The sequence below is a fragment of the Sorex araneus genome, chromosome 8 (assembly GCF_027595985.1).
Source record: "Sorex araneus isolate mSorAra2 chromosome 8, mSorAra2.pri, whole genome shotgun sequence".
Lineage (NCBI taxonomy): Eukaryota > Metazoa > Chordata > Mammalia > Eulipotyphla > Soricidae > Sorex > Sorex araneus.
Genome location: NC_073309.1, coordinates 33,940,099 through 34,061,994, shown reverse-complemented (window position 1 = coordinate 34,061,994; position 121,896 = coordinate 33,940,099). Strand labels below are relative to the sequence as shown.

The following is a 121,896-nucleotide window of genomic DNA, read 5'->3' as shown; positions in this document are numbered from 1 at the left end:
GGATTAAATTGACTCATAAGATGTTAATTGGTGAAGGAAAATGGCGCCATCCTGAAAGGCAAGTCACCTTGCCTCGTGCTGTTCTTGCTCATGTCCGTGGCGTAGCCCTGCGTGCGTGGGAGAAGGTTGATGCAGATGCGGAATTTAAAGAAAGCTTTACAAAGATTGTCCAGAGAGCCTCAGAACCTTATGCAGACTTCGTAGGAAGATTAATGGAAGCCATAGAAACGCAGGTTGAGGGTAAGGAGACTCATGAGCTGTTAACTAAACAATTGGCCTTTGAAAATGCTAATGAGGATTGCCAGGCCATTCTGCGCCCTCTTAAGGAGAAGGAAGACATAATGGGGTACTTGGACGCATGCAGGAATGTTGGTTCTGCTAGACATAAAATGCAGGCTAGGACTGTTGAGACCGGTACAGTACAGAGACAAGCTCAGAAAGGATATTTCAATCGTGGGAGACCAGACCACTTTCGTAAAGATTACAGGGCACCTCCAGACCGTGCTACTGTGAGAGCACGTCCTGGGCCCTGTCCCAGATGTAAAAAGGGAAACCACTGGGCCAAAGATTGTCCCTTTAATTTTCAAGCAGCTGTTGACTCCAATTCGGGAAACTTGTCAGGGGGCCAGCCCCAGGCCCAGCGAAATCCGGGGATGTTTCCGTTTGCAGTCTCTCTCCCCAAGGTGGAGTCTCAGAACTCCAGTCAGCTGAGCTCCGATCAATAGACTCACTGCAACCAGTGACGGCAGGAAGCGCAGCCTTGAATATTTCCTGCCCTGATATGATTACTATAGCCCCTGCCCAGTGTCCCTACAAATTAAATTCGGGTATAAAGGGACCAATTCCACAAGGCACTATAGGCCTACTCTTGGGAAACAACAGTTTTATTATTAAGGGAATTATTGTTCATACCGTGGTCATTGATCCTGACCATACTGGTGAAATAACAATTGTTATCACGGTGCCTACTGTTTGGACATTTGATAAGGGACAACCCATAGCTCAGCTCCTTTTGCTACCTTTGGTTGTGCCAGGTCTATCCACTCGCCCTAGTGGGGGAGATTTTGACAGCACAAATCCTATAATTGCTTGTGTTGCCCATCTGAAGAAAGACAACCGCCCACTTTTAACTATTGAGATTCATGGGAAGAAATTTATAGGAATGATTGACTCAGGAGCTGACGCCTCTGTCATTTCTTCCCAACATTGGCCCAGGAACTGGGCCGTGCAGGCAGTACCTTATGGTTTGTATGGAGTAGGCATGATGCCTTCCTCCTCTGTCCGGCAAAGTGCCAGGTGGCTAAGATGTATTGGCCCAGAGGGCATTACAGCCATTTTCCAGCCCTACATAGCACCCGTACCTATGAATTTATGGGGACGGGATTTACTTGAGCAGTGGAACGCGGAGATTAGGATTCCCGTTCCACTTCCTGCTGTGGGCTTTGACTCTGAGGCCTCTCCTTGTTTAATCGGAGCTGCTGCGGTTTCACGCCCAGCACCCCTCTGTATTCAGTGGAAATCCCACCATCCTGTGTGGTCTTCCCAGTGGCCCCTTAATAATGAAAAACTAAGGGTGTTAGAATCTTTAGTAGAAGAACAACTGGAGTTGGGACATATAGAAACCTCATTTTCAGAATGGAATTCCCCTGTTTTTGTTATCCAAAAGAAGTCAGGCAAGTGGCATCTGTTGACTGACCTACGAAATGTTAACGCCACCATGGTTCCCATGGGGGCTCTCCAGCCTGGCCTTCCTTCCCCTGCTGCCGTTCCTAAAGATTGGTCACTGGTTGTCATTGATTTAAAAGATTGTTTTTACAACATTCCTATCCATCCGGATGATCGTAAGCGTTTTGCATTTTCTGTTCCCTCTCTTAATAACCGCGCTCCTATGCGCAGGTATCAATGGACTGTTCTACCTCAGGGAATGACCAATTCCCCTATCATGTGTCAGTATTTTGTTGACTTGGTCTTGCGCCCTTCCCGTGTTAAGTTTCCTCAGGCTTATGTTATTCACTATATGGATGATATCTTGCTTGCATGTTCTAATGATGGAGAACTCCAGAGATTGTATGAGGATGTTATGACTCGTCTACCCGCAGCTGGGTTACAAGTAGCCACAGAAAAAATTCAGGTGTTGTCTCCATATGAGTATTTGGGCTATGTTCTTGAGCGTACTACCGTACGACCTCAAAAAATTTCTATTCGCCATGATAAACTGAAAACCCTTAATGACTTCCAAAAACTGCTAGGAAATATTAACCAGATGCGCACACTCAAGAAACTATTAACTCTCCCATTTGGATTAAAATTGACAAAGAATGGGTAGCAGGGAAACTCCTCATTCGAGGAAAAGGCTATGCTTTTGTTTCAACAGATGATAACCCCGCTAAGAAACTTTGGATCCCTTTACGTCTTATCAGAAGCAGAATTCAAGCACCTGATTTGGATCTCAGACCGCCAGAGTCTCCTGATTCATCGCCAAACTGATTCCACCTATACCCTTTCTGGTGGATGGCACAGCTCGGACCCCGTGTTAACCCGGGCCAGGGGTTCTGTTTTGTGTTTTTTCCACAGGTCAGGGCAGAATCAGCGTGGATTCCTGAATGCCTGACACGGAAGACTGCGCCTCCAGTAGACCAAGATGTGCAAACTGGTGCTCGTGCTCAGCCTGATTCCTGTGATATGAGCTGAAGAAGCAGCTTCCTGGGCCATTGCTACAACATGGCCTGCTTTAACGCCTGTGCATAGATTTCCCCCTTCCTTACCCATCTTGATAGGCCCAGAGTAGGAGTCCCCTCCATTTATCAAAGAGTGGGCGGGGGTGGGAGCAGACTGTCCTTATTGCTTCTCGCTGCTTTGGTTTTTTGCCTGGTGTCTATACAAAATGCAGCAAGAACAGCTATTTACAAAAGCGTGATATTTACAGGCATTCGTGGCCCTGGAGGCACAGCAATCCCCGCAGCTTTGGCTTGCAACTGTGAAATAATAATCTCGCTTAGAACAATCAGGTTAGCTGGATGTAGCAAAGGTATTATGCAGCTGAGAGCCCTTAACTGCAGGGGACCTCCTGTAGTTGAGGAGTTTGAAAGGGTGCACTATACCCCACCTGACCCTTGGACCAACCTAAGACAGGGACCTACAAGCGAGAGGGCTCCCAATGACGGGTAAGGCCAAGGGGGCCGAGGTTGCTACGCAGACTGGCTGTTCTAAAACAAAAAGAGGGAACTGTGGAGAGCCTCCACGGGACCGTGCTTTGCAACAATAGTTGCACTGTGCTTGTAAATTGCACCTTTCTTGGTAAACAACACCTGTGTGCTTCGAAAACCATTCCTAATAAGGAAACAGGATGTCTTGCCACGCCCATAAGCTGTAACTAACCTATCAGATGCAGACACGTGGGCGAAAACAGGCAGCGAGAGGTATATAAGGAGGGAAGCTGCCTAGCTAGGGGTCCCCCCCTGGTTCCTTTTCCTTAGTTCGTCCTTAGTCCATGCTTCGTCCTTTTTTCTGTTTGCATGAGAAGGTTTCTTAATAAATAGCTGGAAGAAGAATCTCCGGGTTGCGTGTTTTCTTACAATGACGTTTGCATATAAGTGGATCAACATGGAAAGTATCATGCTAAGTGAAATGAGTCAGAAAGAGAGAGACAGACATAGAAAGATTGCACTCATCTCTGGAATATAGAATAATAGACTATAAGACTAACGCCCAAGAATAGTAGAAATAAGAACCAGGAGATTGTTTCCATGGCTTGGAGGCTGGTCTCTCATTCTGGGTAACTCAGGGAAGGGACCACCAAGTAAAATGTGGTTGGAGGTCATGTGTGGGAAGCATGAGGCGGGCGGAATACAGACTAGAGACTGAACACAATGGCCACTCAACACCTCTATTGCAAACCACAACACCTAATCAGAGAGAGAGAACAAAAGGGAATTCCCTGCCATAGTGGCAGGGTGGGGTAGGGGGAGACGGGTCTGGGGAGGGGGGGAGGGATGTTGGGTTTACGGGTGGTGGAGAATGGGCACTGGTGAAGGGATGGGTTATTGAACTTTACATGGGGGAAGCATGAGCATAAAGATGTATGGATCTGTAACTGTACCCTCACGATGACTCTCTAATTAAAAATAAACTAATTATAAAAAAAATAAATAAAAAAATAAAAATAAAAAAAAATAAAAGTCAAGTTTGAATATAAAAATAAACTTAAAAACCTAGTTCTTAGTGGCTCTGCAGATCGAGAGCAAAGAATAATTTAAAACCTTTCTGTAACTGAAAATTAGGTTTAAGTTCCAATGGATATCTGTACTTTAAGAAGACAGAAAAAGAATAGATGAAACAAGTAAAGATGTAGTCACTTTAAAACAAATAACAATACAAAAAAAATATCTAATAGAAGCAAAGCACTATTCTCAGCTTAGTTATGTCAGGTTTATAATATAAACAGATAAATTGCATATTCCTCTTATAGGATACCTGAATGTTCTGAAATTGAGTCCACCCCACATACAGCACCCAAATATGTATATGTGAGTACATTCTCAATCCTCATCCTACTGAGAATTCCAGTGATATTTAAGCACAAGAGCAAAGATCCTTCCCTCCCACTGCCATCTGTGAGCAGCTGATCACACCTCTCCTCCACACAGTATTAGGGACTTGTAAATGCAATACAGAATCAAAGTTCAGTCAGAAGGAGAGGAACAGACATAGAATGATTGCACTCATTTGTGGGATATGAAAAGAATTATATGAGACCATTACCCAAGGCCAGTAGAAATGAAGGCCAGGAGGATTAGTCCACAGTTGGAAGCTTGCCACAAGTGGGGGTTGAGGGAGGGCAGTTACAATAGAGAAGGGACCATTATGACAATAATAGTTGGAAAGGATCAGTCTGGACAATAACTGATTGCTAGAAGGAAGTAAAGGGTTATTATACCTGATAACCTTTCAATACCTATATTGCAAACTATAATTCCCAAAAAGAAAAAGAGAGAAAGAAGGAAAGTACCTGCCATAGAGGCAGGTTGAGGTGGGGGTGGCAGGAGAAAACTGGGGACATGGGTGGCGGGAAATGTGCACTGGTGAGGGGATGGTTATTGGAACATTACATGACTGAAACCCAATCATGAACAACTTTGTAATTAGGTGTCTCAAGGTGACTCAATTAATAAAAACATCAGTCCGGGGAAATGGAAGCCATTTCTGGCATCACTGAAAAGATGTTCTACATACGCTTTTCTAAGACTCTCCCCACGCCCATGATTTTGAGTTTTCCAAAATATCAGCATCAAATATCCTTGTCTTTCCTCTTCCATGTAATAAAAAGACATTGATTACACCCAATTCCACCAAGAAAGTGTGAACCACAACTCCTGACCATACTTCACCTGTATATATTCATGTTGTCTGAGATATTGTACACATGTGTGTATGAAATGTGGGGAGGGGCTTGAGAAGGGTGGGGATTTGTGCCTAAGACCAAAGTTACAGAAGAGAGTTTTCCTGTATTTTGGGTATCCAATTTTTCCAAAGCTGGAGGTATTGAGAGATAGTTCGTGAAACATTCTTATTTGACAAAATTTCATATTGTATACCAAACATACATACTGAACATATGTTTGTGTGCCCAGCATAAATAGTGTTTTGTATGTATTAATTTATTTACTCCTCATAGAAAACCTAGGAGATGGAAACTAATGTTATCTTCATTATATGTTTGGGAAATCAAGGTCAAAGTGACAGACCTCAGATTTAAATTCAGCCTGCATTCTTAATTCCATGTGATTCTTACTATCTAACCTAAGACCAAAACTTTTGGTTGTAGAACTTAAGATACCATCCATGGCTTGAAGGTGCTGCCTACTCTCTTGTTTCCTCCAAAGCCTTGCTGATTTAGGATTTTTTACCATTTTTTAAAAATATGTAAGATTCAGTAGTATTATTTCACACCTCAATAAATATATGCACACTTACAAGGTTGTTCATGATTAGGTTTCAATCATATAATGTCCCAATACCTGTCCCTTTACCAATGCACATTTCCCACCACCAGTGTCCCTACCTACTAACTGTTATCTCACAGTAATTCAATTAACTGTATATATATATATATATATATATATATATATATATATATATATATACACATACGTACCTTTAAAGGTATTGAGATAACATACTGCACCATTACATTCAAATGTTATTCCAGGACAGTTTACGCTTAAGGTGATCCTAACAAGCAAGTCTTTGGTGACATTAATTAGTACATAGACCAATGAACATTGCCTGGCTTTGGGTCAATGTTATCCATGGGCCTCTCTGAGTCTCTGTCTCCTTGTTTATACATTTATTTACATCCTTTTGTTTTGGTTTTTGAGTCTTACTGGCCATTCTCAAGTCTTGTGCATAGCTTAGCACTCACAGATCACTCGTGGTAGGCTCAGGGAAACAGATGGGGTTCTGAGGAACAGACCAGGTCAGTTGGATGCAAGACAAATGCCATACCCTTGGTGCTATCACTATTCCCCCTTCTTGTTTATACATTTAACTACACATAGTTTGGGGGAGTAACCATAGTATTACACAGAGTTGTCTTTGTCAATATGGTTTCATCAAGAGAGCACATAAGAAGGACTTAAGGCAAGGCCTGAGATCCAGTAAATATTCAACTGATGTTAGCATCTGTTGCTATTTGCCAGAACCTTCTAAACATGGAGCCTTAAATTGAGTAGTCCACACACTTAACCATGTTGTTGTTTGGGGGCCATATCTAGCTGTGCTTGAAGCTTACTTCTGGCTGTGTGTTCAGAGATCACTCCTGGCAGGGGTTAAGAGCCAGTTTGGGGTGCTGGGGAGTCAACCGGAGTCAGCTATGTGTAAGGCAAGCACTTTGCCAGCTGTACCATCTCTTTAGCTCTAATGCAGCAATTTAGGCTCAGCACTAGAGAATTAGTTCTAAGTAATTACTTCTAATTCTAAGCCTAATACTCTCAGTATGTCACCGTGTATTAAAATCTATGCATGACGACCCAGCACTTCTAGCCTTATACATATCTGTGCCCTATGGCTGTCCTTGAAATAAATTGAATACAGGATAATAATGGAAGTGTCATTTATTATCTTAAAGATCCTAACATAATAACATAACAGTTTTTATAGAATTTAAATAAGAACACATATATACATATATTCTATTATATCTATTATGTTATGTGTGTATACAACAGAAAGTATATATAAGTATATATTTCTTCCCCCTAGGAGAAAAAGTTAATTCAAACTTTTTCTACAACAAATTGTGTAGTCAAGTTTCCCACATTTAGGGAAGTCACAGGTATCCGAATTCATAGTCCAGTGAGTAAATATCATCCTTGGAAAAGCACATTCATGATACATCCCTTGCTAGTAAGTTCAAAGTTTATTAATGTGTTCAATTTTTGATAAATATGGTAATAGTATAAAAACAGCGTCCTTCAGAATGTCACTTTAAGAGTCTGTATACTTTTGTAGACAATGAGTATATTTTGGGACCACTTTTCCTGACCAGATTTTTATCTTCAAGAAGAAACCAGTTCATTATATTATACTCAATTCTTATATTTAAACAAACACATTATTAACCAGATTAGATGACCTTTGACAGATTTTGACTACTTTAAAATATTAAATCCTCTCTCAAAAATGTACACTTATCTTCAGGGTAATAATCCTCCAAATGGCCAGAAGAAAATTCAAGTTTTGATAAAAACCTTATTTTGAGCAGCACGGTATGGTATTTGAAATGCTTTGGACTAACATACAGAAAAATGAATGCATATGGCTTAAACTATAGACTGTCTTTCTTGTAACAAGTAGAATGAGGTAGGACCATACCTTAACTGGGAAATTAAAATGCACAACAGAATTACCAAGGACCTTAGTTATTTACTTAATATTAAAATCACCCAAATTATGTTATGATTACAGCACATAAAAAGTCCCAGTAGCACTGTCTGGAGAACTGTCATCCTGTTGTTCGTTGATTTGCTCGAGAGGGCACCAGTTAACGTCTCCATTGTGAGATCTCCTGTTACTGTTTCTAGCATATCAAATATGCCACACTCTAGCTCTGCCAGGCTCTGCCGTGCAGGCAGGATACTCTCAGTAACTTGCCAGGCTCTCTGAGAGGGATGTAGGAATCTAACCCAGTTCGCTGTATGCAAGGCACATGTTCTACCCCCTGTACTATCACTCCAGTCCATTGAATTGTATAACAAATAAATTTATTTCTATAGACATCACTGTATCACTGTCATCCCATTGTTCATCCCTTGCCCAATTTAGTATCCAAAAAGTCCCAGTAATCACTAAAATTAAAGACCATGAGTCATTCAGTCAGGATTATAGTTATGAACAATAAAAAATAACTATGACTAACATAAACAGAATAAAAAGATAATAATAAACAATAATAAATAATGACACGGTTAGGAAAAGATCCATAGGTCCTGCAGAGAGAGTCTGAGTGTATACTCTGACAGTACTGCATGATTGATTTCACCATAACTGCCGTCAGGGATTGACAAGTGATTCCCTTAATGAAGAGTGTAATGTTGTTACAAAAGAAGAAAATTTGGAAGACAGAGCAAATATTAAGTACAAATTTTAAGTAGCCTTGTCTGAGATTAAATTGTGGATGGGGCTGGAGGAGGGTGGCATAATCTGAAGTTACTGTTAGCAGGAATTTAGGAGTTTAAAAAGATAGAGTTGGGGCTGGAACAATAGCACAGCAGGTAGGGTGTTTGCCTTGCACGTGGCCAGGGTTCGATTCCCAGCATCCCATATGGTCACCCGAGCACCACCAGGAGTAATTCCTGAGCACAGAGCCAGGAGCAACCCCTGTGCATAGCCGAGTGTGACCCCAAAAGCAAAATAATAATAATAATAATAATAATAATAATAATAAAATAATAAAAATAAACAGATAGAGTTTCAGGACTCACCAGGCCTTTCTTTAGACCCAAAGACTGACCATAAATTTCTGAAAGTTCTATTTAGACCTCTTACCAAGTCAATGAATGTACACTACTGATTCTAGCTAGGTACTTCTTTAGAAAACTGTTTTTATTTACCAGGATTCACCTCACCAGAAATGCTAAAGTATTTACACCAGGTTCCTAGAAAGTGAAAAGTGAAAACACCTTTTAAATATTTGTTCCCAATGAAGAGGAAAACAACATCTATTGCTTCCAGTGAGGTAAACAGAATATTTACAATCTTGTAGAAATGTTTACACATTTCAATAACATGAACAAAGCTAAAAGCTCATATTTTGACCCTTTTGCCCAACACTGAATAGAGTAATAAAGTAACCAGGGCTTCAGGAAGCAGCCCAGGAGACCGTCACTAATCTGGTAGCCATAGAAACCTGTGTCTCAACCCAACTTTGGATAAAGTTATTTAAATTAGAATTTTTTAAATTATGTAATTTACTTTAACACTAAGAAACTAACAGATCTATCCTAATGTAGAAAATAAGTTTTCAGAAGCTTAAGAAGGATCCCAAGTAATTGTTTTTTATGAGAATAGCCTCAAGGAAAGAAGTAAAAGGGAAACGAAGGCATTACCTGTTGTCTGATCAATAACACTGAAAAAGTATGAAGCACCTCAATACATGCTGTATTAAGAGAGTGTATTTGTTAAACTATCCCAGAAAACCAATAGTGTCAAACAAACTTTCCATTTCCTTGGAGTAAAAAACTCAATCATTTATTATGAAAAAAACCCTGAATTAACTGTAATGACAAATAAGAAATTACAAATGAGAAACTATGTAATGAAAATTATGAAACTGTAATTGAGGACTGAGACACTGAAACCAACCCCAAGAACAGCCAGAGAAGGGAGGAAGAGGTTTTCTTTTGCTTTGTATGATCCTAATTACTGTATCACTGTCACTGTCATTCCTTGTTCATCAATTTACTCGAGGGGCACCAGTAAGGTCTCTTCCTCCCAGCCCTAAGATTTTAGCAACCTCTCCTTACTCATCTTTCCCAATGATTGGAGGTTCTTTCTGGGTCAGGAGAATGAGACCTATTGTTACTGTTGTTGGCATACAAATATGCCACGGGAAGCTTGAAAGGCTCTGCCCGTGTTCTATAAGGATAGCCATGACATTTTTCAAAGAAATTGATCAAACACTCCTGAAATTCATATGGAACAATAAACCCTCACGAATAGCTAAAGCACTCCTAGGGAAAAAGAAGATGGAAGGAGCACCTTCCTCAACTTCAAACTGTACTACAAAGCAGAACTAATTTAGGCAGCGTGGTACTAGAATAAAAACTGATCTGCTAACTCATAGGATAAGGTTGACTATCCCGACATACACACCCTCAAATATATGATCATTTATGCAAGTGGAAGCAAACATAAACAAATGGGACTACATCAAACTAAGAAGCTTCTACACTTCAAAAGAAGCAGTGACCAAAATACATAAAGAGTCCACAGAATGGGAAAGAATATTTACCCAATACTCATCTGATAAAGGATTAATATCCAGGATATACAAGACACTTGCAGAATTGTATAAGAAAAAAAACTCCATCAAAAAATGGGGAGAAGAAATGAACAGAAGTTTCCTCAAAAAATAAATACAAATGGCCAAAAGGCACATAAAAAAATGCTCCACATCGCTAGTCATCAGGGAGATGCAAATAAAAAAAACAAGGTATCATCTCACACCACAGAGACTGGCACACATTCAAAAGAACAAAAGCAACCAGTGCTGGCATGGTGTGGGGAAAAAGTGACGCTCCTTCACTGTTGGGAATGCTGACTGGTCCAGCCTTTCTGGAAAACAATATGAAAAGTCCTTAAAAACTAGAACTTGAACTTCCATATGACCCTGCAATACCACTTCTGTGAATATATCCTGAGGATGCAAAAAAGCACAGTAGAAATGACATCTGTACCTGTATATTTGTTGCAGCTTTGTTCACAATAGCCAAAATATGGAAACAACCCGAGTGCCCTAAAACAGATGACTGGTTAAAGAAGCCTTGGTACATCTACACAATGGAATACTATGCAGCTGTTAGGAGAGATGAAGTCATGAAACTTGCTTATAAATGGATAAACATGGAGAGTATCATGCTAAGTGAAATGAGTAAGAAAGAGAGGGACAGAGATAGACGGACTGCACTCATTTGTGGAGTGTAGGGTAGCAACACATAAGGCTGACACCCAAGGACGGTAGATACAATGGCCAGGGGAATTGCCCCATAGCTGGAAGACTGCTTCATGAGCAGAGGGCAGAAGGCAGATGGAATTAGAGAAGGGATCACTAAGAAAATGGTGGGATGGGAGATGCATGCTGAATGTAGATAATGGACCAAACATGATGACCTCTCAGTGTCTGTGTTGCAAGTTATAATGCCCAAAAGTAGAGAGAGAGTATGGGGAATATTATCTGCCATAGAGGCAGGGGGAGGTGGGGAAGAGGGGTGGGTATACCCGGGATATTGGTGGTGATGAATGTGCACTGGTGGAGGGATGGGTGTTTGATCATTGTGAGATTGTAACCCAAACATGAAAGCTTGTAACTATCTCACGGTGATTCAATAATTTTTAAAAAATATTTAAAAAAAAGAAAAAAACAAATATATGATCATTTAATCTTTGATGAGGGAGTAAGAAATATGAAGTGGAACAAGGAAAACCTCTTTAACTAGTGGTGCTGACAAAACTGGACAGCTACATGAAAAAAAAATGAACTCAGACCTCTATCAAATGCCATGCACAAAAGTCAGATCAAAATGGATTAAAGACCTCAACATCAGACCTGAATCCATAAGATATGTGAAAAAAATGGAGGCAAAACCCTCTATGTTATTAAAGCTCAAGATATGTCAATTTCATCTCAAGATGAAATTTCACTGACCAAGGAAGTGGAAGCAAAGATAAACAAATGACCCTAATCAGGTAGAATAAAGGCCAGATGAATGGCAGTACATGGAGGGAGACACATGAAGATCAAACCAAATGGGCAAGAGAGAACTGACACAGATGTTTCTTGTTTGTTTTGGGGGGCTCCTAAAGGCTGGGAAAGATGTTTTATTTTTTTCTTTTTGTAGGTTATAGCTCACTCTTAGATCATAAAAAAGAGACCCTCTCAGCAGACGGGGCTCCAAATCTCTTTCTCTTCTGACTTGGGGTCCTCAGCGCTGAGCCTCTAATAAGCTAACTATCCTATTCTGAGCTGTCTCTGTTCATTCAGGGCTCACGCCAGCACAACAAACAACTTGCTCTATTCAGGTACTAATTTTTTTTTTAAAAAAAAGTATTTTCAATGATCTTGTTACAATGATAAGGAGTTAGTTTTTTTCACATGGAATGGATTCCAGAAAGGTTTGATGTTTCTTCCTTGGCTAATGGATTGAGAGAGCAGTTCTATCTGCCTGCAAAGTGACTAAGGCAGCACTGGCTACCATCATTTAGTTACAGGCAGAGCTGAGCCATGGAGATCCCTAAGGCTTCTTGCCAGGGTCAGGAATAAATGATTTCCCCTCTTTATTTGCTATGCCAAAGAAAGATAATGCAGCATATTCTGCTAACATTTGTCACCAAAGCATAGTCCCCTCCAGGGATAATATGTGGGAGTAGCAAGGACCTGGTGTTTCCAATTAATCAAGGTCAGAATTACTCATGCAAGAAATGAAAGGGAAATTTTAATATTTGGAAATGTAGTGAAAGCAATAGCCAACTCTAATTAAAATACACTTTCTGCTTTGAATTCATATGGTAGACTCCATTTATTAGTTGCCTAATTTTTATTGCGTTTCTCTGCCTCTAGGAACTACACGAGGCTAAAACACCCAGCATTTCCTTCCAATACTCTCAGAGGAGGTCTGAAACCAAGCCTGATCAAAAGAGATGAATTTCATGTTGAATCTGCTCTGTTGGTGGCCAAGTTTTCTTTCCTATTGGATTTAAACATAAAATTAAATTCTTTCTCTATACATTCAGTTTTATCTGACATCCTATCTATAAAACATTGATATTTATTCCCAAGTGCAGCATGAAATTTAAGGTACAAATCTAACACCCTTACACTAGGGCATAGCTATTTGCAATTAATTGGTGAGCTGGAGCTGGTTGTTATCTTAAATGTATCGTTTCCTCTCACTTTTCTTCTTGACAGAGCTGGAACAACCCTGCCTGGGCCCTGGGGATGGCAGCAATACGTACTGCAGCCAAGAGGATCCTGCCAAGAGGCAAACTAATATGCAATATGTCATCCCAACACACTAAATATAGAAAGAATTTGTTGTGGCTAATTAATTTATAAATTTTTAAGTTGATTGAAGTTCTGTGCCTTGCAATATTGTTAATGATAGTTTCTGATGTGTATAATTCCAATACTACACCCATCACTAGTGTACCTACTCCTCTCCCAAAATACCCCAAAGCTGTGTGGACCAGTTCTCCTATTGTTTGTCTTTGGCACTTGGTTGCTACCTTGTTGTAAACCTTTAAGTCTCACCTATGAAAGAGATCATTCTGTATCTATTCCTTCCCTTCTGACTTCACTCAGCACCATATCCTTAAGCTCCAACCATGTTGGGACCAAATGCATGACTTTTATTACTTCATACAATCAAAGCCTAGTCCCCTGGTTTTCAATTGTGAATTACACCGGGTCACTGATGGAGGTCTTCTAAGCAAAAATAACTATAGTTCCCTTGACATCACAATTCAAGTCTACAGATTCTCAGTTCTTAGCACAAGCAGTTCTTGCTGTCTCACCAAGATGCTAAATACACATAGCGGATGGCACACCATGTACACACATACATTAGCTTTTGTCTCCACATGAGTTCAGAAAAAAAATTCATAAAGGGGAAAATCTTTTCAACAAAACTACACCAGACAAACTGGGGGAGGCTAATTTATATTCACGTCTCAGACCACAATGAGCATGCATAAATGGATGCAAATGGAACATTCAAGTATTCAGAAGGGAACCAAAATTCCAGTCAGTTACATATCAAGGACAGGAACAGAACCACCTTCAGCAAAATAAATGAAATCTCTGAACTTCCTTTATAAGGTAAAAGAAGACAAATAAGAAGGGGGAAAAAAGACTACACCTTTTTGGCCAAGTAATTGTAGACATTTAAAAAGTATTCTGCAGCGGCTGGAGCTATAGCTATAGCAGGTAGGGCGTTTGCCTTGCATGCAGACACGAGTTCGATTCCCAGCATCCCATGTGATCCCTTGAGCACTGCTAGGAGTAATTCCTGAGTGCAGAGCCAGGAGTAACCTCTGTGCATTGCTGGGTGTGACCCAAAAGGCAAAAAAATTAAAAGGTATTCTGCGAATACCTATAGTATGTGGAGTAAAATCAAACAACTGGCTTACAATGCATTATTTTTCAACTAATGTGCTTAGCAATTTTTAGACTCAACCATATCCATGAAAAGAAAGGAGGAAAAGAATAGCTACCGATGTCTATTTATATCCAGATATAAAAAATATATTTAATAGCCATATTAAATGGCTATTAAATTTATAAATAAATACCTATGTGATTAAGTGTCATATAGGCATAGACAATTTCCATCGCAATATATCCATATGGAACCTACCTCCTCTTAATTAGAGTTAGAATTGCTCTTTCAGGTACATATTCCTTAATGATGCTTGCATTTTAAAATATATAGGCAATCGAACATGCTTCCCAAGTAAGTACATTACTTTGGGTTATAATTTAATTTGAGTCATTATCATCTGTTTCTTTCAGAATCTTTTTTCTTTATAGTCTGCTCCAGTACAACTAAATGTTTTCACCTCCAAGTTTAAGCAGTAACACCAAATTGTTTACTTTTACAAAGTCCCACTAACTACTGTAATTTTTATTGTAATTTCATTTAGTTATTGTTGGATATTAACTTGAAGTGTTTTAGGATTCATCGGTGAATTGCCCCTTTTCCTCCTCCCAGTGATTCTTACCATGCTCTTGCTAGCATCCCTAATTTAGTTCAAGTTTGTTTTTAACCTTTCCCTTGTGTTTTACCTCTCATTGTCTCAGTTTGTCAAGTCAGTCTTGATTACTTATAAGCCAAACGTTCTGGTAATTCTGGACTTTGTATTTGTAGTGTTTTTTACTTGAAGTGCTGGTTGTTTGCTCCTGCTTTTCTATTTCCCCTATACCCTTTTTATATTTTATTATAGAGCATTAGAGCATATAGAGGATTATAGAGCATATAGAGTTTTATATTTTGTTATAGAGCAATGGTAAACACAGAAAGACCATTAATGCTATGCTCCTAATATTTGGGAGTTTATTGATTCTGAAATATATATACTCCTGGGCATCCATCACAATTATTTGACTCGGGCTTCAGTTCCTATAGTTCCTAACACCCCAAAAGGGAGGTCCTGCCATGGGACTGGGATGTACTCGGGCCGAGTGGCAAAGCTACCCCAGCATCGAAATGGGACAGTCTAGAAAGCATAAATGCAGTGTTTTGGTCAAGGTGTAATGTATGACTCAAGAGACAGGACCCCCATGGCGAAGGACAAGCTGAACTGGCCTGAGGAGACTTAGTCTGGGATTTACTGTAAAAGTCTTGCTTGCTCTCAGAGCCCAGAGAACTAAGTTTTGGGATTTTTATTTCTTACTGTGTTTATTTAAACAACTGCATGTATTGATAAGAAGTAAACTTAACATGTACAACTAGAAAGAAAGACAAAAGCAATATAGATGTCCCTGGGAGACAGTGTCTCCCTGAGTTAATCTCCCCAAGAGAATTGCCTCTGCCAAATGTTTTCTCTGTAAATGATCAATCACGCCTCTATCCTGTACCCCAAGTCCCCTCAGGTGTGCTATAAGTATGCAAGCAGCTCTGGATTAAACATCAGGCTGTAGTCCCCCCATCTCTTTGTCCCCCCATCTCTCTGCCTCTTTGCTGGGGTGGCCTGGGGAGGATGGGAGGTGGCTCTTGACCACCAAACGCACACATCACACAGCATTCACACATTTTGTGAACTCACAAGTTACATCGAAACCACAAAGTTATTCACAATTGGGTTTCAGAAATATAATATTTCAACACAAACTCCTTCACCAGTACTTGTTTTTCTCCACCAATATGCTCCCATTTGCCTCCCACCCACTGGTTTGCCTCTATGAGAGGTACTTTTTAAATAAGTTTTTGCACTGTGGTTTACTGTACTGATAATGATTGGGTTTCATGCATAACGTTTTCCCACCTTTCAGCACCACAGACCTGCAGACATGGTGACCCATTCTAACCAGACTGGGCAGAACTAGTGTAGTAGAAAATACCAGTGAGTCTGACTACAAAAAGAGCTGTACTGCCCATACCCTGCCCCCATTAGAGAGAAGTCCCAATTATTCACTTGAATGGAGAAAAACAGAAAATTGTGACCTTCTTAATACTGCCACATATAGGGGACAGGCCCTTGGTTTGTCCGTCTTCTCCAGGTGAAAGCAACTGTCTTAGTTCCCATTTTGTAGTCACAGCATCTTTCCCAGCACAAGACTCTTAAGCTACCTGTGCCCATCACCTCACACCGACTCTCTCTCAAAGCAGGATTCATGTCCATTCCCATGTTCCTTTAGGCTGAACTCCTGTTCCCAAATTCCAAGCTGCTACAGTTTTCTGACATAATAGGGACATTTGTTGCCTTGACCTATTTGCTACAGTGTGACCACAGGGTGTGCCTTCAGGATACAGAGCCCTTAGGGCTGAACTCTTGCAAAATCACACCATAGTGATCATGCCTACATTAAACTTTTTTATTTTATAGAGTATTTCATAATATTTGATTACATTTAATATTCAAACACCAATCCCATCACCACTACACCTTCCCACCACGATATTTTGGATGTTTCCATCACGAACCCCAATACCTGTCTCAAAGTAGAACCTAAATAATATATTTTGTATTGTTTGTTATGAAAAACTGCTAAAAATGCTACTACAAAAAGTATCCTTTTTTAGGAGACTGTTATATTTCACCCAGGGGCCATTAAGACCTTCTATAAGAGATCATTAACATGTTGTTAAAGGTTGAGTCTTGTGTGATTATATATATACATATCTATGTATATATATATATGTACACATATATGTGTATGTATATATATATCTACAAAAAATATATTTCCCTCTAAGATTGGTTGCCTCCTACTTTGAACCCCATCAAATGTGGTGTGGTACTCTTGGAGTATGGGTAGGGAATGTCCCATGACGGGTCACACAGCTGCAAATGCAGGCCGCACAGTCCAGGAATAGGTTGACTTGTTTGTGAGTCTTGGCTGAGTGTGTGGAGAGTGGCCATGAGCATAGCTGCGGTTGAGTTCTGAAAGTTTTTGGCTACTGGGGCTGGGTCCCTTGAGCGAGGAGAGGTCTCATCTAACCCCCTACAAGGTGGCCTGAGTGAAATTGCCTGGTGTGGGATCTGGTGGCATGGTTATGGCCAGTGTCATGTTATGCTTCCTTCCAGGAGAGAAGGACATGCGATCTGGATGGTGGTTGATGATGAGATTAACTGGCGCCAGCCAGAGGTGGCTTGTGGGTGTGAACTGCTGAGTTGCTGGAGACGGGGATACTGGCAGAAGAGCTCCATTTCCGGTCCCAGAGTTCTCAGTCACAAAGTACCGCATACCTAGTTTTTCTTTCACTTGTGGGTGAGGCTCGGCTGGAGCGTGTGGAGAGCGACCATGTGCATGGTGGCAGTTGGGTTCTGGAAGTCTTCGGCTGCCAGGGCTGGGTCCCATATAGCAGGGTGGTGTCTCCACCTGCCCCTTTCTAGGGCATGCAGAGTGAAACAGCCTAGTGAAGGGTCCAGTTGCAAGTCATGCCTACTTAAAGAAGGAAGCATTTACACTTGACACTAACCTCAGATACTTCCCATTAAGGAACACTTTTTAGATGGGATAATGAGACCTATAGACCTAGAGATTTAATTTAAAACTGGAGTGGAGAGTCAGAGAAGATAGTACAGCTAATAAGATTATTGCTTTGAATACAACTGACCCAGCAACAATCTTTGACACCACATATGTTCCCCTGACCCCTACCAGGAGTGATTCCTGATCTCAGAGCCAAGGGTAAGGCCTGAGCACTGCTGGAGGGGCACATCCCCTTGCCCTGAAAAAAAAATGGCTAGTGAAGAACATTAGGAAAACATAATGTCTGCATATTCACATCATCTCATCCAATTATACCCAGAGAAATACAGTTTCTCTCCTTAGTTCAGTTGTCAAAATTACCAGGCCCTGCTTGTTGAGGCAGCAACATGAAAACCCATAAACCCATAAATATCCATAAATCTCAGTTCTTTTTCTCTTGACCCTGCTGTGTTGCTCAGAGCAGTTTCCTTTTACTGTGGAATGACTTGCCCAGCAAGACCCCATACACTGCTCTCAAGTGGAAAGACAAACTGGTCCTCTGGTGGTTGATGCTGTTTCAAAACCATTTCTTTCTTCACACTCTGGACAAGACCATTTGAATTCATTTCAAAAGCTTCTGCTTTGGGTGCTCTACCAAGTTTCTATAAATCAGAATGCTATGAGGAGAGGAGTACAAACTTTTTGAAATCAAGATAAATTTCATCTATGCCATCACCTTTGTTTACACATCCTGTACTGTGCTCTCCACACCTGATTGCACAAGACACAGACACATCCATCAGCCACAACCCCGACACCAGGCACTCTGTTCTTTTTTTTAAAAAATCTAATCCCACATCTGTGTTTACAAAGTGGCCCCTCTTCTTTATGTACATCATCACCTGCTGAACTTTAAAGGCATGTCCTCCCACAGGCTAGAGATTTTCCAGAAAAGACCCATTACTCTTGCCTTGCCATTTTGCTGAAAGCATATTTCATCACTCATAGACAATCTCCTGAGTCCCTTTCTAAGTTACTTCTCATACTCAAACTACATCTTCAAGGACCTTTGGTGCTTCTATTGGTTCACTACATCCACCTCTATGGACCTGATCCATGTTCCAAAATATGTAGACAAATTTTGAGGAACGACAATGGAGATGTGGAAATATAGAAGAATATGGAATCAAGACATATAAGATATAGTGCAGTTAATTATAGACAAATATACATATACTGAACTGCCTAAAGTTACATACATTATTACATATGGAAACATATACACATCTATTTATTCCTTAAGAAAATTTGCTGTTATAATTGAGTCATTCACATTTAGTGTTTCTATTAAAAGATTTATTTCTATTACACTCAGGAATCTACCCAGCAATTATTTTTAGCCAATTGGATAGAATGACATTATGCCTTTTGAAAGCACATTATGTTTATATATATGTATATATGTGTATATATATGTATATATGAAGACTCAGTTCATGTATCAGCAATTAAAAATCTTTATTCTAAGTTATTTCTTCTGCAACTCTTTATTTGGCATTGTGTCTATGTTTTATTTAAACTGTAAAAAAATAAGAAACAGAAAGCAAAAAAAAACAGGTAAGTGACTGTTTTCCTTGGGCTGTTTGCTTCAAGTGTTTGCCCACACCCAAATGCTCTTGGGAAGAGTAACAGAACACTTTGCTCAGAACTCTCAGAAAAGTTTCTTCACTGATGTTGATGACCATGTAGGTTATAGAAGGAAGTGACTCTGAGGGTAGTCCAGCCACAGAAAGTAAAATGTTCTTAGGATCACTCAGGAGTGTTCTACTCTACAAGACAGCTCCTAAGATTGGTAATTGCCTTATTCCCCCAGTCTATCATGCCAGACCCACAGTAAGGTAGAAAGTAAATAATCTAAAGAATTGATATAACTGAGGCAGAGAAATCCAAGTTTAATAAGGAAATAAGGACTCAACTCCTAACATATTTTTGCTCCAGTTTATTTATTTACTCAATAGACGTTTACTGAGCCCCAGCCACATGCAAGAATGGTCTGAACTCTAAGGGAAAAAGAGTAGACAGACAGACTACCGAGAGTTAAGACATGTGGATAAGTGCAGGACAGGAACCAAGTAATATTCAAGAAATAAATGGGAAAATTCATATGACCATGAGCCCTAGGAATATAATTAAAAAGCACTGGGGAAGTGCAGAAAATAGAAGAAGCTATTTAAATTGAGAACTCAAGAAAGGATTTTGGCACAGAGATATGAATGAAGAGAAAGGACTCCGATATGGGAAGCAAAACATTTTCTATAAGAAGGAAAAACAAAGATCAAATTTCTGAGACAGGAATAAGAAATTGATAAATAAGAAATGTATTACCAAAATAAATTGTTTTTTCCAAGCCTATTCAGTCCCAATGCCCCTTGTTCGGGGATATTCTCAGTGAGCTATGCATTCCTTCTTTTGAGGCCTTGTGTCTCTGACCACTCAGTTCACCTATGAGCTTTCTCAATTTTCTAGGGCACAGTAATTCTCATAACCAATTGCACATTGGAATCACCTGAACATACTTTAAAACATTGGAATCTGGGGGCTGGGAGATAGTACTGTGGTTTGGGTGTATGTGTATCATGTACCAGAACCTGGGTTTGATTCCTAGTAGCACCCGGTCCCCTAAGCAGTGGGAGTTCTAAGTTAAATGTTCTATGTTACTACTCCCTGGAATCCTGAACACTGCTGGGTACAGCCCTGGCAATGTCATGCACCACCAAAGCAGCCTAAGTATCCTCCACAGCATAAGGAGTTTTACACTAAATCATGAACTGCTTGGCCAAGATTTGTTCTCAGGTATAGCCTCTTGACTTCCTTGGGGTCCCTCCCAAAAATAGACTGAAGTTTGGGTTATTCTGATAGAATTGTCATGGTTGCCTTACTAGGAATATTAAAAGACATTAGGAATTTTAAAGCTTCCCAAGGGCCAAAGAGAGAGCTCAAGAGGCTAAATATCTGTTTTGCTACAGGGGGTCCGGGTTTGTTCCACAGGACCACTGGTTCTCCAAGCACTGTTGGAAGTGGACCCTGGTCACAGAGCTGAGTGGGGCATAGCCTCCCCACAAATCCCAAACAAATAGCATTTTCAGCAGCTGCCACTGAGATGCTTTGTCCTTCTGAGGAAGCTAAGGCTGAGTTGAGATGAGGCCCTCATTTCATCTGGTGACTAACATCGCTCCAGGCAACTCAATCCTTGCTATGACCTCTGTCTTGTAGCTCACCTGTATTCACTCACACAGTGATAAGCTGGCACTCACAGAGGACAAGATCAATACCCTCTCAGCCCAGAGCCCTTCTGGCCTTTTTACCAAGGCCCTGGCCAATGCCAACATTGGAAGCCTAATGGGCAATTGGGGGCTGGAGGGCTTGCCTCAGAAACAGGTGCTGCCCCTGCAGGTGGCCCCACCTCCTCCATAGCTGCTGCACCAGCTAAGAAAGTGGAAGCAAAGGAAGAAAAATCTGAGAAACCTGAGAATGACATGGGTTTGGATAATTTTAACTAAACCTTTTGTAACATGTTCAATAAAAAGCTGCAGTCTTAAACACACACACACACACACACACACACACACATAACAAATAAGACCTCCCTGGTGATTAAATAAGAATGTAAGCTTGAAAAAACTCTGTCAGTGTCTCTCAAAGTTGATTGCACATTGGAATTACCTGAACAGATTTAGTCCATATGTCTTTTGCTATGAAGAATATCTTTAATTTTATGTAGTCCCATTTGTTTATTTTTTATTTTGTTGTCTTTGACAATGGTATCAAATCATCACCACCCCCTGAGTCCTTTCTTAGATAATTTCTCATTTACCATGGTCTTTGAACAACCAATAATCCACCTTGCTTCCAGTAAACTGATCAAAAACATATCTCTATTCCCTTGTTTCTGGCTTTAAAGATCCTGCTCAGGAAGCTACTAGATTTGGACTCAAGATCATGCTGTCTCCCTTGTCTCTGTCTTCTGTAGCAAAAAAACCTTTTTGAGGAAGTCATGATTATGACTTTGCTTATAAGTGGATGGTCATGGAGAGTATCATGCTAAGTGAAATGAGTCAGAAAAAGAGGGACAGACATAGAGTGATGGCACTCATTTGTGGAATATAAAATAACATAATATAAGACTGACACCCAAGAACAGTAGAGACAGGGCCGGGAATATTGCTCCATAGTTGAAAGCTTGCCTCATGATCTGGGGGAGAAGGCAGCTGGAATTAGAGAAAAGATCACTAAGTCAACGATGGTTGAAGGTATCATTTGGGATGGGAGATGTGTGCTGAAAGTAGATAAAGGACCAAACGTGATAGCCTCTCAGTACCTATAATACAAGCCATAATGCCCAAAAGTAGAGAGAGAGTATAGAGGAAATTGTCTGTCATAGAGTCAGGGAGAGGGTTAGAATTCAGGGTGGAGGTGGGGGAATACTGGGGACATTGGTGATGAAAAATGTGCACTGGTGGAAGGAATGCATGTTCTATAATTGTATGACTGAAACTCAAACATAAAAACTTTGTAACTGTATCTCATGGTGATTCAATTAAAAACAATTTTTAAAGAAATAAATAAATAAACCTTTTTCCTTTTTCCAAATCTATGTATTACTTGATTGACTTAAGAACACAAGATGCTGAAGATTTGGTATCATTATGACAATTTTAACCTTGTAATGCTTTCCACTTGGGATTTAACTTAGGGTTATACCACATTTCACTAATCATCACAAATTTTATGCCAAATAGTTTTGCAAACAAGTGAGGTGTGCAGACCGAGGAGACTAGCACTCATCACAAATAACAGCAATAACCAGTGTTGAAGTGAATGCAGAGAAAAAGGAAAGAGCTCTCATTCACTGCTAGTGGGGGTGTCACGTGGTCCAGCCTTTTTGGAAAATAATATGGACATTCTTCAAATAACTAGGAATTGAACTTCCATATGACCTAGCCATTCTACTTCTGCGAATATACCCTAAGGGCCCAAAAGTGCAATTCAGAAAAGATATCTACACTTGTATGTTCATTGCAGCATTATCCATAATAGCCCAAATCTGCAAACAACCCAGGTGCCCCCAAACAGGGAGCTGGATTAAAAAATTATGGTACATATACACAATATAATACTATGTAGCCTTTAAATAAAATGAAGTCATGAAATTTGCAAATACATAGGTGGATCTGGAGGTACCATTCTGAGTAAAATGAGTCAGAAGTAGAGAGACAAACACAAAACAATCTCACCCATTGGTGAGGTTTAAAGAAACATTATAGAAGAAGAATGCCCAAAGACAATAGAAACAAGAGCAAGAGAAGTGATTCTTTGTAGAAAGATTACCACAGAGGGGAAAGGAGAGTTTGACAGGAAAGTGACCTCTAAAATAATGGTAAGAGGAAGTGTTCAATTTGGATGAGAACTGAATGTTGAAAGAAGGTCAAGTATTATGCATGATACCTTCTCAGTAACAGTACTGCAAACTACAGTGCCTTAAAGGAGAAGAGAAAACGGGAATAGTGCCTGCCATAGAGGCAGGCAGAGGTGGGAGGAAAGTGGGTACATTGGTGGATGAGTGGGGACACTAGTTAAGAGATTGGTGCTGGAACATTGCACACCTAAAGCGTATCACTTGTATCACTTTACATCCTGTTGTTCATCGATTTGTTTGAGCGGGCGCCAGTAATGTCTCTGTTCGTCCCTGCCACATGCTAGTGTGGCCCAATGGTGTCTGCTCACTCCAGGAACACAAAGAGCCTCAAACTGTTTGTTCAGGATCTTGCCGAATAAGTCTGACCATCTCTTAGGTGGGTGGCCACGAGGTCCTTTGACGTCCTGTGGAAACCAGTCTGTAACAGCTCTATTCCAGAGGTCGTTTCTAAATCGTCCTCTTCACCACTTCTTTGATGCTCTTGAAGACGATCCACGCTGCTCTCTTCCTTCTGTGCAGTTCAGGTGCCAAGTCATTTGTCATGTGGAGTTCTCGACCTAGGCACACATAACTGCTGCACTCGGAGATGTTTGTTCCATTGAGGGCAAATGGAACATCAGGAATTAGTCCGTCTCTCATGAACATTGTCTTCGTGAGATTCAGCTGCAGTCCGACCTTTCCATACCTAAAGCATAATCATGAATAAATTTGTAACTTGATAATTTTAACTTTTAATAAATTTTTAAATGAGGTTTAACTATTTGAAATATTTTTAGAAATACTTTTGCTGCATTTCTTAAACATAGGGTGTAATGATTATGCAGTGATAGTGATTGTATAGTAAAATATAAAATGTCTCCCTAAATAGGTCATGGAAAAAAATTAATTTTTGTTTGATATTTTCCCTACATGTGTGTGAGGAAATAAAAGACACAGGCAGTTTGCTGTATCTTATAGACGATGGTGTCAAATGAGTATTATTAGTTCTAAAAATGAAAAAAAGAGTAGATAAACATTAAAGAAAATGAAAATTTTGGAACTTTGAAACATTTTTGGAGTTTTTAAACTCTGAAAATTAATTTCTTTATAAAAGCAATAAAAACACAAAGAAATGGTCAGAAATTACTTTCTTAGAACTCTAAAAATTACTAAAGATTTGTATCAACCCAGAAAGTACTTATAAAGAAAACAGCAGAAAATCAGTTAAAAAAAAAAAAAGAATACTAGAGCATTTTAACTTACCCTAATTATTCCCCTCTTCAACTGAGAGGCAAACATGAAAAATCTTATTGTGCTTCTTATTCTTAGGAAGAATAGATTTGTTTACAAAGAATAATCTTGCTTTGTTACATGGTTTCCTGGAAAGCACAGTTATCACATCTTTTTTCATTAGGCCAATACCTTGGGGAAGGAGAAAGCCCTTGACTAAATCTTTTACTGCCTAGCATTTTGTTTTCTCTTTAAGGGGACCACACTGTCACAGCCAAGGAGTTGTCCTGGTCCATATGTGTAGCACTGTCATCCTGCTGATCATCAATTTGCTCGAACAGGCACCAGTAACATCTCCATTGTGAGATTTGTTGTTACTGTTTTGCACATATCAAATACAACACGGATAGCTTGCCATGCTCTGTGTGAGGGCAGGATACTCTTGGTAGCTTGCCAGGCTGTCCAAGAGGGATGGAGGAATTGAACCTGGGTCGGTTCTGTGCAAGGCAAGCGCCCTACCCACTGTGCTATCAATCCAGTCCATCCATATGTGTATCCCTGAAAAATAATTTGTGAGAGACCTTGGAGAAATAGTTACAGTGGGTGGGGTACTCAACTTGCAAATGGAAGAATCAGATTGGCCCCTCTGCACCCCACTAGGTATCCCAAGCCTGCCAAAATCCCCGAGTGAAGAGCCCCAAGCATGCCCTAAGCACAGTCTGGTCTGTCAACACAACAAACAATAACAACAACAGTCAAAGGAATCTGTAAGGACCACAAAGGCAAACAAGCTCAGTGTTTAATTAAGAATATGAAAGCACTGTCTTGACAGGAGAGTGGGGTTTATACAGAAAGTTCATGAAGGTCTCTCTTTCTCCTTTTCTATCACTGTATCACTGTCATCCTGTTGCTCATCGATTTGCTCGAGCGGGCACCCATAACATCTCCATTGTGAGACTTGTTGTTACTCTTTTGGGCATATTGAATAAGCCACGGGTAGCTTGCCAGGCTCTGCCTTGTGGGTGAGATACCCACGGTAGCTTGCTGGACTCTCCAAGAGGGGTGGAGGAATCAAACCTGGGTCGGCTGCATGCAAGGCGAACACCCTACCCACTGTGCTATCACTCCTTTTCTATATGTTACTTAATTCTTGATGTGGGTAGTTCTTCCCCGTCACTGCTCACATAGAGACTTTCTTGGGTAAAGATTTTCTTAGATTCAAGCAAGTTATGAACCTGTTTCTAAAAGGCTGAAATGAGGGGCATTTTGAAACCAGAAAGAAACAGCGCTTGCTTTTGGTTAGCATGTGGTTCTGCATCCATTCTCTCCTTGAGCATCTTTAAAAAATCTTTTCTTGTCAGACCTAAATATGAAAACTGACAGCTCTCTCCCCTGTCACTTTGGTTGTTTATGAGAAGTCCGTCTTCCCACTCTTGCGAACCCAGGGGTATCTAAAGAAGTAGTCATATTTTTCTTTATTCTAAAATCCCAGTGCATGTCTACCTATTCTGACTAATTACATCCGTAGGTGGCACGGAGTCCAGGAGGCTAATCCTGGGAGGTGAGCCTGACCGATCATTTCTGACGCAGGGTGCCTTGCAGTGCCTGGAATCAAACTCAAAGCCTCACATGTATGATCTACCACTTTGAGCCATAGCCCCATTTTTCCTTATAGTCTTAAGACTATAGCTTAAGGGCACAGAGTGAAACATTGATAACAGTTGAGGCAGCAGTTAATTTCCCTAATCAAAAAGCTTAAAGGGAGAAATGGAGACTTCTCACCCCAGAGTTTATAAGGGTTTTGAAAAGCTCCATTTTATTTCTGGGAATCTAATAAATGCCATAAAATATGCCTAGAGGGCTACGGATTCATCCACAAAGCTTTAGGAAGTGGTTCTATAATTATAAATTTGGGAAATGGAGACCAGGATATAGTATAGCAGTTAGGGCACATACCTGACTGGAATTCAATTCCTGGCACCACATGGTACCTGAGTATATCCAGGTGCAATTTTGGAGGTTCCTGGGCACTTCCAAATATGGCTCCATCACCAAGTGTCAGCCTGGAGGCTCTCAGCATCCCAGGGCCACCCCATTGATACCTTGAACCCTGATACCATAGGGTTCAAGCAGTACCGAATTCCAGGGCACTTGCATTGAACCAAAAGACTAGTTGATAGAGAGTCTCAGATGTCCTCCCCACTCCCGTGTCTCCTGAGCAATTGAACAACACTTGCGAGGTGCCCTGACTTCCCCCAAATTGGGGGAAAGTGAGCAGTAGCAGCTCCAGGCATATTTATGGACTGGGCATTGTCCTGCTGAGCTAATTCACAGGGCAGATTCTGATTTCCCACACAAAAGGCAAAAGGGGGGTGGCTCAGTGATCTTCATTTTTTCCATAATCTCCATAAGAAAAGTTTTTAATTTTATAAGAAAATACAGTAGTTTAATTTTATATCACCTTAAATGCTAAGGCACAACATGTTAAATGTACCCTCCTTTTCCTGCGAATTATCTGGCTTGGAAGTCATTTGTACCATCATTTCCTGGTTAGTGGTGGTTTATTTCTATTCTACCTTTCAGAGTATAAAGGTAAGAATAATCAAAAGGAAATAAATGAGGAATAATAGCAATTACACTCTGTATTTATATAACACTTAGCAATTACATGATATCATCAACTTTACTGATTACTTTAATCCTCCCTCTAAGGAAGACAAATCATCCTTTGTCAAAAAACAAAGGCAGAAGTTCATAGAAGGTGGCTGGCTGGCCGTACTGCTGATCACACAGCTATTAAACAATATAGCAGGGACCTGATGGAAGCCTACTGACAACACTGCCTCAACACCCCTTCGTCACATTAGTGTGGGGACAAGACTTTACTCTCGCCATCTCATTTCTAACTCCCATTTGATAAAGCAGGGTAAATAAGTTCCCCCTCTCCCCCTGCCAGACCCCCCTGTCCAAAGATATTGGTTCTATAGCTGTAAAGCGGGTTAGTCTCCAGAAGATAGGAGTCAAATTTGAAAGTAACACTCACTTTGGCTTACAGGTATGCTCTAGCAATAATGTGCAGCCCCTCAATCACCGATGCTTCTGCAAATCCAAATCCTGATACTCAGTTAATGTAGGAGTGGAAAGAATTTCACCTTTATTTCATAGCAGACTATTCCAAAGGTTTATTGAGAAAGTAGTTCTTGTCTCCATAATTATGTGACTAGCATCAATCATTCCTGCTTTGCCGGGAGAAAGCTTGCCAGCCTTTCCTACTCCCCAGAAACAAAATTGAATGTTCTATTTTGCCTAAAGGGAAAGGAGACGCTTATCAGTTTCATTGAGAGAAACCCTGAGTGTTCTAGGGTTCAAGAATCTGCACAGTCTGACCATCTCCTGGACACATGGCAACACCTTTTTTTTTGGTTTGAGGTAAATATAACCTTTCTTAATGAAGAAAATAATAACTCCACAGTAGTAAAGCTCTATTTAACATGGGTAAAGATGGAGACAGTTTCTCCATCTCAGAAAGCACAATTTCATTCCTCCACTGAGTCATAAACCTTGGGACTAGAAAAATTACACTGTGCAATATTGCCATCAAGTGGTTAGTGAGGAAAATAGTCAATATCTGATGATATCCTTTCCAAACTTGGTGAGGAAAATAGTCAATATCTGATGGTATCCTTTCCAAATTTGGGGGATGTAAGTGCTTATCATTCATACCATTCTTACTTTCCTCTTTGTCCAGATACACATATATAAACTCCACACTTCTTTTCTAGTTTTTTTCTCAGACCACTCAGACAGTTTCTCTCAAGAAAAGCAGGAGAGGAAGAGAGTAAGGCAATTGCCTTGCCTGTGTCCAACCCTGGTTTGATCCCTGGCACTACATATGGCCCCCAAAGTCACACCAAGAGTGGTTTCTGAGCATAGTGCCAGGAGTAACACCTGAGCATCGCTGGGTGTGATCCTCCCCAAATATAAATAAAAGAAAAAAATGAATATGTAGTATTATCAGGGTTATTGCCAGGCTCTGCCATGTGAGTGGGATACCCTTGGTAGCTTGCCGGGCTCTCTGAAAGGGATGGAAGCTTTTAGCTTCCAGCCTCTAATCATCCCTACAAGTGCTCCCAGTCTTCCAAATGCAAGCTTTGGTCGACTGGCATGCTGTAATGATCTGCACTCTAACAAACACACATCTACCTGCATCTCGGCAGCACCTGTTGGATTACTCTTTGCCGGTTGGCACCATTGCCATCCCCCTGCCACGATGAGATGGTGAACCAGCTACCCGTGGCATATTTGATATGCCAAAAACAGTAACAACAATGGGCCTCATTCCTCTATTCATTCGAATGCCTACACGTAATGCGATTTGGAGATGACCGCTGGACTAGAGCCATTACTGACTAGATTCCACGGGATGTCAAAAGAATGCCTGGCCGCCCATCTACAAGATGGTCAGGCTTCTTTGTCAAGACCCTGAATGGTTTGTTGCTCTTCATGTTCCTGGACTACACTAGCATGCAACAGTGACAATGGAGACTGGTGCCCGCTCGAGCAAATCAATGAGCAATGGGATGACAGTGATACAAGTGATCGGGGTCATTGCACTTTCTGTTACTCTACTGGAATATTGTCACATAAAGTCATAACATCTAAACAAAAAACTTTCATTATTTGTGCTAGATATTGACTAATGAGTTAACTTCTCTGAAAAGTCTTTACTCATTTCATCATCCCCACAGAGGACTTGCCTAACAGTTTAATTTTTAGTCATAGCCCTTTTTACACCTGAAATTGTCTTTTTTGTTATTAAACCTTTTCTTTACATACCCACATACCTCATAATAAAATTTCTGAGAATATTCTCTTGTCTATATTCATAACTGCACCACCATCTAGAAGCCTGTTCAAACAGGAACCTTCAGTTCAGCACATCCTGAATAAATGGAAGGATGGATGGATGGATGGATGGATGGATGGATGGATGGATGGATGGATGGATAGATGGATGGTTGGATGGATGGATGATGGATGGATGAGTGGATGGATGGATGGATGGATGGATGGGACAATGAAGAGGTGTGTGAATGGTTGTGTGAATGAGCTGTTGTATGGAATACAGGGAAAATCACTGAAAAAATGCCAATGACTTGGACCAGAGAGACAGCACAGAAGTTAAGATTCTTGCCTGGCATGTAGCAGACCTTGATTTAATTCCTGGCATGCCATATGGTTGCACTGCCAGTAGTTGCTCCTGAGAGTCAGGAATAGTCCCTGTGCTCAAGCGGTATAGCTCCTACCCCTCACCACAAAAATAAAAAGGGAGAATAGAAGAGAAAGGAAAGGAAAGGAAAGGAAAGGAAAGGAAAGGAAAGGAAAGGAAAGGAAAGGAAAGGAAAGGAAAGGAAAGGAAAGGAAAGGAAAGGAAAGGAAAGGAAAGGAAAGGAAAGGAAAGGAAAGGAAAGGAAGGGAAGGGAAGGGAAGGGAAAGGAAAGGAAAGGAAAGGAAAGGAAAGGAAAGGAAAGGAAAGGAAAAGGGAAAGGGAAAGGGAAAGGAAGGAAAAGGAAGGGGAGGAGAGGAAAGGAGAGGGAAGGGGGAGGGGATGGAGAGGGGGAGGGGGAGGGGGGAGGGGAGGGAAGAGAAGAGGAGGGGAGGGGGAGGGGAGGGAAGAGAAGAGGAGGGAAGGGGAGGGGAGGTAAGGGTAGAGAAGGGAAGGGGAGGGAAGGGAAGGAAAAGGAAGGGAAGAGGAAGGGAGGGAAGAAAGGGGAGGGAAGAGGAGGGGAGGGGAAGGAGAGGGAAGGGAAGGGGAAGGAAGGGTACAAAAGGGAAGGGAATGGAAGGGAAGGGAAGGGAAGGGAAGGGAAGGGAAGGGAAGGGAAGGGAAGGGAAGGGAAGGGAAGGGAGGAAGGGAAGGGAAGGGAAGGGAAGGGAAGGGAAGGGGAGGGGGAGGGGAAGGGGAGGGGAGGGGAGGGGAGGGGAGGGGGGGGGAGGAGAGGGGAGGGAAGGGAAGGGAAGGGAAGGGAAGGGAAGGGAAGGGAAGGGAAGGGAAGGGAAGGGAAAGAGGAAAGCAAAGGAAAGGGAAAGGAAAGTAAAAGGGAAAGGAAAGGAAAGGAAAGGAAAGGAAAGGAAAGGAAAGGAAAGGAAAGGAAAGGAAAGGAAAGGAAAGGAAAGGAAAGGAAAGGGAAAAGGAAAGGAAAGGAAAGGAAAGGAAAGGAAAGGAAAGGAAAGGAAAGGAAAGGAAAACAAGGCAAGACAAGGTATGACACATTATGGCAAGGCAAGGCAAATAAAGAAAAAGACCAATGTTTTACTCAAAGGACCAAATAATATCATCTTCATTGAGAATTTCAAGCAAACATTTGTGTTCTGTCCTTCAAGGACAGTCGTATTATTTACAGAACACCTGCAATAAGTTTATTTAGCTTGTAAGAAACATTTGAGTATTCTATCAAGGTGCAGAATTACACCAAGTATTGTATGCTGGCTCTGCTTTCCTTTAAACTCTCTCTATGCTCATAAAGCTGCTATTGACATAAGAAATCTTTAAATGATTCTCTGCTGTGTAAATTAGGACACTTATGCTAAAATATAGAGAATATCTGGCAAAGAAAAAATAATGTGCATTTGCCTACTGAATACGGCAATTTTTTATAATCAGAGGACTCCTTTGGAATAGTTTACTCATGATTTTTTGCCTATAGTTGAACTTGCAGATGTGGGCTTATCAATGCCCTGAAAACAATGGGCACTTGCTTAACTAAAATAAAAATATGCAGTCAAAATTTCCAGGACTATAATTTTGGAGGCTTTTCTCCATAAGATAACTAAAATTAAACTACTGTTGAAGTTAAATTATGTTCTCATTCACATGTAAATAGCATTGACAGGTCACAGTGGAGGTGACATCCCTAAGGTACTTTGAAATGTCTCTTCAAATTGTCACACCACTATCTTAAAGGAAGACAGGTAGTCGAAGCTTTCCAGAAATCCCCAAACATCTACTGAGACCCTCAGTCATGGCTTGAGATAATTAGATGGCAAATTTTCTCCTCTGACAAAGACAAAGATGAAGGAGTATTCTAGCAGTTGATTGCATAACAAATGCAATAGGGGTATAAGCTAGTCGAGTAAATTAAAACTAATTTACACTTCCTAAGATACAGGATTTGAAGTTAAGGTTTTAGAAAAGCTGTGAAAAACTTCTCAAAGATGGCACTAACAGCCCAGAGTTAGAGAAATATCCTCTTATCAAGCAATAGCCATTTGTCCTCATGGTACACTCATGAAATATAACACCATGCACTCATGAAATGTAACTGGTATATAAGCTTACATAAAGAAATATACTACTACCAACATCCCCCATTTAGTAATTATGAATTTTAACTAACTTCACATTCATATTCTTAACATTCTTGCATTCGTATTTTCACTCAACACACATTTGTATGGCACCCACTAACAACATACATTTCAAATGCCTAGTGTGCCCAGAGGAGGAAGGTGATACTAAGATGATGCCTTAACATCAAGGTATAGAGTTATAGCACAAGGAGGAGTATTATTGAAAATAGAAAATTCGAAGTGTTCCTGTTAAGAGTACTACCTACTGTAAGTTTACCTCCCCTTAACAAGTCAGTTAAACCTGAACGCTTTGTAACTTTCCACATGGTGAATTAATAAAAGAATTAAAAAAAAACAAAAAACACAAGTCAGTTAAACTCTCAAAACCTTAATTTTCTCATATGAGGGTGGTAGTAGAACTTACTACTTAGAAATGCTATAATCCAGACAAATTCTTCAGGGTTTATCCACACTGTAGCTATCAATTAATAATCTGACAATGTACAGAGTTCAGAGTGTGGAGATAAAAATTGGTTCCAGGTATCCATGGTTACACAACTGGTGATCAAGGTCAGAAGTACATCATTGGTGATGGGTGTAGTACCATAATTAATATATTTAACTAATTATGAGAAGCCATTATTAATTACAAACTTAAAATAATTAAAATTTTATTTTATTTTATTGTGCTTTTTTGGCGTTATTTTGTTTTTGGTCCACACCCAGCAGTGCTTAGGAATTACTCCTGGAGATGTTTGGGGGCCCCTATGGGATACCAAGAATTAAACTTGAGTTGGCCATGTACAAAGCAAGCACCCTAGCCACTGTACTATCTCTCTAGCCCTGGGCCATTTCTTTTAACAATTTTTTTAAAAAGAAATACTCCATAAACATGAGACATTTTGAGTGAGTCATTTGTGACTCTGGGATCCTATGCTTCAAAGTTTTTTGGATGAGGATGTTGGATTAGACTTGATACAACCAGCTGCTACTTTCTGTTTGAACAAGTTCATTAAATAAGTAAGATTTCAACTTGAAGAGATAGAACAGGGAGAAAATTCTCAGGAAAGACTAAGGGAGAATATTTTTAATCATAAAAACAATTGTTCCTGCTAGTATTCATAGAAAATTATTCCACAATTATTATCTGGGTACCAATGTGCCCAGAAGAAACTTTCAAAACATTAGCAGCCACAACAGGCTTCCACTGTAAAAGTGCATGTTGTTCAAAGTGCTGGGGAAGAGTACAGAGTGCCCTACTGGGTCAGCATTATACACAAGTGGATTTGAGAGAAGTTGGGGTTGGGTAGATATGGTTGGAACAAAAATGAGGAAGTACATGTTAAGCTCTGAGCAACAATCTATTACAAATCAGTAGGGAAGATGTTAGTGCCTGCCTATGTGCCAGTTTTGAATAAGCTAAAATCCCTGTCCTAAAGTGTCTCTGTACCAACTATAGTCATTTGTCATTTAACTACAGAATGTGTCCTGAGAAATGTGTTGCTAGTCAATTGATATCTATGAACATCATAGAATGCATATTCACAATCCTGGGTAGCACACAGCCTACTATATACCTGTTCCTATTCAGTACAGTAACTTGTGCAGCATGTTACTGTACTGAATATTGTAGGCACACACAACCGTGCCCTGGTATATGTAAAAATATCAGTACATAAAAGGAGACAAACTAGTTTTAGGGTCTGGAGAAATAGTACAGTGGTTAGGCTTCTTTCTTTGCCCTTGACCAACTTGGGTTGGCCCCATATGGTCATCTGAGCCTTGCCAGGAGTGAACACTGAGCACAGAGCTAGGAGTAAGTCCTGAGCACTGTTAGGTGTGGCCCAAAATAAAACCATGCATTGTTTTAAATGGCATCCTTAGGATATTTAACCATAAATGAAACTTTCAAGACCGGACATTGTCCTGGGTGACACAGTGAGTGTGAAAGCCTAGGAAATAAAGGTACATTACTGTTTCCTAGAGGCAAGGAACAGATTATGCAGATGCTAAGGTCTCTCACCTAAGCCATTTTGCCATTTTTGCTTTTTAAACAGAATTCGGGTCTGTTTAGGTATTGAAAAACAATTCTATTTAGTCTCCTTTATAGGGAATGCTCAGAACCGTTAAGTCTCTCCGAAATAAATAAATGATGGAGGAGCATATGAATTAGCTTTTATCAATAAGATGTGACAGTTCTGCTAGATTATTTCTTTAAATTGTTTTTCTGATACAAAGGTACATTTAAAATCATTTTCTCAGCTATAAAGCATTGTGACATTTTTGCAGCTATAAAGTTCTGATATGTCTAGAAGAGCTGTAGCCATCTTGTGTCCATGTTGGGAGAAAATCTATAGAATAAGCCAGTATTTTCTGGATGATATAACAGAAAGATGATAGAATCCATGTCCTTGAAGTTGTTATTGAGCCATCAGATCAACTCTGTAACTTTCCTAGTATTTCAAAACCTAAGTATTAAACACAATATAATTACAAATTATGAAGAAAAAATTGTACCATAATATTGTGACAGTATAGCACATCTAGCTTCTATTTGTCAGGCTAATGAAAGTTAATTTATTTGTTCCTCAAGACAAGACAATTTAATTCCAAAGTAATAAATTTTAAAATCTCAACATACTGCTCCCCCTCAATGGTTCACCACCTCGTCATGATGAGGGGTTGGCAACAGTGCCAACTGGCGAAGAGTGAACCAACATGCCACCCACACAACAGAGCCTGGCAAGTAACCCTTGGCATATTCAATATGCCAAAAACAGTAACAAAAATGGGCCTCATTCCCCTGACCCTGAAAGAGCCCCCAATACGGCAGCATTGAGAAGGTCAAGCAATGAGAAGGCTCATTGAGAGGGCTGTTAAAACCTCAGGGACAAACTAGGCTGCCAAAACAAAGAAGGACTAAATTGACTGTCTGCACCTTTAATGCATGTACGCTGGCATCGGAAGCATCCATCCAGGACCTGATGGTGTAAGCCCAGAAGATCAAGTATGATGTCATTGGATTGACCAAGATGAGAAGGCATCGATCACATCACGCTGTTTTCAGCACTGGAGAAGAACTGTTCCTCAGAACATGTGACAGTAGAGGCATGGGTGGTGTCAGTGTCCTCATCAACATGAACTTGACCATGAGCATTGATTCATTCAAATGCCTAAAAGCTCGAATCAGATGCTTACATTTAAATAGATGTGGCTCATTGCTGACAGTCTCTATCTTCGGCGTCTATGCACCGACATCCAACTACGATGAAGAAGAAATTGAGAAGATCTACATGGAGCTGGAGAAGTTCTATAAAGAAGACCACACCTTCTATAAGGTCATTGTCAGTGATTTTTAAATTGCTTTAGTGATTTTAAAAACAAGGTTAGGATCGAGAAGGTTGCCCAAAGAACTCCACATCAGGATCCACGGTCTAAAATGGAACAAACAGGGTGAAAGACTGCTTGAGTTCATCATATTGACCAAGACCATTTATGGTAACTCGCAATTCCAGAAAGCTGAATCTAAACGTTGGACATGGGAGTCTCCCAGTGGACAGGTCCACAACAAAATTGACCATATCATATTCAACTGACAGGATTGCCTGGCCAATGTTGTTGTTGTCCCAAAATTCCAAACGGGATCAGACCACCATCTCTTCCATGCGAAATTTTACTTCACGGAATGGGGAGGAAGGGCTGAAAAGCTTATGAAGAGTGACCATCAACTGGGAGCTCTTTGGCACTATTGCAGCAATATGGGAAGGTGCCGTCATTGACAACATCAATGAGGAATATGATGGTCTGGTTCGCACCTCCATGATTGTGCAAGAAATGCTGAGAGAGAGAAAACCACAAAAAGACACCTGTCTTCAGAAATTCTAGAGCTCATTCACCAACATGATTTGGTGCGAGCCTCAGGCAATCACAAGCTAACATACGAGCTTGAAGAGATAAAGGAAGACCTCAACAAGAGAAGAGCAGCAGTGTTGGCTGATGTGGCAGAAGCCAGAAAAAGTATTCGCAAAATTCCACCTATCTATTGCCAAATGTAAGGCCAAGATGACTGTCCTCTGACATCCTAATGGGTCTATTACATCTTCCAGAAGGGCAATGGAAACGCTTATCCACTCAGATCTCTTTGATAGCCACGTCCACCTGCCCACAAACCAAATCCCACAAGATGGATATGTTGTTCTCAGCATTATCCCTTCTGAAATCCAACAAGCCATTTTGTTGGTAAAGAAGTATATAGCACCTGGTCCAGACAAGGTCAGACCCAAACACCTGAATAATCTGCCACCAGTACTCAATATACTGGCTCAGCTCTTCACATGCTACCTGTCTGAATGCAAGTTTCCATCCCAATGGAAAACCAGCAGGGTTGCCCTGTTATACAAGAAGGGAAACATCCACTACATCAGCAACTATCACCTAATTTGCCTGTTGTCCATTGTCTACATGTCGTTAACTCGAGTCATCCTGAATAGGAGTGGTGGAACACTAGACAAAGGACAACCATGTGAGCAAGCTGGGTTTCAAAAAGGATTCAGCACAATCGACCATATCCACATGGTGACCAACCTCATTGAGGTTTCACAAGAATTCAAGACTCTGCTCTGTCTAACATTCATAAATTTAAAGAAGGCCTTTGATTCTGTTGAGACTGAGGCAATCCTCAAAGCACTAGCCAAACAGGGCATTCAAACTCAGTACATCAAGATCCTCTGCCATGGAAAACTAATTATCAAATGCTTCCTTAGTAGGGCTATCTTGTTTGGGGGTATAACTCCCACAAGAATAGTGAGTTTTGTGTTGAAATATGGAACGTAATCAAGGTGAAGAGAAAATGAAGTGAAATTCATCAGTTATACAGTTGGGGTGGGGGCGGGGGGTATACCGGCGATTTTGGTGGTGGAATATGGGCGCTGGTGAAGGGATGGTGTTTGAATACGGTATAACTGAGACATAAACCTGAGAACTTTGTAACTTTCCACATGGTGATAAAATTAAAAAAAAAAAGATCCTCTGCCAGCTGTATTACCAATTCACCACCAGGATCTCACCATTCTCCAAAGAAGTGATCATCAACATTAAGAGAGGGGTTCGGCAGGGCGATGCCATTTCACCGAAACTCTTCAGTGCCACCCTCAAGAACGTCAAGACTGAAATGGGAAGGAATGGGAGTGAAGACAGATGGTCGGCAACTCCACCACCTCCGATTCACTGATGACATCATTCTAATAACACCAAACATTAGTCAAGTGGCACAAATGCTGGCTGACTTCGACCTCGAGTGTGGAAAGGTTGGACTGCAGCTGAATCTCATGAAGACAATGTTCATGAGAAATGGATTAGTTCCTGACATTCCATTTGCTTTCAACAGAATGAACATCTCCGAATGCAGCAATTATGTGTACCTAGGTCAAGAATTCAACATGGAAAATGACCTGGCACCTGAGCTCTGCAGGAGGAGGAGAGCAACATGGAATTCCTTCAAGAATGTCGAAGAAGTTAAGAGGATGAAGAAATTCCAGCTTCAGGCACATCTTTTTGACTCCACTGTTCTTCCTTCACTAACATATATGTCAGAGTTCTGAGCCCTAGGAAAACAAAATAAGAATGCTATTTGGGTCACCCAAAGAGGAATTGAAAGAGCTATGCTTGGAGTATCACTTGGAGCTTCACTCAAGTGAGAATGAATCTGGAGTTCTGACCTCCATCGACGATTGAGAATCAGGGACACTGTCTCATTTGCCAAGGCGTCAAAAATCAGATGGGCCAGACATGTAATGTGATTTGGAGACAACGCTGGGCTAGAGCTTTTATCAACTGGATTCCATAGGATGTCAAAAAACACCTTGACTGCCCACCTATGAGATGGTCAGACTTCTTTGTCAAGACCCTGAATGAACGGTTTGAGGTTCTTTGTGTTCCTGGAGCAAGCAGACGCCATTGGTTACACTAGCATGCAATGGGGACGAATGGAGATGTTACTGGCACCCACTTGAGCAAATCAATGAGCAGCGGGTTGACAAGTGATGACAGGTGAAGTGATGATAACTAAAAAATTCCATTTTCCTACAAAGTTTTCATATTGCATTATAATATTTTTTTTAAACTTTAAAAGTTTAATTTACCTTATAATGTAGAAGCATGTCTAAAATATTTTGATTTGAAACATATGTGAAACCCATGACTAAACCCATTAGATATGCTCTTCTTGGAACATCCTGAGCCAACATCCAGGAATGTTGTAGTTCATCATCAAAAAATCTTGAATCAAAGTTGAGGCAAGAGTAGCTGAGAATAAAGCAGTAGTCCTCTAGCCTTGGCTTTGGCTCTATTCTTACAATCAAATTAGTTTTAAAGTCATTGATCCTAAACCCCCCCATTTGTGACACGGAAGTATGATGAGCATGCAACCTGAAAACTATGTTTGAAAAAACCCTCCTTGGCATACCCTCCATTGTACCTAGAAAATACTGCTTTTCCCTTCCCTGAACTGGCAGTTACACTTAGCAGACCATATACCAAATTACATTCCTGATGATATCTGCTCAGTCCCTCAACCAAGGGTATATCTACAGAGCCTGCTTGAGTCAGTTGGCCCTGACTCTGCCAGGTGCCTGGGGAAATGTCATAGGTTGACATTCATTTCTTACAAATACCAGTATGAGATCAACATGGACTTTGCTAAGATTATTTCTAATGCATACCTCACCGGATTAAAAAAATAGATTTTAAACCCTTTTTATTTTTTATTTATTTATTTATTTTTGCTTTTTGGGTAACACCCAATGATGCACAGGGATTACTCCTGGCTCTGCACTCAGAAATTACCCCTGGTGGTGCTCAGGGGGCCATATTGAGATGCTGGGAATCAAACCAGGTTTGGCTGAGTGCAAGGCAAACGTCCTACCCGCAGTGCTATTGCTCCAGCTCCAAAACCCTTTTTATTATTAAGAGAATCCATTCTTGTAATTCAACAATAGAGTACACCCTTTCTTGCTTACCTGACGCTGTTCCTAGCTCAAACATTATGGTCTTAGTTGCTCATAGATGATCCCAAAGGCTTTCCTCAAGACTCTGTGACCCTGGTACACATATGAGTTAAGAACTAAACTATAGAAAACTGTTATCTGTAGGTCTCCTAAGGATACTGAGTTACATTCTGTATTTCAACTATTATTTGAAATAACATACTTGAATGCAGAAGAAAGAATGAAGAGAGAAGAAGGAGAAAGGCACTCCCTCTGTTGTGGTGAGCACGTGCTGGTTTGGACCATGCAACCAGAAGGGACACTTCAGTTCAGTAGCACTGTATCCCTTTTAATACATATTCATAATCCTCTCCTCCTTTCACAGACCTAAGGATAGACAGGTCACCCCAGCCACACCAGTACAGAGGTTTCATTACCAAGAAACACTGCATTTCCATAGCCAGAGCTTGTGGGTTTGTTGCTTGAGAGGCAAACTGTGAATGAAACCTTGGAGACTGAGAAAACCAAAAACAAGCACAACAAGAGCTCCTGGAAATTTTAGTTCCATTTGAAATCAAATTTTTGTTTACACCTTCTTTTAAATGTCTTACATGGTTTTTACAGGTTTTAAAAAATCTTTGCTACTGATAACTTTAACAATCTGAATCTCAAAGCTTCCCAAAGTTCAAATCAATAGAATTGAATCTTCAGCTTGTAACAATTCATAACTAAATAATACTTACTATTTTTTTAAATTTGGGGGCTACATCCAGCAATGCTTAGGGGTTACTTCTGGTTATGTGCTTAGTAATCAGAAGGGCTCAGGGGATCCAATGGGATATGAGGGTAGAACCCAGGTGAAACAAGGCAAGCATCCTTCCCACTGCACTATCACTCTGTACCCTCGCCCTTTTTTATTTAAACCAATTTCATATGTAGAGTTTCACTCATCCCAAAGAAGTTGGTGAGAATTTTTACATCAGAGATGAGGACTCTGAAGCCCTAACGGTGCTATAAATTGCACAGGATTCTTATAGAGGAAAGAGCTCGTCACACTGAGGGGCTGCCTATTCCAGGTCATGTGTACCTCTATAACTTCCATAAAGCATCACCTTCAAGCTTGAAAGGGTCAGATTGAATTTATTTCTTATCAAATACACTACTCAAAGCACTATGTTTGTATTATGACAACTGTGTTAAGATAAAGCACAGGTGAAATCTTTTCACAAGCCAGCTTCTTTCCCACTATATTGCTCTCTTAACTGTGCTAGTTTCGAAATGCATAACCCACTGGTTTCCTGGTCTCATTGGGAGAATAAGAGGATTAGTAAGAGATTAATTTATACATCTTGAATATCAGTAGAAAAAATAAGTTGTTCTTTAATCTCCTGAAGGAAAGAGAAAAAGTTGAATAGTGCCTTGTTTCATTGGACTTCTTGACTTTAAATTTTGAGAGAAAATTTTTACAAATCTTAGAGTGATTACTAAATATTTTGAACTACAGTCTTTATTTTTTTCTTTTTCAATTTTGTCTTTCGATAGTTGAATCACTGTAATCGCTGTTATTCTGTTGCTCATTAATTTGCTCGAGCGGGCACCAGTAACGTCTCCATTATGAGACTTGTTGTTACTGTTTTTGGCATATCGAATACGCCATGGGTAGCTTGCCAGGCTCTGCCATGCAGGTGAGATACTCTCTGTAGCTTGTCGAGTTCTCTAAGGGGGCAGAGGAATCAAACCCGGGTCAGCCAGTGTGCAAGGCAAACGCCATACCACTGTGCTATTGCTCCAGCCCCTGGAGCACTAGTTGAATACAAAAATAAATATTTAATTGAAATAAAACAAAATTTTATTATGAGCATAACATTAAAAAATTATATTGATTGAGATTCTATAGTCTACAATACTGTTTATAATTAATTTGAACACAACACCCACCCATTTACAACTGTGTTTCCTAGATTGTTGTCACTAGATTTCAGCAACTCTAGAAATGAGGAAGTTTCCTCAGTAATATGATGTCATGCCAATTGTCATTTCACATACTGTGTCACATAAGATGAAATAAGCTTTACTGTAAAACATAGGACGTTAATATCTCAGAGCTTAAAAAAGAAGTCTTTATTTTTTATCGCTGTTTGTTTGTGGGCCACTTGCAGCAGTGCTAAGGGTCACACCTGGCAGTGTTCGAGGACAGGCCCACATGGGGTACCCAGGATCAAACCCAAGTCATCCAGGTGCAAGGTAAGTGCCCAACTTGCTGTACTATTGCTCTTCCTTCAAACCTCTATTTCTTGAAAATGCTCTCGAATATGTGGCATTTCTAGGGTCTCAGTTATGTCCTTAAGCTCATTACTGTTCAGAAACTAATTTTAACATGTGATTCCACAATCCCTGCCACAAATGAGAGGGAAAAGTGATAACTTGTTCACTGACTCCTATAGTTTTCAGTCAGAAAAAAAATGTCCAAAATTAGATCATTTGGCTAGAAAATTCACAACATTAAGTGAGTCAAAGAACTTAAGCAATCATATGTCTGAAAAGAAACAAAGAGGAGTACTTACAGCTTAACATTATGTGATACTCACAACTTGACAAAGTAAGAGGACCAGAGATGTTTCTTTTCATTGTATACAGAAAAACTAACAAGAAAAGCTATATATAAAGGGGAGGAAAAAACTTAGCATCCTGGTTATAAACATCATTTTCTCTTCACTGTTTGATGAATCTTTTATCATCAAAGACTGAGATTTTCAGATAGTAATTATTGTGGACAAATAACAAATAGACGTCACAAATAGACGTCAGAGTAAGTTCTGAATGAATCCAAGATAGTCTGAATCATTATGGTTGAGAGAATATTACAGCTGAATGATGTTATGGAGGTACTGTTTCAAAACTCATGGACTAGATGACCTTTGAAAATCTCAAGGAAGCACTAAGATGTCCAAAGAAGATGAAGAGAGAAAGATGACCTTGAGTTTCCAAACCTTTTACCAGATAACTCAGAATAGCTTTGCTATAGCAGTTTTATATATTGGGTTATTTAAAAACACAGATCATTTTAGGAAAGTCATCTGTAACTTAATTACATTTTAAAAATGAAACCATTGATTCTAATTCAAGTACTTCAGCTTGCATTTGGAGAGAACGAAACTCAGGGAAATAATAACTACCCAAGGGAGATAATGACAAAGCTGGGACTAAATTTCAGATAGGATAAATCCCGAATATAGGAGGAGCTCTGTGCTATATTATTTACACAATTCACAAACTGTGTTACCACAGGAGAGACACATAACTTCTCTGAACCTATTTTTTCCATTTGTAAAGTAAGCATAAAAATGTCTATCCTGTCAAATGTAACTAAAAAGTAAACATGGAGAGAAATAAATTTTGCATTGATAAGACTTCAGATGATCATTCTAATAAAAATATTCCTTCACAGTAAACTTACAATTTAAGATATATATTTGGGTTGGTGTTATAGAGTATATAATATATATATCTAATATATATATAATAGAGCACTGACTTTGTACATGTAAGGTCCTGGGTTTGATCTAACACTTCAAAAATATATAAATAATTTTAAAATACCATTCAAAACACTTTTAAATTTATTTAAATTCAAATAAATAACTAATTTTAAAATGTTATTTTCCTATTTATAACAAGTGTGCAGAGAACTTGTAAAAATAAACCAATATATATGGGATTTTCAAAACCTTTTGAAAAAAATTTGACAATAATAATGAGAAATTTTTATTCTTCTTAACCCTAATAATTTCAATTCCAGAAGTTCAGTCTTAGTGGGCAAATAAAACATTCTCCTCAATATTACTTAAGATGGCAGAAAAATCAAAAAGATAAATAGGATAAAATATGCTAAATTTATTAAAAGTTGTAACTACGATGATACAGAAAAACTTAAGCAATTGCTTAAGCTCTAATCTTACTTAAAGAAAGACAAAATCCATTTACTATCAAATACTAAAAAAGGAAGAATGTTGGTATGCTCAAAAGGCCGTAAAAAAGCTTTGCATGTAGAATTCCCATGCTTGATTCCTGGTTCTGCATACTTCCTTAAACACTGTCAGGTTTGACTCATTCAAAAAATAGGAAATTATATAATTTTAAAAATTAGTTGAAAATGGTTAAGAAATTCTTCATTTTCTACTTATTTCTTTATTTAATCTGTAGCACTGTAGCACTGTCACCCACCCCGTTGTTCATCGATTTGCTCGAGCAGGCACCAGTAACATCTCCATTGTGAGACTTGTTACTGTTTTTGGCATATTGGGTAGGCCACAGGTAGCTTGCCAGGCTCTGCCGTGTGGGTGGGATACTCTTGGTAGCTGGCCAGGCTCTCTGAGAGGGACAGAAGAATCAAACCCGTGTCGGCCGCGTGCAAGGCAAATGCCCTACTCGCTGTGCTATCACTCCAGTCCCTATTTATCATTGTACTTAAATATTTTGTATGTTTTCAGTGATGGTAGTGGGCAGAGTGCTTGCCTTACATGTGGTCAACCCAGATTTTTACCTTAGTATCACATATCCTGAGCCCTATCAGGAGTGATCCCTGAACATAGAGCCAGTAAGAACCTGTGTACATTGCCAGGTGTGCCCAAAATGAAACAAAAAATGCCTGTAAATATTACATTTATGATAAAATAAATAAAATTATAATATGCCCAGTGTTTGCTTAAAGATTACTGGCAGGGAAGAATAATGCAATTGGTGTGAAAGTACTTGGTTCTTTTTAGAATCTGGTCCATGGTTAAGATAAAGTTATTGTCAATAGTAAATTATATTTGATTCCAATATACTCACTTTTGGTCAAACATTTTCATCTTATCAGTTTTCATTTTCTGCAATTAGACTAAATGTAGATGGTGTATTCTCTTCCTTTTCCATTTAATTATGTTTTTGGATATATTTCTCATAGATTTTATTAATTGCAATCCACTGGAGGCTAATCTTTATAGTGAACAAAATACAAAAGATTATTATTTATAGTTATAGGATGTTTGATTAGAAGAATTTAGTAAGTAACCTGTGCATTCACAGCACCATAAGCTCCTCTAAATATTTTTCCAGTTAGGGACAGAATATAAATCAGTACTTGGCAGCCACTTTCAGAAGGTCAGAACAAGTCAAAATACTTGGAGTGGCTTCCATAGCAAATGGAAGGAGGTTGGCAAAGCATGACTGTTAGACACACTAGATGCCAGGCAGCATGGAGTTTATGTTGTCCTTGTTCATCGGTCATCCTGAGATTTTCAATCCAGATACATGCTTTGCTTTCCCTCCCATTTCCTGCCACTCATTCCTCTTTTTATCAACCAGCATATGAGCAGCTTTATTTATGTTTCTTGTAATTGTTTAATTTTCACATAAATAATATCTGTCCAAAATTAATTGAAACATTTAGGTTTTATCAAAAAGGCACATATATCAGAAGAGAACAAAAGTATAAATTATTACCCTATGACATTTCCACTGAGATACAGTTCATGCTCTTTCAAATATATTATACCGAACACGGCATATAAAATTAAAGTGCTGTTTCTTTCAAACATTTATTTTTACTCCATATTTTCTTTATTGTTCTGTCTTTGCTACTATAATAATGACATCACCATATCACATATAAGGCAATGATTTTTCTTTCTTGTTTTTTAGTCTGCACAGTATATGGCACAATGATAGGCATGTTGCTCATTACATCTTAGTTGGTTAGATTTTTATCTTATTCTTAGTATGATTTCTACTCCATTTTCCAAAAATATCATAATGTGAAAAATGGTTTCCAAAGCAAAAATGGTATAACAATATAGCACAATATTTCTAAAACTAAAGTATATACTACTTTAGCAGTTAAAGTTATATGACGCCAGTGAGCACCATACATGTTTGTAACATGGTGACATTATAATTACAATGTCAACAAAAAAGAAAGTTTATAATCATGGTAACAGGAGTGAGTATAGTAAAGAGGTTCGCAGCACCACATAGCACAGTCATAGTGGCCTGCATAAATACTAGCAGTGCAGGATATGAGCAGATCTTCATCCTAGGGCCCTTGCATTAAACTGCCATCTTAGTTATTCTGGAAGAGTAAGTGATAACTTCATGTTTGAGAGATGCCACCTCTCCCCAAAATCATATGATACTATTAATAAGTGCAGAGTAAGGGTCAATATCCATCCATGACACAAAGTCTTAACAAAATAGGTATAGAAATAACTTTCCTTCAGATAGCATAGATTATATACAACACAGCCACAGCTAACATCGTGTTCAATAACAAAAGTCTAAAATCCATCCCTCTGATAATAGATAGGGAAGTCAATGTGAATTTCACCACTTTATTTTTTAATTTATTATTTTTTTAATAATGAATCACCGTGGGGGTGCAGATACAGGTTTACATATTCTCGTGTTTGTGTTTCAGTCATATACAGCTTGAGTATCTATCCCTCCACAGCTTGAGTGCCCGTCCTCCGCTGATGACCCCATCATCCCTCCCACCCACTCCCACCCCATCCCCCTCCCCACACCGCCTCTTTGGCAGGACATTCCCCTCTGTTGCCTCTCTTCCTTTGGGCGTTGTGGTTATTAGCAATGGAGGTCTTGGGTGGCCAATGTGTTCAGTCTATAGTTTGCTCTGAGCATGCCTCTCCCATGCCGAGTGGGTCCTCCCACCACATTTTTGCTTGGTATTCCCTTCTCTATATGAGCTGCCCTTTCCCCCAGCATGTGAGGCTGGTCTCCAAGCCATGGAGCAATTTGGTAATTATTTATGTTATTCTTGGGTGTTAGTCCTTCATTATGTTGTTTTATATTCCACAGATGAGTGCAATTCTTCTATGTCTGTCTCTCTCATTTCACTTAGCATGATACTTTCCATGTTGATCCACTTGTATACAAAGTTCATGACTTCATCTTTTCTGACAGCTGCATAGTATTCCATTGTATAGATGTACCAAAGTTTCTATAGCCAGTCATCTGTTCTTGTGCATTCGTGTTTTTTCCAGATTTTAGCTATTGTAAACAGTGCTGTGATGAACATACTTGTGCAGATGTCATTTCGACTATATCTTTTTGCCTCTCTGGGATATATTCCCAGAAGTGGTATTACTGGGTCAAATGGGAGTTCAATTTCTAATATTTTGAGGAGAGACCATATTGTTTTCCAGAAGGGTTGAACCAGTCGGCATTCTCACCAGCAGTGCAGGAGGGTCCCATTCTCCCCACATCCACGCCAACAGCGGTTGCTTTTGTTCTTTTGGATGTGTGCCAGTCTCTGTGGTGTTAGGTGGTATCTCATAGTTGTTTTGATCTGCATCTCCCTGATGTTTAATGATGACGAGCATTTTTTCATATGCCTTTTGGCCATTCGTACTTGAGAAAGTTTCTGTTCATTTCTTCAGCCCATTTTCTGATGGGGCTGGATGTTTTCTTCTTGTAGAGTTCAACCAGTGCCTTATATACCCTTGATATCAACCCCTTATCATATAGGTATTGGGTGAATATCCTTTCCCATTCTGTAGATTGCCTTTGTATTTTGGTCACTGTATCTTTTGAGGCGCAGAAGCTTCTTAGTTTAATGTAGTCCTATTTGTTTATCTCTGTTTACACTTGGTTGGTCAGTTGTGTGTCATCTTTGAAGATACCTCTAGCTTCAATATCATGGAGGGTTTTGCCGACCTTGTCTTCAATGTACCTTATGGATTGTGGTCTGATGTTGAGGTCTTTAATCCATTTTGATCTGACTTTTGTGCATGGTGTCAGTTCAAGGCCTAAGCCCATTCTTTTGCATGTGGTTGTCCAGTTGTGCCAGCACCATTTGTTAAAGAGGCTTTCCTTGCTCCACTTCACATTTCTTGCTCCCTTATCAAAGATTAGGTGTTCATACAATTGGGGTGGTGTGTAGAGATATTCCACCCTGTTCCATTGGTCCGTGGTTCTGCCTTTGTTCCAGTACCATGCTGTTTAATTGTTATCACTTTGTAGTAGAGTTTAAGGTTGGGGAAGGTGATGCCTCCCATCGTCTTTTTCCCAAGAATTGCTTTAGCTATTCATGGGCGTTTGTTGTTCCATATGAATTTTAGGATTGCTCGGTCTATTTCTTTGAAGAATTTCATGGGTATCCTTATAGGGATTGCATTGAATCTGTATAGTGCTTTAGGGAGTACTGCCATTTTGACAATGTTAAGTCTTCCTATCCATGAGCAGGGAATATTTTTCCATTTCCTCGTGTCTTTTACTTCATGGAGTAGGGTTTTGTAGCTTTCTTTGTAGAGATGATTAACCTCTTTAGTCAGGCTGATTCTGAGGTACTTGATTTTCTAGGGCACAATTGTGAATGGCATTTTTTTTATGTCATTTTCCTCTATCTCACTGCTTGTGTATAGGAAGGCCATGGATTTTGGGGTATTGACTTTATAGCCTGTAACTTTACTGTACAAGTCTATTGTTTCTAGGAGTTTCTTAATGAAGGTTTTAGGATTCTCTAGGTATGGAATCATGCCATCTGCAAATAGTGAGAGCTTGATTTCTTCATTTCCTATCTGGATGCTCTTAATGTCTTTTTCCTGCCTAATTGCTATCACAAGTACTTCCAGTACTATGTTGAACAGAAGTGGTGAGAGTGGGCATCTTTGTCTTGTCCCTGATCTTAGAGGAAAGGCCCTTAGTTTTTCTCCATTAAGGATAATGCTTGCCACGGGTTTGTGATAGATGGCTTTGACTATATTGAGGAAAGTTCCTCCAAAACCCATTTTGGTGAGAGTTTTCATCATGAAGGGATGTTGGATCTTGTCAAATGCTTTTTCTGAGTCTATTGAAATGATCATATGATTGTTATTTTTACTTTTGTTGATGTGATGGATTATGTTGATTGATTTCCATATGTTAAACTATCCTTGCATCCCAGGGATGAATCCGACTTGGTCATGATGTATAATCTTTTTGATGAGTTGTTAGATTCTATTTGCTAGTATTTTGTTGAGGATCTTCTCATCCATGTTCATCAGGGATATTGGCCTGAAGTTTTCCTTGTTAGCAGTGTCTTTATTTGCTTTTGGTATTATGGAGATATGTGCTTCATATAAACTGTTTGGGAGAGTTCCTGTTTTTTAAATTTCCTGGAAAACCTTGAGGAGAACTGGCAACAGGTCTTCTTTAAATGTTTAGAAGAATTCGCTAGTGAAACCATCTGGGCCTGGGCTTTTGTTTTTGGGGAGACTTTTGATTACAGTTTCAATTTCCTTGATATTAATGGGTCTGTTCAGGTATTCCAAGTCTTCTTGGTTCAGCCTTGGGAGATTGTAGGAATCCAGGAATTTATCCATTTCTTCTAGGTTATCTTGTTTTTTGGCATACAGACTTTCAAAGTAGTCTCTGATGATCTTTTGAATTTCATTAGTTTCTGTTGTGATGTCCCCCTTTTAATTTCTGATTCGGCTTATTATGGTTCTCTCTCTCTCTTTCTTTGTGAGTCTTGCTAGTGGTTTATCGATCATATTTTTTTCTTGAAGAACCAGCTCTTTGTTTCATTGATCTTTCGGCTTGTTTTTTGGGTTTCCATGTCATTAATTTCTGCTCTAAGTTTTATTATTTCTTTCCTTCGCTCCGGTTTGGGTTCCTTCTGCTGGTCCTTTTCTAAGATCTTGAGCTGCAAAGTCAAGCCATCTATGTAGGCCCTTTGTTCCTGCCTGAGAAATGCTTGTAGGGCTATATATTTTCCCCTTAACACAGTTTTAGCTGCGTTCCATAGGATCTGGTAGCTTGTGTCTTCATTCAATTTCTATCTTCCTGATTCTATTGAGGTATGATTTGTGATCCAGAATGTGTCTATTTTGGAGAATGTTCCATGTGCACTGGGAAAAAAATGTATTCTTTCTTTTTGGGGTGTAAAGCCCTGTATAGGTCTATTAGCCCTCTCTCCTCCATTTCTTCCTTCAGAGCCTTTGTTTCCTTGCTGAATTTTGTTCTTGTTGATCTATCCAGAGGTGATAAGGCAGTGTTGAAGTCTCCAACTACTATCATGGTGCTAGTGATGTTCCCATTAAATTCTGCTAGGAGTTGCCCATTAAATTCTGCTAGGAGTTGCTTTAAGTATTTAGCTCGTCGCTCATTAGGTTCATATATGTTTAAAAGTGTGATTTCTTCCTTTTGTACATATCCCTTGATGAGTAGAAAATGACCTTTGCTGTCCCTTCTAACCTTTTTCAGTCTGAAGTCTATGTTGTCAGATACTAGTATGGCCACCCCAGCTTTTTTTGAGGGAGTTGTTTTCTTGCAGGATTGTTTTCCATCCTTTGACTTTGAGTCTGTGTTTGTTCTGACTGTTCAGGTGTGTTTCTTGTAGGCAGCTGAATGTTGGATTCTGTTTCTGAATCCATTTTGCCCCTCTGTGTCTTTTAATTGGTGCATTTAGGCCATTGACATTGAGAGAGATTATTTTCATGAGATTTTGTGTAATTTTTCTGTAGGGTTTGTTGTTTTCGTAGGGTTTTTACTTGTCTTACAGTAGCCCCTTCAGTCCTTCTTTTAAGTTTGGTTTTGAGTCTATGAAGTTCCTTAGCTGTTGTTTATCCATAAAGTAATGTATGATTCCTTCAAGTTTAAGTGAGAGCTTAGCCGGATAAAGTATTCTTGGTGAGGCATTCATTTCATTGAGTTTTTGCACAATATCCTACCATTGTCTTCGGGCTTGGAGGGTTTCTTCTGATAGGTCTGCTGTAAATCTAAGGGGTGCTCCTTTGTATGTGATTTCCTTCTTTGACCTTGCTGCTTGCAGTGTTGTGTCTCTATCCATGGCATCCATCATTGTGACTATGATATGCCTTGGAGATTTTTTATTTGAGTCTCTTCTAGCTGGCACCCTTCAGGCTCCTTGGATCTGAATGCCAGCATTCTCTAGCTCTGGGAATTTCTTAGCAATAATGTCTTTAACTTTTTTCTTTTCATTGGGATTAGTTCCCTGTGCTTCTGATACTCCAATGATTCTTATGTTGTTCCTCTTAAGGTCATCCCCTAGGACTCTGATTTGCCCTAGAGCAACTTTGAGGTCTTTTGCCATTATTTGTTGTTGCTTATATGCTTTCTATATAGCTCATCCTCAAACTCACTGATTCTTCTTCGGCTGTAGTCATTCTACTGAGTTTTTTTTTAAGTTTTCATTTGTTTTTCTTTCTTTCTTTTTTTTTTAATTTTAAAAAAAGAAAAAAAATTTTCTTTTTATTTTTAATTAGTGAGTCACAGTGAGGGTATACTTACAGATTCACACATTTTCGTGCGTGTTTTTCCCTTATGCAATCTTTGAGAGCCCATCCCTCCACCAGTGTCCATTCTCCACCATCAATGAACCCACTATCCCTCCCACCCCCCATCCTATCCCCCCACCCTACACCACCTCTGTGGCAGGGCATTCCAATTTGTTCGAATGAGATGTGTTTTATTTTATTTTTTAATTTATTTTTTACTTAGTGAGTCACAGTGAGGGTATAGTTACAGATTCACACATTTTTATTCTTTTTTTCCCTCATGAAATGTTTAAGAGCCCATCTCTCCACCAGTGTCCATTCTCCATCACCAATGAACCCAGTATCCCTCCCACCACCCAAGTCCCATCCCCCCACCCCACCCTGCCTTTGTGGCGGGGCATTTCAATTTGATATCTCTCTTTCCTTTTGGGTGTTGTGGTTCCAAATAGGGGTATTGAATGGTCATCCTGTTCAGTCTCTAGTCTACTTTCAGCATGCATCTCCCTTCTCGCACAAGATCTCCAATCACATATTACTTGGTGTTCCCCTCTCTATCTGGGATGACTTTCCCCTAGCATGTGATGAGAGCTTCCAAGCTATGGAGCCAAACTCCTGGTATTATATCCTACCATTCTGAGGTATTAGTCTCATACTCTGTTGTTCTATATTCCACAGATAAGTGCAGTCTTTCTATGTCTGTCCCTCTCTTTCTGGCTCATTTCACTTAGCATGATACTTTCCATGTTGATCCACTTATATGCAAAGTTCATGACTTCATCCTTTCTAACAGCTGCATAGTATTCCATTGTATAGATGTACCAAAGTTTCTTTAACCAGTCATCTGTTCTCGGGCACTCGGGTTTTTTCCAGATTTTGGCTATTGTAAACAGTGCTGCAATTAACATATAAATGCAGATGTCATTTCGATTATACTTTTTTGCCTCTCTGGGATATATTCCCAGCAGTGGTATTGCTGGGTCAAATGGGAGCTCAATATCTAATTTTTTGAGAATCGTCCATATTGTTTTCCAAAAGGGCTGAACCAGTCAGCATTCCCACCAGCAGTGTAGAAGGGTCCCTTTCTCCCCACATCCTCTCCAACAGCGGTTGCTTTTGTTCTTTTGGATGTGTGCTAGTCTCTGTGGTGTGAGGTGGTATCTCATGGTTGTTTTGATTTGCATCTCCCTGATGATTAGTGATGCAGAGCATTTTTTCATGTGCCTTTTGGCTATTCGTATATCTTCCTTGGAAAAGTTTCTGTTCATTTCTTCGGCCCATTTTCTGATGGGGTTGGATGTTTTCTTCTTGTAGAGTTCAACCAGTGCTTTATATACCTTTGATATCAACCCTTTGTCAGATGGGTATAGGGTGAATATCCTTTCCCATTCTGTAGATTGCCTTTGAATTCTGGTCACTGTGTCTTTTGCGGTGCAGAAGCTTCTTAGTTTAATATAGTCCCATTTGTTTATCTCTGTTTCTACTTGACTGCTTAGTTCTGTGTCATCTTTAAAGATACCTTCAGCTTCAATATCAAGAAGGGTTTTGCCGACCTTGTCTTCGAGGTACATTATGGATTGTGGTCTGATGTTGAGGTCTTTAATCCATTTTGATCTGATTTTTGTGCATGGTATCAGGTCAAGGCCTAAGCCCATTCTTTTGCATGTGGTTGTCCAGTTTTGCCAGCATCATTTGTTGAAGAGACTTTCCTTGCTCCACTTCACATTTCTTGCCCCCTTATCAAAGATTAGATGATAATACATTTGGGGCTGTGTGTAGGGATATTCCTCTCTGTTCCACTGGTCTGCGGCTCTGACTTTGTTCCAGTACCATGCTGTTTTAATTGTTACCATTTTGTAGTAAAGTTTAAGGTTGGGGACGCTACTCCATGAAATAAAAGAGGACCTGAGGAAATGGAAATATATCCCCTGCTCATGGATAGGGAGAATCAACATTGTCAAAATGGCAATACACCCCAAAACATTATACAGTTTTAACATGATCCCTATAAGGATACCCATGACATTCTTCAAAGAAATGTATCAAGTAATCCTGAAATTCCTACTGAGTTTTTTTATTTTATCTATCAATTCCTTTAATTGAGTCACTTCTGTTTGTAGCTTTGAGATTTATGCTCTCATTTCTTCCCATATTATCTTGGTGGTTCGTTCCAATGCTGCGTTCATATCCTCCCTGAATTTATTGGATGTCTGTTCCATAGTTGCTTTGAGATCGTCAATCATCTTCGTGATTTCCTCTCTGCATTCACTATCTGAGAGGAGGCTGTATTTGTGGGTAGTCCCTGTTGAGGCTTCTGTGAGTTTTTCTTCATTCTTTCCTGGTGGTGGGAATTTTTGCTGTTTCTTCATGTTGTTATAGGCCTTCCTCTCAGGCGCTCTTCCTAGCTTATGTAGGGCCCCTATTGAAGACTTGAGGCTGTAATCTCTTTATAAAGGTTTTTTATGCAGCTTCTTGTGTTCACTGACAGTTTTTACGAAGTTAGGATGGGATAGGGTAATTGAGGATTGGCATATAGTGATAAGAAAGCCAGGGTGTTCTTCAAAGAAGTAGATTACATAGATTGTGACCTAAGTGAGCAATGCAGTGAGAGGGGAGAAAAAATCGCAGCGGCTTCGGAGGGAGACCACGCCCCCTGACATAGGGACACGTCCCCACAACCTAGTGGAGAAGCAGGGTGGAGGTCTTGAAGAGCCTGAGCTGGCAGGGCACCGACTTGAGGGCTGCTTCTCCCAGGGCCAGGGGTACAAGAGGGCGTTTCAGGTTACCTGGGCAGGAGGGGTAAATTAGGGCAGAGCTGAAGATGACTCAATTTAACCATTTTAAAAGAAGTAGTCGACTTCATTTCCACAGCAATCAGACAAGAAAAAGAAATAAAAGGCATAAAAATTGGAAAAGACATTAAACTACCACTATTTTCAGACAATGTGATAATATACAAGACTTAAAAGATTCTGCTAAGAAATTTTAGAAGAGTAACCCAGAACAAAAACAGCAAGATATACAATTAACACAAAAATATCTGTTGTGAAATGTTATCTGCACTTCTTGCTTTTTTCTCTTTTGCTCTTTTTTCCCCCCACTTTTTGGGTCACAAAGGGGATGCTCCTGGCTCTGCACTAGGAATTAATCTTGGCGGTGCTCAGGGAATCATACTGTTAAAATATATATGGAGCAATAATTCCCTCTGAATTTCCATAGAGGAAAAAAAGATGGGAGGCTTCTGTCTACCCAATTTAAAACTACACTATGAAGCTGTTGCAATTGGGGCTGAAGCGATAGTACAGCAGGTAGGGCATTTGCCTTGCATGCAGCTGACCTGGGTTCAATTCTCAGCATTCCATATAGTCCCCTGAGCAGCACCAAGTACAAAGCCAGAAGTAACCCTTGTGCATCACCAGGTGTGACCCAAAAAGCAAAAAAAAAAAAAAAATAGTAATCAAAACAGTGTTGTACTAGAATGAGAATAGACTCTAGATACAATGAAATAGAATTGAAAGTCCAGTGACTAATTTCCAGGTATAAGGACAGTTACTCTTTAATAAAATAAAACAATATAAAGTGAATCTAGGAAATTCTCTTCACAAATGTGCCAGGAGAACTGTTGTGTCACATGGCAAAAAAAAGACCACTTTCTGAAACCTGGCATAAAAATCAAACATATCAGAGACTTCTATATCAGACCTAAATCCATGAATTACATTAAGGAAGACATGCATAACATTTCAATAAATAAACTGAAACAAAAGTAAACAAATAGGACTATATTAAACTAAGAAGCTTCCACAATATAAAGGAAATGATTATCAGAACAAAAAGAAATCCAAAGATTGGGAAATACTATTTGCCCACCAGTCGTCAAATAAAGGGTTGCTATCCAAGATATATAATACAAGAAATTTTTTCCTTTTAATAAGGAAAAAAATGAACAAGACCTCATTTTAAAAAATGTGGGGGGAAGAGGGAAAACCTGTTCAAAGAAGGCATACAGATGGTCTAATGGTATATGGGGAAATGTTCTGCATCATTTATCATCAGGGGAATGCAAATCAAAATAATAATTGGATATCATCTCACAAGAGCAAAATTGATACGCAGCAAAGGCTTAAAAACAATTAGTGGAGGGGGGGGTAATAAAATACTACACAACTGTAAGAAACAATGAATGCAATGCACTATAACATAAATGGAAATGGAACACATCATGTTAAATGAAGTAAGCCAGAGGAAGAATAAACAGAGGATGATATCACTTAAATGTAGTGTTTAGAATAACTAAATAAGGGTCTGCAATTTTTTATTGACTCACCATAAAATATAGTTACAAGCTTACATGTTTAAGTTACATGCATACAGTGATCAAACACACATCCTTCCACCAGTGCACATTCCCCACCACCAATCTCCCCAGTATATCCTTCCTTTCCTACCCTCCCTTTACCTTCATAGCAGATAATTTCCCCCATACTCTCTCTACTCTTTGGGGCATTTTTAAAATTTCCATTACAGATACAGAGAGGTCATCATGTTCAGTCCTTTATCTACTATCAGCACACATATCCCATCTGGATATCCCTCCAACCATCATTTTCCGAGAAGGAGGAAGAAAATAACAAAACTCAGAGCAGAAATTAACGAAATGGAAACCCAAAGAACAATCCAAAAGATCAATGAAACCAAGAGCTGATTCTTTGAGAAAATAAACAAGATAATAAACCTCTAGTAAGACTCACAAAGAAAGTGAGAGAAAAAACCCTAAAAAATGGAATCAGAAATGAGAAAGGGGACATCACAACAGAAACTAGAGAAATTCAAAGGATCCTTAGAGATTACTTTGAGAATATTTATGCCACGAAATAAGAAAACCTTGAGGAAATGGATAAATTTCTGGATTCTGATAGCCTCCCAAGGCTAAACCAAGAAGACCTGGAATACCTGAACAGACCTATCACTATCAAAGATATTGAAATGGTAATAAAACATCTTCCCAAACACAAAAGTCCTGGCCCAGATGGATTCACTAGTGAATTCTTCCAAATCTTTAAAGAGGATTTACTCCCAATCATCTTTAAGCTTTTCCAGGAAATTGAAGTATCAGCAACACTTCCAAACAGTTTCTCTGAAGCAAATGTCACCCTGTTACCAAAAGCAGACAGAGATACCACAAAGAAAGAGAATTACAGGCTGATATCCCTGATGAACACAGATGCAAAGAATCTCAACAAAATCCTAGCAAATACCAACAACTCATTAAAAAGATCATACACCATGATCGAGTAGGATTCATCGAGAAGAATGCAATGTTTTAAAGGGGGAATTCCCCAACTAACCTTGGCCCCAGAGTATAAGGAAGAGAAGGAAAGAAAGAGTCAAGGGAAGGGGAAATAGAGATGGAAGGGGGCAAGGTTAGAGGATTGAGGTACAAAGGAGGGGTTAAGGAATGATAGAGGCAAATATCCAAACCAGAGTCAACAACACTGAAATCAAGAAATCCAGGCTTGAACTACTGAACTTAGAAAGGTGCTTGTTAAAAGGGTAGGCTGGAGGGAAATGAGGATATGGGAAGGAACCTGGGAACATTGGTAGAGAGAAGTTGACGTTGGTGGTGGAATCAGTGCTGCAATATAGTATGTTACTAACTGTGAGTAACTTTGTAAATCATGGTACTTTAAAAAAAATAAAATATTATAAGAATATTTAAAAAAATAGTGTTGTCATGGGGTAAAAATTACCTTCATTCATAGCTGGTGGGAACATCAACTGTTTTTGGAGAATAATATGGACACTCTGGGGCACGGGGCACCAGATAGTACAATTGGTAGGGGATTGCATACTGCCGCTGACCCTGGTTCCATCCTGCATCCCCTATAGTCTCTATAAAGATGTGGCTTTTAAATAGTGCACACCTGAAGCTAATAAAATTTTTAATTACTTGACTTTTAAGTATAAATTGATTAATTTTATATTTATAAATGTATAGATTTCATTTCAATAAAGCAAACAAAAGTAAAATATTTGAGAGAAACTCCTGGATCAAGCAAAAAAAAAAGCTCCTCAACATTGTACTTGGCTATTATATTTTAATATGTCAAAATATTTTTTATTATATTTTAATATGTCAAAAGCAAAAGTAAACAAGTAGAATTAAAGCAAACTAAAAGGCTCTATAAAATAAAGTAAAAATTGAGAAAATAAAAAATAAGTTCACAAAATGGAAGGCAAAATACAAAATATATTTGATAATTAATTAATGTACACAGCCGACCTGGGTTCAATTCCTCCGTCCCTCTCAGAGAGCCCAGCAAGCTACCAAGGTATCCCGAGCACACGGAAGAGCCTGGAAAGCTACCTGTGACGTATTCGATATGCCAAAAACAGTAACAAGTCTCACATTGGAGACGTTACTGATGCCCACACAAGCAAATCGATGAAGAACAGGATGACAGTGCTACAGTGCTAATATATTCAAAGCTCATACATAGCATAAAAAATTGACTTAAAAATGGACAGAAGAACAAACAGACATTTTCAAAAAAAAGATATTTAGGAACAGGTAGAATATAAGGTGCTCAGCATCATTAATCATCAGGGACGTGCAAATCTAAGCACAATGAATATCACCTCATACCTTTTATATGGCTGTCACTGTCATCCCATTGCTCGTTGAAAAAATAATTTTAAAAAACGAAAACATAATTTGACAAAATTTAAATCCTTTAATGTTAAAATTATTCTATTCATACAAATGAAAAATTAATTTCTTCAAGTTTTTATAAAGGGCTTATATTATAAACCTATGTGATATTATAACTAATATCATAACTAATGGTTCAAAACAAAAAGGCTTTCTCCTTAAGGTAAAATATAAGAAAAACATGTCTGAACATTATACGACTTCACTCATGTAGCAATACAAATAAATAAAACAAATAATCTACATAAAACAAAAACAAACTTTTATACCACTAAAAACAAGTTAGAGATTACAGAAGGAGGAATGGAGAGGGTAAAGCAGAAAAATAGGTCAATATTATGCCAAAGGACTGAATTGGATGTTGGGAAACTTAATGTAGTATATACAGCTTTTCATTTATAATCAACACTTGAAATACAAATATCATAAGACAAAGTTTAGTCAATAAAATTTTTTAAATGTCTGCTCCTGCCACATCTATTCAAATATAATATTCATCACATAAGTTCTAGCCATGGCAAGTATAAAATAAAATTAATGAAAGGTATTAACATTGGAAAGGAAAGATTAAACCAATTTTATACACAGATATCATGTATATATACATATGTATATACATATATATATAAAATTACTAGAGTTAAAAGACAAAACTAAACTATCAGAGCTAATAAACAAATTCATCAAATTGTCAGTTGCATTAATTCTCCAGCTGGTATGTTCTTGCTCTGATAGAAAAAGAATTGCATGACTGAGTTACACTTAAAAAGTTTGTTTTTATTTCCCCAAGCCAAGAGACACATAATATCTCTAACTTGAGAATCTCATAGATTAGCTCAGACAACATTTGAAAGAGACTTAGAAATAATAACAACATTCATGAGAATATTGAGAAACTTGAAATTTGCCAACATTTAACATGAAACTTCAAAATGGTCCTAGTAGAAAAAAGTTTGTTTCTTCCTTACACAGGCAAACAGAATACTGTTGACTCAATTCCACTCTTATTTATAAGCTGCAGAGAACTGAAAATCTGTTCACACAACTTTTACACATTTATAGCAATATATATCATTAAATTACAAACATGAAAGCAAGTTAAGTGTCCATTGACTGATGGATAAAATAATGGCATATTATTCAGTCATGACAAAAATTAAATTCTGATACCTATTACAACATGGATGAAACTTGAAAGAATTATACTAAATCTAAGAAACCAGGTTTAAATTCTCACATTTATTATTGCATACATGTGAAAGGTGTGTATTAGGCAAATGCATAGAGACTGAATGCAGAGAAGCAGTTGTGAATCTGGGAGGGGGGTGAATGAGGAATGATTGCCTAACTGTGTGTGTTTTTGTATTATGGTGAAGGAAATATTCTGGAATTAGAAAGGGGTGATGGTTGTGTAGCATGGCGAATATCCTAGCCACTAAATTTTCACCTAAATATAATAAAAATAGTGAGTGTCTAAAATAGCTATGAATTTTGACAAAAAAGATTTTAAGGAAATATTTGTTTCTTCAAGCCTGTGTTTTCCCTTGAACATGTATCTTGCTTGCTTGCCCATTTGCTCTTTCAAGCTTGTGTTCTCTCTTGCACACATATCCCTTTCTTTCTCTTCCCTCACATCTTTCTAAGTATCATTATATAAAACCTTTTTTGCTTCACTAAAACAATTTTTTAAATTTTTTTATTAGTGAATCACGGTGAGGTACATTTACAGACTTACATACTTTCGTGCTTGCATTTTAGTCATACAATGGTCGAGTACCCATCCCTCCACCAGTGCCCATTTTCCACCACCAATGGTCCCAGCATCCCTTCCACCACCTCCACCCCATCCCCTCCACCCCACCCCAACTCTGTGGCAAGGCATTCCCTTTTGCTCTCTCTGTCTCTGTCTCTGTCTCTGTCTCTGTCTCTGTCTGTCTGTCTGTCTGTCTCTCTCTCTCTCTCTCTCTCTCTCTCTCTCTCTCTCTTTCCTTCTGAGTGTTGTGGTTTGCAGTAGAGGTATTAAGTGACCATCATGTTTGGTCTATAATCTATTTTCAGCCCATATCTCCCATCCAGAGTGGGCCCTCCTAGCACCCTTTATTTGGTGGTCCCTTCTCTATCTGAGCTGCCTTTTCCTCCAGCATGCGAGGCCAGCTTCTTAGCTGTGGAATAATCTTCCTGCTACTTATATATACTGTTCTTGGGTGTTAGTCTCCCATTCTGTTCCTTTATATTCCACAAATGAGTGCAATATTTCTATGTCTGTCCCTCTCTTTCTGACTCATTTCACTTAACATGATACTCTTCATGCTAATCCACTTGTATGCAAATTTCATAACTTCATCTTTTCTAACAGCTGCATAGTATTCCATTGTGTAGATGTAGCAAAGTTTTTTTTTCTTTTTTCTTTCTTTTCTTTTTCTTTTTTTTTTCTTTTTTTTTTTTGCTTTTTGGGTCACACCTGGCGATGCACAGGGATTATTCCTGGCTCTGCACTCAGGAATTACTCCTGGCGGTGCTCACGAGACCATATAGGATGCTGGGAATCGAACTTGGGTCATCCACGTGCAAGGCAAACTCCCTACCAGCTGTGCTATCACTCCAGCCCCACCAAAGTTTCTTTAACCAGTCATCTGTTCTTGGGCACTTGGGCTTTTTCCAGATTCTGGCTATTGTAAGCAGTGCTGCAATGAACATACAAGTGCAGATGTCATTTCTACTGTACCTTTTTGCATCGCTGGGATATATTCCCAGAAGTGGTATTGCTTGGTCAAATGGGAGCTCAATTTCTAATTTGTTGAGATGCTTCTATGCTAAAACAAAATTTTTAGGGAAATACTTAGGGACCAGGTACGTGCTCAGGGCTGTAAGGCCCTGAATTTGATCCCATGGTTCCCCAGCACTTCCATCTGGCCATTGTTGAGCTAGGCACTAAGTATGCCCCTGGGGACCTTCAAGTGCCCAAGCATCACTAATATGGACTGCTTTGTGGGGGCCAAGAACCATGTATGCCCCTAAGGACCCACAAGTACCATTTGCTCAAGCATTAGCAATATGTGTTAAATCCACTTTTTCCCCACCTTTTCCAGCAGTGATGCTCAAGCACTGTTCAATGTAGTATTTGTAGTCATAATTATAAACATGGACTGGAGCGATAGCACAGTGGTAGGGCATTTGCCTTTCACACAGCTGACCCGTGTTCGATTCCTCCGCCCCTCTCAGAGAGCCCAGCAAGCTACTGAGAGTATCTCCACCGCAAGGCAAAGCGTGGCAAGCTACCCACGGCATATTGGATATGCCAAAAACAGTAACAGTAAATCTCACAATGAGAGATGTTACTGGTGCCCACTCGAACAAATCGATGAACAACGGAAGGACAGTGACAGTGACAATTATAAACATAATAATATAAATAATATAACCATTTCCATTTCTCACATATTTTCACCTATCTCAGGATCAATTGTTTCCATAAAGATGCAATAAGAGAAAAACTTTAAAACTCTGATATTTTTCCTTTCTCAATAAGGATTAATATTTTTTATAATTTGCTAAGAAATCCAGAATATGACTATAAGCTTAAGAGCAAGTATTTCTTAGTTTTTAGAAAATATTTTAGCATTATCTTTTCTAAGACAACTGGAGGTCAAGAATCCACAGGATCGGTAGTACTCCAAATAAGTGTTTGTCTCTCACTGAACTCCTCTCTCATATAAATGGTTCTTGATTCTTTTATTGTTTCTAGACTGACAAATACTGTTGATTAAAGTATCATGTTTGTAAGAACATAATTGAATAATTCTTGGATGTATTTTTATTTGGCAAGAAGAAGCACAGAAGGTATTAGGCTCACTTATGACACAGTCTGAAAATCATACAGTTAATAATACTTTCTAATTATCACAGCTAGCTGCACTGTAATCACATCTACAAGGTTTAGTTGTATTTATAAAAATTAAACTTCAAGCCAAGTTGTGAAGCTCCCGTCCTCTTCTGAGTTGTCCAAAGACTATTAAACAAAGTAGAATTTAAAAACAGCATGCAGTTATAAATAGCCTGCTGTTTGGTATAACTTGTCAATCTGTTACCACTTATATATTTTCTCTAACAGCTCTCTAATTAGCACTCACTTTTGATACCACTGCTCCTAAAATGTTTATGTTGGAAGTTATAAATTATTGTCTAATTATACTGTCTAATTGTTCTTTGTTTTGCATAAAATATGAATAAAATCTCACTCATGGTATGAAAAATATGTACTGTCATCACTTTTTCTATAATATGACTAATAAAGTTTACTAGTTTTTCACTAGGTACCAGTAATGAGCAATTTTAATTAAGTTTGTTAGTGTAAGAATTCAGTTTTATTTCTTTTTGGAAAGAATTGCTGAAAATATAAAATTTTATTAAGTAAAATTTTAAGACTACAGTCTCAATGAGCTGGAGCAATAGCACAGCGGGCAAGGCGTTTGCCTTGCACGTGGCCAACCCGGGTTCGATTCCTCTGTCCCTCTCAGAGAGCCAGGCAAGCTACCAAGAGTAACCCGCCCACAAGGCAGAGCAGAGCCTAGCAAGCTACCTGTGGCATATTTGATATGCCAAAAACAGTAATAAGTAAAAAGTCTCACAATGGAGACGTTACTGGTGCTTGCTCGAGCAACGGGATAACAGTGATACAGTGATACAGTCCCAATAGACAAGCAAACGTAATGCTGCATTCGGAAACTGTTTGAAAAATGTTTTTAGTGACATGAAATAATAAAATTGCTACAAAACCAGTCAAGTGAACCCTGAAAATCAATACTGAGAGGAATCAGAACAAGGAGAAAGCTAATACAGCAAAAAATTCAGGGCAATGTTATTGATAACAGTTATTGCTTGAAATAACCTTCTGAATTCTTTACATTCTACAAATCCTACCTATACAAAAACCATTCAACAAAATTAATCATTCTATTATTAGGAATTCATCCAAACTCTCCTGATGTTTATACTGATGTGAATTGTACCTCATGTTTCCACTACCAGAGGAAGCAAATTACATTAGGATTTGCTTGTAATTTGTCTCACTCCACTGAGACCAGGGCAGGGGTGGGGTGCACTTGATTTACTTTGACCAATAAAATGTGAGTGGTCACCTGCAAAGTTATTTAAATTATATCTCTATATTTAGTGGTAGGTTGCAGTAATAGAAAATTATTGTATGTTATATTGATATTCGCTGTCTTTTCTGGTACATGTAGATTTTAATCAAAAAGTTCAAATTTGAGTTTCTAAGGATCATGTCCACGAGTCAGAATTCCTGATCCAGAGACAATGGCCCCAATGGGATGGAGCCTGAAGGTGTCATTGAGAGCAACTGAAATGAAATTGTTGACAACTTTGATAACATGAGCCTTTCTGAGCTCCTCCTCCGTGGCATCTCTGTATGTGGTTTTCAGAAACCCTCTGCATCTTGATACAAGGAAGAAAGACATCCAGCAGGAGCCTTTCTTCCTTGTATCAAGAGTAATGATGTAATCCCTCAAACCCAATCTATGACCGGGAAAATGGTAAATTTTGCCATATCAATGCTGCAGCAAATTGAACTGGATCTAAAAGCCAGCCAGGCCTTACTGCTGACCCCTATTAAAGAGTTGGCTCAGCAGATACAAAAGGTGGCCATGGCATTAGGAGATCACATGGGTGTCTCCTGCCATGCCTGCATTGGGAGTACCAACGTGCACGCTGAGGTGCAGAAGCTGCAATATGGAAGCTCCACATATCATTGGGGGTACCCCAGGCTGTGTGTTTGACATGCTAAGCCAGAAGTACCTGTCTCCCAAATACATCAAGATGTTTGTGCTGGGTGAAGTTGATGAAATGTTGAGTGAAGGATTCAAGGACCAGATTTATGATATATTTTAAAAACTCAACAACCACTTGGGTATTTCTGTCTACAACAATGCCTTCTGATGTTTTTTAGGTGACCAAGAAGTAGATGAGGGACCCTATTTGATTCTGATAAAAAAGAAGAGTTGACTTCATTCGGTATCTGACAATTCTACATAAATGTGGAATGAGGGCAGTGGAAGCTAGACACATCGTGTGACTTATACGAAATCCTGACTATTAGCCAAGCAGTCATCTTCATCAACACCCAAAGGAAGGTCGGTTGGTTGGCTCACCAAGAAAATGCATGCCCAAAACTTCACTGTGCCTTTCATGCATGGAAATATGGATCAAAACTAATGAGATATATTCATGAGGGAATTCTACTCTGGTTCCAGTAGAGTATTGATTAGTACTAACCTGCTGGACAGAAGGACCAATGTAAAAGAGGTTTATTTAGATATCACCTATTACCTTCCCACTAACAGGGAAAACTGCAGAGACCAACCTAAAATGTAAAAGAGGTTTATTTAGATATCACCTATTACCTTCCCACTAACAGGGAAAACTGCAGAGCACGTTGGTAGATTTCTTTATGACCTGGTCAGAAAGGTGAACCCTGATCATCACCCCATCAAGCCTATAAAATATATCTCAAACACAGCTACATTATGCCGTTGCTCCAATTTTCACAAACCTTTTTATAGTGGAAACAGGTCAAAGGGTAAGCTCCAATGCTTTTTCATAGGGGGTCATTTAGATTTATAAAATAATTAAGGCACAACACAAAGTATACATGTCTTCAGGAAAGAAATCTCCCTAGTTTTCTCAACATAAAAAATTAGGGTTTTGCTTATAAGCTGATCTTCTAAGTAAATAAAATATTAGCATTCCATATAAATTCTCCTATAAGATAATCTAGAAATTTCCATTAAACCCTTCTTCTCACTAAATTCTGGTCACCATCACTTACTGGTAGTTTGGTTGGAAGGTTAAATTTCAGGACTATTACTATTTTATATACTCAAGTTTTCCACATAAGCCATAAGTAAAACCAACTTCTTGTGATTTCATAAGCCATAACTAAAAGCAACTTCTCATAAAAATATAATTACTGAGAAAGTAAATCATTTATTAAACTGCTTTTTTGTTGGTGTTGTAATAACCTAATTTGGTATTCTGTCACAATGGACCTCAATTATAGTGGAAATGAAGAGTTCCTTGCTGACAAAAGAGAGAGGCCATTCCATCACTCCCCTCAAAAACTTTTAATACTTCACAAAAATGGGTTGTGATTGTTCCCTTCTAAAGTACTTCATGTTACTTCTAATACTTGCTTGCTTATAAAATAGAGCTACTTTTGAAGGGGAGAAAGTTAGGCCTGGACAATAGAAATTTATAGGCCAAAATATTCTTAAATAAGGCAAATTTATTTAGTTTAAAGTGTCCATTAAATACTTGAACACCAAATTACCTCTCAGGAGGAAATGAAAATCCCTCTTTGCTTTCAATAGTTGAACAATGATCCCCTGCTATGTTCCAAAACTGTGTGAGGTATCACAGGAAGCATGTAGACAAAATTCCTAGCAGCATAGCTCTCTGAGTTAAGCAGAAAAAGAGACATCTAAAGGAATATTTATTATAAGGAGTAATCGATATGATGAGAAATCACAGGGGATCATTAGGAGAGCCTATTCTATAGAGCTAACTAAGAAAAGAAAGATGTTCTTGGGAAGTGGTGATTAGATTGAAATATTAAGCTACAAGGTAGCTAGGTAAAAAGTAAGGAGAAAGAAAACATCTAACAGGAGACAAATGCAATCTGAAGAGACAAAGAAACTGAAAAAAAAGAAGAATTTGAAGAGAAAACTGATGGATAAAGAGTTATAGTCAAATAGATTACTAAACAGGCGTGAACTTGGTGGCGCAGGACGAGGGGGGAAAAATAGAAAAGTTATGTAACAAACAGCGGGACTTAATATCTCTACATTCTCAGCAATGGAGAGCTATCAAATGCTTCCTTGACAGTAGGACTGTCTTTTCTTTTTTGGGGGGAAACCCTAGCAACAATAGTGAGTTATGTGTTGAAACATGCAATGTAACCAAGATAAAGCGTAAACGAAGTGAAACTTATCACTTACAAGGGCGGGGACTGGGGGGGCGGGAGGGGGCAGGAGGTATAATGGGGTGGTTGGTGATGGAATATGGGAACTGGTGAAGGGAAGGGTGTTTGAGTGTTGTATAACTGACATAATCCTGAGAACTATGTAACCCTCCACATGGTGATTCAATAAAATTTAAATTAAAAAAAAATAGTTTACCAAATGCTGGAAGCTTTACGGTAAAGAGGAATCAGTGAATGAGATTAAGCAATAGTCAGCATGTTGGTAAATATGCAAAGTTTGCCTGCAGTATAAAGAACAATAAGAGTGGGTGGAGGATAGGAGAAACTGGTGAAGGGATTGGTGCTGGAACATCGTATGCCTGAAACCCAATAACTTGTTTCACAGTAACCTAGAGAAAAAATGGGAAGGCAGGGAGCTCAGGTTCCCTGTCCATGCTAACAACCCGACTATGTGTATGGGCACCAATACTCTGGGGGAAAGTATTTTCCTGCCAGAGAGCAAGCCTGTGGTAGGATTCGAACACACACTCTGAACAATTCTGAAAGCCACTAATGCGCACTCCTCCCACAGGTCAGTGGTTTTCCAAGCAGATGGCTGCCAAGTGGGAATGGTTTTCCAAGCAGGTGACTGCCAGTTAATCCCCCCTCCATATCCCATAAGATCCATATCTTGACCTCTTATACTTAACTCTCACGAAGGCAGACTGGTGACCCCAACCACTTAAGGCCTACTCCAATGAAAATTCCACCAAAAACCCAAGAAGTAGTGGTGAGCACAAGAAATAATGCAAACCTAACCAAAAAGTAGCAATAAGTTTAGGCCAAAAATGTATTACCTGAATCAGTGCAAGAGGCTCTGCACAATTACATGGGAACACCACATCGAAAATAAGTATCCTTAATAGAGAAAAGGAGATCATCACTCACTGAGTTCACCCAGTGTCATCCCTAGCAATGATGTAGGAATATTGATAGTGTATTGGAAAAAATCACCTCCAGATTACTACAGGTGCCGAAGAGAAACAGCACAGAACCATGCCATGAGGAGTGGATAAAGATAGGAGCCCTGAAGCCTCAACAAGAAATACCCACCTAAGTAATCGCTCTGTTGAAGAGTTCAGAGAAGAAATGATAATATGTTTAATGAGCTTAAAGAAACAGTGGAATGTATATCCAATAAAAAAACAGGAGAATATAGGAGCAGAAATAAGAAAAGTACAAATAGAAATTTCATTAATAAAAAAAAATTGGCAGATAAATGAAAAGCTCAATGGATGTGCTCAACGGTTGAGTAACAGCAACTGATGGCAGAACCAGTGAGCTTGAAAATGAGATGCATAAACCTCCAGGCAACATCAGAAAACAGAAAAAGACCTCAAAATAAATCAAGAGCTGAGAAGAGAAATATAAGATGAATACAAGAGGAACAACATAAGAATCATTGGAGTCCCAGAGGGACAATAAAGCAACTTCAATGAGGCAGAAACAGTCAAAGACATCATTGCTGAAAAGTTCCCAGAACTGGAGAATGCAAGAATCCAGATCCAGGAAGCCCAAAGGGTACCATCTAGAAGAAACTCAAATAAAAAGACTTCAAGGCTAATAATAATGATAATGAAAATCATAGATAGAGATATATTACTGAAACCAGCATGATCAAAGAAGGAAAATACATATAAAGGAATGTCCCTTAGACTTACAGCTATTGAATATAGATCTATTTAATGAGACCTTTCAGGCCCAAAGTCAATGATGGGATGTAGTAAAACAACTTAATGAAATGGACACCTCACCAAGAATATTTTTTTTATTAATTTATTTTATTTTATTTTTAATTTATTTATTTTTAATTAGAGAATCACCGTGAGGGTACAGTTACAGATTTATACACTTTTGTGCTTATACTTCCCTCATACAAAGTTTGGGAACCCATCCCTTCACCAGTGCCCATTCTCCACCACCCGTAAACCCAGTGTCCCTCCCACCCTCCCCAATCCCATCTCCCCCCCACCCCACCCTGCCACTGTGGCAAGGCATTCCCTTCTGTTTTCTCTCTCTAATTAGCTGTTGTGGTTTGCAATAAAGGTGTTGAGTGGCCGCTGTGCTCAGTCTCTAGCCCTCATTCAGCCCGCAACTCCCTTCCCCCACATGGCCTTCGACTACAATGTAGTTTCACCAAGAATATTTTATCCAGCAAGATTCTCACTCATATTTGAAGAAATGATGCACAATTTCATGTATCTAAAAGAAAGCAGCTAAGGAACTTCATAGACACAAAACCAATTTTGGAAAATGAACTGAAGGGGTTAGTCTAAGGCAAAACAAATACACCAAACATCTAGCGAAAGATGACAAAACCCCACATGACAAAATTATTGCTCTCAATGTCAGTGGTTTAAATTCACTAATTAAGAGACACAGAGTGGCAAAATGAAATAAAAAGTTAAATCCAACATTCTGTTGCCTACAATAAACACAGTTGAAAAGTCAGAGCAAACAAAGACTCAAAGTTAAAGGCTGGAACACAATTGTTCAAGCAAACAACTTCATCAAAAAGGCTGGAGTGGTCATAATAGTATCTGATGATATAGATGATATAGATTTCAGGCTGGAAATTGTTATAAGAGACAGTAAATGTTTCTTAATAATTAAGGGATATGTACATCAGGAAGAAATTATATTCATAAACATTTATGCACTTAATGAAGACCAGAAAAATATTTAAAATAACTGATAATGGACATTAAGGAGGACATCAATAGCAACAAAATAGCACTTGGAAACTTTAACACTGCTTTGTCACCCCTTGATAGTTCAATAAGACTTAAACTAAGCAATGAAAATACTTTTCATCTCCAAAAGTCAAATACACATTTTCCTCCAGTGCACATGAGATATTCTCCAAAATACAACACATGCTAGGCCACAAAACATAACTCTGTAAAAAAAATGGGTAGAAATTGTCTCAACTGTCTTGTCAGATCATAATGCACTTAATAATATAAGTTAATCACACACAACCAGAGAATCGAATAAAACACCTAGAAATTAAGCTCACTATTGTACGATCAGAAAAAGTCAGAGCAGAAATCAAAAAATTATTGGAAATAAATAAGAATAAGAATAAGAGCTACTAGAACTTGGAGGGCACAGAAAAAGCAGCGCTAAGAAGAAAGATAATAGCACTGCAAGCATTCATCAGGAAGGAAGAAAGTGCTCACATAAATACCTTGATTTCACAGTGTAAGATCTTGGAAAATAATGAACAAAAGAAATCCAAACCAGAAGGAGGAAAGAAATAATAAAAGTTAGTGCAGAATTTAATGAGCTGTGATCAAATATAAAACAATCCAAAATATCGATAAAAACAGGAGCCGGTTCTCTAAAAAAATTAAATAAGATCTATAAACCACTAAGAAGACTCACAAAGCAGAGAGAGAAAAACAACCATAAAATCCTGAATCAGAAATGAAAGGGGTGACATCACAACAGATACCACAGAAATACAAAGGATCATCAGAGATTACTTTGAGAATCTTTATTCCACAAAACAAAATAACCTAGAAGAAATGGATAAATTCCTGATTTCTTATAACCTCCCATGACTGAATCAAGAAGATTTAGAATACTTGAACAGACCTATCACTATTGCACTGTAGCACTATAGCACTGTTGTCCCATTGTTCATCGATTTGCTTGAGCGGGATTACTAATGAGGGAATTGAAATAGTAATCAAAGATCATTCTAAAGAAAAGCCCAGACCCAAAAACAAAATGTTTGAATTCTTCCAAAGCTTTAAAGAGAACATACTTACAATCCTTTTGAAGGACTTCAAGAAATTGAAGAAACAGAAACACATCCAGTTTCTATGAAGCAAATATCACTTTCAAATCAAAAGCAGACACCACAAAAAAAGAAAATTACAATATCCCTGATTGATAAGCATAGGTACAAAGATCCTCAAAAAATACTAACAAATAGAATCTAACAACTCATGAGAAAAATAATATACCATGACCAAGTAGGATTCATCCAGAGTGCAAGGATGGTTTAGCATTCACAAGTCAATCAACATAATACACCATATCAATAAGAGAAAGGATATAAATCAGATTATATCAGTAGATGCAGAGAAGGCATATGACTAGATTTATTAACCATTCATAAAGTCTGTCAACAAAATGGGAGTTGGAACTTTTCTCAAAATAGTCAAAGACAATACAAACAAGCCCACAGCAATCTTTCTCAATGGAGAAAAACTAAAAGCCTTCCCTCAAAGATCAGGTGCAAGAAAAGGTTGCCCAGTTTCACCACTCGTATTTAATATAGTATTGGAAGCACTTGCCATAAGAGTTACACAAGAAAAAGATATCAAAAGCATCCAGATAGGAAAGGAAGAAGTCAAGCTTTCACTATTTGCAGATAACATGATACTATATTTATAAAATCCTAAAGAATCTACAATAAAGGTCTTTGAAATAATAAATTTATATAGAAAGTGCCAGGTTACAAAATCAATACCCAAATGTCTATGACTTTCCTATAAACAATTAATGGAAGAGAAGAAAGAGATACTAGAAAACAATCCCATTCAGAATCATCATCATCATCATCATCATCATCATTCCATTGATCATTGGTTTTCTCCAGCAGTCTCAGTAACATCTCCATTCATCCTAGCCCTGAGATTTTAGAAACCTCTCTTTACTCGTCCTTTCGAACAGTGCTGCATTGGAGGCTCTTTCAGGATCAGAGGAATGAGACCCATCATTATTACTGGTTTTGGCATATGAATACGCCATGGAGAGCTTGCCAGGCTCTTCCACGCGGGCAGGAAACTCTACGTAGATGCCAGGTTCTCCAAGAGGGAGAACTAGGCTATAAAACGTCTCGTGGCCGAGAAGCACCCATGCACTTCCGGAAACTTGGCTTTATAGTCTCTGAATGTTGGCCATTGATGGGATTACATGGCACTAGGGGCATTTTCTGGATGTGACCACCTAGCTACTGGAAAATGGGGGATCTGGGCAGAAGAGGCCCAGTCCTGATCCAAGCAGGCTTGGAGATCTCAGCCCCGGGTTCCACAGATGCACACCTGGGTTCCTCTGCCGGTTCCTTCATGCATGAGGCTCATCCGAGCTTGTGGAAAGGAGCCTTGAGCATGGCTGTTCAGCCAATCAGAATTAGACCTCAGAAAATCAAGTACCTCAAAATCAGTTTAAAGGGGTAAAGGACCTATGCGAATGAAACTATTAAACACTACTTTAAGAAATAAAAGAGGACAGGATGAAATGGAAATATACCTCCTGTTCATGGATCCCCAAAGCATTATACTGATTCATTGAAGTCCATATAAGAATAGCCATAACATTTTTCAAAGAAATAGGTCAAACACTTCTAAAATTCATATGGAAAAACAAACCCTCATGACTAGCTAAAGCAAGTATTAGGGGAAAAGAAGGTGAGAGGCAGCATCTTCCCCAACGTCAAACTGTACTATAAAGTGGTAGTAATTAAAGCAGCATGGTATTGGAAAAAAGATAGGCCTGCAGGTCAATAGAACAAAGTTGAATATGCTGAAACTGATTCCCAAATATCTGATCACAAAATTTTTTATAAAGGAGCAAGAAAATAATTTAAAATGGAGCAAGGAAATTCTCTTCAACATCTGGTACTAGGAAAACTGGTCAGCTACTGGCAAAACAATGAACTCAGACCTCTTTCCAGGCAGGCAAAACAGTCAGAACAAAATGTATTGCAGACCTCAATATCAGACCTGAATCCATATGATACATGGAGGAAAATATGGGCAAAACCCTCCATGATATTTAAGTTAAAGGCATCCTCAAAGATGAAATAATATGGACCAAGCAAGTGTAAGCAAAGATAAACATATGGTGCTACATTAAACTAAGAAGCTTAACCACCTCAAAAGAATCAGTGATCAAGATACAAAGATAGCTAATGGAATGGGAAAAAATATTTACACAATACCCATCTTATATGGGGTTAATATTCAGAATATATAAGGTGCTGGTAGAATTTTACAAGTGAAAAACATCCGAATAAGAACTGAGTGCTGAGGAGTGCCATCCCTTCTGCCCCCGCACCACCCTCCAGCATGGCTCCCGGTTTTCTCCCTTTCCCAGATTTGTGCCCCCCACCTGGCACCCCACCCACATCTCAGTAGGGGGCATGGCCTCCGCAGAAGTGAGTTTGACTTCTTTTGGGGCAGGTGGCCGCTCACTTATTTTGCCCTTTCCTGAGGAGAATATCCTGGCCATCTTAAACACATTATGCCAATAGTTCAGTAGTGTATTCCAATTGCACCATAATACTGGTGTCACAAGAAGCTCTACAAGTCCAATATAACAGAACACATCCTCCACAGCTTCACTAGAGACCTCACATAAGCTGCTGAGGAGCACCTGAGAGGAAGAGGGAAATACTGATAGTGAACTGGAAGGTTCTGCCACCATACTACTACAAAAGCATGAAAGAAACCACAAAAATTCCCACCACAAGGAGAAGATGATAAAAACGGTCCAGGTGCCTCAACAAGCATTACCCACAAATAAAGAATTAATTACAACCAGCAGTGAAGAATCGGGCCGTTCCGGAAGGCACCGCAAGCCGGAGATTGCCCTGGACCCCAGTCCAGGCCCACAACACCGGGGTGCCAGACAGAGAAGGTACAGCTGGCACGTCTCCTCCAGATGGAGCCCCAGTGACACTGAGCTTCTACTAACACAGCTCCGGTATACGGGACTGGGACACCTCCAAACCGCGCGTCCACTTACGTGGCCACGCGACCTTTCCTGATATACAAAATATATAATGGCTCTGCCAGCCCTGAGCGTCCATTACCCCAGAGGAACAGAAACCAATATCAGAACGCAGCGGCTGCTGGCAGATATACTCCTGGACTCTGAACTAAGCTATGGCGCATGCAGTCCCGGGAGGGGAAGGGTTTCTATCCCTTGGCCTTTTCCCCCCTGGAGAGCATGGCGACCACCACCATTCAGAACCAACTGGACAGAAAGATAGGAGTTTGCATTGATGGGACAGGATGCATGGGGAATCTTGCGATGGGGGAGGCAGAACCGGCCCTGCCTCCTGCCCAAATGAGACCCCAAGTGGTCGCCCATGTACAGCTCCTCCACTCCTGAACAGCCATGATCCCAGCGCCACAGAAAACAATCTTGGGCTCCGCAGCTGCACGAGCATGACTTCAGAGGCCAGCTAAACTGCTTTTGTATGGGCATCTCCTTGCAAAATGTCTCCAGACTGAGAACTAAGCCGCAGCCCCATGCCTGCCCAGGAGGGGAAAGGTATTTCTCTCTCTTGCCTCTTCCTTGCCGGGGGTGAAGGGCGTGGCAACCGCCATATTATGACGATCACAGATGAGAGTTACAAGTTTGAAATGATCCAATATCTGGAAGAAATCTCCCTAGACTTAGCTGCTAAAGTACAGAAATCCAAAATCATGTGGCCGGTTCCCCCCATCTCTCTTCACAACAGGTCTGACTCTAGTGGGGAATCCTAACAATAATAGTGAAGTTTTTGTTGAAATATTGAATGTAACCAAAGTAAAGAGAAAGTAAAGTGAAATTTATCAGTTACAGGGGGCTGGGGGGGGGCGGGATGGGAGGTGTACTGGTTTTTTTGTTGTTGTTGTTTGTGGTAGGCTATGGGCACTGGTGAAGGGATGGTTGTTTCAGCATTATATAACTGAGACTTAAGCCTGAAAGCATTGTAATTTTCCACATGGTGATTCAATAAAATAAAATTTTTATTTAAAAAAAGAAATCAATCTTGGAATGCAGCGGCTGCTGGCAGAAATACCTCTGGACTTAATACCAGAATTCCAAATCTAGGCTGCCACTTTCACGACCGTGCAACATCATATGCTCTTTGTTACCAACAATAGAAAACATACAATCTAATGATGCCATTCCAACAGACATGACTGATGGGGGAAAAACTTCAAATAATGGTAGTGAGTTTCCTGTTGAAAATTGAATGTAATCAAAGCAAGGAAAGAGTAAATTGAAAATCATCTGCCACACAGGCAGAGGAGGGTGGGAGGGGGGTATGCTGGAGTTATTGGTGGTGGAATATGTGCACTGGTGAAGGGATGGGTGTTTGAGCATAGTATGACTGAGACTCAATCCTAAAAGCCCTGTAACTGTTCTCATGGTGACTCAATTAAGAAATAAATAAAATTTAAAAAAAAGAATTCAGAGATAAAATGTTGAAGATGCTCAATGAATTCAAGGAAATGGTTCAACAGACATCTATTAAATTTAAGCAGAACATGAAAAAAAACCAATGGAATGGACAGCCAAGAAAAATACAGGAAGAAATGAGAGCATAAATTTTAAAAAAGCTACAAAATGAAGTGTCACGAGTAAAGGATTCTGTAGAGAAATTAAAAACTCAGTGGGTGCCCTCAATAGTAGGATGGCTAAAGACAGAATCAGTGAAGTTGAAGATGAGCTGCAGGAAGCTTACAGGCAACAACAAGCAATGGAAAAAGACCTCAAAATAGCTCTTAGGTGAATCAGAGACCTAGGGGATGATTTCAAGAGGAGCAACATTAGAATCATTAGAGTACCAGAAGGACAGGGAGACAATACCAATGAAAAATCCACAGTTAAAAATATCATTGCTGAAAAGTTTCCAGAGCTGTAGAATGCAGGCATCCAGATCCAAGGAGCCAGAAGAGTGCCAGCTAAAAGAGGCCCTAGTAAAAAGACTCCAAGACATATCAGAGTCAGAATGATGGATGCCACGGATAGAGACACAACACTGCAAGCAGCAAGGTCAAAGAAGGAAATCACATAAAAGGAGCACCCCTTATATTTACAGCAGACCTATCAGAGGAAACCCTCTGAGCCCGAAGACAATGGTGGGACATAGTGAAAAAACTCAATGAAATGAATGCCTCACCAAGAATACTCCAGACTCAAGTCACAGTGGGGAACCCCACCTTGCTTAATGAGCAAAGATGGTGGCCCTAAAGACCCAACGAGTAATAACCAGCTGTATAACCTCTCTAACAAGAACTTTAGAGAGGAAATGTTGAAGATGTTTGAGGAGCTCAAAGAAACAATAGAATGGACAGCCAGTAAAGCACAAGAGGATATGAGAGAAGCAATGAATAAGCTACAAGTAGAAATGACAGAACTAAAGAATTTGGTAGGCAAAATGAAAAATTGTAAGGCCTCAGAAACAGTCACTGAAAAAAGAATTAGTGAGCTTCAAGAGGAGATGTAGACAGCCTCCAGAAAACAACAGCAGATGGAAAAAGCCACAAAATAAATAAATAGCAGCCAAATAAACACTGGGATGAATTCAAGAGACACAATGTAAGATTCATCATGGTCCAGAGGACCAGGAAGGCAAATCCAATGCAAAAACAAGGAAATCATTACTGACAAATTTCCAGTTGAAGAGCACATGCTCCCAGATCCAAGAGGCCTGAAGGGTACCAGCTAAAGGAGACACAAATAGAATAGACTTCAAGACACACCCTAACCAGAATTGTCACTTGTATCACTTGTCATCCCGTTGATCTTTGATTTGCTTGAGCAGGCGCCAGTAATGTCTCCATTTGTCCCTGTAATGTGCTAGTGTAGCCCAATGGTATCTGCTCGGTCCAGAAACAGGAAGAACCTCAAACCGTTCAGAATTATGAAAGCCAAAGATAAAGACAGAATACTAAAATATATGATCAATGAAGGATATTACAGATAAAGAAGCTTCCTTAAGAGTCACAGCAGAATTTTCAAATGGCACCCTGTAGGCCTGAAGATAATGATGGGATACTACTACTACTACTATTGCTACTAGTAGTAGTAGTAATAATAATAATAATAATAATAATAATAACCCTCAATGAAATAATAACCCTCAAGAACACTTTATCCAGCCAGATTCTCATTAAGATTTGAAGGAATGATTCATTGGATGAAAGTTTCATAGATAAGCAACAGCATGGGATTTTCAGGATTCAAACTCAACTTTGCAAGAAGAACTGAAGGGGCTCCTCTGAGACAAAACAAATTTCATAAATACCCCAAACTTCCGCATTAAGATGTTTTCAAAATAATAATAATCTCATTCAAAGTCAATAGTCTAAATGCACCAATTAAGAGACACAGGGTGACAGGATAAATTAGAGAACTGAGTTTAACATCCTGTCTATCAGAAACACATATGAATAGTCAAGGTAAACACAGACTCAAAATCAACATATGAAAGACATTATTTCAGGCAAATAATTCCCTCCAAAATGTCTGGATGCCTATACTTATATCAAAAAGACAAGATATAGTGTTGGTGCCAATTAATCCCAGGAATTTTCATTGAAAATCTCTGAATAGCTAGCAATGGGAGATGACATAATTACTTTTTCCAGAGATGACATATTTCTCTTTTATGCCATAAATTATATCTACAGCTTTTCTCATTTTCAACTTTTATTATAAGAGTCTTGTTGAGGTATTTTAAATTCTGAGTTCTTGAGATTGTGTACTGGTTGATGTTAGTACTTTTGAGGTTTTATTAAGTTTCTGTCACAAAGCTGAAAACTGTGCAGGTTTGGCTCTAAAGAGAGAGCCATATCTGACTCTGAAGTCCAGTTTTAGGGAAAAACACAGGGTTAGATATCACCTCAGATCTGGCAGCCTTTCTTCAGAGAATTCAAGTTTCCACATCTTTTTCTGACGTTCCCTGAATGAAAAATGGGGGATCCAGAACACGATTTTGTCCAAGAGTAATGTACCTTGCTAACTGCTCAATAGCTCAGAATAGGTTTTGAGCTCTTGCGTTTTGTACTAAGTAACAACAATGACATAAGCAGCTTCCCTCCTTTTCCCATGAATTATTGACTGAGTCCTACTATTACCAGACACATTGTAAGTGATATCTGTCATTGTCCTCATACAGTCTTAAGAAAGAGGTTGTGTTAAGCTGGGATGCCTTTGAAGAAGGTCTTAAGACAGGATTCCAGTGCTAGTAGTTTATTTGGAAAATGGAGGGTAAAGGCAGAGAAATGGGAAATTAACATAGAAAAAGAAAGACAGTCAACAGCGGTAGTGCTATCAAGCCATATACAATCTTAAACTGGAAAAGGCTTTTAAAAAATTGAGAAGGCTGATAAAATATAAAAAATGCATACTGCAGGATTATCCCTCCCAAGAGCAAAGGAATTGGGGGTTGGAAGCTGCTGAAAGAAACTTCTGGGCCAAAAGGGTTCCAAGAAAACTCTAGTCTCGAGGTGCAGAAATTGCCTCAGCCTTGTAGCATGATAGGGCCAAGAAACAGGCATCAACCAAATACTAATTCAATAAAATGATGATTATAGTCAGATTTTAAAGGAAATGTATATTTAGCAGGGATTTGTTCTGGTCAGGTTTATTTGAATACAAATTCACACATATAGCTTATTGTATTCTTTAAAATTCCTTATTATAGAATCACTTCTCACTCAGAGTCAGACTCAAGACTCGACTACAGGGGATCTAAGTAGAAAACTGACTCTTGGTCTGTAGGATAACGTAGCCTCAGGTAGTTTAGGTTTATTGGGTTACTCCCATTACAGTGCTCCCACTCCTCTGTGTTTATTTGTAACTTCTTTCTTAGTGTTCTGTTGACTTGCAAATACTGTTTTTCTCTTCTCCTTGAGTCCTTTGCATAGTTTATTCAGAGCAATGTCCTTTTTGTATGGACACAGGAAGACTTAGCAAATGCTATGCTTTTGTAACCGGGGAGTCATTTGACTCTACATGATATTTTCCTCCTGGGCATCTGTTCTCTCAACCTAAGCCTCAGCTGCCCTTACTTCCTAGCACCCCCAAAAGCAGGGTCCCAACAAGGGATGAGACGGACCCAGGGCAAGCGGTGAGTTGTGTGCTACCCTGGCATCGAGATGGGCCTGGCCAAAGTGCCTAATGCTTAACAATAAGTTAAGAGCTTGATCGTGGACAAATGTTGTCATGATCCAAACAGTGATAACTAGATTTGAACACTGCTAGGGTGAGGAATGATTAATCTGGCCTGAGTGCTGTGGTCTGAGCCTGTGGCAAGATGTTGCCAGGAGAGCTGCCTTGCAAGCCTCAATGTATCTCTTGCTATGTCCATACAAAAATAACTAATATTAAGATGTTAATAAGTGTTTGGACTAAGGAAAGGAAAAAAACCTTAAGAGTCAGGAAGGGCTTTGGAATGCCCTGCCCTCAGGAAGGGCTTTCTTATGCTGATTTTGCTACCTGGCTGGGTGTAACCTAGAAGGCAAGGTGGGAGAGACAAGTAGGAGGAGAAAGGAGAGAAGAGAGAGAGGCCAGATCCAGAGATCCAGAGAGAGATCGAGAGCCAGGAGAGAAGCAGAGAGAGAGAATGAAAGAAACTGATCGAGCAACCAGTTTGGCCTTCTTTCTTCCATCGCCTGCCCTTGACCGACAGCACACACAGCAGTTCCAGAGCACCGAACTCGGGCGGCGAGACAGAGCCACCCGGAGAGCCTGCAAGTGCACGCGCCCCTCGGCGTGTGCTTTATTTTTTTACATTGGTCCTCCGTTCTGCTTTTTCCATATACAAACTCATGTTCTCTTGCAAACATAAGTACATTCTTAAGAAGCATTTTTTCAACCCTATATTCCTGTTACTGTATTTTTTATCTATTTGGGGGCCATACTTGTCAATGATCAGGGCTTACTTTCAGTCTGTTCTTAGAAATCACTATTAGCAGTGCTCACAGGACTATATATGGTATAAGGGATTGAACTGGGGTCAGCAGCATGCAGCACAAATGCCTCAACCCTTGTATTATCTCTCTAGCTTTACTCATACCATATTTTAAAACTAATTGCTCGACTAGCAGGGACAGAATACCTTCAAGGGAGATGTCATTCTTTTGCCTTTTGGCTTTTTCATGAACTCAGAATTCTAATCTCCATATGTCTAGGAAGTTAATAATATCCAGCCACTCTTCCAAGGATTGATGATTTTTATTTTATGAACTAGACACAATTTTTATGACTGTTTATGCACTGAGTTCCAATATTGTTATTATATAACCATCTGCAACAATAATAGTAACAACAACCCAAAATTTTATAGTGCCAGAGAGTTAAGACCAAATGGAATGTCCTATTTTATAAGGAGAGTAAATCCTCTCTTACCTGAACATCTCAGGAGAGTAAAACTATAGGTTTAGATTTTCCCCTGAACTGAGTGTCTTAATGGATATAAAGGAGATACATCTGTATATTTTCTCTCCCCAAAATAACAATCATAAAAATTTAACCAAAAAATATTCATTAGTGACTTAACCTCTGGGAAGGCAGCTTAAGGAGAACTAAGGAGATCCAAGCCTGTTTGGATGAAAAGATACCAATTTTGTCCATTTAATACTATATTGCTTGTTTTAAAAATAAAGATAAATTATCAAGTATTTATTGGATGTATAAGCTTTCTCTGATGCTTTCTACCCAGGATGGTACTGAAGTCCTTAAGCACCAGGTAATACTGTGAATTAGGGGTGAGGGTGGTGGGGGGAATATGTGTATGTAAGAATCAAACCCAAGTCCTCATACATGCAATGCATGTGCTCTACCACTTGAGCCATGTGCCAGGCTAGATCAGATGTACTTTTTTAAAAAAAAATTTTATTGTATCACCGTGAGATAGTTACAAGCATTCATGTTTGGGTTACAATCACACAATGATCAAACACCCATCCTCCCACCAGTGCATATTCCCCACCACCCATATCCCTGGGATACCCCCCTGTAAAAAACTAAAGCTCGCCGAGGGGCGAGTGCACTCGCGGGCTCTCCGGGCGCCTCTGTCTCACCACCCGCGTTCAGTGCTCCGGAACCGCAGTGTGTGGACTGGATCGGGACGGCCAGTGGTCAAGGATAGGCCAAGGAAGAACGAGGACCAAGCTGGTTGCTGATTAGTTACCGTTTATTTAATCTTCAAACTTTCTCATCTCCCACACTCCCAGCTCCTGCCTCTCTCTGGATCTACTGCTCAACTGCTGCCTCTCTCTGGCTTCTCTCTCTCCTCCCTTTTGTCTCTCCCACCTTGCCCTCTAGGCTACAACCAGCCAGGTAGCCAAATCAACATAAGAAAGCCCTTCCTGAGGGCAGGGCACTCCAAAGCCCTTCCTCACTCTTAAGGTTTTTTTCTTTTCCTTAGTCCAGGAACTTATTAACATCTTAATACTAGTTATTTTTGTATGGACATAGCAAGGGATACATTGAGGCTTGCAAGGCAGCTCTCCTGGCAACATCTTGCCACAGGCTCAGACCACAGCACTCAGGCCAGATTAATCATTCCTCACCCTAGCAGGGTCCAAATCTAGTATCACTGTTTGGATCATGACAGCATTTGTCCATGATCAAGCTCTTAACTTATAGTTAAGCATTAGGCACTTTGGCCAGGCCCATCTCGATGCCAGGGTAGCACACAACTCACCGCTTGCCCTGGGTCCTTCTTGTCCCACTTCGGGACCGTGCTTTGGGGGTGCTAGGAAGTAAGGGCAGCTGAGGCTTAGGTCAAGAGAACAGATGCCCAGGAGGAAAATATCATGTACAGTCAAATGACTCCCAGGTTACAAAAGCATAGCATTTGCTAAGTCTTCCTGTGTCCATTCAAAAAGGACTTGCTCTGAATAAACTATGCAAAGGACTCAAGGAGAAGAGAAAAACATTATTTACAAGTCAACAGAACACTAAGAAAGAAGCTACAAATAAACAAAGAGGAATAGGAGCACTGTAACGGGAGTAACCCAATAAACCTAAACTACTGAGGCTATGTTATCCTACACCCCCCCTTTCCCACTCTCCCCCTGCCTACATGGCAGACAATATTCCCCATAGTCTCTCTCTACTTTGGGGCATTATGGCTTGCAACACAGATACTGAGAGGTCATCATGTTTGTTCCATTATCTACATTTGGCATGCATCTCCTATCCCAACTGGTTCCTCCAGCCATCATTTTTCTTAGTGATCCCTTCTCTTTCCATCTGTCTTCTTCCCTCTGCTCATGAAGCAGGCTTCCAGCTATGGGGCAATCCTCCTTGTATCTACTGTCCTTGGGTATCAGCCTCATGTGATGTTATTCTACACTCCACAAATGAGTGCAGTCCTTCTAAGTCTGTCCCTCTCTTTCTAACTCATTTCACTTAGCAAGATACTATCCATGTCTATCCATTATAAGCAAATTTCATGACTTCATCTTTCCTAACAGTTGCATAATATTCCATTGTATCGATGTACCAAAGTTTCTTTAACCAGTCATCTGTTCTAAGGCACTTGGGTTGTTTACAGATTTTGGTTATTGTGAACAGTGTTGCAATGAACATAGAGGTACATATGTCATTTCTACTGTGTTTTAATGTATCCTCAGGATATATTATTCCCAGAAGTGGTATTGCGGGGTCATGTGGAAGCTCAATTTCTAGTTTATGAAGGACTGTCCATATTGTTTTCCAGAAAGGCTGGACCAGTTGGCATTCCCACCAACAGTGAAAGAGCATCCTTTTTTCTCCACATCCATGCCAGCACTGGTTGCTTTTATTCTTTTGAATGATCAGATGTCATTAAGTTGCAATGGCTTTGTCTGGAAAGTAAGAACAATTCTGAAGAAGTTGAATCCTATACATATATATATATATGTATATATATATATATGGTTTTTTTAATAGTGTTTGGAACTGGAGAAGACCTAAATTTGATTCTGTACTCAGTTTTAGCCAATATTCATTTCAAAAGAGAACTTTCCCCATTAATCCTTGATTATTTATCCATAAAATATGATTATAAGAGTAGGTGATCTCTGAACTTACTAAATATTTTAGCTTTATCTAGTCTTCCTCTGATTATCTCCATTTTCCTTCCTTTTTTTTATCCCCCCCAACCACTGAGCATCTACTGTAAACATAACTGAGATACTTTATCCTAGCAATAAAATATGACTGATCCCTTCGTTTTCTGTCTCATAATTCTTTTAGCCTTTACTTTGAGTTTGTACTGGTGGCATTTATCACTGGAGCAGAGTAAGGTTCGTGCAGAAAGCAAAATTTTGTGTTTTATTTCCATAGTCATCTGGCTACTCCATACATATTATAGTGTATTAAATTTTTATTTTTTAATTTATTTTTATTAAAATACTGAGATTTACAAAGCTGTTCATAGTTTAGTTGTTCCAAGCATTTAGTGATCCCACATCACCAGTGTGATCTTCTCTCCACCAATGTCTCCAGTTTCACTCCAAACACCAACCTACCCCCTCAGACACTTAACAAATTTAGTTTATATTGCTTGCTCTAACAAAATTTAAAGAAATGGCAAATAAAATGATCAGAAAGTAACTCATTTAGAGCCAATTTGTAATTGCTATATGATTTTAACGTATGTAAATACAGAAATTAAAATCATTTAACACAATGTAAAAATGCCTATTCTTATTTCCATACATCCACTACTCAGCCATCGCCATGGTCCTGGCCACTCTCCCAACCTCGAGGCTGCTTTGCAGCCACACGTCACACCATAAGACACTTAATACCCATTATTCCCGCACCATATTTGACAGGGTACAAATTTGGTGTGAACCATGGCAACACCTCTAAGGGTGATTGGAGGCCGCCCTAAAAGCCTCCGTCCCTCTCAGAGAGCCCAGCAAGCTACCTAGAGTATCTCGCCCGCACGGTAGAGCCTAGCAAGCTACCCATCACGTATTCGATATGCCAACAATAGTAAAAACAATTGGCCTCATTCACCTGTTACCCAAAGAGCCCCCAATACGGCAGCGTTAAGAAAGATGAGCAAAGAGAGGCTGAAAAAATCTCGAGGATGAACTAGACTGCCAAAACAAAAAAAGACTAAAATGATTGTCTGTACTTTCAACGCACGAACACTGGCATCAGAAGCATCCATCAAGGACCTGATGGTGCAAGCGCTGAAGATCAAGTACAACATCATTGGTCTGACCGAAATGAGGAGACATTAATCACATCACGCCATTTTCGACACTGGAGAAGAATTGTTCCTCAGAACATGCAACAATAGAGGCGTTGGTGGCGTTGGTGTCCTTGTCAACATGAACTTGGCCATGAGCATCGATTCATTAGAATGCCTAACAACCCGAATTGGATGATTACGCTTGAATAGATGTGGCTCACTGCCTGCAGTTTCTATCTTCGTCGTCTATGCGCCAACTTCCAACTATGATGAAGAAGAAATTGAGAGGTTCTACGTGGAACTGGAGAAGTTCTATAAAGAAGACCACACCTTCTACAAGATCATTGTTGGTGATTTTAATGCCAAGACAGGTCCGAGAAGGGCACCCGAAGAACTCCACATTGGGATCCATGGCCTAGAATGGAACAATCAGGGTGAGAGACTGTCTGAATTCATCATGTAGACCAAGACCATCCATGGTAACTCACAGTTTCAGAAGGCCAAATCTAAATGCTGGACATGGGAGTCTCCCAGTGGACAGTTCCACAATGAAATTGACCACATCATATTCAATTGAAAGTTTTGCCTGACCAATGTTGCTGTTGTCCCAAAATTCCAAACGGGATCAGACCACTCTCTCCTTTATGCAAAATTCTACTCCACAGAGTGGGGAGAAAAGTCTGCAAAATTTAAGTTTAAGAAGACAACCCCCAGAATGACCACCAACTGGGAGCACTTTGGCACTATTGCAGCAACGTGGGAAGATGCCATCCTTGAGAACATCGATGAGGAATACCATTGACTGGTTCAGCACCTCCATAACTGTGTGAAGAATGCTGAGAGTGAGAAAGCCACTAACAGACGCCTGTCTTCAGAAACTCTCGAGCTCATTCGTCAACATGGTTTGGTGCGAGCCTCCGGCAACCACAAGCTAACATCCAAGCTCACAAAGCTGTGCAGAGATGCGATAAAGGAAGACTTCTCTCTTCCTCAAAGAGAGAAGAGCACCAGTGTTGGCCAGTGCAGCAGAAGCCGGGAAAAGTATTCGCAGTGCTCGCCTGAACTTCGCCAACTACAAGACCAGGATGACTGCCCTCTGACATCCCGATGGATCTATCACATCTCCCAGAAAGGCAATGGAGAGGATTATTCACGACTTCTACTCGGATCTCTTTGACAGCCATGTCGACCTGCCCACATACCAAATTCCGCAGGATGGATATGTCGTTCCCAATGTCACTCCAGCCCATTCAAAGCATATTGCATTAAATTTTATTTTATGCTTAGATTTCATTATGGTAATAATCATGCCTTGCCTGTCATCAATAAAAGTTAATAAAAAATCTGTGCTAATATATTTTGGAGCTTACATGAGATAAGTAAGACCTACACATGTAAATTTTCCCCCTACCCCTTATTTGAACACCATGCTTTTCAATGTTGTTCAGGCTGATTTATTACATTCAATATTCCAACACCAATCCCACCACCACTGTCACCTTCCCTCCATTGTTGTCTCCAGTTTTCCCACTGAAGTTCAGTAAATTGTTAGCTTAAATTTTTATTTTGCTTTCATTTCTAAGTGAAAACTTAACTAAGGAGGGTAATTTTGGTTGGGGGGTCTTTTTTTTTCTTTTTGGGTCACACCCAGCGATGCTCAGGGGTTACTCCTGGCTCTACACTCAGGAATTACTCCTGGCGGTGCTTGGGGGACCATATGGGATGCCGGGGATCGAACCCGGGTCGGCCGCGTGCAAGGCAAATGCCCTACCCGCTGTGCTATCGCTCCGGCCCCAGGGTTGGGGGTCTTATCCATTACACATATTGAATATAGCATTCCATTCCCATTTTCCTTTCTTCTTTTAAAATTGTATCACCATGAGCTACAATTACAAAACTTTCATGTTCGAGTTTCAATCATACAATGATTGAATACCCATCCCTCCACCAGTGTACATTTTCTACCACCAATGTTCCCAGTTCTACCACCAGTGTTACCAGTACCCCTCCCTGACCCTCACTCTATGGCAAACAATTGTCTCCTGTTTCCTTTTGACCTGTAGAATTTCTGTGGACAAATCTGAAGATAGTCTTATGGATGCTCCTTCATGTGATTTTCCTTTCCTCTTGAGGTTTTTAAGATTTTCACTTTATTTTTGATTTTTGTCATTTTAATAAAAATTTATCATGGTGTTTATCTATTTGAGTTTATTTGATAATGGAAATTTTACTTTCCTAGATATTAATGTCTCTTTCATTGCTCAGCTATTATTTCTTTATATAATAATCCTATATCTTCCTTTCTTTCTGAACTCTCTATGATCTTGTTTTTCCTCCTGATGTTACCACAAAAATCTCTTCATTTTTGCAATTTTTTTTCTAACTTTATTTAAACATCAAGGCTTACAAAGTTCTCATAATATCGTTGTTTTAGGCATTTCATGTGCCAGCAGCAATGTGACCACCTGTGTGACCTTTCCTTCACCATTGTCAGCAATTTCTCTCTCCAAACCAAGCCTTAGTAGGCCCAAAATCATTTATTTTATATTGCTTGTTACAATAAAATGATAAGTGTAATTATAAAAAAATAGGTCAGTAAAAGAAAATTTGTGAAAATAACTATATCTCAAAATGTGTTATTAAAATTATTGTCTGAGGATTCACTAAGCTCTTTGTTGCTAGTTGAACCTTCATTGTTATTGTTTTCATTTATTAGACTTCTATGCTACCTTCCCATCTAAGTTGCTGTGCTCCTATTGGGCTGTCAGTATTGTGGAATTTGGAGGCATTGCATACTGTGTATATGTCACATGCTCCAGGATCTATAGAACTTGGATGATTCTTGGCCTGCCCCCTGTTGAAGAAGCCCCAGAGTTTTCAGGTCAAAGACTGGTGTACCTGTCAGTTTCATCGACGTGGTGTCTCATCTGAGATTGATTGTGAAACTTGTCCATTTACATGGCAGAGACTGTGGTATGTGGGTGTGTGTTCCAGGGCTCTGGCAGTATGGGAGTGGCAGGGAAGGCTGCCTTCCCTACTCTAAGAAGGCTCTAGCATTTTCATTTTCAGCGTAAATACCAGTGTACTTTAAGTTTTATTGACTTAGTGTCTCTTCCAAGTTTGAATTTTTTTTCTTCTTTTTATTTATGGTTTCCTCTAACTGAAACCCACTGATTCAATTTTTGGCATCTGTCATTCTTCCATGGAGGCCTATTTTATTTTTAGTTAAACTACTTTATTCTTTCACTGTATGATTTCAATTTGGACTTTTTCCATAATTTCTTTGTCCTATTTGATATCTGTTTCCTTTCATCTCCTTTAGAAAACATAAGTGGAAATCTTGATTTGAAGTGTTCTCAAGAAGTTTATGTAGCTCTGTTATATTTGAGTCTATATGAATAGATTATATTTATATATAGAAAGTCTATATATATAGATTTTCATATTCAATTATCAGTGTGATTGAGTTCTTCTTTCTCTTGATTATGTCTGGTGCTGTGAGAGGGACCAGGGTTGGAATCTGTACTCAAATGGGGCAAAGGTGACAGCAAGGAATTATAATTGCATATAACAAACAGTAGCAATGATGTGGTCATGTTAATCTAACTAGTGACAAGAGATTTATGTTTATAAGTGTTTGGAACTGGATTTAGTACTAACGTAGACTAGACCTGGTGACATCCAGAGATTCATGGCAAGGTTTAAGATAACAATTTTGGGGGCTGGAACGACAGTACAGCAGGTAGGGCATTTGCCTTGCACGCGGCCAGCCTGGGTTCGATTCCCAGCATCCCATATGGTCCCCCAAGCACCACCAGGAGTGATTTCTGAGTGCAGAGCCAGGAGTAACCCCTGAGCATTGCCAGGTGAGACCCAAAAAGAAAAAGAAAAAAAGAAAAAAGCTAACAATTTTTGGTGTTAGAACTTGAACATCATCAGTGAATGGTAGCAACAATATACTGAATCCAATATGGACTGGAGAGTAACTAGGTCTTCAAAGTTTTAAGTACCTGGGGAGTACTTGTGCATACCTGTATTGTGACCAAGAATGTGCACTCACAAGAGCCTTGTGGTAGCTAGGTGCTAACTTTAAGGTGATATAGGCAGTGACCAGGGAATTAGTAGTCAAATAATTGCTGATAATTTGTGCCAAGTTTGAGTAAGCCTAGGAAGTGACCAGGTATTTAAGATAAACAAGGCTTCTATGGTAATGTAGACATAGACAATGACTGGGGAACCAGCGTCAAGGAAGTTTCGAGAATAGGGATGGAGCATAACCCTAAACCTAAAAGAGAATATATTCTATCGAGAAGATATTCATGGGCTGTCAAGGGCAAACAATAGTCTTAGGGGACCCTTGCTAGTGGATAAGTTTTGGGAGATCTATGATTGTGTGGGGGTGGCTTGCGAATAGGTTGGGGGTGTAATAGAAGAGGCAAAGTTTGTTTGTTTATAAAACTTTTTTGTAAGTCTTGATAATTGCTTTTATACTCCTAGCTAGCTTAGCTATTTTTTGTTGGTGTGATTTCAGCATCTATTGCTGAGGAAAGTGAGCCCTAAAAGACACCAACAAGATATTTGTCAGATAAAAGTGTTTCCATTGGGTCAAAATGACCTATATCTTTAAGAAATAATGTATATCTTTAGAGTCCTGTGTTATTATCAGAGGACTATTATTATGTGATAGCACAGTGGGTAGGGCATTTGCATTGCACGAAGCCGACCTGGATTCAATTCCTCCAGCCCTCTCAGAGAGCCTGGCAAGCTACCAAGAATATCCCGCCCGCACAGCAGAGCCTGGCAAGCTACTTGTGGTGCATTTGATATGCCAAAAACAGTAACAACAGGTCTCACAATGGATACGTTACTGGTGCCCGCTCGACCAAATTGATGAACAATAGGAGATCGGCAGTGCTATGGTGCTAATATATTATTACACATTGGGAAGGATTGCCGTTCTGCCTGTATAGGGGACAAAAAGGTACTGAATTGAACTTCTACAAATTGCCAGCTATTCTTATTTTATATTTTCATTTATTTATCCTTTTGCTGAAAATAGTCCTTCCTGTGAGTTTATCAGACAAATTAAGCTTGTTCTTATAAAAACAAAATAAGTATAATATTCAAAGCACGGTATATTCCTGTCAGGCAACTACCACTTGCCTGACAGCACTTGTTATGTTTGCATTGCTTTTTAGTAGTGAACAAAGTGTAAAATATCCAAGATCTTATGAATTTCCTTGAGTCAAATCTTTAAAGTAATTCTAATAAAAGTACAAAATCTAAAAACAAAGTAAGTATAGTCTTTATTGGGCCATCTATCTATTCTGTTTACAACTCAATCTATCTGTGCCAAATAAATCATTTCATTAGCAGTTAAAAAGTTAACCAAACATGCTGAATTAAAAATTTACTTCTGCTAGGATTCAGAGTGGTCTTACTCCCTGGAGATGCAAACATTGAAACTTTATTTAATTTTTCAGGTTACCTAACCTGAATTCTTTTTTTGTTATAGAAAAATAACTTGAATTGTTTTTTTTTAGACTGCATTTTTTCAGTTTTTCTTATTTGGTTTTTGGATAACACTCAGGAGTGCTTAGGAATTACTCTTGTTTCTGTGAATATAGATCACTCCTGGAGGGGCTTAGGGAACCATTGGGGGTCCCTCAGATTGAATCTGGGTTGGTTGCATTCAGGAAAAGTGCCCTATCCATTGTAACATCTCTCCAGCCCCCCTAGTATGTACTGTTTCTTGATTTTATGGTAAGAAGTGCAAAGGGAATAGAAGGTGTCAAAGTTGGGTAAACTATTGGCTCTAGATTACAGAAAGGAATATATCATGGCAGGTGATAAGGAAGGGGAAGCAAGAGGAGGTTGTCTGGGAGTTACACAAAGGCAAGAGTCACAATAAGCTTTTCTGTGGTGTTGAGGCAATCTATCTATAAATCTAAACCACTAGAGCTCCAAAACCCATGAGATCTAAAATAAAATAAACATTTAAACATGTCTGTCAAGCAGTTAGGTTGAGGCATTGAAGGGAACCTGGGTCATTGGTGGAGCGTTGTAGATAGTAGGGGTGGAATTAATGCTAGATTATTATATGCCTGACATTCTATTGTCAACAAATTGGTAGATCAGAGTGCCTAGATTAAAACTTAAACAAGCAAGATCAAATGACAAAAGCAACCAATCTTCTACTAGGTACTGTATCACTGTATCACTGTCATCCCATTGCTCATTGATTTGCTCGAGCAGCCGCCAGTAATGTGTCCATTCGTCCCTGTCACTTTCAGGGTCAGGGGAATGAAGCCCATTATTGTTGCTGTTTTTGGCATATCGAATACACCACGGGTAGCTAGTCAGGCTCTACTAGGTACATGGCAACAAATTTCTTTATCAAGAATTTCTATATCAATGTTCTGAACTTTCCCATAAGAAGACACACAATGGCTGTTAATTAGTAAATGAAATACAACCTTCTATTGCTTACAAGAGACACATTTGAACTCACAATAAAGCATAGCTTCATAATGACAGGTTGGAAAAAATAAAGGATAATAGTAGATAAGGTAAAGTAGGTATGGCCATATTTATTTGTGTTTAAGGAGAATTCAAGCTAAAGAATAATTGAAAATACAAATAAGTTAAGGAAAAAGGAATAAATTTTAAAAAATAGTAAGTTACTGACACACTAGATAAGGAACCAATAATTCAACAGGACTTAACTCTTGCCAAGATATATGAACTAAATGAAGGGGCAGCAAAGTTTATGAAGCAACTGCTAATAGACCTGAGGAGATTAATCAATGGTAATACAATCATGGTGAGAGATTTAAGTAACACATTGTCATTATTGAATAAATCAACCATACAAAACATAAATAAAGAAACAAGAGTCCTACAATAGGAATTGGAAGAACTGAAAGTAATATATATTACCTCGCTCAGCTGATATTACTCTGCTGTTCAGAGCTTCTATTGAATTTTTTTATTGCATCTACTATGCTTTTCATTTCTGTCATTTCTGACTAGAGTAGTTTTCTCATTTTGATTCTTATATTTCCTTGTGCTTTGTTGACTACCTGTGCCATATTTCTTTAAATCCATTAAATATCTTCATCTTGGTGTCATAAAGTCATTGCCAGAGGATTTACTGAGCTGGTTGCTGTTTTTGTCTCTGGTGACACTGTTTTCACTCCAAAATTCGGTGGACTTCAATATGCTTTCCCTATTGACTTTCTAGTGTTCTTGCTGTGTTGGGGTGTTTTTGCAGTAAGATCCCTGGAAGATTCTGAGGGATTAGACTGGATATTGTCTCTTTTTTATCTCCCTGTCTTCACCAAAGTATACTATCTGTACTTGGAGGAAGTATACAGGAAGTATAACTGTGAGCAACATGTAATCTTCTGAGTAGATCTGTCACATGGCAATGTAATATGGGCAGGGCAGGTGTGGGGGCTGCTGGGACCATGATGAAAGCAAGGAGATCTGCCTCCTGTTCTGGAGGTCCAGTAATGTCAGCCAGAAGCTATCCTCACCTGGAATGGCAGAGAGTCCCAAGCAGAAAGACCTGCTATATGCACTTTATTGGCACCAGGAAAAGGTAATTGAGGGAGAGGATTTACTTGCTAATGGCGGGTAAATAGGCTTTAAAAGCTGCAGAGGGAATATGATTACCAACAATAGACTCTATGGGCATGCTCTATGAGAGACTATATGTGACCATTTGTGAAGGTGTGTACCCATGACTAGACAGAGTCCCCAAAAAAGATTATGGTACCACTTCTAAGTTCCTCCATCCCTTTATTTATCCCTTTGTTTTTGTTTTGTTGTGGTAAAATGGATTCTTATTTGGAGGTTTTTAAGAAAGGTATGGAGGGAGAGAAAGAGAGAGAAGAGTAATGCAGTGAAGAGAGAACACAGGTTTCTCCAAAGACAGAAAAAGCCTCTACACACACCCCAACACTACATATGAAAGTACATATCTCAGGGGGGGAAATGCGGGTGACACGTGTGCTCAGGTGCCACATGTGCTCGGCTACATGGGCACGAAGCAGCAGGTGGGCTCAGGCAGCAAATGCACCTTTCTCACCCCCTTGTGCATTATATCAACAGACTGTCTCCCTTATTACCATTCAGCCACTTCAAAGTTATATACAACTCCATTTCTCAAAAAAAAAGGCCCTCTACTTACATGGGGTCTTACCCTGTGACAGCTGCCAGTGGTCAAAGATGCCCCAGAGAAAAGGGAGGAATGCCCAATAGTTCCAAGTTAAGAGCAAAAGGAAAATTTTAAAATTATGGACCAAACCATCGCTTCATTACTCACGTGATGAGCCTCCTTTGTTTTAAGTGAAGAAGATGAAGGAAGAGAAATGCTAATAGGCAACCATTATTACTTTGAATGAGTAGGTGGAAATTCTGACTGAAATGTTGCAGGGGGTGAATGTCCATGGCTGATTGATTACGCACTCTTTCCCATTAAAGTCTTCTGTATTAGGCTTCCTTCTGGACACCGGTCATGCAATTCATTTCCAAGAACATCTTCTTGGTGAAAAAGAGGAGACAGGCATGTGATTTATTGAATGGTTGGGAAGTGGCAAATCTGTGCTTTCAACTCCCTGCACATTTTTGCCTGCTGATTTGCTGAGTGTTGCTCTTAAAAACAGTAGTCAGGATTCAGAAAGCAGGAAAAGGCAGCAAAGGCAGATTCTGCAACTGTATGGAACTCTGAAACCTCCTGTTTCTCATCCAATGATATATTGGCAAAATGTAGAGATCAGTAGGTAAATGACTGATAGAAAAGCAAAATCAAATAAAAGTTTGCTTTTTAAATGAGTAGGAAATTCACTAATCCCCTGTTCTGGGACTCAAGAAGACTAGTTCCTGGGACAGACATATTTTGCTAATGTCTTTCTCAAAGGTAAAAAATAAGCCTCTTTGCAAGACCTATAGCTTTATAAAGTTCAAAAGTCCTGTAGGACAAAATCCTCAAAGTATGCCTCATGCCACTCCACAGGTTCATCTTTTACTTCTGTCAGGTTTGAGGCATTTCATAAATGCATCTTGGTCTGCCTCATTGGCCCATATGGCTGCCTTCCTAACAAGACTGCAATAAGTGAAAACAAATGGCTGGGGTCCCCTGAAAGTACACTCTGCATGTTCTTGTCTCAAAAATGTTTGGATTTTTCAGATTTCTAGTTATGGAGGTGGGGTTCTTCTCCCATCATGTGCTTCCTTCCCTTCCAGTCACTCCAGACCTTGCTGATGTTACACTCTTATCTCACATTCTTGTTCTGTAGCTTTCATAAGTTTCCACTTTGTATTGTTACTTACTGATGCATACATAGGTCCCTTCTATCAAAATTTTCATATCCAAGACACAAGGAAGGATCACACCGTTCAACTCAACTATCAAACAAGCATCTTTAATAGGTTTGATGATATTTTCCAAGCTCTGATACATGTGTTTATGTATATCATTACATAATAGCCTTTGATTAAATTCTGTGAGTACAGTATTGCTTACCATGTCCAGATATGTAAACGAGCTATATGGTTAACTAAACAAATTACAGATTTTAAAAAGTTGCCTTAAAACTAGGGCTAGAATCTGAATGAGGAGCACCTTTATCCAAAACTAAGCTTTTAATAATATGGTATTCCTCATCACGTTAGAATTTTCTTCTAAGTTATCTATAGATCATTTCTGAATTATTTAGATATTTAACATTTTCTTGTTCATGAGATTTAATCTTGAGTTTCTGAGCAAAACCTTGCTGGAGTTAAAATCTTGATGTTATCTTGAATAGCCAGAGAAAGTTACCTTCCACAAAAAAACCTGTACTTCTCTTGGGTTTCCCCGTATAGCCTTCTTAGAAGCAGGAAATATGCATGAAACAAGGGCTTTAATTATCCCTCACGATTAGTTCCTACATCCTGTAATAATTATCCTTAGCGATGTCATCTTGAATCCCCTGGGTATCATGGATATTACAGAATGTTAGAGGCTGTTTCAAAAGCTGACCATCAGCCTGATTCATATTAGACCAATTACTTTAACTAAAATTGAAATTTGTCAAGGATAGTTTGATGATGAATCTTGGCAGCTAAGAGGAGTTCCTAACAAGCTGTACAGTACTCTCTGACAGACACATGAGACTTTCATCTCAAGGTGAAGGTTTGATTATAGTGAAAGATTCAGAAATCAAAAGGAGAAACTACTACAAGTTTGTAGCATGGAAAAACTCCCTGCTTTAAAGTAACTATTATATCTATCATTGGAGTCTGGCCACCAATAGTGTTTGGTCATTTTTTATGGCACTTGGGGAGTTCTCAATTTTTTAAAAAATAAAAAACAGAGAAAAACATGGATCTAGTTACCATGGATTTTAAATTTTAGTTACTAGAAAAATATATTAGTTGCCTACCCAAGTATTTCCCTAATTGTAAATTCCTGGTTTAATTGGAGAGGCAATATAATCTTGCTAAAAGTAATCTTTTTCACAATCTACTTTTAGTGAAAGTTAATATGATACTGCTAATAAAACCTAAATGGAAGTCTGCTTCAAAGTTTCTGGGAAAACATTTTTAATTTTTTTTTATTTTTTATTTTTTTAATTTTTTTGTTACACATTAGTATTGTTTTATTTATTTTTTTTGGTTTGTCTTTCTTTTAATTTTTTTTATTTTTAATTATTGAATCACCGTCAGGGTACAGTTACAGATTTATACATTTTTGTGCTCATGTTTCCCCCATACAAAGTTCGAGAACCCATCCCTTCACTAGTGCCCATTCTCCACCACCAGTAAACCCAGTGTCCCTCCCACCCTCCCCAGTCCCGTCCTCCCCCACCCCAAACTGCCACTATGGCAAGGTATTCCCTTTCGTTCTCTCTCTGATTAGGTGTTGTGTTTTGCAATAAAGGTGTTGAGCGGCCATTGTGTTCAGTCTCTAGTCTACATTCAGCACTCGTCACCCCTCCCCCGCATGACCTCCGATCCAAAAGAACAAAAGCAACCACTGTTGGAGAGGATGTGGGGAGAAAGGGACCCTTCTACACTGCTGGTGGGAATGCCGACTAGTTCAGCCCTTTTGGAAAACAATATGGACGATTCTCAAAAAACTAGAGGTTGAGCTCCCATTTGACCCAGCAATACCACTGCTGGGAATATATCCCAGAGGAGTAAAAAAGTATAGTCGAAATGACATTTGCACTTATATGTTCATTGCAGCACTGTTTACAATAGCCAGAATCTGGAAAAAACCCGAGTGCTCTAGAAGAGATGACTAGTTGAAGAAACTTTGGTACATCTATACAATGGAATACTATGCAGCTGTTAGAAAAAATGAGGTCATGAACTTTGCATATAAGTGGATCAGCATGGAAAGTATCGTGCTAAGTGAAATGAGTCAGAAAGAGAGAGACAGACATAGAAAGACTGTACTCATCTGTGGAATATAGAATAATAGACTAGGAGTCTAACACCCAAGAATAGTAGAAATAAGTGCTAGGAGGTTGACTCCATGGCTTGGAGGCTGGTCTCTCATTCTGAGCAACTCAAGGAAAGGGATCACCAAGAAAGCATTTTTTTAAATTAAAAGAGATAGATACTGTATTGTTTTATATTACCTCTTATTTTCTTCCTGCTTGGAGTAGGTACATAATTGTGAGAGTATAAATGTTACATTCCAAACATGTGCTATCAAGCCTTAGGATGAAATCCATCCACTAAATATAACTGAGAAGAACAGTATAAAGTGTCTCTGTCATTAAAGACAAGAGCCAGAGAGAGTTCAATGGTCTTTGGGCACAGGAGCCCTGGGTTCAGATCCTGGAACACCATAAGTCCCACAAACCCTGAGCTGAGAGAAGTCCCTGAACACTTCTAGGTATGTCCTGCCCACTCCTTCCACTGAAAAATGAGTTTTTACATAATCTCTGGACTGGCCTCTGCCAAATTAAGTTGCTGTAGTTAGTTTTTTATTTACTTGATGCTGAAAGAGGTACAGTCGTGAAGACAATCAGAGGACACTTCATCATCATCATCATCATCATCATCATCATCATCATCATCATCATTCGGTTGATTGTCGAATTTCTAGAACCATCTCAGTAACATCTCCATTTGTCCAAGCCCTGAGATTTTAGATCTACTCTTCCTTCCAATGATGCCGTACTGGAGGCTCTTTCAGGGTCAGGGGAATGAGACCCAGCTTGTTACTGGTTTTGGCATATTAATACACCATGGGGAGCTTGTCAGGCTCTCCCATGTGGGCAGGAAACTCCCAGGTTCTCCCAGAGGGAGAAGTAGGCGATAGTGCTTCCGGAAGCTGGCTTTTAAGTCTGTGGATGCTGGCTGTTGACAGGATTACACAGCCAGCGCTGGGGGCAGTCCCTGGGTGTGACCGCCTAGCTACTGGGAGATGGGAAATCTGGACAGAGGAGGCCCAGTCCTGATCTGAGCATCCTTGGAGGTCTCAGCCCTGGGTTCCACACACCTGGGTTCCTCTGCCAGTTCCTTCATGCATGAGGCTTGTCTGAACATGTGGAGAGGGGCCTTGAGCATGGCTGTGGCTAGGCTCCGGAGGTCTTTGGCCGCTGGGAGCTCTGCTTGGGATGGGGAGGGAAGCTGGAGCCCATCCCCTCCGAGGAAGCTCCAGGAAAGACACCCAGGTGCGCGGGCAAGAGACTCTCTGAAGACAATCAGAAGACACTTAATTCACTTAATTATACCAGTTAAATTGGAAAATGGAGCAGTGTAATGTAAACCTACCTAAAGACCACTGAAGTCTGTACCTGCAAAAGGATGATAAAATCAGCATGAATTAAAACAGCTCTCTCTTCCTTTACCTTTTATAGCAATATTCACTCATTTTCATCCATACTATCCTTGTGTATGGAACAGGTGTTATGTTTATATGTCAAATATTGGCTGTGTTACAAATTTACTATATAGTGTAAATGAAACATAAGTATTCTATAACTGTTTAAAAGCATAAGCACTTGTAGATTCAATATTTCCCAAGTATATAGTATATTTTCCACACTACCACCTGAGCCACATGAATATTCAATATCCAAGTCCCTGAAAAGCTTTTCACTCCATGCAAATGATCTGAATGATTATGTTTCTTTTAAGAGCAGAACATTCCAGAGTGGGAGAGTATCCTGTGACTGTCCAGTGAGATTCACTGTGTGTCAAAGCAATACTTATATCACACGTTCTAGTGTCATCTTCATTCAATTGATTCTTTTATATAATAAATGTTTCTGAAGTTTTAGGTCAAACTGATTCATATTTTTATACACGCTATACTACGATTTATTGTTTTATTATTAAAATAAACCTAAATTGGGGCAAGTGGATAGGGCACTTGCTTTGCATGTGACAGGACCTAGCCTTAATTCCAGATTCCATTCATGGTTCCCTAAACCTTTTCAAGAGTAATTGCTGAGTGCAAATCCAGAAATAAGCCCTGAACACTGCCAATAATGACAACAACAACAAAACAAATCTTTGTCAGAGGAGCAGAGTATGAACTGTAGCAAGTAATACCTCTTCAACAAATGGTGTTGAAAAAATTGGTCAGGCAATCTGCACTTGTATGTCCATTGCAGCACAGTTTACAATAGCCAAAATCTGGAAAAAATCTGAGTGCCTGAGAATAGATGACTGGTTAAAGAAACTTTAGTACATCTACACAATGGAATACTATGCAGCTGTCAGAAAAGACGAAGTCATGAACTTTGCATATAAATGGATAAACATGGAAAGTATCATGCTAAGTGAAATGAGCCAGAAAGAGAGACATACATAGAAGAATTGCACTCATCTGCAGAATATAAAACAACAGAATGGGAGACTAACACCCAAGACTAACATAAATAAGTACCAGATTTGCTCCATGGCTTGGAAGCTGGCCTCCCATGCTGGGGGAAAATGCAGTTTAGATAGAAAAGGGAACACCAAGTAAAATGTGGTGGGAGGACCTGCTCGGGATGGGAGAGGCATGCTCAAAGCAGAGTATAGACCAAACACGATGGCCACCCAATAACTCCATTGCTTACCACAACACCCAAAAGGAGAGAGAGAACAGGGGGGAATGCCCTGCCACAGAGGTGGGGTGGGGGGATAGGGTGGGGGAGTGGGAGAGATGATGGGGTCATCAGTGGAGAATGGACACTGGTGGAGGAATGGGTATTCAAGCTGTGTATGACTGAAACACAAGCACGAGAATATGTAAATCTGTATTTGTACCATCACAGTGATTCATTAATTTAAAAAAATGGTCAGGCACATGTAAATAAATGAACTTAGATCCCTATCTCACGTCATGCACAAAAGTTAATTCAAGATAAATTGAAGGCTTTGACATAAGAACTAAATCCATAAATAATATTGAGGAAAATATAGACAGAACCCTTTATGACACTAGATCTAGGGACATCTTTAATGATTCAATGTCACTGGCCAAGCTAATGGAAGCAAAGATAAACAAGTGGGACTACATCAAATTAAGAAGTTTTTGCAAATTCACACTCACACACACAAACACATACACGACTAACAGGATAACAAAATACTCTACAGACTAGGAGAGAATATTTCCCACAATTCATATGACAAAATGTTAGTATCCAAAGTATATGAAGCACTTGCAAAATTTAACATGTTTCTGCGTGCTGACTGAGCACATGTGTCACTCACATATCCCCTCTTGAGATGTGTATTTTCATATCAAATGCTGGGATGTGTACTTGGTCTCCCTCTCCACTTTGGAGAAGCGCCCACATTATCTCTTGAGCACGACATTCTCTTATTCTCTCTCTCTCTCACTCTCTCTCTCTCTCTCTCTCTCTCTCTATATATATATATATATATATATATATATCTTCTCTCTCCCTCTTTCCTAGTCCTCAAAACTTCTAAATAAAAATAAAACCTATTTTGGCTTAAAAAGAGATTCAATAACATAAAAAAATAATTGCATCAAAAAGTAGGAAGAAAAGATTAACAGAAAAGTCTCAATTAAAACATACAAGTGACCAATAGGTATATTAAAAAAACCCTTTTATTTTCATTGGGGAAATGCAAATTAAAACAATGAGATATCTCCTACCAATGAGACTGGCATACATCACAAAGAACAAAAACAACCAATGCTATCAGGGATGTGGATAAAATGGAATCCTCATTCACTATTGGTGAATTTTCATTATTCAGTGAAAGCCTGCAGAACTCAACCACCGCCAGGCCCACGGCCACTCTCCCACATTCACAGGCCAAGTCTCACCCACGAGTGTACCTAATCCTGGACCGTGTGGCCACGACACTTCAGACCACACACCCTACCCATACTCCAAGAGTACCACCACACCACATTTGATGAAGTTCAAAGTAGGAGGCAATCAATCTTAAAGGGAAATATTTTTTTTACAGATATATATAAGCACACAAAGTTCAACCTTTAACAACATGTTAGTTATCTCTTATAGAAGGGCTTAGTGGCCCCAAGGTGAAATACAACAGTCTTCACACTCTTTCCTCTAAGGAAAATTTTTGGTAGCATTTCAGTTGTTTTTCATAACAAACAATACAAAATAAACTATTTCGGTTCTGCTTTTGGGCAGAAGCTGGGGTTTGAGATGGAAACATCTGAAATATGGTGGTGGGAAGATGTAATGGTGGTGGAATTGGTATTTAAATATTAAATGTAATAAAATATTGTGAACTATTTTATAAAATAAAAAAGTTTAAAAAGAGAATTGCAAATCAGAATGGCTAAAATAAAATTAAACCATTAAAATAAATTCATTAAAAATTAAACTAAGTTCTGTCAAAACTGGACAGCTACATGCAAAAAAAAAAAAAAGGACTCAGACCTCTACCTAACACCTTGCACAAAAGTCAGATCAAAATTGATTAAAGACCTCAACATAAGACCAGAATCCATAAGGTACATTGAAGACAAGGTCTGCAAAACCCTCCACGACATTGAAGCTTAAAGTATCTTCATCTGTTCTAGGGCACTCGGGTTTTTTCCAGATTCTGGCTATTGTAAACAGTGCTGCAATAAACATATAAGTGTAGATGTCATTTAGACTATACTTTTTTGCTTCTCCAAGATATATTCCCAGCAGTGGTATTGCTGGGTCAAATGGGAGCTCAATTTCTAATTTTTTGAGAAGCATCCATATTGTTTTCCAAAAGGGTTAAACCAGTGGCATTCCCACCAGCAGTGTAGAAGGGTCAAAGAAACTTTGGTACATCTATACAATGGAATACTATGCAGCTGTTAGAAAAAATGAAGTCATGAACTTTGCATATAAGTGGATCAACATGGAAAGTATCATGCTAAGTGAAATAAGTCAGAAAGAGAGAGACAGACATAGAAAGATTGCACTCATCTGTGGAATATAAAATAACAGAGTAGGAGACTAACACCCAAGAATAGTAGAAATAAATACCAGAAGGTTTGCTCCATGGCTTGGAAGCTGGCCTCACATGCTGGGGGAAAAGGCAGCTCAGATAGAGAAGGGAACACCAAGTTAAAATGCGGTTAGAAACCACGTGCTGGAAAGGAGATGCATGCTGAAAGTAGATTAGAGACTGAACACAATGGCCTCTCAATACCCCTATTGCAAACCACAACACCCAATTGGAGAGAGAGAACAAAAGGGAATGCCCTAGCGCAGAGGCAGGGTGGGGTGGGGGGAGATGGGATTGCAGGGTGGGAAGGAATGGGCACTGGTGGAGGGATGGGTTCTCGAACATTGTATGAGGGAAACACAAGCACTAAAATGAGTAAATCTGTAACTGTACCCTCATGGTGATTCACTAATTAGAAAATAAATAAATTTAAAAATATTTTTAAAAATTAAAGTACATAGTACATAAAAAAATAAAAAATAAAAGTATTTTCAAAGATGACATGCCATTGACCAAGCAAGTAGAAACAGAGATTAACAAATGGAGCTATCTTAAACTAAGAAGCTTCTGCACCTTAAAAGATACAGTGACCAGAATACAAAGACAATCTACAGAATGTCAAAGAATATTCACCCAATACCTTTCTGATAAGGGGTTGATATCAAGGATATACAAGACACTGGTTGAACTCTACAAGAAGAAAACATCTAACCCCATCAGAAAATGGGGTGATGTAATGAACAGAAACTTTCTCAAAGAAGAAATTCGAGTGGCCAAAAGCCAAAACAACAATGAAATATCTCACACCACAGAGATAATAGAACAAAAGAACACATCCAAAAGAACAAAAGCAACTAGCGTTGGCACGAATGTGGGGCGAAAAGGACTCTCCTTCACTGCTGGTCGGAATGCAAACTGGTTCAGCCCTTTTGGAAAACAGTACGCATGCTTCTCAAAAAATTAGAAATTGAGCTCCCATTTGACCCAGCAATACCACTTCTGGGAATATATCCCGGAGATGCAAAAAAGTGTAGTAGAAATGACATCTGCACTTGTAGCACTGCAGCATTGCAGCACTGTTTATAATAGTCAGAATCTGGAAAAAAAAACCGAGTGCCCGGGAACAGATGACTGGTGAAAGAAACTTTGGTACATCTACACAATGGAATACCATGCAGCTGTTAGAAAAGATGAAGTCATGAAATTTGCATATAAATGGATCAACATGCAAAGTATCATGTTAAGTGAAATGAGTCAGAAAGAAAGGGACAGACATAGAAAGATTGCACTCATTTGTGATATATAAAGTAACAAAATGGGAGACTTACGCCCAAGAATAGTAGAGATGAGTGCCAAGAGCATTGCTCCACAGCTTGGAAGCTGACCTCACATGCTGGGGGAAAAGGCAGTTTAGATAGAGAAGGGACCACTAAGTAAAGGGTGCTAGGAGGGCCCGCTTGGGATGGGAGATGTGTACTGAAAGTAGACTATAGACCGAACCTGAAGGCCACTCAATACCTTTACTGCAAACCACAACACCCAAAAGGAGAGAAAGCAGAGGGGAATGCCCTGCCACAAAGGCAGGGTGGGGTGGGGGTGGGGGGAAAGATGCTGGGATCATTGGTGGTGGAGAATGGGCACTGGTGGAAGGATGGGTACTTGATCATTGTATGACTGAAATATAAGCACAAAAGTTTGTAAGTCTGTAACTGTACCTCACGGTGATTCATAAATTTTTTAAAAAATTAACCTAATTCTAAAGTTTCTGAAAAGTATATGTTTTCCTTTATTCATTGTAATTTTAAAACAGGTAGCTGGGTATAAATTTTTATGTTTGAAAAAACTCAAAATAATGTTAATAAAACATTTTGCAAATTTGCCTGTGGTAAGTCAGTTATCCTGCTTATAAAATTTGTTCTCCATAGAGCCTTCTCCATTATCATTAAAAGGACTTCGCCCTCTATCATGCTAAAAAATAAGTAAAACAAAAGTAGCATTTATTTTATATCTTTTATAGTTTTTGTTCAGTTTTCTAACAAATACTCTTGGCTTTAGTTCTGAAATACACAATCTAACCCCTAATTAACTGCCAGTCATTATCTTGGTCATTTCTTGCTAACTCAAATAGCATCCTCATGAATCCAAAAAGCTTCCTCTGCTTTCATCCTTAACTCTCAATCATCTTTATTCTTCATCCAGTGAACTGTGTGATCTCTTCACTGATGCCTGCCTCACTCAGAGTAAAAACCAAAGGTTTCCTAATGACCAGTCAGATCTTTCATGATCCAGGTCACATCCGCACTGCTCTACCACAATTCTCTCCTCTTATCAGTCTCTCCTCTCCCTCAGCCTTTCTCTGCTGTTCTTCAAACATGTCCAGCCTCTTGTGTATGCACCGGAATGATGTACTAGATATTTTCTCCTCTGCTCACATCATCTTCTAGGAAATGAGAAAGATAGGGAACAGAGTATGGAGGGAAAAGTTGGGGAGAGTGGGGCAAAGAGTCACTATGACCCTCTTTTATAACAGAATAGCATCACCTTTGTGTATTGTACGTTGGAATTTTACATAAGATTTCTTGTGATCTAAAGATTTTATTACTCTAACATAAATTGTAAACACATGCATGCGCGCGTGCACACACACACACACACACACACACACACCAGCTTGAAAGGGGGCTATGGTGATTGGGAAGCTTGTGAAATAGAACTGTCATAGTTTATTATTTATTATTTTATTTATTTATTTATTTATTTTGCTTTTGGGGTCACACCTGGAGATACTCATGGGTTTCTCCTGCTCTGCACTGAGGTGCTCGGGGGACCATATGGGATTCCAGGGATCGAACTCAGGTGAGCCACATGCAAGGCAAACACCTTACCTTACTGTGCTATCGCTCCAGCCCAGAACTGTCATAATTTAGATGAGAAACTATAGGAAACATAGAAGCTGATAGTTATGTAGGTATAAATCAGTAAATAACCTTGGGAAATATTACAAGGGCAAATTCACCATACTTGCTCATTGCTTGAGTGTAGAGCAAAAGAAAGATTCAAGAATACTGTCAGGTCTCTGAATTGAATGTTAAGTCTGTATTGATCACTTCACAGAATAATTATAGTGTGTTGGAAGGGAAAAGCAAATTTATTGAATTTCAAGTGCTTGGGACAATCATCAGGAACATGGCTGCCAGTAAGTTTCTCTTCTGCAAATGAAAGAGTCATTATTATACATAATATCTGCCATCTGTTAAGGACAGGCTGTATGTCAGGCATTGTACTAAAAATTTCATCTACTAAGGTTATTTAAATGTCCTTATAAACATAGAGTACTGGTTCAAATTAAATTTTGTTCTTCCCATTTTCTTATGTTTGTGAAAAGTATGTTTATGACATACCCTGAAGGAATCATGGGCAAAGAAGTCATATGAGCACTTAGAACTAGAATCAACATTTAAGGCCCTTCAGTTTGTTTCTGTACCTCTTGTGAGGCTCTCTAAAGGTCTCTAAAGGACTCTACTCCATAATTTCTGCTAGCCATTTAATGGGCTATGACCACCAACTCCCAGCCTTGATAGATATCAGAATTATTTGTCAATGCCAATGATGAAATTATTCAATTAGCCCAGATTGGAATGGTACACATCTCCCTAACCCAAACGGGCTCAACCATAGGGCTAGTAAAAGAATTTACATTTTATCAAAACATTTAGGCAAGAGCGAAGAAGTTTACTATAGAATACACTGGTGAAAAAGGGACATAGTGGAGAAACTTCAAAGAGAGAATCTCTAGAATATTTTGGGATACAATTTATTATCTCTTCTAAGGAAATTCCATTTTGATAATGTTATGAATTTTGGATATCATGTTAGGGTTCTTGCCAGCAACCAGTAACTAAAGGAATAACCTACACTTGATGTTTCTTGCGAGAGATTAATCTTGTTAACTATATGGGAAATCTGTGCTTCGGATCTTTAGTGCCAGGAATTTTGCTACTGCCTGCTAATTGAAGAGGGAACTTGTGTCACATTAATTTTATTCATTTTTTTAATTTAGTCACCATGAGATACAGTTACAAAGTTATTCATGATTGGGTTTCGTTTACACAGTGTTCCAATACGCATGTCTTCACCACAGTGCGTTTCCCATGTCCCCGGTATCCCTCCTGACACTCCTGCCCAAGTCTGTCTTGTCTCTATGGCAAATGCAGATACTTTTCTTCTCTCTCTCTCTCTCTCTCTCTCTCTCTCTCTCTCTCTCTCTCTCTCTCTCTCTCTCTCTCTCTCTCGCTCTCTCTCTCTCTCTCTCACTTTCTCTCTCTCACTCACTCTCACTCTCTCACAAACACACACACATATACACACACTCTTTTGCACTCTGGCTCTCTCTCTCTCTTTCCTTTTGGGCATTATGGTTTGCAACACAAGTACTGAAAAAGTTATCATGCGTATTCCTTTTCCTTCTTTTAGCCATCAGTTCTTGTCCAGAGTGATCATTTTCAACTACAATTGTCCTAGCAGTTTCTTCTCTGTCCTAACTGCCTTCCCCCTCACACCGACTTATGGCAAGCTTCCAACCATGGACTAGTCCTCACCACGTTAATTTTAGTCCGTCTCAGAACAGTTAAGCTGAAGGGGCACAGAAGACATAATAGCTACATCTTTCTGTAAATTGTGAGCCTTTTATGGGATCTGTGCCAAGCTATGTGTGTAATTTGGGTACTTGACTGCTCCATAAACCAATCTTATAACTGTGGAGAGAGTGGGGGTGGGGCAGGGACACAAGGAAATCATGTGACTGGAGAAACAGACAAAGCAACGTTTCCCAGAATAAGGAGTAGGAATGGGGTAGTTCCCAGAAAATATAGAGTTGGAAAGATTAAATCAGAAGGTGTCTCCTGGAAGAAATGGTCACAACTCCATTTTACAGAGGAGCAACCAGAGCAGTAACAAAATTGAGTAAATGTCTCACTAAAGTTGTCTAAGAGGAGGAAGGCACCAAAGAGTGCTCTATATTCAGGCCCACTACTTACAGAATAATTGGAAGAAGAGAAGCTTAAAAACAAACCTGTCACAAATCCTGTTGGTGCCCCGGGAATATGGGAATATCCTTTTTATCTATTCTGGAGCATAATCACAGTGCTCTAGCTCATGCTGGTGGCTTCTAAGGTCTCTTTGTCTTAGGTTATTCTCTGGCATATGGAGTAAACTGCTCTCTCACTCAGGGAGGTCAAAACTGCCAGTAGTTAACTAATGAAGAATAAACTACTTTTGTTTTTTTACACTTTGGGGGAATAATCTTTGGATATGTTTGTTCTATGGACATTAGCCTCCAGTGCAATCAACCCACAATAGAAACCTGACAACAATGGGGGGGGGGGGGGGGAAGGAGTCTTTTTTCTTTCTTTCTTTCTTTCTTTCTTTCTTTCTTTCTTTCTTTCTTTCTTTCTTTCTTTCTTTCTTTCTTTCTTTCTTTCTTTCTTTCTTTCTTTCTTTTCCCCACTCTAGCATTCCTTTAGGTACTTCCCTGGAAATTACTTGCACTACATCCATTGTCTCCAATGCATTACACCCATTGTCTCAGTGTCTGGCTAATTGGGAACTCAAACTAAAAAGAAAATATGAGGGAATCTCATAGGCTGTGCATATAAAAATCCAAAGGAACACTCATAAGGGAGACCAGAGAGTAGAGATAAAATAAGCCAAGACTTTCTGCTTCCCTAGAAATGTCTGTTCCTCAGATTTGGCCCGGAGGTTGATCAGATTTTAAAGCCACTAACCATGGTCATCCATCTCCCGCCTGAGCAAGCTCCAATACAAAGTGAATGGAGCATTTTAATTATTTTCCAAACCAGTTGACAGATCAAATGTAAAAATAAGCAGCCCACATTTTACTTCTTACTCCTGCTGCTGCCCCACTCCTGCCTGTATTCCAAGGGCTTTGTTTTATTTTGCAAGAGAAACATGATTGCTCTGTTTCAAAAAAGGGGTGGGTTCTACTAAGCTATTTTCATATCCTGACTGACAGTCATTTCAAAATCTCCAGTGGATAAAAAATTAATTGGGGGCTTTAAAATACAATTTTCTATAGGTGATTATTATAAACCATTGGTTGCCCTGCAGAGTGGAGACCATTTCCCAATTCCAGGCTAGGAAAATTCAATTTATTTTGTGCATTGTCTCTAAGACATCATTTTCCAATTACCTTTGAAATGCTTCACTGGCAGCTCTTCAAAAACAAGCCCTCTCCTTGCAAACAAGGCACATGGGGGAGTTCTAGTCACATCATTTAGAGAGTTTTATATGCACAATCCCATAAGGCAAGCACTCCCTAAAGGAATGAAGTGCATCTACTTGGGCTAATCAAGATTCCTTTGTATCACAGGTGAATAATTACCAGTTCTTCCGTGATGAAGGAGGGCTGGAAAGATGGTAAAGGGCAGAAGTACCTGGCAGAATAAAGAGAGGGGAAAATAAATCTTGCCATTTCTCCCCCTTCTTCTTCCCCTCCCCCTCTCACCTCTATTTCTCCCTCTCTCTCTTGATCTTCTGTCTGTATGTCTGTCTGTGTCTGGGTCTATCTCTCTCTCTCTCTCTCTCTTTCTCTCTCTCTCGCACACACACACACTTTAATTTCACACCAACATAGCACTTTAGTAAATTGATCACTGTATCACTGTTTTCCAATTATTCATTGATTTACTTGAGCGGGCACCAGTAACATCTCCATTCATCCCAGCCCTGAGATTTTAGCAGCCTCTTCTCACTCACCTTTCCCAATGATTGGAGGCTCTTTCAGGGTCAGGAGAATGAGACCCTTTATTGTTACTGTATTTGGCATATCGAATACACCACGGGGAGTTTCCCAGGCTCTGCCATGAGGGTTGGATACTCTCAGTAGCTTGCCTGGCTCTCCAAGAGTAAATTGATAGAGCTTGGGTTTTGTAAGATCTCACAGATTGAGTATGTATTCAATGAATATGTCCACACAGTAGAATATATATTCAAGTACAAAATTATTAACACGAACAGGAAATATTTCAAAAAAGGGAAGGAGAGAGATGAGTATTATAATCACTCAAGATTCCTCTTGGAGGTCCCAGGTCACCCCCAGGGTGACTTATGTGAAGCAAGGAGGAGAGAGATAGCAGCCTCGAGAAGGAAATCTCCTGTTTTCTCTCTATCCACCTCTGTCATCCTGGGAAGCAACAGAGAAATCTAGGACTGATAGTCAGCAATAAGCCCCTACTCGGCATAGACCTCACATCCTGCCAGCCATGAGGCAGCCATCTGATGCAGGTGACGCCCAGTTGTTCTGAATGGCTTGGGAGTTGATCTTTCCCATCTGATTTCTCAAGGACTCATGAACTGAGGCTGGAGTGAGGAATTGCTCTTTGAAGAAAAGGAAAGTCAGTCTTAGTACTTACCCCAGCTTTTTGAATCTGTCTCCTTTCAGACAGAGAATTCAGAGAACAATTTTATTGAGAAATAAATGGAGGTAAGGAGAGAGGGCAAAATAGATGCCCAAGAGAGAACATGAGTTTTTCCAGGTTGAGAGAACCCAAAGTATACATCCCAAGAGGGGAGATAAGGCATGAGCATTGGCAACACACGTGCTCGGCAGTAACACATATGTCCCGGGTCTACTTTATATACACCTCCCAAACTGTCCATTGCTAAGGCGGCTGCCAAGGGAAGTGTGGGGAAGATTGTCTTCTTTTGATATTCTCCATCTGGCCTTTGCTTGCAGTGCTGGTGCCTCTTGAATTTGGCCTGGAATTCTGCATCTCAAGTGACTTTCTGGGCTCCTGGATGGGTCCTTTGTGTCAAAGGCTTCCATGACTTCAGGCGGGTTAAGGTTTCAGATGCTGCTTTCCCCAAGACACACATTACTAAGTTCCTCCCTGTAAAGCTGCCTGCAATGCCCCCTTAGGGATTTCACCCTAAATTTCACCTTAAATAGCCTGTATTCTCACATCTCACACAGTCTCAGTACAGTATTGAACAGCACCCTAAAAAGGAATAGAGAGAACCAAGCACACAAATTCTGCTTTATAAATAAGAAAATATTAAGATTTCCCAATGATGTAAAGTCAGAAACTTAGTGTTCAAACTGCAGTCTTACTCTGCACTAGATTTTGTGATTTAAGAGAGATATTTAACATATGCACAGCTCAGTTGTGTTTAGGCTGAAAATAAATAGTACAGGGATTAAGGCACTTGCCTACATGTGGCCAATCTTAGTTCAATCCCTGGCGCTACATGATCCCCTGAGTGAGTATCATGCACTGAGGCAGGAGTAGCCTCTGAGCACTGACAGATGTGACCAAATACCAACAGCCACAAAATAAATAAATAAAAAGGGGGATTTTTGAAGTGCTTATCTTACTTGGTTTCAGAGGGCCTAAGAATTCAAGTCTATACCCTGATTTAAATCATACAGAATTAGGGATGGGAGATTGTGTGCTGCAAATAGATTAAGAACCAAATATGATGGCCTCTCAGCATCTGTACGGCAAACCATAATGCCCAAGAGTAAAGAGAGAGAATAAGAAGGAAATTGTCTGCCATAATGGCGGGGGCGGGGGGTGGGAATGGGGGTGGCAAAAGGGATACTGGGGACATTGGGGTGGAAAATGCACACTGGTGGAGGGATGGGTATTCTATCATCGTATGACTGAAACTCAATCGTGAAAGCTGTGTAACTATCTCACAGAGATTCAATTAAAAAAAAAAGAACAAAAAAACAAGCAGTACCATCTCCTGGTGCAGCAGTTCAGGCTGAGAAATCTCACCACCAGAGTCAGAAGCACCTTCAGACACAATGGACTGAATTTAATCAGAAAATGTCTTTCTCCCTGTCTCTGACCATAACGTATTGCGGACAACTGAACCACTCATAGAAATGCTTCTGGTAATTCGACATCAAACCAGACTTTTATATGGTAATAAAGGGCTTTGACCATGAAAGCATTTCAAAAAACAAAACAAAACAAAAAATAAATCATACAGGAATGTTTAAAGGGCAAATAAGTACATGTAAATATTTCAAACTTTAACACTACAAATGATGGGACCATGGATGACTGTTAAACACTTTTAAGTCAAAATAACCAACTCTTCTTTATATATCAATATTTAATATCTGCTAGTTATACTTAATACTCAATATGCATTTTAATACCCATTGTTAAATAGTAATAACAAAAATCACATGAAAAGAACATTGCCATTATTCCACCATCCAACAAATCCCTTTTCTGTTTAGTGTGTTTTACTTTAGTTCTTGTTAAAAAGCTTATTTGTCTTGCCCACTTCTCCGCGCCCACAGCCCCAGAATGACTGAGGAAGAGGAGGAAGCTGCTTTGGACACCAGCAGCCCGCCAGCAACCTGCAGTATGTGACTTGAGCGTTTCCGCCAGGTCCCCCGTGCGGGGGCCCGGCGTTTCTCTTTTTTTTTAATCTCTCTCTCTCTCCTTCAACTTCTCCTGAGCACAGCACAGACTCCACCCCACTTCTCTGAGCACAAAATGGAGAGACACACCCAAATGTGCGGCGCGGCTGGCGGGAGATCGAGGGCGGGGAAGTACTGGTCTCCGCCCACATCGGACACTTAAAGAGAGTGCAGCCATGTGGGCTTTCCCACTTCTCCGCGCCCACAGCCCCAGTATGATGGAGGAGGACAAGGGAGCTTTCCCACTTCCGCCCGTGCGGGGGGCCCCGTATTTCTCTAGGTTTTCCCATCTTATGAGCACTATAAAAGGGTAAAAGATTGTAATGATAGAATTTCAGACAGAATTTTCCCTAGACTTTAGACAAAAACCCAAAACCACGAGGCCGCGGCAGCGGCCACGCCACCTAATATCATCTTAGTATCAGCAATACGTAATGGTTCCTTCTTAATGGGTCGGACTTTTGTGGGAGATCCTAACAAGAATAGTAAGTATTTTGTTGAAATATTGAAGGCAATCAAAGTGGTAGCCATCTCTCTAGACTGAACTAAGCTATATCCCCAAGCCGGCTGAGAAGAAATATCCTTCTTTCTCGGGAAGAAATGTGGCGTGGTGTCAAACATAGTGTGATGTCCATTAAGCAAACAGACCTGGTGGCGTGGGAATGGGATATAAGGGGAAAAATTATGTACATGGACCAGCGGGACGCTGTTGGAATCTCGAGCCGGAGCCAATATCAGCGCAAGACCTTTGGTTCCAGAAACTGCTTGCAGACACTCTACTAGACTATCAACTAAGCCAGAGCCCCACGCCGGCTGATGACGGGAAATAACCATCCTCTTCGGTTTTTTTTTCCCTTTGTCAGACAGCGTGGCGATTACTAAACAGGCGTGAACTCGGTGGCGCTGGGCAAGGGGGAAAAAGAAAAGTTATGTAACAAACAGCGGGACTTAATATCTCTATATTCTTAGCAATGGAGAACTATCAAATGCCTCCTTGGCAATAGGACTGTCTTTTTCTTTTTTGGGGGAAACCCCAGCAACGGTAGTGAGTTGTGTGTTGAAACATGGAATGTAATCGAGATAAGCGTAAACGAAGTGAAACTTATCACGTACAAGGGTGGAGACTGGGGAGGTGGTGGGGGCATTAGATATACTGGGGGGGTGGTGATGGAAGATGGGCACTGGTGAAGGGAAGGGTGTTTGAGTATTGTATAACTGACATAATCCAGAGAACTTTGTAACCCTCCACTTGGTGATTCAATAAAAAAATTTTTAAAAAAAGCTTATTTGTCTTAATATAAGTGTAATCAGAATACCTATCATATTGTGATGTCCGCATTTATCCATGTTGTTATATCACCTACTACCTAAAACAAAGAAAAAAGATAAAATGAATCATCTCTCCTTTTTCATATCCAATGCCCAACATAGACAAATAGAGCACAAAATGGTCTTAGAGTTGATATCATATGAAGTACGATACAGTTGGAAATCCTAGATGACCCATCAAACTCTAATGCTGACAATGTTTTCTGTAAATCTAAAATTAAGGAAGAGTAATATATCAATGCTGACCAAGACAGTAGTCATTAGCTATATGTGGCTCTCGGGCACTTAAATGTGGCTACTACAAATGGGGAAATAGATATTTAATTTCATTCATTCTTAATTTAATTTAAATGGCCTCATGTGGCTAGTTCATTATAGCACAGGGATGTTTAAGCTGAACAGAAAACTGGTTATATTTCAATAATATATACCAGCTTCTCTAGACATCCTTCAGTGCCAAGTAACTTAAAACCAAGGAAATTGTTGCTTATCAATCATACTAGCTCTTTGTTTACTTTTAGATGCAAGTGTACATTTTCTCTCCTAAAAGCAACTTATTTCTATAGATAATGGACTCTTATGTAGTTTCCATGAGGCAATAAACTAAAGCTATTGTCTCCCACCAGAGAAAATTAAAAGGGACAACTAGATCATGGTCATGTGGTCAGAACTCACTCAATCAATTGGTTTCTCATTGGATTTAGAATAACATCTCTGGGCTGGAGCAATAGTGCAGCGGTAAGATGTTTGTCTTGCTAGTGGCCAACCGAAATCGATCCCAAACATCTTATATGGTACACTCCTCCAACCCCACCACACCTTCAGCACTGCCAAGAGTGATTCCTGAGTGGAGAGCCAGGCAGGCGTAACCCCTCTGCATCTCTGGGTATGACCCAAAAGTGAAAAAAAAAATCTGTAGTGATTCAAGTTGCCCATTGAAGTAGCTGTAGATCTTTTATTATTGTTATTATTATTATTATTATTATTATTATTATTATTATTATTATTATTATTTCACCATGAGACATGAGATACACAATTACAAAATTGTTTACGATTGGGTTTCCGTCATACAATTACACAACATCCATCCTTTCACCAGTGTACATTTCCCAACACAACACAATGTCCCTAGGGGGCTGGAGCAATAGCACAGCAGGTAGGGCATTTGCCTTACATGTGGCGGACCCAGGTTCAATTCCCAGCATCCCATATGGTCCCCCAAGCACTGCCAGAACTAATTCCTGAGTGCAGAGCCAGGAGTAACACCTGTGCATGGCCAGATGTGACCCAAAAAGAAACAAAAAGAAACACAATGTCCCCAGTTCCCCTTCCTCTAACCCTCACCTGTCTCTTAGGCAGGCATTCTCTCTGTCTCTGTCTCTGTCTCTGTCTCTCTTGACATTGTCATTTGCAATACAGGTACTTAAAGGTTATTATATATAACTCTTTGCCTACTTTCAGCCTTCAATTCTTGTCCAGAATGATCATCCCCTACTATCATTGTAATGGAGATCCCATTTCTATCCTCATTCCCCACTCAACCCCATTTGTGGCAAGCTCCCAACCATGAGCCCTCATGTCTACTGTCCTTGAGCAATAGTATCACAGTATGTTTTTTATATCTTACAAATGAGTGCATTAATTCTTTTTTTTTCAAAACTAGTATTTTTTATTGTACTGAATCACTGTGAGGTACAGTTACAAGCCTTCATGTTTGAGTTACAATCACACAGTAATCAAACACCCATCCCTTGCAAGTGCACATTCCCCACCACCAATCTCCCCAGTATACCCCCCCTTTCCCACCCTCCCCCTGCCTCCATGGCAGACAATTTCCCCCATTCTCTTTCTCCACTTTTGGGCATTACTGTTTGAAATACAGATACTGAGAGGTTATCATGTTTTGTCCTTTATCTACTTTCAGCACACATCTCCCATCCCAACTGATCCCTCCAACCAATCATTTTATTAGTGATCCCTTCTCTATTCCAGCTGCCTTCTCCCCACACTCATGAGACAGGCGTCCAATGATGGAAATATCTTCCTGGCCTTTATGTCTACTGTCCTTGGGTGTCAGTCTCATGTTATTTTATACTCCACAATGAGTATGGAGTATAAATTATCAAGTATAAAATATTCAGTACCTGTATTTTCTATGTTTGTCCCTCTCTTTCTGACTCATTTCACTTAGCATGATGATCTCCATGTCTATCCACTTACAAGCAAATTTCATGACTTCATCTCTCTGAACAGATTCATAGTATTCCATTGTGGAGATGTACCAAAGTTTCTTTAATCAGTTGTCTGTTCTTGGGCAATCAGGTTGTTTCCAGATTTTGGCTATTGTAAATAGTGCTGCAATGAACATATAGGTACAGATGTCATTTCTACTGTGCTTTTTTGAACCTTCAGGATACATTTCCAGAAGTGCTATTGCAGGGTCATATGGAAGAGTGCATTCATTCTATGTCTGTCCCTCTCCTTCTCACTCATTTCACTCAGCATAATACTCTACATGTCTATCCATTTATAAGAAAATTTCATGACTTCAATTTTCTTGGTGACTGCATAGTATTCCATTGGGTAGATCTACCATAATTTCAGACGAGTGCTCTCAGGCACTTGGGTCGTTTCCAGATCCTGGCTATTGTGAACAGTGGTTCAATGAACATTGAAGTGCAGAGTGCTTTGCTGAACGGTGTTTTTGAGCACCTGGGGTAATATTCCTAGAAGTGGTATTGCTGGGTCCTATAAAAGCTCAATTTATAGTTTTTTGAGGAAGCCCCATATTGTTTTCTTAAAAGACCAGACCAGGAGGCATTCCTGCCAACAATGAATGAGAAACCCTTTCTCCCCACATCCATGCTACCACTGATTGTCCTTGTTCTTTTTTCCCTATTTTTTAATTGAATCACCATGAGATACAGTTACAAACTTTTCATGATCTGTCATACAATGTTTCAACACCCATCCCTTCACCAGTGTACATTTACCACTAGCAATGTCCCCAGTATTATGTTGAATACAAATGGTGAGAGTAAGCAACCTTGTCTTGTCCCTGATCTGAATAATGACTGCTGTAGGCTTATAGTAGATGGTTCTGAATATACTAAGGAAAGTTCCTTCAACTCCCATTTTGTTGAGGTGTTTTTTTTTCTTTTTGCATCACACCCAGTGATGCTCAGGATTACTCCTGGCTCTACACTCATGAATTACTCCTGGCAGTGCTTTCGGGACCATGTGAGATGCCAGGGATTGAACTTAGGTCAGCTGCATGCAAGGCAAATGCCCTACCTGCAGTACTATTCCTCCAGCCCTTGTTGAGGTTTTTTTGGGTTTTTTTAAATCATAAATGGGTGCTGGATGGGTTCTTGTTAATGTTTTCTCTGCATCTATTGATATGACCATATGATTTTTTTCTTTTATTGATCTGTTGTATTATGTTAATTGACTTGCAAATACTAAACCATCCTTGCATCCCTGAGATTATTTCTACTTGGTCATGGTATATATAATCTTTTCTTGAGATTTAGATTCTATCCTAGTATTTTGTTCATAATCTTTACATCTCTGATCATCGGGAAATTATTCTTTAATTCTTTTTTGTAGTGTCTTTGTCTGCTTTTGATATCAGGGTGATATTAGTCTCATAAAAACTATATAGGTTTGGTCCTATTTCTTCAATTTCCTGAAAAGATTGAAAAAGATTGACAGTAAGTTCTAATTAAAGGTTGGAAGAATTCACTAGTGAATCTATCTGGCCAGGGCTTTTTTTTTTGCGGGGTGGGGTGGGGGGAGTGTTGATTAGTATTTCAATTTTCTCAATAGTCATAGGTCTGTTCAGGTTTTCAAATCTTAGTTCAGCTTTGGGATGTTATGGCATCCAGGAATTTATCCATTTCTTCTAGGTTATCTTATTTTGTGGCATATAGATTCTCAAAGTAATCTCATATGATCTTTTGAATTTCTGTGATTTCTTTTGTGATGCCCCCCCTTTTATTTCAGATTTGGTTTATTAAACTCCTCTCCTTCTCTCTTTATGAGTATTTCTAGTTGTTTATAAATCTTTGTTATTTTTTTTTCCACAGAGCAAGCTACTGGTTTCTTTGATATTTGTTTTTTAGAATTCCAGCTCCTTTATTTTTGCTCTTAGCTTTATTATTTCCTTTCCCCTGCCTGGCTTGGTTGGTCATTTTCCAAGATCATAAGCTGATGAAGTCAAGTTATTTTTGTGGGCCGTTTCTTCCTTCCTGGATGTATGCCTGCTGAGCATAAACTTTCCTCTTAACACTGCTTTTGCTGTGTCCCACAAGTTCTAGTAGCTTGTGTAATCATTTTCACTTGTTTCCAGGAATCTTTCAATTTCCTCTTTGTTTCCCTCTCTGACCCACTGGTTGTTTGGTAAAGAGCTGTTTCATTTTCAGTTTTTTTTTTTTTTTGCTTTTTGGGTCACACCTGGCAATGCACAGGGGTTAATCCTGGCTCTGCACTCAGGAATCACCCCAGTTGGTGCTCAGAGGACTATATGGGATTCTGGGAATCAAATCCGGGTCGGCCGCGTACAAGGCAAATGTCCTACCCACTGTACTATTGCTCTAGCCCCTCAGGGGATTGTTTTATTTGATTCTTCATTCTATGTCTTATTAACTTCTATTTTTAGTTCATCATGTTCTGACAAGATAGTTGATCCGATTTCTATCCTCTTAATTTTGTGGAGGTATGTTTTGTGGCCCAGCATGTGAAGCAGTATCTCATTGATGCTCTGATTACTAAATGAAATGGTGAAAGTTCCTTACCACATGTCAAGGACTATAAGTTCCAGGAACTTTAGACTCACCTAGTTCTGCTTACCCTAGTTCATCTATTCCCATCATACTTCCTATGAATTCCTTTTTGAATAAATGAGTCAGATACTGTTGTTTTCAAAGTATTAAGCCTAAAAGGTCATAAAAAAGAATTCAGACAATAGGTCTATGAGTCCTTATATCCTATACCTGAACCCTATTTCCATTCTTCCCTTGATATGGTCAAGTCACCTAGAAGCTAATCTAATGACTATTTTAATAACCTGAACCATACTGAAGGCAAATAGTGTAACAGATTCTTCTCTTTTTCTATGAAGTTGTTGAAAACACTTTATCCTAGCATGCTTGATTTTTGTCAAGGAATCTGCTTTTCACTAATAGGTGAAGGGCAGATTCCAGACCCTAGACCAGAGATTCCTTTCTTGATTTAGTTGAAAATTTTTCTCATTTGTATCCTCCATACACATTGAAGACTACTCCATCAGCATCTTATTTAGGCAAAGACACAACTGTGGAGGCAGGAGGGAATTCTTAAAAAGCTTTTCTGTTTACTCTAATGTTCAAAAGGATCAGTCAAAAGCAAAGTACTAGCCTCAAAGTATCCCTTCAAAACACTTGAGCTATAATAGAGACATAACATTCCCAGTACTGCACTTAACTCAATTCATTAGTATGTCATAACCTAGCAAAGCAAGCAGCTTTGCTTTTGATATTCTGACACTTTGAAGACAAGTGCTGATTACCAACAGTGCAACCATGAAATGGTACTATGGGGAACACTTTTAACATATTTACCTAATTAGCCCATTATAAAAGTATAATGTTTTCTTGCCTTATTCTGTCATTTATTTTATGGGGATCTTTAAGAACTGACAAGGCAGAAGGGAAAAAGAAGAAGCACTTTGTGCCCAATTCTATCCACATGCTTCCCAAGTGGTCCACGCCATCCTTAAATATAACAAGATTTATGAAAGCTCCCAGAGCTCAACACAAGGGCTTTCTGGAACGATGGGGAGATGTTCCCCCCAAGAAAATTACATGCTCATGAATATGATGTATGCACAGACCCTTATCACTGAATGTTATATCCAGAAATGGGTTTGGAGAAATGAACATTGATGTAGCAGTAACGGAAATTAGGTTTCAATCTCAAATGTGTCTTTAATTCACAAAATGGCCCACTTTACTTAAATGCTTGAGCCACAGATGAATCTCCAATTATGCAATGGGAGTTGTATACTTACCAAGTATACTCATGGACCTACAGCATCGTGACAAGCCTATGACCTAATGATGTGAAAAGTATTTATTACACTAGTCACTGATACACCTTGAATATTTACTACACGCATGACGTCCTTGGAATTATTTCTACTGGAGCAATAGCACAGCTGGTAGGGCGTTTGCCTTGCACTCGGCTGATCAGGGTCCAATTCCTCCGTCCTTCTTGGAGAGTATTCTGACTGCACAGCAGAGCCTTGCAAACTACCTGTGGTGTATTCGATATGCCAAAAACAGTAACAAGTCTCACAATGGAGATGTTACTGGTACCCACTTGAGCAAATTGATGAACAGGACGACAGTGCAGTGCTACAGTGCTACCATTAGAAAGATCAATTTTTTTTTCATTTATTCTGGTTTGATTTTCTTACTGGCAAAACCTCAGAGAGGTTTCCTTTGAAGTCCCAAAAATGAGTACTTCTGATATCTTCTTATAGCATCTATTATTTTTTCTTCTTAGTCTTTAAGCACGTAAAGTCATATGTATGTTGAGGATTTAACTTGCTTAATTTGTATCTTCTACATTAGGTAAAAATTCCATGAGGTAGCAACCACATTTGCATTGTTCATTCATGCCTGCCACACAATTAATGTTCAATAATACTGGAAAGATTACTGCTTTTTATTGGGGGGGGAGAATATTCAGGTTTATGAAGCTATAGATGGACCATTTATATTTTAGTGAACTTCTGGAAATTCCTTAAATACTGCATCTCATTTCTCATTCCACATATTTCATACAGTAGAGACAGAATCATATAGAGTAACCACTCGGCCACTACACTGGTGGTAGAATCAAACTCATTTTATAGATTATGTCAATTGTGCTATTTCCTATTAATATTTCTCAATATTTTACTTTTCAATAAGTATATTTGTCATCTTAGAATTAACTTTAGGTATGAGCAGACAAGAATTGACCTTACACTCACTAATCATAGATTAACAAAATGTCTATTTTATAATTTAAAAAATCAAAAGTAAATCTTATCATTTCAGATGATAATCTGACCATCAACATTATACATCTCATACTATCCATTCCTACCCCATTCTTACCCTTACATACCTGATAATAGCACTAAGATTAATATTGCTTTGTAATAGGCTTCAGTCACGGTCAAAATAATTCTAATCTGGCACAGGAGCTGGCAGGTTTATTACATGCATAAGTCGATTCCCGTCTCTTGTCCTCAAACTGCTTACCCAATAACAACTATCAAATATTCTTCCAGCTTAAAAAAAATTGGTTCTCCAGTTGTGTCCTATGTTTAGCGTCATCAGTTTTCTGCAAGACGCCATATGTATAGTCATCTAAATTTTCCATAATGAGAAATATTAGATATAGCATAGCCCCTATGCTGGTTATCAAGGAAAAGTAAAGATTAAAATAATAATAATGATAATTATAGAGAAAATGTTATATATGCCAAACTAAAACACATACAATACAATGTTAAATAAAAATGTAGACTTTAAAATAATATCAATTGCTAAATTACAAGAAGAAATAAAACATCAAAACATGAAAAGGTGTATCAGCTTCACATCAGCCTTAGTTGCACATAGCAGAAACTAGACAGGCTGTTTAAACAAAAAACTAAACATAACAATTTAAAAGAAAATATTGAAAAATTTATTAAAATTTTCAACTTGAAGAAGTAAGAATGGAGGCAGCATAAATGTTTCCCAAATCATATAGAAGATGGTTTTTCCTGTCCACTGACACTGGACATCATCACCATCACTGGCCAAAGCAACCCCTTGAAATGTTTCTTATACAACTTCTAAACTTTCTGTAGAGGAGATACTATCCAGATGCAATCTGTGGTAGGAGAGTTAAGGGTAGTCAGAGTAAGTACAAGACACATAGTAGTAAGAGAAGCAGGAAGGGCAAAAGTTGATGCATTATTTTCCACAACAGTACACAATTTCCTTTCATAATGTGTGGAAGACCCCATACATCAAAAAGGCATTCCTTTTTTGTGATTAATAAGTAACAAATAAATATTTCCCAAGTGTATAGAGAAAGGCAAGGAAGTCACAGGAACAAATATATCTTCTATCTGATTAATTTAATTGACTAGGATAAATTATTGCTTCAAATTTCTGATATTATTCTAATACTGTTTTTTACCAAGCCACTTTTTAAAAATAATTACTTTAAAATTAGATAAAAATAAGAAAAAAACACCAAAAATATCTATTTATATTTTCCACTGTCCCTAAACTTAACAGCAAGAATTGACAGATAACCTCAGAAAAACATACTGATTGCTTAATGCAGCTTTTATATTCAGATGACCAGGGAGTCTCTGAAAGTTTGCTTACTCAGAAGCTTTTGATGGCGCTTAGCAAAAGAATTGTGCAAACTGCTACAAAACTCGAGAAAAGACAGGGAATTGGTAAAAAAAACGGCAAATATTCTTTTCACTCAAACTTCAAAAAGTTCACCAGAATGAATCACTTTATCTATTTCATCATGAAAACTTATGAATTAATCCAAGATATCACTATTCTATGTGTTCTGAGTGGCCTTTCTTGGAGCTGTAGGCCAAGATTCTTGGGAGCTGGGAACAAATGCCATTTACTCTCTCCCAATACTGTATTGCCAGATGGAACTTTGGTCAATTCCTTGTCCCAACAAGTTTACTTCCTTGGTGGCCTCCAAAGAAGCACGGTCTCTTCCACTATTGTTTGCCCACTTAGAAATCGTCATTTGAATCATCAGAGAAAAAAACACCTAAGCTTATACACAGTGAGAATACCTGAGGTTTGGTTCTAAACTCTGAATTATATATTTGAGGAAAGATTTATTTTTTGGAGCTTAGGGACAATGCAGGCCTCAGGTGGGACAATTTTATGAACACATAGGAGTTAATTATGGACAGGATAGATAAAATTCTGTGAGGTGGTGGTCTAATTTACTTTGAGATCAGTGCAAAGCTGATGAATATGTAGAGTTAAAGAAGTAAAATGGATGTGGGCAGTTTTATTCACATATTATCCAGCCAGTAACAGAGGAGAGAGACTGGGAAAAATTGTGAAAGTCGTCATTTTTTTCAGATTTTTTGATCACCTAAGCTGTAAGTCTGTGTCCTCTTTCTGCGTTTGAAGCCCTTATGTCTTCCTACCACTGTTCTATTCACCCTTCATCCGCCCAGACAAGGGTGGCACCCTGACTCCAGATAAGATAGCTACTAAGAGGAGCTGAAGTGATACAGTAGGCAGGGTGTTTGCCTTATACCTCGCAGACCTGGGATCGATTCCCAGCATCCCACATGGTCCCCTGAGCACCGCCAGGAGTAACCCCTGTGCAACACCAGGTGTGACCCAAAAAGAAAAAAAAAAGATAGCTGCTGAGAGTCATTCACTTGGGTTTCTGAGAACAGCTTTTAAGAGCAGGGGTGAGAATGTGCAGGACATTGCAGGTTTCCAAACCAGTCATCCATCTCTTCACCACCTCCAGAGCTCTCCAGGGCTGAGAAAAATCCATGGTTCATTAACACAAAGATTATTCATAGCTCCCTAATGCATTCTGTAAGCCAGAAGTGCCTCTGATTAAATCATAGAAAATGTAAGGACAGAGCCTACGGCTGTAGCAGTGTTGAACAAGTCATTTAAGGTACTTGATGCCAGCCAAGGTTTCTTCCCTCTTAATGATGCCTGAAATTCTACAGATACAGCTTCTTTCCGTTTGGTATAGTTAAGCCTTCCCTAGTGAGTTACATGAGTCCCTATTAGGGGTTGCAACATGAAAACATTGTGCGCATATAGTCTGGGGGAAAAAGAAAGGGGGTTAGACCAGACACCAAGATTCGGGTGCCTTTCCTGATGCTTTCCCCAGATAACTATGTAACCTAGCTTTTTTAAGTTCTTCATTTCTTCATGGGTATATTTAAGGAAGAGGTAAGCATAAAGGCCTACAAAATTAAGTGCTTTCATAAGCAAGCAAATAATGTAAATGAAAAAGCTTGCCTCTCTGCCTGGCTACATGAAAAGTATGGCCCCATTAAAGTGAATTCTTCTTTCTGCTTGCAGACAAAATATTACTATGAGTGAAATTCAGTCTATAATCAACAATTATAAATCTCTGGTTTAGGTGCTCTCCATCTCTGAAAATATACTTTTACTGGGAACCTTTCTCTGAAAATCAACGTCTTGATAATGAACTTTGCTGCCACAGATGGGTATTCCACCATGTGCTCTGGGCATCCCATATGGGAGGAGGGAACATATATATAGTAGAATAAGTACCTCAGAGTTTATGGGAACTAGTGTGGGGGCAAATAAACTCTAAACATACTACAGAATTGCCAAAGCGACATTCCTACCCCTAGAATTTGGTGGCCCAAAGAGAGAATTTAACTAGTCAGGCTTATTATTTTACAAACATATAATGTCCTATGAAGGAACCAGCAGAGGAACCCAGGTGTGCGGGACCCGGGGCTGAGATCTACAACCTTGCTCGAATAGAGACTGGGCCTCCTCCACCCAGATCCCTAATTTTCCAGTAACTAGGCAGTCACACCCACAAACTGTCCCCGGTGCTGTGTAATCCCATCAATGGTCAAGATCCAGAGACTATAAAACATGTAACCTCTTATTGTCTAGTTCTCCCTCTCGGAGAAACTAGCGTATCCTGCCCACATGGCAGAGCCTGACAAGCTCCCCATGTCATATTCAATATGCCAAAAACAGTAACAATGATGGGTTTCATTCCCCTGACCCTGAAAGAGCCTCCAATGTGGCACCATTGGAAAGGACAAGTAAAGAGAGGCTGCTAAAATCTCAGGGCTAAGATGAATGGAGATATTACTGGTACCTGCTCAAGCAAATCGATGCACAATGGGATGACAGTGATACAGTGATAATGTCTTATCATCTATACTCAAATGTGTAGCACAAGTTGCTGTATCAATGCAAGAAATAAGTTAGAAGTGATAGGACTCAATTTCTTAGCAACTGAGTAAGGGCAAAGAAAATTCTAACATTTTCCACAGAGAACATTGAATGAATGAGTGAATGAATGAATGCTACTCAGCGTCTATTTGTCTTTCTTCTTAAAGTAAATTTTCCTAGGAAAATTTTCATCACACCCCTCCCTTATAATTCAGGGGGCTCTACCACAAATTCTGTAAATAATTCTGGATATATGTATATCACATCTTTCCAGCCCTAGGGACTGGTTCAAGGAAGGAATTATTCCAAATACAGTGTATTCCTGAATTTGTGCAATAACAAATAGAGACGGGAGACATTCTTTCTTCTAGAGCCTATAGCAAAATGATGCTGTTTAGAACCCATGTTTTCTAGCTGTCTTTCATATTACCCCGGAACTCTGTTAACAGCTAAATTCCAGAATACAGCATTCAAAAGTGAAAGATTAATTCTGGATGGTCCAGGTCCTAAAGTGACTGGTTAATTATTTCTCAGTCTTCAGAGTTAGGAAGAGAGTAAGAATTCTGGGAATATCACTTAATCACACATATATGCGTGAATGTGCGTACACACACTTGTATAAACACACTCATACCTTAATCCACTGGTTTCACTAGTTTACTAAACTATGGTCTAAAAGTATTATATCACTATCACTATCACTATCATCATGTTGCTCATCGATTTGTTTGAGTGGGCACCAGTAACGTCTCTCATTGTGAGATTTATTGTTATGTTTTTGGCATATCCAATATGCACAGGTAGCTTGCCAGGCTCTGCCGTGCAGGTGCGATTTTGAGAGGTATAAAAATTGTAATACTTTGGGGCTGGAGTGATAGCACAGCGGGTAGGGCGTTTGCCTTGCACGCGGCCAACCCGGGTTCGAATCCCAGCATCCCATATGGTCCCCTGAGCACCGCCAGGGGTAATTCCTGAGTGCAGAGCCAGGAGTAACCCCTGTGCATCGCCAGGTGTGACCCAAAAAGCAAAAAAAAAATTGTAATACTTTTATTAAAGAATACTGCACAATTTATATTTTATTGGACCTTCACATAGCTGCTGAAGTGTGTACCTTTGAGAGATCATCCAAGAAGAGACCCTGGACCAGCAGTTGCCACAAGGGAGCAATTCAAAACACTCATTGACGAGAGCTACCCTGGAATGACATAGACCAGTATCCCCCCGCTCAGACAACTAAGCACCAGAAAAATAAATAAATAAAGGAACTTAACTGCATTAAGAGAGTGTGATGAAAGTTCAGAAGGTAACCAATTACATCAGACCTTTCTAATATGCATGAAGATATAAAAACAATAATGTTGATGCTCACTGATATGAAAATAATGTGACATTTGTACAGATGTTAGATAAACTTGAAAGTTTAATGAAAAAAAATAAAAGAATTCATTCAAATAGAAATAAATAAGGCATTAAGAATACAGTCCAAGTCTCAGAGGCAAAATAGATAAAGTTAAAAATTTGCTTGATGAACTTGAAGATACGGTAGGCAGATTCACCAAGAAAGAAAGGGTGATAAAAAATATAATGATAAAGAAGAAAAAATACCAGATAAATTATTGAAAACAGTAGAACAATACCACAGAATTATGAATTTCAAAGGAGAAAAAAGAGGAAGGAAGAAAGTCTAATTGAAGAAACAATAACTGATAACTTGTTCAATATGAAGAGAACAGACCACTGTTCCAAGAGGCCCAAAGATTGCCAAAGAAAGTCATTACAGAACATGAAGACACATTGTAA

General features: G+C 39.3%; 1 pseudogene; it reads left to right on the top strand.

The window, feature by feature from the left end:
* Positions 1-1,264: 1,264 nt before the first annotated feature.
* On the top strand, positions 1,265-63,301 carry LOC101548883 (eukaryotic initiation factor 4A-I-like; annotated as a pseudogene).
* Positions 63,302-121,896: the final 58,595 nt, after the last annotated feature.